Genomic DNA, 136,914 nt, shown 5'->3' on the forward strand with positions numbered 1-136,914 from the left:
GGCATCATGATTTTTAAACTAAGTTCTGGTTGGCTATCTCATTCATCTAAAATACCTGGGACCCATTCCTACAGATTTATATAACTTTTCCATTTTTATTGTGAACAGAATCTTTTATATCTGTCCTTTTTTCATTTTTTTTTTGTTTTCCTTTGAAATAGTGCTATGTTTCCAGTTTGCTGATTCTGCCACGTGTTTAACTACAGACTGGCTCTATTTTGCTCCTTCCAAAGGTGCTTATAAAAAGTTGTACTTCTATTAATCTGTTAATACACTGGATGTATTGTTGATAGCAGGAATGGTAATTGCTCAAGGCAAGAAAATTTCAGATGAATGCTTCTTCAGACTTCAGAGCTTTTCAGCATGTAAATTCATAGATGAAATATGTGTTTTATCTAGTTTTCAAAGCCCTTAATGATGACTGTCAGTGATGTAAAATTTTGCTTTCTTTCCTTACATACACAGCAGAACATTTTTTTTACCTGTTAATTCAAAAGCAGACTTTTAACTTGAATACATTTTACTTTTATCTAACTCTGTTAGGTCTGGCTGTGAGCTGGATGCAGGAAAAAGAAAACTGGAAATGACTGAAGTACCTTACCAGGAGTTGATGTAGACATTCAACATTTAAGATTCCAGATACTGGATCATTTGTCAGAGATGGATCTCTAGTTTTAAAATGACTGTGAGCCAAAGCACAAGCTCACTCTACTTTGAAGCTGTGATTTTCAGAAATAGCCACTGAGTAAAAGAAAAAAAACCTCTGGCCTTATCAAGATATGGCAGTTAGAAATAAAAATATTTTTTTATCATCAATACAGTTACTCTTATTTTTTTCTGTTATCAACCTCTTTTCTCAAGTCTGTTATGAAATGAAAGTACAGCATGAGTTCTCTCCTTCTCATGCAGTGATCCCATTGTCCTTCTATTGTGCAAGTTTTTCTCTCAGCTCTGTCACAAAACCAGTAATCCCATTTATCTTTAAATTAAACATGCCACAACTTTCTAAGAAAATAAATAAAATAGGGGCATTAACACAAAAGTTATATTCTCTTTCACATGCAAAATACCTAACTCCAGAAATAACATTAGTGGTGTGTCAGTGATCATAACACATAACCTTACAGAATAAGTGTTTCCAATTATCAGTTGTCAAAATCTTGTTTGCAATTACTATCTTTCACTGTCACCTAGTGTTCAAAAATACTTTCTGCAAGTGTTTGGTGACACAGAAGACTGAAGTACTATTTTTTCTCAACTTCATTTAAAAACTTCTAGTCAGAAAGTAATTTCTAAAGTTGGATATTCAAGGTTTATTTCTGTCCATATAGTTACTTAATGTTGGAAAAGTCTATGCTGCTGAACATGCATAGCTAGAAAGGAAATATGAAACAGAGAGGAAAATACCGTTTCAGAAGACAGTGGAAGTAACAACGACTTCAGATCTCAGTTGTGTCAGGGCTTTAAGGGATTTGTGGGCTAGAAGAAAGCACAGTCCAAGTATCTCAGAACATACTTAATCAGAAACAATAAGCAAATATATTTAGTGAAGAAAAACAGAATATATTGCTAAAAAAATCCCAAATAAGAAAAAACAACTAAAAAATCAATTGTCAAAACAAGAGCATGCATTAAATGTATTTCATACATTCCCAAGAACAGTTCATCTTTCCTACATAAAATAGCAAGAAAGCAGGCTTGAGTCATGCTCTCTCAGGGCACTTGTAAGGTATTTCAGTGAGCATTGTTTCAGCTTGTGCAGTGAAGAACAGACCCATATTCATAACTTGTATGTTTAAGCCTTACTCTTCATAAACACATATGTTTATAATTTTAATTAGTAATATGGCACTGACAATATCTGATCACCTTTTCAAGGAAATATTTGTTAGTTTTCAGAAGAAAAGATCATATTAACTTGTTTTTACCTACATGTACTTGCCACAGCCACATGATCAAAGCCAGTTTTCATTTCCCAAGATTCAAATACTGCACAAGTTATTCTGAGTAAAGTGAGGAATATGTTCATGTATGTGAAAGGAAACAGGACGAAAGATAAACATAAATAACCTGAGATGTTGTAAATCTCTTTAGCCCTGGTGAAATTAGCCTCAAGGAACAATGGCCCCAGACACTTAAAATGACAAACTTAATGGAGGGCATTAATATCTGTTCTTGAGTGTAAGGTTGGTGCCAAATGTACATTACCTGTTTATTTTGTAAATGTTACTCCAAGGGCAAAAGGCAGTTTAGTGAAGCTAAATAACCTAAATTAACATATGGGCAATTTAATAACATAAAAAATATTAATAAAAGTGTGATTTTAAAGAAAGATGTTTAAAAAGTTGGCTTTAAAAAAAACACACGAAAAACAAAACAGAAAACAACAAAACCTATCAATTATTCTTTGAATAATAATAATAATAATAGAACAGATAAATGTTGCACTTATATTAAAGTATCAAAAGGAACAGATCCATATTTATCTGCTTATCCTTGCAACATAGTAGCAATATTTTCACAAGTTCAGCTGAAGGAAGCTGGATTGGTGTCCATACAATTTAAGATTAAAAAAATAATAAAGGCCTTATAAAAATTCCATTTAAAAATATTTATTTGGCAGTTCGTGGAAGACTAAACTAAACTCAACATTTGTGATTAGGGTAGATACTGAACTTAAAAAGGTAAGAAGAATAAAGATATCAGTTTGTTTAACATTACTGTTATTAACACTTTTCTTCCTGTATTTACTACATATAGAAGTGAGCAACGACATTTAGCAGCTTTCAATGGGCAAAAACTCTCACATTGTCATCATCTTTCAGTTGGCTTACTGTAATGAGTGGTGATGTCTGATTATGGAATCCTGCTTAGTGTTAGAATCAGATGAATGGAAGGTGATTTTTAAGACTCAGTATGCCCTCAGAGAGGTCTATGTGGCAAATTCCATGACAATTGGAATCTAGTGAAATTTGTGCATTATTTATTTTTCCTTCTATTGCTTCATCTAGTGATTAACAAAATTACAGTAGCTTAAGGTTATAAAAGCATTTTTACTAATTTTCTGTAAAAAACCCAATTTATTCTATAAATTTGAACTGTCATTTCCTTGCTGAGAGAAAATCTAATAGCAACTTTGGAATTCAGTAGAAAATACCTCACCAGAGATGACTGTCCCACCTAAACTGTTGTTTTAAGAAAAAAAAAGTTATAATTTTTTTGTTGTGCTTGTCTTTGATTTTTAAACACAGTCACTTACTTTGATCAGAACATGTCTTGGAACCCATTAAGCAGCTCAAGCACCTTCAATCCTTTGTGAAATTATTTATATGTATCTAGTATAATATCTCAGTATCAGTACTTAAACTTTTGATGTTTGCTACATTGGACCTCTAAATTTCTACTTGCTGTTTGTTAGAACATTAGAAATATTCAAGAATATGACTTCTGGAAATATTAAGAGACTTTCAGACAACTTCACAATCATTTGACTCTAAAAGAAACAGAACAAAGATAGCTAACCTTCTGAAAACCCTCTTAACCTCACAAAGGATTCCACATACTATATTTTGCATTGGAATTCAGAAGATATTCCTAATATTGGCTTTTAATAAAATATAACAAAAGGTAAATCTATCCTTGCTAAATGAGAGATTGAAAAAATAATTTAGAACCAATCAGAGAGAAAGAAAGAAATTACACAGGAATGGCATACAGGTTGCTAGACCATTGTGTTATTTTTCTTATATATATTCTTTTTTCTGTTCCAGGATTGCTGTCCTACTCTTAAAAAATTTCTAAAAAAATAAAAAAAATAAAAGAATTATTTTAAAAATATTTAGTATAAACAAAATCTAAAAGAAAGTGCGAAAACTTGTGGAAATCAGGCATAATTCACATCGTGTATGATTAAAGAATTTTAAAAAGCAATTCCTATCACTACCCTCTGAGACCTCCAACACTTGCTATGAGACAGATTAAAAATGTGAAGACTACCAATGACCTCTAGTGTTGAGGTTTCAGCACTGCAAAATACTGTAGGGAATAAACCGCTTCTAGATTTCCTTTGAGCTTGTATAAGAAGTGGGATTTTTTTTTTTCTACTACATATTAAAACAAAAGTCTACAGCTTCAGTGAAATATGAAAAATTGTCTTCAGGAACAAATCACCACAGCAGGGTGGTTACAGAAGATCATATGAAATTTGTTGTGAAATTCTTGCATGGCTTACCTGAGGATTCAGAGGTACTGCACAAACATAGCTGAATGGAAATCATAAAGTGGTCTTCTGAGATTTTCTAGGGCTTGCTCTGGTCAACAAACACTGAAGAGAGTAATATTTCTGAATCTAATTCCACTTTTGGATCTTGCTTGCTTTCACTCATCACTTTTTTCTTCTTAATCTTTCTTTCTTTTTTTTTTTAATAACACTGCTGAGCTATTCCTTTACAGTTATATGAGATTTCATGTGCTCTTTAGCACTTTGATTTTTTTAATGCCTCTATTTTATTGCTTCTTCCCATATCAATGTGGATATGTTTGGGTTTGGTTTTTTTCAGAGTACCTCTGTGCAGTACTCTAGCCAATCTTTATCTGAAATCTGAGATTATTTTTATCATAGATTTTGAGAAATGTAACCCTATAATTAGGGAGAAAGTTACCATAAAACATCTTGCCAAGTGTTTGACTCTGTTAGTTGTAAATTGGTTGCTGCACTGTTGGTGCCATAACTGCAACAAACAGAGCTCAGGCTTGGTTAGGCTATTATGAATTTCCTCTTCACTGGCTTTGCAGCCTTGCCTGAGCCATATGATGTTTTGCACAGTTGCGTAAAGCAAGTTCCACTCTGCCTCTGTGATGTGAAATCCCATATAGAGCATTAGCAGTGTGTGTTGATTCTAAAACTAGTTGAGTGCAGTAAAATTCCCAAACACCCTGATTCATGTTAGAATATACTTCACAAAAAAAAAAAAAATTATGAGGCACAATGATCTTAAGGGTGCATGGAAAAAAGAATAGGCTTTTGGAGATGGTAGTCTGGAGAATTTCTGAATTACAGACAGTTACAGGAAATCCTTGAATTTCTATGTAGCTCTGGAGACCATAATGAAAACCAAGCTTAACCACATTCATATTTTAAGAAGCATTTGGGAAAGACCAGGGATTTCTCATATTCTGTACCCCAAACAAACTCACAGGTTGAATTAGTGCTTAGAGGAATATTAAACAAAATTCTTTGTGACAGTTTCTCCAGCTGTCTTTAAAAAATAATCTCCTAACTTAGCTGGGAAAAAAATCAACAATTTCTTCCGAAGATAAATCTAGTTCAATTGATTCTTCAGCTGGGTTTTGTGACTCTTTGAAGACGACCAATACATTTTGTCTCACATTCAGAACAGGTATATTTTGCTAAGATTAGGGGACATATGCAAACTCGGCAATTCCTTTTGCCTACTTTTCCAGAAATAAAAGTAATGAGAAAAGTAAATCTGAAAAGACACACACAAAGAAAAATGTAAATGAAAATTGAGTATCTTTGAAAGGATTTAATAAGCAGACTAAAAGCTCAGACTCCACTGCTAAAAGCCTATCCAGATTCACCAGTTATATGAAAATATAGTTCAGGATTAAAAAACCAGCAGTAACAAAACTAATCAGTATTACATAAAAGCAGATGAAAAAGAACTGATAGGAGTAATGTGAACTGGAAGTTTTGAAATATGGCCCATAGCCAATCAAGGCAGGGGTCAGTTGCTCTTTTTTTTCCTAAAGTCCTAGAACTAAGCACTGATATTAATAACAAGGTGCTGAAACTATTAATAACATGAAAATTGTCTGCTGCTAAGAAAGTTACTGGACAGACACAGAATTTTTAAGTCCAGGTAACCTGGAATTGCACACTGTGGTCCACTAAAGCTAGTATTATAAAAACATAAAAATCAGGGAAACTTCAGAAGACTGGAAGTAGTAATGTTAGGGAAATGTTCAAAAAGGGCAAATAGATAAAACTCCTTAATCTTTAGTCTGACATGATGTTTATAACTCACTTTTTCTTTATGATGTTAACAGTTCAAGTCAGTTAATACAGATAGAAGGATTAAGAACAGTTAATGTTGCTCAGAAAGGTTCAGTGAAAATGGATTCAAACCAGTACCTTTTAATTGACTGGGATTATGCATTTGAGGAAACAACATACAAACTGCTTGCTGAAGTTAATTTCTTCACTGTTAAATATGGAACAATGACAAACTTTATGCACAAACTTGATTTTGTACCCACAGTGTAAAAAAAAAAATAAAGAAAAGCAAAACCTCAATCCAGTCTTCAAGGAAACAGGGATATTGTGCCAGGAGCAGGGATTTGGGGCAACTCTAGCTGAAACCACAGGCCACAAGCCAGCCAGCATCACAGCAGCTGGCCTGAAAATGTACATCACCTGGCACTCCAGAGACCATGTATTTTTCTTTCTTTACTGTGCTCAGATAATTAGGCAGGTATTGATCCCTATTACCTCTCACTTGCTTATTTCATTAGAAGAGAGTAATCTGTAATTAGTAGAGATTTTTATGTATTAGTTTCTGTTTGGCCATCCTCTATACATTGGAGTATAAATATACTAAATGTGATAATTTTAGAAATGCTTTTTAGAAAGTCATTAATTTAAGAGCTTTGGATATCCTTAGCTTCAAAACACCCTACCACAATCTCCAGCTCTCCAAACAATTTCTGTCTACACAGATTTGAACAATTGATACATGCTTTTAAAATGCATAGGAAACATAAATGGTGTGATCAAACCAGCAGTCATCTGAGCTGCTGTGCTGGAAAGTGCAAGTGAAAAGCAAATTCCAAAGCTGCAAAGCTCTGAAAGAGGATTCTACCAGCACCCACGCCTGATATCATCAATGAATATAAAATAGCTCCTACGAGTGAGTAATGAATGCAAGTGCTCTCAGAATAGTCAGTTTTCTTTTTTATTTTTTCTTGAAAATGATTTAAAACCTAGTTTAAATTAGCCGACACCAATACTATCTTTTAAAATAATATAACTAGGTACCTAGAAATGTTTGAAAGGTGTAGCCTCTTCTGGAGATGCAAAGAATGATCATTTCAGTGTACTTAGTTCAGCATTTCAGTTTACTCTGTTAATTGAGGTCAATGACTAATTCTTTGAATTGAGACTCTGGGAGCTGTAAAAAAAAAAAAAAAAGTCAGGTTTTTTTCTATTCCATTCAGAAATAAAAATGAAAGAAAAAGGGCAGAACGCTCTAAGGTACAAGAACAAAGGACAAAAATTAATTCAATATGTTAATATTCAGTTAAAAATCATCTTTATGCAAGTACAAAGTGGGTTTTATTTATTTGATTTAAGGCTCTTACCTGAATTAAATATATTAATAAAATATATTAAACCAAGTGTTTCTCTACCTTGAATTTCCAGTTTGTGCTACTAGAATTGGGAAAGTGAGGGGAATTTTGATGCTTATTTAAAAAGGCAATTAGTCCCCATTAACAAAACATAACCCCCCCCAAATGTCTAAACTATCAACGCAGATTAAATATAACCATGTTTTTCTAGCCTTTAAAAAACAGACTGCACATGAAAATTTAAATATATGAATCTAAATGAGTGGATATAGTCTTAGAAGTGTTCAAGTTTGGCTCTCTGGAATGCCTGATGAGGTACATTTCTAGGCCAGCTACTGTGATGTTGGCTGGCCTGGGGCCTGTGGTTTCAGCTGGAGATGTGAAAATTCCTGCTCCTGGCACGGCACTGCCATTTGCATCTGGATTCCCGTATTGTTCCAGGGGTTACAGTGAAAAGCATGTCCACTTCCAGGGCTAAGGGAGGAGCGGAAGCCTCACAGGTATGCCTGCACCCCTTAGTTTATAAACTCTTATGGTTACAGAAGCAGGGAAGTGGCTGATGGAAATCATGAAAGAATCAGAGTATGTCACTTGTGAACAGAAAGACCTTTAGATAATAAGAATGCTATTTCATAAATGGGGACAGCATATCCTGTTTCATAATTGTAAAAAAACCCAAAGCAAAACAAAACAAAACAAAACAAAACAAAAAATGATCAGGTTTCTAGCAATGTAGGCTAAAATATCTACCTATATAATTAATTTTATTGTTAGCACAAATTAAACTTAAAATTTATGATTGTGTATGTGAACAAGGACACCTGCACTGATTAAGAAGGAGCTCCTGGATAAAAACAAACAGAAAATGGGAGCCTACAGAGGGTGGAAGCAAGGACAAGTAACCTGGAAGGAATATTGAGATATTGTCCCAGCACCCAGGGATAAGATTATGACTACTAAAGCCCTGATAGAATTAAACTTAGCCAGAGATCTCAAGGATAACAAGAAAAGCTTCTGCAGGTACATCAGGATAAAAGAAAGACTAGGGAAAATGTTGGTCCTCTCCAGAAGGAAATGGGGAAGCTAGTTACCTGGAATATGGAGAATGTTGAGGCACTCAGTGACTTTTTTTGCCTCAGTTTTCACTGGCAATTGCTCCAGCCACACCACCTGAGTTGCAGAAGACAAATGCAGGCACTGGAAGAATGAAGAACTGCCCGCTTTAGGAGAAGATCAGGCTCAAAGCCATCTCAGGAACTTGAAGGTGCACAAGTCCATGATGAGATGTACCCACAAATCCTGAGGGAAGTAGCATAAGAAGTGGCTAAGCCACTTTCCATCATATTTGAGAAGTCATGGCAGTCTGGTGAAGCTCCTACACACTGGAAAAGGGGAAGCAAATCCCCCATTTTTAAAAAGGGAAGAAAAGAATACAGGTCTATGACTAACACAGATTTGCTCGCCAGCATCTCCCTAACTCCAACCCTTACTAAAGCTCTAAGAAATCAGAAAAGCTTTTTACAATGAGGGTGGTAAAACACTGGAACAGGTTGCCCAGAGAGATGGTGGATGTCCCATCCCTAGAAACATTCAAGGTCAGGTTGGATGGTACTCTTGGCAACCTGGTCTAGTTGAAGGTGTCCCTACCCACGGCAGGGGAGTTGGAACCAGATGGTCTTTAAGGTCTTTTCTAATCCAAAGCATTCTATGATTCTATGAACATGACTGAAGTGCTTTAGTATAAAAACCCAAAGCTGACAGACATTAAAAAATGGGAATTCTATTCTCAGTAATACTAAATATCCAGTAATACTAATACAGCAATACCTTTCTATAAATGTAGTATTTAAATGTAGTATTACCATTGTTCCATGTAGTCTTCTTGCTTGGCCTTGTTGTGTTCAGTATCATCTTTGTGTTGAGAATTGGTGGTGTGTGAAGGTCCAGTTGGTACATTATACAAATGGAGCCTTGTAAAAGAAAATGCACAGCAGGTAATTTTTCTAGGATTATTCAGGCTTGCCTGTTTTACAATGACAGCTTCTGTCCTTAACCACTTTTGAGAGTATGTCTATTCTGACTTATTTTATCTGAGGCTCAAATGCTCTTTACATACTTCTACCCAGGACCAAGAACTGATCTCATAACCTAAATGTAAAATTGAAACTATCCCCTTCTTACAAGGAACTTTGGCAGCAAACAACAAAAATCACCTATGAATTCAAAACCTGTATAGTCAGAATTACTGAAACATACTGAGAAGCCACACAATGTTAAAATCACTGGTTAGGAATGATGCATAAAGAGGTCAGAAGGAGTGGCATGCTTTCAAAATGGCATCAGCTGCTCTTGAGTCACTGACCATTCAAAAACAAATACTGATTGCTTATGGATCAGTCAGTGCTCTGGGAAAGAAGCAAGAGATGAGATAGTCCTTGGTGTTTGCTATGGACTGCCAGGCTACATAAAGGGTAATTGAAATTCTTGAAGTCTCTCTTGAAACATGCTGGAGCACTTATGCTGTTGGAGATTGGTATTTACTTTGCGTATTCCAGTTCAGAACGGTAATATATACTTTGTGCCTTAAAAAAATACTGTTTTTTGAAGTGGTTTTTTAGTTGCAGGAAGACTTAAATTGAAAATGAATAGTTATTGAAGATTACTTTCTAAAATGCCACAAAGCATCAACAGAGAAGGAAGGAACTTGGCTTTAAAACATCCGCCTGATTTAGCAGGAAAATGAATGCAACTGTGTCCAGTATTTGAAAAAGGGGGAACCCCCCCCCTAAAAAAAGCTCGACAAGAACAAAATCAAGGGAAATTGATGAAGATTGCAATGTGTTCTGGTTTTGACTGGGACAGAATTAATTTACCTATTAGTAGCTGGTACAGTGCTGTGGTTTTTTTATTTAGTGTGAGAATAATGTTGATAACACGCTGATGGTTTAGTTGTTGCTACGCAGTGTTTACCGCAAGTCAAGGACTTTTCAGTTTCCCAGGCTCTGACAGTGAGCAGGTGCTCAAGAAGCCAGGAGGGAGCAGGGCCAGGACAGCTGACCTGAACTGGTCAAAGGGATATTCCATACCAGAGACAGTTATCCTCAATATATAAACTGGGGGAAGTTGAGGCTGGAAGGGGCTGCTTACTGCTCAGTGCGGGGCTGGGCATCAGTCAGCGGGTAGCGAGCAATTGTATTAGGCTTCAATTGTCTGTCTCGGGTTTTATTTCTCTCTTTTTTTTTCCTCCCTTTCCATTACTACTACTATAATTTTTATTATTTTTTATGTATGTATTTTTAATTTCAGTTATAAAGCCATTTCTATCTCAATCTACAGGTTTTACACTTTTTTCTTGATTCTTCTCCCCATCTCACTGGGGATGGGGTCTGTGTGAGCAAGCAGCTTTGTGGTACATACGTGGCCAGCTGGGGTTAAGCCAAGACACAACAGTGAGGGAAGCAGAAGTACACAGGGAGAATTTATGGCAAGCAGAGCTAACGAAAATAGGAAGATGTGGTTTTACAAGTACATTTGGAACTAAATAAATACTGACAGTATTGTTCCATTACTGGCATGGCAGATAAGAGTCATACAGAAAAACTGTCACCAGACCTCATTCTGGTACTGTGGGACTGTGCCCCTTGCCCATGGCAGTACCCCTGTCTTCCTTGCTGCCAGCCTTTGCTTCCAGCTTGCCTTCCCTTGAAGAGCAGCCTGCTCTTTTTGCTCTCTGACTACAGCTCCATAAACATGTAGTTTAAAAGAGACACTTGGTATAAAAAATTTGGCATCCAAAATTAAAAGCACACAGTGAAAAAACTCCTTCCAACTTCTTTTCCGCTTTACAGAATGTGAAAAAAATATAGAGGCAGATCCTAACACTATCTTGAAAGAATAACAACCTACATTTGGTACAGCACTTTGAAAAAGTGAAGAATTACCAGCAACCTTGATTCAATGCTTTATTTTTGTATACCCTGGAGCAAAAGAATCTCATAAAATACAGCTTTTCTAGGATAGAAGTGCTAGATATAGTGTTAAATTTTAGGTTTTGTTCAGACAGGCTTATGAAAAAACCTGTAATTAGTTGTTCGGCATGAAGTGTCTCTGGATCACTTTGAGAGGAAACAACATAATGAAATGTTACAAGAACAAGCCAGAACAACCTGCTCTGCTAGCAGCGCTTTGCTTACTCCTCCTAATTGAAGTTCCTGCTTCAGTCCAGCCTGAGCTGCCTCTCAAATCAACCAACAGTTGACCCACATGAGCAGTAAAAAAGGGAACAATGCCTAAATGCCTGAAGGTTACCCACAGTAGTTTCTCCTCAAGAGAATTTTAATGAGACTTACTGGTGCTTCAAGCTTACTAAACCTCAAATCTGTTTTTTATCTCTGTTTTTAGCATGAATGGCACTTGCTCTGTCAAGTTCTAGCTGGATATCATTCCCCTCACACTAAAGATTGGTCCTTTATCCCAAAGAATTTATGAAGAAGACCATTTCAGGAGATGCAAAAAGCAGAAGTCGGTATCAGTAGAACTAAAATAACACAACTTTGACATAATCAGTGTTATATTACAGAAAGCTGCCTTGAATTACTTGGATACTTGTATTATATTTCCCATTACATCTGTTCATCCGAGTACTGATGTCTTCTCAGGTCCATGCATTCTTTTAGTCTGAAGTGCCGAAGGCGACTTTCAGAATGTGGATAATTTGGACACATCTCCCAACAAGCTGCAAAGTTGGGGAGTACTTGTTTATGGCAACTGAGGGTAGAGTAGCCATGTTTACTTTTAAAAGTGGTATTTTCCAAGAAATACCTGTCTGGACAGGCTGTGACTATTCAACACTGTCTTTAACATGTCAAACAGGCAGATAGCTCTCCAGCATAGCAGAGGTAGCTACTAAGAGTTTACTGTGAAAACCACAAACCTGGTCCAGCTTGTGAGAAGTGGTAGGCTTACAAGCTGGTGAACTAGAAGTAAAAATAAAATTAGCCAAAGGGCTGTGTATATGTTTAAACACACCTAAAAGGAAACTTTTGTGAGGGGAAGACAATGCTTTATATAATGAGCCTAGGTATTTTACTGAATGCATAGAATCACAGAATCATAGAATGGCCTTGGTTGAAAGGAGACTTTAAGGATCACCTAGTTCCAACTCACATACTGTGGGCAGGAACACCTTTCACTAGACCAGGTTGTTCAAAGACTCATCCATCCTGGCCTAGAGCACTTCCAGGGATGGGGCATCCATATTATCCCTGGGCCAACTTGCTCCAGCTCTCACAGGAAAGAATTTTTTCCTGATATCTAAACCTACTGGAAAGGGTAATTAGGTCACATAGAAGCCTTCACTTCTCTAGGCTGTAAAAACCCAAATTGTCTCAGCCTTTTCTCGTAAGAGAGATGCTCTATTCCTCTAATCAGCCTGGTGGCCTCCTCTGGACTCACTCCAGCAGGTCACTGTCTTTTGCAATCCTCTTCTGATGTGCAGAGTATATTCTATATCTGAATATACTCTGGCTGCAATATTATGCTTTGACTTTCCTATATTCCATGACCTGCTGCCTATGGTGCATGTTATAGAAGAGGTCATGGTGAGGTGGCAGGGAAGGTATAATCCAGCTGTATGCTGTGCTCAAGGGACCTTGGCTGTAGGATGTTTGTAATGCCAGTGTCATGATCCCCACCTGCAGTTCTGAGCCAACCAAGCCCCTTACTTGTACCCCTCTCCAATTTGCTCTTCTCTGATGTATGTGGAAATGTCCTCATCTCAAAGAAAAGTTCTGCAGGCTAAGCCTCTAAAGAAACTTGTAATAAAAGTGAAACTAAAAAGTGACGTGTGTGAAGTTCACTTTTGTTTTCTTGGACGGGAATAAGAGACCAGTTCTCACCCTACTACTCATGGGCTGCTTTGTGTCAAAAGCTCTCCAAGCTCCCACAGGGGCCCATCCTCCTCTACAGGGAGGGAAGGAGGCACCATGGAGCCTGGCCTGGGCTGTGAGCACACCTGGGGCCACCCTGTCCTGATGCTGTGGGGGATGAGTTCAGCGTTTAATAAATGTGGACAAGGGGCTGCCACCGACCCTGCCTCACATGGTGGGGTAACCTGTCAGATTTATAGGTGTGAAACTTTAATGCTGCCTAGCATCTGGAAAAGCAAACAGCCATAGTGTTAAATGCTGAAGTGATAGCCATTGCCTATAGCAGGAAAAATAATAAAGTGACAGAGAGTCCTTGATTCCCGTGCTATGAGTTCTTCTTTTATTTATCCACAGTTTATCCTTGCTAGCAGGTATCATCTTTAAATCTTTAAAAAAATTAACGTGTGTTTAGGAAACAGACATAGCATTTGGTTGGACTGGCCTTGGTGATCTAACCTTTTAAAGTGACAGGTGATATGTAGAAGTGTGGTAGAAACATATCTGTGTAGCTGGGAGTTATGTTTCGTAGCAAAAGTATTTGGTAAGTTTCTTTACAGAAACTCACATTTTTGTATTTGTTCAGTGTGTAATGAAGTATTACAAGACATCCAAAAACATCTAAACATCTTTTTTAAGGATTTTTTTAGTTCAAAATGTCAGTGAAGCGCATAAAAGTTATCTCAGTTCAATTTTTACAATAAAACTCAAACCACATGGAACAGATTTCTAAACCTCTCTGTACTTTTCCTAAATCCCTGATCTCTTGTCATCTCAGAGTAAAATGAAGTGCTGGGGTAAGGCCAAGAGCACAACTCCTAAAGGCCAGTTGTATCCTGGGCTGCATCCAAGCAGCATGTCCAGCAGGTTGTGGGCCGGGATTCTGCTGCTCTGCTCTGGTGACACCCACCTGGAGTGCTGCAGCCAGCTCTGGGAAACACACTGCCCTGTTGGAGTGAGGCCAGAGGGCCACCAACGTGATCGGAGGGATGGGGCACCTCTCCTGTGAGGAAAAGCCGAGTTTGGTTTGTTCAGCCTGGAGAAGTGCAGAGCTTTGGGGTGACCTCATTGTGGCCTTCCCGTACCTGAGGGGAACTTACGAGGAAAGATGGGACAAGACTATTTACAAGAGCATGTAGTGACAGGGCAAGGCTGGACGGACTCAAACTGAAAGAGAGTAGATTTAGATTAGATATTAGGAAAAAATTCTTTGCTATGAGGGCGGTGATGCACTGAACTAGTTGCCCAGAGAAGCTGTGGAGGCCCTATCGCTGGAAGTGTTCAAGGTCAGGCTGGATGGAGCTCCGGTCCAGCGGAAGGTGTTCCTGTCCCTGCCAGAGGGGCTGACTCTCCACAATCTCCCGGTCCCTTCCACCCCGAGCCATTCACCGCTCCCGCCCGGCCCCGCGCGCCGCCGCCGCCGCTTCCGCCGCGCGGTCCCTCCCGCGCACCGCCCCTCCCGGCAGCCCTCGCGCCGGAAGCGGCTGACGACAACAACAAACACCGGCGGCGGCGGCGGCGGCTGCGCCAGGCAGGGCTGCCCCGCGTCCCTCGTCCCTCTTCCCGCTCCCTGCTCCCCGCTGCCCCGCGCCCGCCCGGCCCGCTCTCCCGCCTCTCCCCGCCCGGGCACCGCCGAGGCGCTGCGTGCCCCCGCGGACCCGCCGGGCCCGGCCGCGCGGCGCGGGGGGGACGCGCCGCCGCCGCCGCCGCAGCAGCAGCAGTAGCAGTAGCAGCAGCAGCAGCAGGGGCAGGATGCGCGGCGCTGCCTGCGCGGGACCCTCCGGTGAGTGTGAGCGCTGCCCGTGGATCTCCCCCCGCCGCCCCGCTCGGCCCCGCCCCGCCGCGGGGAAGGCGGGGACTCCGGTACCGGGAGGGCGGCCTTGGCAAGGGGCGGCGGTCGCGGTCTTGGGCGCGGGGTTGTGTTCGTGGGGCCGGCGACAGAGAGCCGGAAGGCGGCGGGAAAGGGGTTGCGGAGGATCGGGATTCCGCTGCTGGTGCCGGGGCGGCGGAATGACCCCTGCGCAGCTGGTGGGGAGCAGGGCCGGGGCGGGGGCTCCCAGCCCACAGCGGGAGCCGCGCCGGGCGGGCCCGGGTGTTGCCCCCCTGCCCTGCGCTCCACTGCAGGGCGAGGGACTCGCTGTGAAGTTACTACAAGGAATGACTCAGCCTGGCAGCGCCTCCGTGCTCGCCGTCAGCGGCGGTCAGGAGAGCGCCGTGCAGAAGCGTTGTGTGTTTACAAACGTTGTTCTGCCTTTCCCTCCGTTGTTTACTTGTTCCTGCTTCCGAGGAAGCATGTGTCGTGGGCTGGATTTTCCCTTCGGTTTCTCCTTAATGCTTTCCAGTGGACTTTCAGGCTGTTGGTGCTGGTGTTTCGTTCTCATTGACCCCCAAAGTACTGGCTGCCAGTGATTGAGAGGTAGAAATGTTAATATAAATGCTGGGAGAATTAAATGAGCTGATCTTTCTAATGCTCATGTTTCTTACCTAACGTCATCTAGACAGGAAACAAGAAGTCACGTTCCTGAGGTACTCAGATCCGACCCAGAAATGTTAGTTTAGACCTCATATAGCCTTAGCTTTTTTCTCTTGTGTCATTTGTTTTTTTGCCTAAAGTAATTACATGTTATGTTCTGGCCATGAGCCATTTCTTGTGGTTCATATTATAAGCTTTCACCTTTATTTCTTTATGGGAAAGAATAAGGAGATTAAGACTTGTCTTGTTTTTTTTCTTTTTCCTTCTACTCACATAAATGTGTGTCAGTAGTAGTTTGTGCCATTGGCTGTATGGAAGAACTTAGAATTCTGAAGGTGTGTTTGATTGTATGGTAAAAGATACCTCAGTAATGCTGGAGTAATAATGAGGGTGGAAAAACATGCTTCTTACAGTTGGAGTTTTTACAGCTGAGAAGTTCTGTGAGGAATACTATACACTATAAATAGAATCAGAATCATAGAATAGTTTGAGTTGAAAGGAACCTTAAAGATCATTTAGCTCTAACCTCTCTTCCATGGGCAGAGAGACACCTTCCAGTAGTCCAGGTTGCTCAAAACTCTATTCAGCCTGTCCCTGAACAATTCCGGGGATGGGACATCCAGAACTTCTCAGGGCAACCTATTCTACTGTCTCAGCACCCTTTCAGTAAGGAATTTCTTCCAAATATCCAATCTAAACTAATCCTCTTTCAATTTACAGCCATTGCTCCTTGTCCTGTTCCATACGTAGCCTTGTAAAAAGTCCATCTCCATGGAAATACTTAATATTGATGAAATATTACAAAATTGCAGTATATTTAAGTCATGAACTTTAAGAATGTTTAATCTGTAGCTCCCTTGGAAGTTTTCAAAAGATGAAGCACATGAAGAAAGGACCTTCCTTACTGTTATCTGATGCTCTACTTTTGTGCCAAGAAGCAAATAGTAACAAGAAAGAAATTAGCTATTTAAGCATCATTAGGTTTAGTTTAAATGAAAGTGCAGAGTATGTGTTTGTAGATTTGTAAGTGCTGTCTGGAACTAAAAGTGGTTTTATTTTGTCATGTTGGCAGTAGTAAAGAAAACAACTTGCTGAAGAACACGAGGTTAAGGGACCTCAGCTGCGCCAGTTAGAGAGCTAGAAATATGAACAGGATCTTTTGGGATAATGGATCATTGTAAGGTAGGCGTGACTGTGCTCTGGAAGTACATTAATATTGAACCCTGTGTGCAAGTAGCTGTGTGTTTTGTAGATGGTAAAATAGCAATCTCTCTTACATTTTGTGTTGTTTTGAACTTGTAGTCAGCACAGATTGGGGTTAGTAGTCTTGGAGATCATATTCAAGGGCCTGTCTCTCTCCCCATGTCAGGTTACTATATTTATAATTAGAAGAGCATGCAGCAGACTTGCCCTGTGACTGGAGAAGAGGGCAAGGGTTATTTTGAGGTCTTTTGTGGTGTCCGTTTAGAAAACAGTGTGTCCCTGCATGTTGTTTGAGCAAATCTAAGGTTACAAAGCCTTGCAAAATTTAAGGTGAAAAACATAATTTCTAAACTGTTAGTACATTTCTTAGAACTTCAGTTATTCTGATTAATTAGGGTGTTGAGCTTATGTTGGGGTGGCAGAGTAACACATGTTGATTTGCTCTTTTTGGTAAGAGAGTGGCAGTTACAGGAGGAGCACTTGAAAGAATTTTGCTGTGTGTTATCCTGTTGAGTATATTCTCATCAGTGTGTTCTTAAGTCTTTATTTGGTTTTAAACTAGCATTTAGTTTCTGTAGAAGACTGGCTCATAGTGGTATGAGGCTCTTGAGAGAAAGGATTGGGTTCATTCTAATGTTGTGGTAAAGGGAAACAAGTTAAAATGAAAAACTGTAGTGTGTGTGCCCAGCTGTCACAGGAGCTACTTCAGTCATTTGGATACTGCCCAAGCAGTCATGTGTCTCCTGCATATGAAATATTGCTCAGGAAAGTTGTGCTCCTGATTTTTGGTTCACAGCTCAATGACAAATATGAACAGTTTCTGATGAGGAGGAGGGGAGAAAAAAGCTAATACCTTACTACTTTCAAGGGCCCTGTTAATGGTTAGCATTCTGATGCAAAGTTGTTAATCAGTATTATTGAGTAGCAAACACTTGATTAGAAGATGCCAACTCGTGTAATAAGGTATTATACTGCAGGGCCTGATTGAATGCCCTGATACCAAACAGGCCAAAGAAAAAATCACTGATACATAGATTACTAATCTAATGCAAGAATTACACAGTGTCTATTTTCTAGCTGTTTTGTCAGAGTAATGAATTTGGTGTACACAGTGAAAGATCCTTACATTAATTTTTTGTTGCAAAAGTCTACAGCCTGATTAATGGTGATAAAGGAATTGCTAGCAGTTATTTTTGTGAGATAATTAGCAGTCTGTGGTTGTACAAAAGTCACTTGTCTGTTTATGAGTTAATTCATATTGCAGATCCACTCTTTAGTTTTGAGTTTAGTTCAAACAGAAGTTGGAAAACATCATAGCCATGTACTGGCATTTTCTATCCCTATTTGTAAGAAAGGTTGAAAGTGGATATTCTTTTCTAATGGGATTCATGCATAACTAAGTTGTTAAGAATACATAAATAGGGTCTCAGTATCAGTTGTTGGTAGCTGTTGATAAACATGAAAAAAATTCTTGATACATCATTTTCATTCAGAGATTGAGATGGGGATGGTCAGGAGAAACATCAGGGACATCAGGGCAATTTTTGCTTGTCTTCTGTCCATCTCTAGGTGGGTATTTTTTTTTGTTGTTCAGGTTTTCAGTCCATGGTTTCAGCAGGATTCTGAGCTTACAGTAGCAGCTCAAGCAATGGCTCAGTGTAGCTTTTTATGTCCATCCAAGATGCTGACACTTTCTTTTGGAAACAGATTTTGCAGCTGGGACTGTTGTCTTTATTGCATCGAGGTGAAACAATTACAGCGTGCTATATATAAAGCTCTAGTAGTTTGTTCATCTAGAAAATGAGATGTTACAGATGTGGTAGCCTGCTTTCTGTGTGGAATGGCTTCAGTGCTATATGAATTTCTTTCTGACCTGCATTAAATAATGTTCTAATGAGTCTGACTCCAGAATATGCTTTTATTTTCTCTTTGGCAAATAGCTAATGTTTTCTTGCCTCCTAAGACTTACTTTTGAAACAGTATTTTTGCTTTTTCAGATTAGGAAAGTTGTGGTGAAATAGTGTAATCAGTATTGCATGCTCTTTCTATTTGGAGGGATTAGGTGGAACTAATATCTGTGTGATACATCAATCTTCATTATTATTCCTGAAGTTGTGTTTGACAGGCCAGTATGCTGTTTTTCTTTTGAACAGATTGAAAGCATTATGTATTTTAGAGGTAGAAAGCAGCATTGAAGAACTAAGGGACAGTTACTTGTGTCATTGATTCAAAAAATCATACTGCTCTTAGTGAAGCTAAAATATAAATTCTGTGAGAGTTGCACTCTGCTAAGGTCTGATTATTTCTGAAGATGTGAGATAGCTGTTTTTAAATTCACAAATTTTATTTTGATTTTGTGTTCAAGTTCTCTTTTGTAACTGACTTATCTGACATTTTTTGGTATGACTGTACATGCTCATGCTACATTCTGTAAAACATGCTCTTCTCTGTGTTGTGGTTATGGCTTTAGTTCTTTTTGCTCTTTATTATTTGAATGGCGTTTTTTTCCTGATGTAGCAGTGACTCTTAATGTCAGTGGTCTATGTCCTGCTTTATTTTGAGTTTGTTGAAACCAAGTAGCTGTGCTGTTATGTCGAAAATGGGGAAATTTAACCCTTATTTATTGTAGTTGTGCTTAGGATAGACAGTTCTTACAGACAAAGTGGTACTTTTGTTTATACAGTTTTCCTTCCATCCTCCAGAGTGTATATTTTTATTAAATTCAGATGAAGCAGAGATTCTTATATAAGAATATATTGTGTAACTGGACTAGAAGCTCTCTTCTAATACGTTGTGCTTATGCTGTATTGCAAGTATTCTACTAGTAAACTTAGAGTGACTTATTTGTCTATTTAAAAATATTCTTTACAAGTACTGGAGCTGTCTGCTGGTTGAAAGAGACTTGATTCTCATCCAGTGAATGGTTTAAAACTATGACTCAAAATTCTCAGTTCTGAATGAAGGGGAGGAGTAATGTGTAAACTTTACTGTATATTTTATGTGAAGGGCTCGGTGGTAAAATACCTGTAAACTTCAAAAAGCAAATGTAGTGTAACAGCAATTTCATGTGCATGTTATGGCTGCAAACAGCACAACCAGGGTTTGGTAAAGAGGAGTTTTAATACATCTGCTGTTGAGTTGTGTTTTCCATTGGTTTTCTTGGGGTTTGTTTTGGTGAGGTTGTGTAGTTCCATGGAGGGATTTATTAGTGCCACTTGTCAGCTGTTTTAAACTAGCAAAGACTTTTATCCCAGAAACATAAAGAAGGGCAGATGAAAATTAGGAAACACTTTCTTGAGATAAGAGACAATTCAATATTCTACAAACACATCCTGCAGCTTTTCTCCTTTCTTGACACATTGATGTTAACTTCCTTCAGATTGATGCCAGTAGAGATCTGAAGGTGATTTGTAATTATGTGACCTCCAGCAAGAATCTAGACATGATTTCTGCATATGTATTCCTAGGGAGGTGGTGGGTTGTACTGGCTGTGCATTTCACTGATAGTCCTTTACTTACCTGTGTCAGATACCACTGCAATAAAAAAGAATGTTGATGAATAGCAGGCAGTTTATGGGTTACATGTGAATTATAAGTAACTTAAAAATGAGAAATTTGAGAAATTCCATCTTTAGATCATGAAAGTTCAAATGTGAATTGTATAGATATCAGTATGAATAAGAAAAATTTAAACAAGTTTGGAAGTTGCAAATCATTTGGGTAGTTTACCAAGATGGTGGTGGATTTCCTTATTACTGGAAAACTTTAATGTTATTTGAAAACATGATTGCTAATTAATAAAATCAATTCAGGAAGAATCTGTGATTATTATATAGGGAGTCAGACTGAATCACAAGGATCTTTACTTGTCTTACATTTCATTATTGTCAATCTTTTGCTTTCTTTTCTGTCTGTAGGTTTTTCATTTCTGTGAAATAAATTCCATTTGATCAGTTTTAATTTCTGTGATTTCATCTTTTAAAGTAGGTCTGGCCAGGAGTTTTCTCTTTTTCGCATAAAAGCGAAGCAGAAGTTGTAGCGTTATGATGGTGTATCTAGAGAGGGCAGGACTGGCTAAGTGGCCTCTTAGATTATATTTTGAGAAACTGTCCTGAATTGCATCTGTAGTAATTGCCCATTTTTAAGTTCTCTTAGCCTGGTGTTTAGTAGGATGCTGGCTTTTTATTATTAGGTTTCCATTAATAAGAAGCAATCTGTTAGTAACTGAGAATGGTATGGGCAGTTAGGAGTGTGAGTGATGCCTTCTGAAAATTCTCACTTGTCGTCTTGCATGATGGTTTTGATGTTTGGTGCCCTCTGTATGCACTGGCCTCTTTCTAGCCTTAGTTCAAGTGTATCAGTTTGTGGGGCTGTGTAGTGAACCATATCATGCAATCCATTTGAGCCATCAGCATCGTGGGGAAGGGAGCTGTTTCTAACCTGTTACAGCCATGCAATCCAGTTTATTCCATAGAATTATGGACAGTTGCACCACTGAAAGCTGGTGCAGGGAAAAAGGAGCAGGAGACCTGGTTGAGGAAAGGTATTCATAAATCTGGTGCTCTTTCTTTGACTGGTGTTTGTGGTCTTGGTTAGCCAGAGAGAGTTGGTGGAAGAACCATTGGTGCTGACTTGTCTGACTTCAGTGTAAGAAAGAAAGGAATTTTTGTTGTCTGTTTCTTGAAGAACTGTTTCCAAACACTGTAAGTTTTTACATGCTAATTATTTTTAGGAGTATATGTCTGCAGGGAGAACCTTCCCACCAGTATGGAGTCAGTCACTAACTTGAATAAAACCACCTGAAGCTCCTTGTACCCAAGAGCACCATTCTTTGCAAAGTGAATGTGTTCATTTCTGTAATTGGAGGGAGGCTTGTACTCTGTGCGTGCTTTTGAAATGGCAAAATTATACATTACAAAAAGAAAAATCTGACAAAGCCTTCAGTTAACTTTTTCTAAAACCAAGGCACAGACAGCTGTGGAAAGACTTGTTTTCATCAATTAAAAACATTTAAAAAAAGGAAAGAAAGATAAAGGATACTGCAGGCTGTTTCCTAGAAATGAGATTGTCAGAAATCCTTTGTTTGTTTTGTGACTTGCACCTGCTAACTGAGGCGCAGAAGTTTGACTGTCTGTCATGTAGGAGATGGGAGGTTTTGAAATATGGTGTAAAATTGTGCTTGACTGTTGGAGGAGAAAAACTTTTGTCTGATCTGTTATATGGATTGTGTTTTGGCAGCTCCTCAACTCAGGGAAAACAGCAGTGTAAATAGATGCTAGCCATCAGATCTCAAGTTTTATAATTATGTGCAAACGGAATCATGTCACAGTGCCTAATAATGTGCTTCTTGCCTCACGTACGTGTTTGAAAGTATTGCTTTCCTAGAATTCACAATCTAAGTTTTGTCTGAACTTGCAAGAAGCTCCGTTGTTTTGGGCCACACCAATTTCAAAGCTGCATCAAAGCGTGCAATGTTTTCTTGCCTGTCCAGATGCAGTTGGTTTTGATCTCCTGCTGTTTCACTGTTGATGCTGTTGAGGGTCTGTGAAGGCATTGCAGCAGAATAATACTAACTCAGGTATTTAGTATTGTATAAACCGTTTCACCTTAAAGGAGAGGGAAGGAGGAAGAAGCTTCTCATACTATGAAATACTGAATTTACTGGCTTCTGAAATTTGTCTTTAGTCAATTGGGAAGTAGGGTAGGGGCTTAGGAATGTTTCCTGGTTGCTCTGAAGAATTGTAGCTTGGTTCTTGGATTGAGTGGAAAGGACTTGCTTTGCTGACCAGCAGCTGAGTTTGAGAGCTGTTAACACAGTGAGTGTTGGAGATACTGTAATTAAGTAACCGCCTCTGTGCCTGATGCACATCTCAACACAGTATAAATAGAGCTCCAGATGGCACCTTACAGATGTCAGGGATTGACAGCCTTTCTTTAAGACTACAGTGTGGCTTGAACATGAGGTTTATAGGCTTTGATGTAAGGTGATAATGGGAGATAGGATCTCCGCCTGCAGTAACATACATATACCATGGTGATTAGATGTGGTCTTTTGGTTAAATTTTTTTTGGAGGAGTGGGGGCTGAAACTGTTCTCTGCAATTGGGTCATGAGTAGCTCTACTATTTGTTCATCACACAGCTTAGCAGGGGTTTTTTTTGAGTTTTCCTTTTAAGTTTTTTAATTTCCTTTTAAAGCATATTTCCTGTCAACAGTTAGTTATCCAGAAAAAGGTGTCCATTTGCATTGTGTTTTAGAAACAACCATTTCTGTTGCATAAAGCATTAATAAAAAATGTGTGCCCTCAAAATAAAGGCATTCTTTTTATTCTTCTGGTGGTGGTAGTAGTAATCTGCAAAGTTAAGATGTTTCTGGTTGGATACATTGTTGCAGTATTAAAGAAAGGTTCTTGGAGTGTGCTTTAGGAGATGATCTTACAATTAACACAAAGAAAGGTGTTAGTTTCATTAAATTCAGCTTCACTTTCTGTTTTCATTTTCCTTTGATACTAGGATTTATGTGCTATAAAATACTCTGCTTGTGTGGTCTGCAAGTTGGAGCAAGAGAGCATTTTTTGAATAAAAACCCCAAAGGACGTGGAGGTAGAGGACAGGCTTTTAGAGGAAAACAAAATGGATTGTAAGGAGCATTCTGCACTGGTCTTCTACCTTTGTCTATTATGGAGTTGCCTAAGTCGAAGTGAAACAGGAAATCCTGCTTTAAAAGGAGAGGAGAAAGAGGTGAAATGACAGGAGATGCAGCATCTCAAAGGCAAACATTTAGATTTTTTATATGGAAATGAAGCACAGTTTAATAACATGTTAATGTGTTCCAAAGTTGACCCTCTCTCTCTAGAGGTAGTAAAGGTATATTCCCCTTGAGGTGAGATGTTATTCAAGAAGATATTTAGTGAATGAGGAATAGCACTGGAGTCTTTTTAAGCGTGTAATGACTTGTCAGCCTTTGCCTCAGATGAACTGCCCTTTTGACAGGCAGAAATTCTGCAGTGATGTCCTGTGAGACTCCTGACCCTTGTAATTGGGGTAACTCATTATGACTCATTTAGGAGACACTCTGTTAACGTGTAGTGTCACCTCAGCTGGTCTGCAGTAAGAAGAGAAACTTCTTTATTAGCAGCATACAGGTGATGATTATACAGAGCTATGTGAATGTCGAATAGCAATGTCGAATTACAGGCACTGAGTAAACACTGAGAGTCTTATGTTGATCAGGTAGTTCTGTCTGCTTTCAGATTTGAGACCCTTCCTACATAAGGGGGAAAGAGTTTGGACCTCTTGGTTCTATCTGACCTGGGAGATGAAGCATTAAGTATGACACTTGATGTCCAGATGTGTAGCAGTTCTTCCCTGGGAACAAAGAGCAAGGTACCTTAAACTCCTGATGTGTTGCTGTTGTAGATGGATTTTTAAACGACTGACTTTAAGGAAAGCCTTGACTTTGGCATTGTTCAATTTAACCTCTGTGGAGTTAAAGAAAAAATTATCAGTAATCTGTTTGTTTAAGTTTGGTTTGCAATCCATTTTACAAAGGAAGTATGGGAAATGAGATGTCAAAAGTCTGTGTATTAACTTGAGTAAGATAACATAGAGGCACGGTGACTAAACTGAAGTAGATTAATGTCCCTTTTGACCCAAACAGCATAAATGTGGATTTCTATCTTTGTCCTACTCTGAATGCCATGTCTCAGTGTTTGAGTTTGTGGTGCTGGAAAGAATTGTACCATGACACAAAGAAACAGTCAATATTAAGTAATGGAGTAGGGGTTCTACCCTTAAGAACAGATATGGATGGGTAATGTAGCCATAGGGTTACTTGTGGAGTTTTGTGAAACCTGTGATGCCTGTACTGTAATGGCAAAAGTGAGGGGTCTGTAAACAGGCCTTCATTTCCTTTTACAGATGTAACAGTGAGCATATTCTGAACTATGAAAGATACATATCAATACTTGTAAGCAATATGTGCTGAAAGTGTTGATCAACATAGACTTCAAGAGTAGTCAGTTGTTAAAGAGTTTATATTGTGTAGGAAAAGATTGCAGTAATGGCATTGCAATGTGAATACAATGCAGAGCAATGAAATAAATGTCACAACCAGCATAATGTATTCAGTGCTGGTTTTGGTGTTTCGTTAGCTAATGTAACAAATATGCATATTCTCAATTAATTATGGAAATTTTTCCTAGTTTGTGCTATTCTTTCTTACATCTCATTATTTTTCTTGTATTTATATCTACTATATCCTGTCTGCTCTGACACCTGTTACAGAAATTTCAAATGTTCAGCTGTTTTTTAATGATGTTACTGATAATTCATGGCAGTTCATGGTACAAACTTCCATCCCATAATTTGAAGGATCTAGTTTATATGGTAGCGTGGATCTCATGCTGCAAGTCACACAGTTTAAATGAATAATCTGGGCAGATTATTTGTGTGATTTATTTTTTTTCTGATTACATATTTAGCAGCTCTGTCTTCAGTAGCTGTCAAATTCTGTAATTGTTCAACCTCTGTTAAAATGGATTAAAATAATTTCAGCTCTGTAAGACCAAAAAACTTGAAACTTTTTACACTGTGTAACAGTTTAGTGGTAAAAGGACAAATTTTTAAAAACCCCTGGTAATTCTGCTAATGTCCTGTTGTGGTAACCCAAAAAGAAGCAGCAGAAAATGTTTATGGATATATTCTGTTGAAGCTTGATGGTGTGACTTTCACTCCAAGCTTATTTTAAGAATTTATGTCACTCATGAATAATATTCTGGAGTATTAGGAACAAACTTGAAGGCTAATTTGGCCTTGCTTGCTTGTTTGCAGTAACCTGACCTTTGAAGGAAAAGAAACTTAGGCAGCTGTACTGGGTGTTCATGCATTTCCCACCCCCCCGTAACTAATCTTGGACTCTGTTCAGTCAGACAGATGTTGTCCAGAGATGCAAGACTAGGGAGAGCTCTCAAAATTGATTTTCTTTCGGTACTGTGAAAACAGGCAGCTGGAGAGAGGCACTTGACATAGTCCCTGCTGAGGGGAGGGAGAGCTGCAGCCTGTCTGTGTTGGACATCAGTGAACCTCCAGGAGAGGCTGCTGTTAGAGGCATGTATTGTCTAAAACCCTTCTATACACAATTCCTCACTTCCTGAAAGTGTTCACTGAAGTTTTTGACAACCTTGGGAGTGAATTGTATGGGGATTTTTGGGGGGTGTGGTTTGAGGTTTTTTTAACAGCTAATCAATTTGTCCTTCCAGCGTTAATATAATTCTTTTCCTCCGGAATTGTTTGTTGAAATATTGAGTGGAAGAAACAGCACTTGTTTTTTTGTCTCCTTAATGGTTTCAAAGAAATCACAAGACTAGAGATTACAGTGTTGTGATCCTAGTTTGTGGCATGTTTCAGCAGTTTCATGCTAATGTGCATTACTTTGATCTAAAGCAAGTATTCATAAATTCATTTTGCTCAATTACAACTACTGACTGCTGATAGTTTAACTGGAGCAAGACACTTCAATTACTGTTTTTCTAATGGTAATAGTTAAACACATTGCTTATTTCCCTTTTATTGTACCTTCTGACAAAATGATGTGTGTTTTGCATAGGAGTAAAGAAGGAATGAGTGGGAGGGAGGAAGATAAATTCTCTGTTCCATGCCTGTAAAATATTTTTTCCTTTGTCATAAATTTTTCAAATTTGGGATGAAGTGTTTTTGATATAATGTTAGTACCATGACTTGTATAAAATGCTTTACACCTTCTAATGGTCTTTAGACTTCAGCAAGCCTATTTTTAGTAGTGGATTATCACCCTTTATAGTGCCTGATCTTCTCTGAAAGCTTGCTAGGGCATTAAAGTGATAGAAATAATGTTTGTTTGCAGTTTGGAATTTGATTGTGTACTTTTTTACTACCCTGAGCCCACCTCCTAATCAACATATTCCTTGCCAAGGGCTGTGCCTCCTTTGGCACTGCCACTTAACTGAAAACAGTTAAAAAGAGCTAGGGTGGCCTAAAAAAGATAACTTTTGCTGATCTGGCTCATTTTGATTGTTGTAGTTTCCATTGTAGTTTAAAAAGCAGTTCTGGAAGAGGAAGCCCCTGGCAAAGATGCCAGTGACAAGCAGCTGGGAATTTATTAGCAGGGGAAAAACAGTCTTAACACATTTTGAAAGTAGATCAGTGGCTTAGCATAGCAGGTTACCTTGTTTCAGGTAAGGAAGGCGATACTGATTCCTGAAGGAGTCTGTTGGAGGCAGCTGCAGGATAAGACAGTTCATTCAACAGCAGGTGCACCTGTACCTTTTGATGCTGGATTTTCTTAGATAAATTGAACGTGTTACGACTTTCTCTGTTGCTGTCAGCATCATCTTATCAAGATTCTGCACCAGTTCTGAACAGTAATCTCAGTTAATGGCAATGCAAGCCGTTCATTTTAGTGAACTAAATTTCTCTCCTCAAAAGTATCATGAACATTTTCTTTAAACAGAACTCATGAGCAAAAGTATTTAGGCGTGTAGCAGTTCTGGGCAGACTTGTAACTGGATAGCTTTCTTAATTAAACATACTACCACATAGTTATTTTTTTTGGTATTAACATACACAGATTTCTGGGTTAAATGCAATTATGACCATAAAGTCAAGACATTTTAATAACATCTGTAATTGCATTCCGTGTCTTTTCAGGTCTTCTCTGGCTTTGAAGAGCCATGCCACTCTGTTGCCAAAAATCGAGCAAAGTGAATGTGTGTGGTTACTCTCCTCTTGAATTTGAAGAAGGTGGTAACTTTGTATAGTGCCTGAAGGTAATTCTTTCTTTGCTTGAAGTTAAGAAGTTTGAGACTGCTGCTGTGTGGCAGATGCTGTCATAAACATTTTTGATCTTGATAATGTTTCTTCTTTCTGTGTTTTAGTTACGTTTGCCATTACGGTATGGAGGGTTAAATGATTAAAATTTCACTTTTTATGTGCAATGAACACATTCATATTCCACTTCAGCTTGTAACGTTTATATGAAAGCTGGGTAATTTACTAGTATTTTACTGTGCTTAGATGGAAAAGGGCTTTTTATTTTGCTGTGTGTTTTATGGTGCTTGCTTGAAATGTTGTATTATTTAATTCTTGTTTCTAATTTTACCTGGATCACAGTCAGAAATGCACCTTTTGTGAAAAGAAGCTTATGTGCATGAGACTGATCAATTTGGAAACATAGTGAAAAGAATTTAGTGATCAGTAATTGTTAGCTTGTTCTTGGTGTTCAGCAGTTTTTACCCATCTAATAACTTGGTTTATAGAGTATGTTCTTCTCTTTCCAATATGAAATGGAACTGGTGACTCTGAGTACAGTAGAGTTCAAGTGTAAGAACAACAAAACAATTCAGATCAAATTATTTAACTGGAGGTTTTATTTGATTTGTTCTGTTTCTGAAGCCTTGTTGTGAAAATGCAGGCTTTAAGGAGTTTATGTGCAGTAATTAATGCTTGAAAAGTGTTTGGAAAGCCACTCTCTTGTAAGAAGGCTTTTTTGGCTTTCTGAAATAATTATTCTGGCAAAACCTCTACCCCCTCCTCATTTTAATGGCATGTTTATTATTTTTCTATATGGTCTGTAAATTTTTCTGTGTGTAGGCAAAGACATAAATGCAAATTCAGGCTAATTTTGAGAGTAATACAATAAGTTGTGTAGACCTTGTATGTGTATTCAGGGAAAGAGAGATAACTCTTACTAGCTGTGTAGTAATTTGATCCAAGAAGTTTTTGTAATGCTATAAGAATATTACTGGCTGAGACTTTTACACGTCAACTTTTTGTAACTCCTTCCACATAAAAATTCAGGTTGTTAGTGACTGTAGTGTTATTCTGCAGCAACTTTGTTAGCGTGACAGAAATTACTTAAACTTCCTAGCTCCTATGGAGGAGAAGAGAAAAAGGCTTAGGAGTAAGGAGTATTTCAGTGATAAAATTTCGAATCTCAGTGTTTTATGAAGCAGGTCAAGCTTTTTCATCTGTCACTTACACTGGAAAAATGTGTGTATATTTGCTCATCCAGCTGTTTGTAGGGCACAGGACTGAAAATAACTCCTGTGTGCTGGACTGCATATGCTGTCTTGAATACTCCATGTTTGCTATTAGTGACAAAGAATGCTGCTACAATTTAGTTAATACTGATAACAGAGAAAAATATATTTTAAAACTGTGGAGAAGTACAAAAAGAATCTGCCTTTTTTTTTTTTTTGCCAATGCTTTAATATGTCTGAATGAAAGAACTATGGATAGGAATATTAGCGAGCAGGTAGACTTTGCAGTTGTAAATTGAGGCGCATAGCATAGATTATGTTGCTGTTTGTAAAATCTAGAAAAGATATCTGGAAATAACTGTATCTGAAGCTTTAGCAATATCTTTTGTAATTGAGGCAAGCCTGGTAATGATCTGGTAAAGAGTATTTTGCGGAGGAAACGGACACCACACGACAATCAGTATGATTTAGGTAGAATGCCCAAGCTGTTCATTGGTACACTAGAAACGGTTTATGTAGGGTCAAAGCTACATGCTAATTGACTAAAGTAATCTCACACCATTAGGCTACCATTCTAATTGGTTATAGTCCATATCTCACAAGTCCAGTGTTTTGATGAAAACATCCTAACTGTTCACAGGTGCATCTCTGGAGTTCTATGAGAAGCTTGAAGAGCTCTCATGAGAAACTTCTGGGGAGTTGCTGTGAACTCTCGGGGAGTGTTTCCTCCCTACCACTCAGCAGCACCTCTGTCAATCTCGCAGAGTCCATGTAGGTCTGAATTGCTCACATTTCATTTCTTTGTATCAGCAATCTGGGATGGTGGTTTCTGCAACTGGAAGTTGTTTTTTGTTTGTTTGTTTGGGTTTTATTGTTTGGTTTTTTATATTTTAATTCTTAATCACTATATATTCTCATGTGTTCTTCTAACCACCTGCATATGCAGAGACTTACTTTCTTCATGTTTTTGGTCAGAGGAGCATCTTTGTCTTTAGTAATGGATAAAGAGCTGTGGAATATGAGTGCTGAAGTATTCGCCCATTATATATCGAAAGTAGTTTTTCTAAAGCACATGCATGTCTCTTTCATAACTCGTGAAACTAACATGTGACATTTTTGTTTCAGTTTCTAAATGATTTTATCAGTGGAAGTTATAAACTTCAGAGAACCTAAGAAATCATCATGAAGCTGTATGTGTTTTTGGTCAACACTGGAACTACCCTTACGTTCGATACTGAACTTGCTGTACAAAAGTAAGAGAGTAAATTAATTGTATATTGCTTGGTTTTTTTTAAATAAAGATCATATATAGCTGTTATACACGAAATTCTTGACAGATGATAGTTGTTTTTTTAAGTATGTCAGTATCGTTTTCTTCCAGGTGTTCATGTATTTGAGTGGATTTTCCTTGTGTTTTTTCTTCAGTTGTTGTGATTAGCATTTTCAGTGCCTTACCAAGTGATTGTGTGTGTCTGAGATACCATGACAGCAGAGAGAGTTTGATTCCATTCTGGGGCAGTGACAGAGGCTGACCTACTCTTAGCTGAGTCTGGTGTCATATTTGGTGCTTTTATTAAAAAAAATGTCAGAATGATTTCTGCTCTTTTATGTCCTTTTATTAAATGATATTTTTATTTAGGATCCCTCTGTTGTAAGCATTTTACTTTTCACTAACTGGCATTATAGAAGTTCTGGACATTGTACTTTCTCTCCTGTCATTATGCTTGTCCTGAAGAAAATGTGTGCTTTTAGTATTAGTTTTTAGATTGGATGCTAAATAATTGGCATGAAGGGTTTTATCTCATTTTTAGGATGGGTAAAACTGGGTTTTGTCCTGTGTTGTAAGACTCCAAAAAGTTCTACATCATTTTATATGTAAAACTTAAACCTCTGAATGCTCAACTACCTGAAGCATGATCAATGTTCTAGGATCACAGTTAAGTCCCAATAACTCTCCTGTTTGTATTTTCACTGCATATTAAAAGCATCTTTCACCTGTTTGCTTCTAGAGAGGTCTGTATTGTGTCCTTTTTCATTGTTCTCATGTGCAAGACACATTGTAGGTGGCAAGAGTCAAGCTCACCTGCTGTCTCCATGCTCTGTCAGTGATGGATGAGTTACCAGTAATTGTGCTTGAAAGACTTCTGCTGTGGGTTTTGTACTCAAATCTTGCTCCTCAAATCCTATTTGTAATTTTCATGACTCAACAAGTGAATTTGGGTTTGGAAGCTTGTTTGTGGTGGTCAGGTCCTAAGACTGGGTTGAGTGGGCAAAATGACAAGTACCCAAACCCAGAGTCAAAGCTTCTCTCCCCACCCCCACCAAAGGAAAAGAGAAAGAAGAAAAAACCTAAAACTTAACAGGTTTATGTATTTACACAGAAGAGGGAAAATTAAAAGGTAAAACTACAATGTAACACATATATACAAAGGTAAAAAGAAATAGTAACACTCCACTCCCCATCCACACAAATCACAAACTACTTCAGACCCTCAAAGCACCCCAAAAGACACCTCCCAGGAGAGCTCAACCTCCCCAGGGGCAGACCCAAGCAGAGAGAAAACTAAGAATAAACATTTTACTTGCCTAAGATAACATGGTGGTAAGCCAATACTGGGCCTAGTCCTCCTGTCCCTCCCGAGACGGCACAGTGTGTCCTACCAGGACCATAGACATGAAGGAACTGGGCAGGCACCTCCTACACCCACTTTTATACTTGAGATGATGTCAGAATATGGTAGGGAGTTCCACTGGCCAGTAGAGTCAGCTCTCAGCTGGCCTGACCCAGCTCGAGTCAGCTGCTGATCTGAGGCCTACTCTGAAACTAAAGCCTAGATTAGGCCTAACTAAACCCATAACAGACTGTACTGATTGTTTTTGTATGCTCTTTTCCAAAGCCTATTGATACTCAGTATTATGAGCATGCAATAGCGTTTCAGCCGTTCTGATCCTACTGGGTCACTTGCAGCCCTGTCCATACCCTTGTCTAGTGTCTGGTACATTTAGACATTGTGTTTCTAAATTGTGATGTCCAAGGTACAGCGTCTGAGCTGCCATTCCAGGCTCCTCATAATCCAGTATGGGCTGGCGTTTTGCTTCGTTCCTTGGGTAGTTCTTTGAGGAAGAAGCTTTCCAACAACTGAAGCACACAAAATCAAAGACTATTCTGTTGAAGTGTTTAAATTCTTATTCTGTATATCTGTCTATATAGATTTGGACTTTCCAGGGAGACCAAACTTTCTTGGGTTCTTTGCCTGTCCCCTTGTCTTCCTGGACAGGCCAAGCTATCTTCCTAAAGGCTATGGAGATGATAGGTGAATCGTTGCTGTAACATAGCTAGTGAGTACAAGCTTGTGCTCATGAGAGGTTTGTAATGAATTTATGATGTCATGTTGAATCATGGTTATTTTAGATAACTGGCCTTTATCATACTTATTTTTCAAGTACCATAAAGCCAGTAGCATTGTTAATGTTTCCTGACAGTTATACCAAAACCATTGATGGTTATTGATTATTCACTTCATACTCTGAAGCTTTTTAATACCGTTGGACAGGTACTGCCACAGTGTGTTACAGTTTTGGTCAGTAACTGTATCAGATTAGTAGATTTTTGTTTATTTTGCTGTTTGCTTGTGTTCTATAAAAAGTCCAGATCTGTCCAAAATAAGCAATAGTGTCATCACCTAGAAAGATACGAGGCTGGGAAACTAAAAACAGGGATGGTCTATTGATATACTGTTTTTAAATTAAAAGTGTCTTTGGTGTTTAGAAGAATTTTTTGCATATATATGGATTGTTAAATTTCCTGTTATTGTTAAGTGGTATTAATGCACTTCATGTACAGTAAATTAGTCAGAGTTTGTTAGGTGAAATTGTGCCTACATTACATATAAAGAAGTGTCAATAGTCTTCTAAGATTTTAGCAAGTCAGCTCTTTGTTCCTAGCATCTATATTAAAAGAATGTCTTTTACAATTCTTATCCTAAATGCTTGATACTACTTAATCTAGAATTTCAACATGCTAACAGAACTTGGAAAAGGATTACTAGTGACTCAACAGTAATGCAGAGGCTCTCTGCTTTTAACCAAGAGCTTATTATCTGGATATCTAGGATGCAACACCTTACAGCACTTACAAAACTTAGAAATATGTCAGTGTGGAGAATAAAACCTAGCTGTTCTTTTAAAAATGCTCTGCTTTGACACAGACAAGTCACCTGTGCCCCCTACAATAGTATGTAAAATTAGAGACACCAGAACACTGACAGTGTCATGTTCTCTTCCCATTTTTTCCAGTGTGGCTGATCTGAAACATGCAATTCAAACAAAGTATAAGATTGCCATTCAGCACCAAGTGCTGGTTGTCAATGGAGGAGAGTGTATGGCGCCAGACAGAAGAGTGTGTAGTTACAGTGCTGGAACAGTAAGTACATACTGCGTTCTTAGTCTAAACTGACATTTACAGGGGAAGAAAAAGATGCTTTACCAAAGAATTTTGAAATATTTTTCCACAGTGTGCTGTTTGCTGGATTTCTTTGATTTGAGAAACAGATGCTTATGTATTCAGCTTATACATGTAAATTTTTAACTTGTTCTTAAAATGCGTTGCTCACACAATGAAATAATTGCTGATAAGCAAGTGTTGCCTTTACTCAATGTTTGGTTTCATTTTCTTTTTGAGTATAGGACACCAACCCAATTTTTTTATTCAACAAAGAAATGATCTTGTGTGAACGTCCACCAGCTATCCCCAAAACCACATTTTCAGCAGAGAATGAGATGGAATTGAAAGTAGAAGAATCTCTTATGATGCCTGCAGTGTTTCATACGGTAGCATCACGAACACAACTTGCTGTGGTAAGTAGATTCTTACTGTATTTGTACACCAAAGGAAAACATGTCAGATGGGAAGCTTAGTGTAAAATATGAAATAGTTTGTTCAAAAGGCAGTAAGGACAGCATATTAGTGGTGAGGTATTCTTCAGAGTCTTTGTCTCGAACTTTCAAGGTAAGTATTGAAATGTGTTTGCCTTTTCAGCATGTTTAGAGCTTCTTTCAAAACCCTAATGTAAGACACCTCTATGGTGTATGCTTATAGCATTTGCAGAAGTGATCTGGTTGCTTTGCAGCCACATCTTAATGCACTGCCTTGTTTTCAGTGTCCTCAGTCTGCCTCAACCTGAAAACAGAAAAGTAACTTTGGAAATGTTGTTAACTCAAGTAGAAAATTAGCAGTATAATTTTTAAAAGCACTTTACCAAGCTTCTGTTTCATCTTGTATGTGTAAACAATTGGTGAGGAACTAATAAAACTAAGCTGCTTTTTCCTAAATTTCAGGTTTCTTATTGAGTACTGGCTTCTACTTGCATATTGCACATGTTTACTTGCAAACTGATCAGAACTCCAATATGATTATTTCGGTGTTACTTAAATAGAGAGAACTCATTCCCTGCAACATGGTCAGTAAGATGCTAAGTGTCCATGCAGTAGGAACAGCTGTGTGTTCAAGAAACAGACACAATGCCTTCAGTAGCTGGATTGTGTTTCTTCATGTTAGGAAGTGTCCTTATTTTCTTTTGAAATGTTACATTTAAATGCATTAAATGTTTTTCATATCTCTAAAGATTATTTAAGCTTCCAGCGGTGGGGATAGGGAGAATGGTTATATGTAACACTTTGGATGAATAAATAGTACTACGTGTTTTGTCATGGTAATAAGTTGCTTAGTTTCAGTGACAACTTTAATGCTGTCCAAGAGAGTATTTAGCACTTGAAGTGGCTGGGTTTTATTACTGTACAGCTGAATTCAGAGAAATTGTCAAGTCTTGCATATAGTACAGGGGGTTTTGTTTTCCCCCTTGGCATCCTGACCTATCAGGAAAGGCAGTGTTCACCTGAATAATTGGACCTTGACATATTGTCAGTTTTAAGGTAAGGATTGGGTCCAGTAGACTCTCTCTCTCTCTCCCCCACCTGTTGACAGTTACTGCTGACTTTGTTAATAGGACCTTGAGTTAACAGGTGTCTGTGACTCATATGACTGTCATACAGAGAAGAGTGAATTCGACGTGAATTCAGCTGAGGAGTGGGAGATTTTCAATTGTGCTCCTTGAAAAGTTTTTAGCAGGTGAAACTGAAAGTGCTTTAAGAGGAGGTTATAAAAGTAAGCAAGACTGATAGCTGCTAAATACTTAACACTGATTTGATATGGAAAAAAACTGCAGTAATTAATATGGTCTTCGTGTTTCTGTTTTGCTTTCAGGATAATGAAAGATGGCACTCAGCCTCGCATTTCTCATTGTTATTTTATCTTCTTTCTTCATTCCACTCCCTATTTTCTGGTCTTAAAGATTCTTAATTTTGCTTTCAGTTTGGTAAATTTACTGTACAATGATGGAATGTATTCAATTCATCTGTAGTAAGCTTTTTTATTCCAGGGATTTTATTCCTGCTTAGATTTGAAAAGAATTGTTGGTGCTGCCTAATCTTCCCCCTCGCTTCTGAAGGTTACATTAATGTGCAGAGCACACAAGTTTATTGCAGTGTTTGTGCTTTTACATATGCTATTTAGATCTCTACTGGCTCATTCTAGTGGCAGGTCTATAGTACTATGATATTAAACTACAGACTGGAAAGTTTATATAGAGAGAGTGATCTTGAGTTGATTTGCAAGAAGAAAATAAATATACTTGATGGCATCTATTAGTATTATTGCAGGATAGGGTGTGGGGGAGGAATTGAGTATTTAAAGGTCTTTAAACATGACTCTAAGTAGAATGGAGGTTTTATTTTTAGCCTGCAGGTTTACCTTCAGGAAGATTATTATTTGTTCTTCCCAGCTTGTAAAAGGGCTACAGTGATAGTAGACTACTTTTTTTTTCTTTTTGTGAAAAGTTTGGAAATTTATTTAAAGATTAAATAGGTAGTGATATTTGTAAATCTGATACACCTTTACACCCACAGTTAATTTTATCCAAGATGTTAAATCTTGTAAAGCCATAGGCTACGTGTTAGTCTGTGAAAATGAATGGGGTACTTTGTGGGGTGTCAGGGGAATGACAAAACTGTCATGTGTGGTGCAAGATTAGTAAATAGTCTTGTGATTTTTAGATGTATCAAGGTATGAAAACTGTATAAAGAAGTATCACAATGTTGTATTGAAGTAATTTTTCATTATGCCTGCTTGAGGCATATTGAGCAGTAATTCAGAAGAAACTGAGGGAGGCCTGAGGATGTGGTTAGAACATTAATCTTCTTCAAGCTTCACCATAAGCCTCTTGCTTGGGAGGAAGAGGGAACATGGGATATTAATCCTTCTCAAAATCAGTTAAGATCTGAGGAGAGCTAGAAAGGCTCTGAACCTCTGTAGTTGTGTGATTGATGCATCCAAAGCCACACTTGAGAGTACAGTATGGGAGACTTCTTACAAAACAGACTGGAAAAATCTACCATAAAATATTCCAAGCTTTGTATTTTTATTAATTTTAGAGAAGCAGTAACCTGCTTTACCAGCAGAATGGCAGTACTTGATGTTGGAGAGTTTTTCCTGTTATAATTATTTAGAAAATTTTAATACATTAAATTTGATTAATTAAAAGTTACTACTAATAAATGTGATGATATGTGATGATAATGTTTGGGAGTAGGGAAATAAAAGTTGTAATCTAAATTATTTATCATGATAAAGTCTTACCTATTCTTGTCAACAACAGGAAGCAGTGATGTGTAACTATGTAAAAGTAGGGGAGAATATTTGATAGCTACTTGTTTCTATTTAGTCAGGTGTCTGTTCTGCCCAGAGGATATATGATATGATTTTTTAAATCAGACATGATACGAAATTGTAAATAGCATGTGAAATAGTAAGAATTGCTTATAAGATGGCTGTGAGCATATTGTGCAGGAGTTCTTGGTTATGCCTAATATTTCATGCTCTCTGTCTACTTTAGTAATACACAGACTCTGTGTGTGAAAGATCGTGTATATTTCAGGAGGTGAAGGCTTTTATTTCTGTCATTTTTCCTCCCTCATTTTAAGCCTGCCAAAACGGTTGAATTTAATTCAGTTTTTTGGCATATGTAACTCAAACTGTTATACTACTTTGCAACTATACTGTACAACTGTAGGAAAGGTGTGGGGTTTTTTATTTTATTTTTTAAACCTTATTTGTACTGTAGGGGAGCGTAGATAGATTTTTGATTCACTTTTTCTGATCCCTACTTTGTATATGCTGGTATATAGCCTTTAATTTTTTCCCCTCACAATAAATGTAGCTTTAGGTTCTCCTTTAACGAGTATTTTTTATTAGTCCATGCCTTTATGGCCTCTGTCATTTTTTTCTGTGTCTAAAACTGACCTTATTGACTTAAATGTAGAAAGCAAAAACATATTTTGTTTTCTATAGTATGTGTAGTTGCTATTCAGGTATAACCAAAAGCCGTCTTAGCTCACAGTGGAGGCCCTGGCATTCTTACAGCCTTCTGTATATGCATTTATGTGTATATGTATATGTAAACCCAGCTATTTCTACCCTCCAATTGAAACTGATCTCATTAGTTTATATGTAGACTTTTTATAGATTTTGTAGCTCCTAACCAAAAATCATTCCTGGGGGAAACTTATACCTCATGTTTGGTTTTCCATGATACTGTGTTTTTCATATCAGGATGCATCAATTTTCTATTTGTTGTCATGATTCTGACATCTATTACAGATTTTGTTAAGTAGCTATTCACTCCCTATGATCTCATTATATAGAATTCACAGTATTTAGGTAGCTTTAAAGACGCTAAATCTGTTATCCAAACTTGTTCCTTTACCATTTAAACTGAAAATCTTGACATAGATTTTGACCTATGTGACGCAATGTCTTTGTTTATAATTTTTTAAAAATCTCAGTTAAAGCAACATTCTAAGCCTATTTTCATTTTGTCTTGGTATTCTGGTTTCTCTTGAACTAAAAACTTAGTTTTGAGATACCTGTTCTCAGAGGGTTCCAGCTTCCCTTTTTACAACTAGCCTAGCTTTCCACCTCCCTTCCAGTTCAGCAGGTCTGGCCTTGAGCTGCAGTACATGAAGAATGAGGTGCACGCAGTGTTTGCAGAAAGTTTCATACACACCAGCTTGGGAGAAGACAAGCTGTTCTCTGCACAGCATGTTGTGCAATAAGCTGTGTTGTGTCAATCTTGCCTAGTCTTGTGGTCTTTTAACTCTACTGCTTAAAATAATTTCTGGTAGCTTACCCTTTAAGAGAAGATTATTTAATATTCTTTTTTGAGTGTTCTAACAGAAATTCCCATGTTGTTTGTTCCAGAAGTATACTGAAAACTTGGATTTTTTGTTAGGGGATATGTTTCACATGATGCTATTGTTGTCTTAATTACTGTCAATTTCTGTCAGATTTTATTTGAGAAGTGAAAATGAGGATGAGAAACTATGTGGTCAATTCATTTGGTTGCCTAAAACCATGGTTGTAGTCATAGTACTTACATCATTCTTGATTTAGTTTCAAACACCTCATAATACTTAAGCCAAAAAGTATAGTCATGCTTCCTGAAAGCTGTATATCTACTGTTTAGAAAAATGCTCTTTCTCTTCTACTCAAAAGCTGCATTGAGACTCTCTGAAAAAGAGTTACTTTAAAATTAGTGTTCTTTAGGGGGTTGTAGTGTTTGTAGCAATTGCGTGGCCAAAATAATTTTTTGTCTAAATTACTAGTCTAATAGTCAAACACAGTTCTAGCTCCCCCAGAGAAGTTCAGAATTTCTTTGTTATTTTGGATTAGCAATCAATCTGAATCTTTTAAAGTAATAGAGAAGAATGGGTTGAAATGGAATAGGTTCCAGTTTATATTCTAAGGTATAATAAAAGATCTAATCCAAGGTAGATCCTTCTAAATGCTGCTCTAGTGTTTGTTTTGGTTGACGTTTGTAACCAGAACTTTAGATCAAGTTTTTAAAAATTCACCAGAAGAAAAAGTGTTGGGTGGCTTGGAATCATGCTAGTACAAGTTAACACTTACCTTGTACAATGGTTTGATTCCCTGTCTGTGGAGGTTTATGTCAGATTCTCAGCATGTTTTTGAGTGATAGATTTGGTCATTTGACTTCTCCAAACCTTTTATGATGTCAGAGTGAAGAACTAGTGAAAGCAGTACTGAAGAAAAAGTCACTAAGATGTAAATTACAGAATAACTTACTATGCTGGCAAAATATGTACCTTCTGAGTACAAAATAACTCATGAACTATGTGGACAAATGTCCAAAGGATGCAGTCACCCCGGATGACCAATATAAAAGGAGAATGGAATAATCAGATATCGATTGAAAGGAGACAAATCACCACAGAATACCAGTGTCCCTCACAGTGAAGTTAACTGTTCCAATTAGAGTTTTTAAAAGCTGAAATCATGGTTAATCTTGTAGCTTTACTGGTATTTTAGTTGGAGGTGTATGCATTAGGGTTAATGATCTTGGTCTCTAATTTTGGTAAACAAGGTAACAGTTCCTTGTTGCAAATGCGTTTATCTGCTGTTACAGTGTACGTGTCTGTGGAATTGTGCTTTCAAGACCTTTTATTGGTCTGAGGCTGATTTTTTAGGGTGACTGAAACATGTAAGGAGTCCTTTTTACAGGGTTTCAGACACATGGCAATAGAGGACTTTGATTACTTGTTTCCTTTTACCACAGGGTTGTAGAGAATGGAAAGAACCCTGCATTTCCTGAGAGTTTTTGTTCTTTAGAGGTAAGTCCAAAGATAACTTAAGACAAACAGACTTTGATCAGGTTTTGTTCATTCAGGTGAGCAGAATTATGACAGTAGGATGCAAAGACAGTCTTGAAATTTATGTCAAACACTTTACCAGATAATTTCTGCTTTAGATAAAAACATTTTCTTGCTTCTATTTATTTTTGGTTGAAACATAGAAAACAGAATTAATTATGATCAGAAAAATTGCATAAATTTAAATTGTGAATATCAATGGAAATAATTCAACACCCAGCCAAAGATAAAAAGCTTTCTGGTTGCCTTGTGAATTCCTTGAAAAATTAGGTAGCGAGGATGTCTTCATTGACTCTTCAACATAACAGCAAGAGGAGATTAGCCTGGGTTTGTCTGGTCTTGTACTGGTAGTTGTGCTTCTTGAGGTTCATGTTCCAGGGGTGTGGTGAAGTTGTCAGTGTTCTAGGTATGTTGCTGCAGCCAAGTAGGATGAATGTAGCCCTACAAGGCAACCAAAGTTAACTTCTGTGCTCTGAACCATTGGGTGTCTGCCAATAACCCTTGAGTATGTCTGTGAACAGTCAATGACAAAAGCAAGCCCATTATTGGACAGGCTTCTTTTTCTGTGCTGGAGCTAAGCAACCTTACTGAGAAGTGTTAAACATTCTAGGTTGCGGGCTTTTATTTCTTTGCCTGACATGATTCAGTCTTTTGGCTTCATTCATTTAGCAGAGAGCTGCTTATCTATTTTCTTCATGCAGCCATACCAGTTATATGAAATAAATTGTTTTGATCGTTCTAAAGTATCCCGAGATCTCCACAGAAATGGAGATGGTAGGAAGAACAAGTCAAATCACTTGCAACTTTATTTCAGAAGTGATGAAAAGATAAGAAAGGTACATTTGTGTAGCTTTTAATTTCTTTACTACAGTTAAGTTACATATGTACTCCAAAGGAAGCAAAATACCTGCTTTATCTTCTTGCTGCACATTCTCATTTTGAAAACAGGATTGACTAAAACCAAAACAAATAAAGGGTTTAACATAGTGTTCTTATTGCCTGCATGAGTATCTGCTTAGTGTAGTCTTAGACTGAAACAGTTCTGGCATGTGGACAAATAGTTACTCCATGTGGTTTGAACTTCTTCATCTGCTTGCAACCTCCTCAATGCAGAGTAATAATCTTCACTGTTTGAATGTAATGAGCATATTTTGTGATATTGCCTAAGTAACCAGCATCAAAAGTAGAACTGTTGTTCCATGGACTCCTAATTGCAGTCAGGCTTGTTCGTGAAGACTTAATTCTACTCTTTGCCTCCCACTACCCAGAGAGAATTTCTTGGCACTTGGAATGCACATGTAAAAATAACTTTGGGTGGATTATAATATGGAATGCTGTTACAATACCTTGCATACATGCCATGCCCTGAAGCATGTGTCTGTTTAGTTGTACAATCTGACTTATAGTCTGTTAGCTTATGAGAACTTTGAAAACTTGTTATTGGAAAGAAACTTAGCTATTTTTTCAGGCTAATGAATTTTGATCTCCATGTTAGTTCAGAAAAAAATCTTTTGTCTCTGAGAAACATATCATATCTCAATACTTTGAAATGATTTATGAGCAATATATATGAGTACCTTCTTAAGAGGATTTCTTCTTTTAATGTCTGCATTTCCTATGTATACAGTAAACAGCTGCAGCTCATCTGAAATGGGTATCTAGTTAAATACTTAGATAGCATTGGAGTATTTTTATATAACAATTCCTTTGGACTTATCTCTGTTATGTGACAGATCCTGACACATTAGAATGTCTCTCTGTTATGATGTTTCTGAAAAATTAACAAATATTAATTTGCTGCTCTGGGAAATACTGGTGTTTGCTCTCACTTTTCTGGGAGCCAGCCTGCTGGGACACAAGGTTCTGGTTTGGTTAAGTTGCCACAGGCAAGACTCCTAGACAGAGAGTGTCAGTGCTGGTCATCAGTTGTGCAACAAGTGATCTCAATTGTGAGGATTTTTTTCCTACTATAATATAGTGACTTGTGACTTCTGTTTTGTGTTTGAAAGTGTATTGCTGGGGAAACAACCTTGATAAAACTAAAATCTTAAACTGACAACACTTAAGTTCTCATAGGAGCATCAAAAATGGTGTATAATAAAGCTTTGTAGGAAAACACTAACTTGTAACTTCGGGCTTCCCTTGTGAACACAATCAGTAGATCTCCCTGAAAAAGCAACTTTGTCCACGAGTTAAGAGTAAGTCTCAGGGTGGAAAATTTGGTGGTATGAAGTCTAGTGCATGCTTGACTGTGTTAAGTATCTGAACTGTGCCATGGTAATTGTCCAAAGGATAACAGAACTAACAAAAGCGTCTACCCAGGGTTTTTAAAGAAACAGTTAAGTTCAGTCTTTATGTTGCCTGGTTAAACTGTGGTCCCGTGGTGTAAAGGAGAGCACTCTGGACTCTGAATCCCAAGGACCTGAGTTCGAGTCTCAGTAGGGACCATCCCCCGGGCAGTTCAATGCCTCCCTGCCATCCCATCCCGTCAGATCTTGGATGCTCATCAGGGTCAGCCCTGGTTAGTACCGGGTGCTGTGACAGTCCCGAGGACTTCCCTGTCACTGTCCAAGCTCGCTCGGCCGTGGCAAATGGACCTTAGGACTTAAAAGGGGGGACCAGTTCTGCGCACGCTGTGCCTCACCTAAAAGTCCACTGCGCAGGCTGGAAGGGCACACCCACGTGGGGAGAGCACTGCCCAAATCTTTGTTCATGAAGTTTGGCCATACATACATACATACTTGAAGAAACTGCATAAAAAGATTTTGGGATCAGTTTTCATTTTGTAGGTGGCTTATGTTGTTTTAGTCTTCACACTGTGTGGTTCTGTATATGTCCTCCCTTCTGGAACTATTTGTGGTAGTTTGGAGAAGGATTGACTTTGAGAATGGTGGTTATGAATGGAAAGTAAAATGCTTGTGTATGTTTCCAGGACATAAGAATGCAACAGAGACAATCGGTTACCTTTTGAGCTTCATATTTTTGGTGTATTTTTTAGTATACCTTAGGGGTAAAATAGGCTGTTCTTTTGGTTGTTTCTATGTTCATTAAGGAAGCAGTAATTGTGCTTTTTTAATATGCTGTGCAGTTTGCCTTTGAGTAACCTGTATACAAGCAAATTTAAGAAAACAAATAATTGTTCAAGTTGTCAATATTGCTTTAATTAGTTTATGTACATGTAAATTGTATGGAGAAACTGGGGATAGTTGGAGAAAATGACTTGCAGATTTCAGCACTGTCTGGATACTGTTCCATGGTATTGGTTAATTTTTGACTTAGGAAGTGAGAATTTATGCTGCAATTAAAAAACCTGTTCTTTTCAAACCGGTAACCCTTATTCTTACATGTACAGGAAGTGACCAAAGTTCAGAAATCAGTAAAGACAAATACCATCTTTACTACAAAGGGATAGGAATTTTTAATAACTTCTGATTTCATTGGGGTTGCATATATAAGTTCATTGTTCATTTGCTGAAAGTTTAGCTATCAGTGATTTGAGGACAGTGGAATTTTGTCATGGTGCCTGAGACAAGGCTTAGACTTCTAAAAAAGGGAGGGTGTTCACAACCTTCAGGTTTTTGTCAGTATTAATTCTGAAATGACTGGATAAAATGCTCTGCAGTTTTGTGGTTTATTTTTGGAAGGTAAATATTGTTAGTTCCTAAATTTTTTGGATATGCACATGTACTTGTAACCATGTGTTCAGCAGCAAATGCATTCTGAAATACGCAGGTGTGTTGGGTTTTTAACGCTGCTTTCTCACTGTATTTTTTATAACTTGTTCTTGATGCATTTACAGTAGTACAGAAAAGTTGTGTCCAGTCCTATTGTAACAATGTGCTCAATATACAATAAGTGGAAAGACTTTTTCTTCTGGTAGGGTAGGTAAATATTAAAACTTAAAGTACAAATATGCTTAGGAAAATATTTTCCATGTAGTATGTTACTGGTAAAGTTTTGAGCTGAAGGATTTATTTTGACTTTTGTATTACTTTCCTCATTTTGATGTTTTAGTAGGCCCTTTGAGGGGAACAGCCTTTTTCCTTAAATTGTTAAACTTCAAATAATCATTCTTCCCACTAGTTAAGATTTTGGAATTGATTATAATAGGCATTGATGTTACTGTGCTTTTTTAGTAAGATATGGTACTTGCCATATGTAGGTCTCTGTCTTAACTTTTCCAAGTGGACTGGTAAATTCTCGTCTTCTTCTGGCTGTAAAATGCCTCTGTCTCATCCAGTACTTTTAAAAGTAAAACTTCCATGTTGTTTTGTAGATACCAAGTTTCAGCATTCTGTTTTAGAGCTTTGTGGACACTCTGCATGGCTGCTCATTATGTTCCTCTGGTTTATTATTCAGTGAAAGACTTTAATATTTTCCCTGCTGTTTCCTCATGCATCTCTACTTGCATCTGGTGCATCTGCACTTTTGCTGATTGATCCTTCAGTTCATCATCTTGTTCTGAGCTTCTACTTGGCCCATAAAAAGTTTTCTACTTATTGGACCTTGATTCCAGCGCTTTCTATCACCTTACTAGGATAAGTGTTATTATTCACGTGTGTGCACTGAATATTTTATATTAGCAGCATTTGATTAATTTTATAAGGTGCTTTTGGAACTGCAAGTTTCACCTGCCTGGTTTTGAGCTATTTCTCAGTAAATAGTATGTAGGTTTGTTTGTCATGTAATTAGTTATTTTATGTAAGAATAAAAGAAGTTTTGTTACTTTGATGAACTTTTAAGATGTACAACTTTTTAGCTATCTAAATTTCACACTTTTTATGTTTATGTCTTCATTTCAGTGTAATTGGCACACTAATATGATTTGCACTTTGCTGATTTTTTTTGTCCCCCAGGAAATGTACGAGGTTGCCAAGAAGCTTTGCTCCTTTTGTGAAGGTCTTGTACACGATGAACATCTTCAGCATCAAGGCTGGGCTGCCATAATGGCCAACTTGGAAGATTGTACATACTCTTACCAAAAGCTGCTTTTCAAGTTTGAAAATGTGTATTCAAGCTATTTGCAGTCCATAGATGATATCAAGTTGAAACTTACACAGTAGGTTTGCTATTAAATTCAGTCTCCAGTGTTACTCTATTTTAAACATAGTTTTTGTGTTGTAAGTTGGTGCTAGTTTTGATTGATTGAGCATGTATTTGTTTGATTATGTGGCATGGAAAACAGTTTTTCTCTTCTGTGCTAATCATTTCTTTGACTGATGCATTTCCTTGTATTCATGACCAGAAAGAAACTGGAATTATATGGAAGATAAGCTCATTAATGAACACCTGTTTAAGAGCTGGAGTCATTCCAAATGTGCAGTAGAAATAGCTAGATAATAAATTTAGACTTTAACATTTTTAAAAGCCTATTCACACTTTTAAATTAATTGGTTTTTAGTACATTTGAGATATCAAGAATTACAATTTGTGTTGAAAGTACGAAGTAATAACACAAACTTTGAGTGTATATGTGTACCCTGGAGGGAGGCATATGCACATATATGTGTATACTTATGTTCTGCAGATTGTGGATGTTACTTCAAAGAAAGTCTCTTACATCTTTGTGGCCACTATAGTATTACGGTATTTCTGTGAGTGCTTTGCCCAACAGAATGTAAGCAGATGTTGGATACTTAAAACTTATTTATGGTTTATTTTTTAATCTTTAAAAAAGGTTTAGCTCATAGGTTTTACCAAATAAATAGAAACTATTTAAACTCTGCAGGAGTAGTCAGAGAACACTCAAATCATTGATAATAAGCATTGTTATCCATTTAGATTGGAAGTCCCAATTGTGTTAAAAAAAAGGCAAATGTGTATGTCTCAGTTTATCAAACTCCTTTTTTTTCCACTGCATTATAACCATAAGTTTACATCCTAGTTTAGAAGACTTCATTATCGGCAGTGGAAGAGAGCAAAAAAAAACCAGTGACTTCTTTAGCTGTCCTACTGTGTTGCTGGTGGTGAACACAGTATTATGAAAGAGTAATTCCAAAGTAATTTTTCAATCTGCTTCAATTCTAAAGTAAATAGTACTTTATATTGCAGGTGATTTGTAGCTAAGATTTCATGTCTCCTTGGCTTCTAGATATTCATGCTTTTTTCTTTTCACTTTTTTAAAAAAGGTTGGGTTCTGCTGTTTCTATCATGGCCAAGATACCACTGCTGGAGTGCCTAACGAGACATAGTTACAGAGAGTGTTTAGAAAGACTGGATTCTTCAGCTGAGCATGGAGAGACAGAAAGTGAAGAAACTGAGGATGGGAAATCTGCTGAATTGGTGCTTTATCCTGATACATCTAAAATGAACAATAAATCAATGTTAGCATCATTTTGCAAGTCAGTTGAACATTCAGCTTTGGAAGGCACAGACCCTGAAAATATAAAAGATGATAAGGAATCTGGTAAAAATGATACTGTCCAGGACAGTGAAACATCAGTAGAATTGAAAGATGATGATCAGCCTTCCTTCAATGTATCTTTGTTAGACTGGATAAATGTTCAAGATAGACCTAACGATGTTGAATCCCTGGTCAGAAAATGTTTTGATTCTATGAGCAGGGTAAGTTAATTTTTTTAAAATCAAATTGCCTTGCATTGAATGTTGCTGCTTATATTCCAGATGCAGGTGCTTTTGAAGTGTCTCAACTTTTTGTAACATGTTTCTTATATAACTGTCTGACTGAAGACCAAAGCAGAGACTAGGGAGAGGCAAAGGTGGGGAAATTGTTTTAGGGTTCAGTTGTTAAGAATTTGACCTTTAGGAAGATGTATAATTTCACAATGAATGCTTGTTACCTTGCTTGTTTCTCAAATAACCATTCCTGTTGGAAAGCCAATGGCTTCTTGTAACATTTAAGCAAAGTGACTTCTATTCTTTGCCTTTTTAATAGGAATTACATTTATAATAAAACTAAAGATTTTTCCTTGGCCAAAGTTAATGTCCTTTGTGTTTGAAATACTGAAGCCTTTATTAAAATATTGAACATGTGGCTAATCATGATAAATCTGTATCCTGTATCAGTGAATTCTTTATCAGCTGATACAGATGTACTCAGAAGAGCTCAATCAGACTGGGCAATGTCAGTTTGTATTTCTGCTGTTGGTAGAATAAAACATTATTCGCTTGACTTTTAAAGTTGTTATTTCAATCAGTGAGCATTCTAACCTTTTAAAATTCTTTTGCCTATAGTTTTCCTTCTCTCTTTTCTTTCACTGTAACTGGTATTTCTTACATTGTCTAGGCTTGTTTGCATAGGTATAATATCTTGCTATTACAACTCAATATACCTTGAACAAAGAAAACTATTTCTATTGTCTTTGATGCTTTATTTCCTCTCTAAGGTATCACTGGAAGACTGATTCGGTTATTTCTAAAACCCATCTATTATAGAGAACATTATGGTGTGGTCAGTCCTGCATTGATTTTTCAATTTTGTCTTAAAAGTAATTGGAGAATTAGGCTTAATATTAAGGGATGTTTAATATTTTAAGCTGTCTAAATTTTAGTAATGCAGAAAAGACTAAGTAAAAGATTGGACATTACAAGTTATTTTTCTTTAGCAAAAGCAATAATTATTTTTGTGTGTAAAAGACTTCCTGTGTGCTGAAGGCTGAGGGAGTTCTCTCTTCTGTTGGTTCAGTAAAGCTACAAGGTACTTTTTAGTAGTTTAGAAAAAGAGTAATAAAACCCACTAGTTCAGTTGCAAGAAGATAATTTCAATTTCTACATAATATTAACAGGATACAAATGTAGTGTCTTTTGAAAATCAGTATTTCAAGAGACAGATATTAAACAATCGCTTCCAAATAAATTATAGCAATCCTAAAGACACAAAGATGCAAAAAATAGTTTGGTTAAATACTTACTCTAGCTTTTTTGATCAGCTTCTAGTTTTATCTGACATACATCACACATTTTAGACAGGCTGTCTTGTCTTTTCTGTCATTGTCTTATCTAACACTAGGCAGAAATCCTTTATTTCAACTATTGTAATTGGTTTGTAACCTAAGTGGATTTTTTTGGCGTAAAAATGTGAATGAACCTGAAAAAATGAAGTTCCTTTTTGTATTCTTGACATAAGCAGAATTAGGAGAAAATGCTTCAGTCACAGTATTCTGGCCACCATCAGAGCAACTGTGATTGATCAATTCTGACCCATTTTGGTTCACAAAAAAACCCCAGAGCTTTGAAGTATTGTGTTCCTGTCTTCCTTAGGAAAACGTTAATTTACTCTGTTTTGATAACAGCACAGACAAATAATCGAATGTTTTCTTACAATTGATTTACAATTAGTTGAAAACAGAAGTGGCCTGCAGCTGAAAAGGAAAAGAAACTACTAAACAAATATCTTGCAACTTAATTGTTCTTTCAATATTCATTTGAGATGACACTTTAACTTAGCAAGCTAGAATAAAATGGCACTAATTTTTTCTGATTGTTTTGCCTGCCTTCTCCCCATGCCCTTTCCGTCTTGGAAATATGAATCATACAAATGGTATATGATTGCAGTTCTCATTGAAAAACTGAATTCAGGTAAGATTTTCATGACAGTGTAAAGCATCGGAGTAAGGGCTTTATACCTTTGGTACTGGTAATCTTGACATAACTGATGTGTTACACAGAGTGCAGCTACATAGGTGTTAGTTCTGGGCTCTAGGTGCTTCTGCAAAATGACACTTCTAATTACAGAAACCCGGGCTGCAGTAAAAGCACTGGGTAAGTAGGAGCTAACCAGATCTTTAAGTAGTGTTGTAGCCAATTAAATAAAAAACTAGAAAAGGAAGATACTTTTAAAAGATGAGGAGACTAATATTATCTACTAGTTAATGTAGAGCTGAACGCTGCAGATGCAATTAAGTCAAAGATGGGAAAAAAAGAATGAATGGAGAAAATAAATTATACAATGGAGTGAGAGGAATAGGCGATCTGTGTAAAAAGAGATTAAAACTAGATTATGAAGGAAAAAGGGAATAAAAAACCTCAACATATGTTTCTTTAGTATTTTGTCTGTTAAGAAACTGTTCTGGATGCTGCAGTGAATTAATTCAGGATATTGCAGAGGAGTAATCCTGAATAGAGTGGCAGTGAAGGTGATCCTATAAAATCAATCTGGTTTGATACCAGAGAGTACTTTTGTTACTGGTTCTTGAAGGTGGACAACTCACTTGAGAAAGACCAAGATGCATAGAACATCACATACTGAAAAATAACCTTTGTTGTTTTCAGAGAATTTGGATGTATTTTGTCACATTAATAACAGTAATAATTACTTATTCTAAGAAGTTCTGGGCTAATTACTAGGTTTAGATACTTTTCCCTAAAGTTTTTTGCTTGGTTGGTTGGGGAATTTTATGTTTGAAGAAAATAGAAGACTATTCTTTGCAGTTGCTCCTTAATTTGTAATGCTTCTCCTCTCCAGATGCCTCTCTTTGTACCCTGGACAGTTGTTTCCAGAATGAAGAAATGCTGTGTGTGAAAACTTACATGCAGTTAAATAGTAAATTGAGGGGAAAACAGTGCTTTTATTTATGTTACTATTGAGTCATAAAAGTGCCTTATTTTTTGAGGGTTGATTTGTGTGCTCTCAGTGGCATAAGCCCTGTGTGTTGAGGAAAGAAGCCAGTGCTGTGACAGGTAGTATTATCTCACAAATAGCATTCTTTTTGCAAGATTCTCATAAAATAGATGGCATACCATAACCATTTTGGATAATTTTGGGCAAATTGATTCATCTTCTGCTAACATCTATGATTGTAACTATGTTCCTAACTAATGTATTCTAGATTTAGGCTAAACTCCGTCCTTCATAAGATGTTGCAATTACCTGTGTTGTGACTGGAACTCTTAATTTAATTCACTACTCTTGTAATGAAACTTGAAGAATCACCCTTAATATCTGTGGGCATGGGTAGCCTCTTAATGCTTCAAGTACTTATTTTTTTCCTAGATGATGGCCTGTGAAGGAATATGATGAAATAATTTCAAAATGTGTTTCTATTAAGAGGAAAACCTTAGCTAAAAGTACAACAAATGTGTATACATTGTTCTTCCATGGTATGTTTTCAGTTGCTTAGAACTGGTCTGCTTGTCTAAGTAGTGCGAAAAGATTGACAAGTCTTGCAGCTTTTTCCCGTCACCCTCCCTTCTGCACTTCCCACTGAGTCACACTCAGGATTTGTTTTGATTGTAGCTGTATGGACTCTGTTCCAGGGCAGACTGTGTCCAGTAACTTTAAACTGCCTCTTCCCCCTGCACCTTGCCTTGTGCCTTCAACTAATGTCCCCTTTTTAAGGATCCCTATTTCTATGATGGTCAGGCTGGAATACTTGGAAGACATTCATGCTGTGTTACAGAATCCATAGACTCATTTACTCAGAATTCTGAAACAGATGACAGATGTAGTCATGAATTAGATTAAAAAAAAAAGGAAGAAAAATATTGAGGTTAAAAAAACCTCATTTAACTAAATTACATCACCTTTCAGTGTGTCAGCTACTAATAAACTCTTTTTTTCAGCTTGATCCAAGGATCATCCAGCCCTTTCTGGCAGAATGTCGCCAAACTATCGCCAAATTAGATAATCAGAACATGAAGGCTATTAAAGGTCTTGAGGATAGACTCTATGCATTGGACCAGATGATAGCAAGCTGCAGCAGACTGGTGAATGAACAAAAAGAACTTGCTCAGGTAATACACATTTGTGTGTGCAACATTGGAAGGCTGCAGATTTTTGATATGTATATGCTGTTAAAGTCACGGTGAGACAATTGCATGTCTTAATGCAAGGTAGTCTTCAACATATCAGTCTGGGGTTGCTCAAAAAGATGCTATTGTCATAATAATTTGACATTTAAATATTGGCAGTTTTTACATCCTGTGGTCATGTTTTCACATGATTTAGAGCTAGAAAATCAGAACTTTAATTGGGTATATGGAATAAGAGTTAAGTAGATTAATTTTGAAGGGAAATACTGAGTCCTTGGTAACTTGCAACTCTATTTTTCAGGATCAGGGAAGAGGTAAAGGGCTCAATGGTTGATCATCAGTCTTATAGTGAGGAGGAAGTAGTGTGCTTTTACTAGACTGTCATTTTAAGTGATAAAAAATTTGATTAAAGACTATTCTAAATGTGTAATACATAGCTCCTGTTTTTAAAGAACACTGCAATGTCATATGAATGTTGCTTTATTAAGTACAGGTCATGTGAAGAGCTTCAGTTAATTTCATAGTTAAGGTTGTCCTTTAATGCTTTGTTTGCAGCTGAACTTATATAAAAATATGTATGTAGTCATTACCTGCTGATGTTTAGATTTTCACTGACTTCAGATCTGGGACCGTGAGGAAAAGCATGAGTTTGTTTTTCCTGCTTTCACAGTGACAAATTATTAGTGTGAATAAAGGAATAATCTTACCTCCCTGTCTTGGGTAGAGTTACAGGCGAAGAGTGTTGGGCTGACTGTTTTGTAGGGCCCAGCTTGCCGCTGGCTCTTTGGTCTGGTACATGAAGGAGGGTGCTACCAGTAGTCTTGGCAGAGTTGTTTAAAAGCAGAGCCTATCAGATAATTTTGATGAGTAACTTTAGAAGCAAGTTTAGGCTAAATCTCAGTCTTGCAGTGTTTATATTGTGGGGTAGTGCTAAATGCAAGGTAATTTAGCATGGCTAAGCTCATCTTCTATTCCTGTAGTAGGTTGCCTTGTGCTGCGAGTGGTGGTTTTAGCTGTTTTCCCTCTTGCCTTGGATGAAAAACCTACCTCAAGTCTACCAGTCCCAGTTTTGAGTGAGATGCCTAACACTTAGTTGGAAAGGGAAGATAATTCATCAACTTATGTAAATGCTGTTGTTAACTTAGAACTTGTATCTTTTCAAGACATATCGGAGACATTATGTTTCAAACCTTCATCTTTGCCTTTTCTTTTTTATAAATTGTCTATTCCTTTACTTCTGATGTTTTTTAAGAAAAGTCAGCTAGAATGTGATATGATGTATTTGAGTTTTTGTTGAGGTTTTTTGAAGCTTCAATTAATTAAATGTTCATGGTTAAATGAGTAATTAAGTGTATTGCCAGATGCTTTTATTCATTGATTTTTATATTTGAGCTTTAGTGTTTTCCTACCAACTGTAGCAGTTTTTTGGGAAAAAAAATTAGATACTTTTAAGATACTAGAGGTGGTATCATGTTTCTCATTCATTTAATAGTCTGCATGGAAATCAAAGAAGATTGGCGAAGTGCAGGGACTGAATTATATTTAAAAATACAGATGAGGACTTGTCTATTTAATTTAAAGATAATTCTCACAATTTGTATGATAACTGTTAATATTTGGTGTTAAAGGACAACGGTTGTACTATTTTTCTTAACATCACGCATTCCAGCAGTGGACTTCTCCTGTTAACAAAGAAATAATGTGGAGGTGCTTTGTAGGACAAAGATAAGGAACATCTCAGTAGTAATCCCACTGGCAATATTGGAAGCTGTAGACTTACTTTCCCCAGGCCAAAAGAAGCTGATGTTCTATCCAGAATTTGAGTTGATTTTCTACATGAACCTCAGTTTGATTATTAAAATTCAGACCAAACTTGTCTCACAGAACAAATTCATTTGCTGCCTGATGGCCTCATTGCTTAGTTAATTTCCTTTTTCCTGGACCTGCCTTAGGAGTTTTTACGCTTTCTATCAGGCTGTTCAATTAACTGACCATTTCACAGCCAGTTCAAAAGTTGGATCTCCAGCCCTTAGCATTTAATGTGGAAACCTGCCTTTATAAATTTGAAAACTGTTTTTTTTCTATGGATGCTGGGATTTGTAAGATGAGTGGATAGAGCTGCGGTCAGCAGGTGGCATTATATAATAAAAATTTGGAGCCTCTCTAATCTTTCAGCATGATTCTGCCCAAGAGCTTATTCTTTCCAACATTTCTTTGTGTTTGATTTTTTTTTTTAAATTTCCCTATTAGTAGTGTAGCTCTTAAAAATATTTTATTGCATCAAAATACATTTCTATCAGTTTGGTTCACAGAAGTGTTACTCTTCTGTTAGCTCTGCTAAACAGTCAAACTGTTTGGCAGGTGACCTTGATTATGGTTCTGTACTTTTATTTTCCTCTGCTTCTTGTTATATCGAAGAAAACCTTAGATTTCGATGTTTATAGTATTTCAGGGTCTTCTTAGCTCCTTATTACACCACTGACTGCCTTCCCCATTAATTGTATGAATTTCAGTCTAAAACTTTTTAAAATATTCCATGATTGGAATTGCCTTTTTGATTTGGAAATAGTCCTCAGGAAAATCTCATACCTGTTTTTCAGGACTCTTCTTAGTTTGACCATGAGCCACATGTCATGAATCCTGTGACCTGATCAGGCCTAGAGAAGCAAGAACTTGGGACACCAATTGATAATTTACATACTGGATTTCTCCACAATTTATTGGTGTTCCCCATCCACAGTTCTTCTTAATTGGCCTTTTCAAGTACACTGAGATTTTTCTCTCTGATTTGCATTAGGGTAATTTTAGTTTAAATTTTAGTTTAAAGATGAGAATACAGAAATGCCAAAAAATACTTAACTTTATGGATAATCTTTTGCAACTGAAAGTAAAGCTGAAATTTTCTAGCTCACTGCATCCAGTTTTAAACTTCAAGCTTAGTGTCATGTGATTCATTTGAAAAGCTTAATGAGCTGCTATTTAAAAGCAATTACTTTTTTAACTTCTTTAATCTTGTTGCAAAGTGATGTAGAATCTGATTGTCTTAATGTTTATAAACACCTGTTAATCTGAGATTTGGAAGTATTCTTGACTAGTTCAAATCTGTCTCATGCCCATACTGCCTTTCATTTTGCTGCTTGTCAATTTCCTAACGATTATTACATTGTGTTTCTTCAATGTCTTTGTCTTCCTTGACTAAACAACCCAACTTCTTTTGATAGGGCTGTTGTCCTCTTCATCAATAACAGTTTTCCCCACCTTTTTGGTATTGATTCTCTTGGTTCAGATAATAAATACAGTTAAAATGTTTCTGGCCAGTATTTGTTTCCAAGAGGGTCTTTACTCATTCAGTACAGAAGTTGCTTAGAGTTCAGTAAGGGGTTGATTCTTCAGTATTCTCTTGCATCTTCTTCCTTTTCATGACACTTAATATACTTGTTTGATACTTACTTTGATTTCTGTGCTGCTCTCACTAGGATATCAACCCCTTACTGAACTCTAAGCAACTTCTGTACTGAAGAATTACTGTATTGTGAATTTCTTTATTTGAAAAATATATATTCTTTAGCCAACAGTAGTATTGAACATGCTTTAAGTTGGTATTAAGACTTGCATATACCAGAAGTTAATAAGATAGTTGTTTACGGGAATTAGAATAATGGTTGATTCCCTCTATCCTAGTAGCTATTCTTCTGCACCATTGACTTTTGTGATCTTTCACTGATGTTTAGGTTTGTGTGGGTAACTGTTTGGGAGTGAAGTATTGGGTAGGATTGGCTTGGACTGGATTACTTCTGTTATACTTGTCAATGGTTGCAGTAAGTTTATTAAAATTCTTGCATTCCTAAAGAAGATGTATCATTTCTATGCTTTTTGATTGTCACAAAACTTGTGTAACAAATGTCTTTCTTTCTTTAGGGATTTTTGGCTAATCAGAAGAGAGCTGAGAACTTGAAAGATCCTTCCGTGCTGCCTGATTTGTGTTTGAGTCATGCAAATCAGCTGATGATTATGTTAACTAATCACAGAAAACTGTTAGATATTAAACAGAAATGCACCACTGCCAAACAAGAGCTTGCAAATAATCTGCAAGTCCGACTGAAGTAAGTTACAGCTTTTCAACGTGCTTCCACTTGCAGCAAGGCTGTTGAAGGAATGTGTGTCCTAAGGAAATCATTACTATAAGAAAGTCAGGAGTTCATGACTTACACTTCCCCTGTTAGTATGTGTTCCTAATTGTTTAATGTTACCTTGTTTGTATTTGTTGTTTCACTTTTACTTGACTTCTCTTAATAAAAGCAATTTCATTTTTTTTGTTACCTTGTGGGATATACCTCCACCATATGTTATTCTCTGGTGGCAGAGTTGCTGTAATGTTGCTCCTCAAGCACACCAGTTGATCACCTTTTCAGTAGTTATCCTGGGATTTAGGTACGTTGGTGACAGTGCTTGAATTAATATATTGATTGTATCATTGATAATTGAAGATACAAAGTGCAAGAATTTTTGTGTTACAGGAACTGTTACATATCGTGTGTGTGGATCGTGTGGACTTCCTGAATAGAGTTTTGTTCTTATTTCTTTGACAATATTCCTACTCTTAATATCTCCTTCTAAAGCATTTCAGTAAGGTTTTATAAACTAAAAATGGTGTGGGTTTTTTTTACTAAGTATGTATCAGCTTTTTTTAATTCTACTGAAGAAAGTTACATTATTATTGATTCTAAGGTTATTTAGGCTAAGAGCATTTCTTTCCAAAAACAATACATCAGTTAAATGGTGGCAAATGTTAATTTTCTGAGCAATGATGCGGATATGTTACTGTAAGAAATTAACTGAGAACTTTTAAGGTGACTACTGAATTCTGAATAGATTGGTACTTTCAGATAGTCTGTTGTTGTCCCATGTGAAGCAATGTTATTGTTTATTTCATCCAGACATGTTGCTAATCTAATTTAAATGAAAAATAAAAAATTACTACATTGTGGTCTTCTAAAATGTAACCTGCTTTTGTAGGTGGTGTTGTTTTGTAATGCTTCATGCTGACCAAGATGGAGAGAAACTACAAGCATTGCTTCGTCTTGTAACAGAACTCCTAGAAAGGGTCAAAGTTGTAGAGGCTCTCAGTACTGTTCCTCAGATGTACTGTCTAGCTGTTGTTGAGGTGGTGAGAAGAAAAATGTTCATAAAACACTACAGGGAGGTAAGTAAATGATTTTGAGACCACATGTTTATGTCAATGTATAAATTAGCAACTAAGTACATAATTTCCCTTTCACAGTGGGCAGGTGCTTTAATAAAAGATGGGAAACACCTATATGAAGCTGAAAAGGCAAAAAGGGAATCTTTTGGGAAACTGTTCAGTAAGTACTTTCTCTTCTGTGAAATCAGAATTGCGTTAAAGTATAACTCTGGTAGTTAAAGTACTTCCATTATGTTTTAATTTCAAAGTAGTATAATTTTTTTTTACTTAAATAGCAAGTGCACAAAGTGTGTCAGGTGGTCCTACTATGAACAACATATTATTCTATTAATGCAAGCAATGAACTGTTTCATACAGGTTTTCCGAAATACTGTGAGAGTTGTGATCAGTTTACTGATTGTAAAAGATAAGAGTTCTAATTATTACATTTGAGTGAAGTTTCTGTTTAGAGCTCGCAGGGCACATTTACTGTTCTTATAAATAGCACTTTTAAAACCATTACTGAATATTTGGGTATTGCTATGACTTCCTCTGGACTACTTAAGAAAAATGCAAGAACTAAGACCCACGTCTAAAGACCTTGATCAGAAGTTAAAAGTAAAAATGAAGTTGCTGGTAAAAGAATTCCGATTGCTTTTTCTGCAAACTCTGCAACTTATTTTCTGAATAGACAGCTAAAATAAGAAAATGGAGGAAAAGTTTATCAAAGGTTTTGGAAAGGAGATCAGCAAAATTACAGTGAAAGTTTGGAAAAGAAGTTGAGGTTTTTCACATGGGTGACCATTAAGGAAAAAGAGGCTTAGGTAAAGTGAGAAGTTCTACTTGAATGGTGAGGTTTTACCTGAAGTTCTGTGGTCATTTGCAATTTTATGTTGTCAACAACTGGCATAGTTATAAATCCTTTCAAATGTAGTTCAGCTGTTAAAACTGCAGTAACGTAATTGTTTTCTGTTGAGACATTGCTTATATGTTGCATTTCTTCCTTTAAATAAACTTTTTCTTGCCCACCTCTCAGGGAAGTCTTTCCTAAGGAATCGTTTGTTTAGAGGACTTGACTCCTGGCCTCCATCCTTTTGTGTATGTACTCGTATTTTTGGGTTTATTTAATTTCTATAAACAGTAGCTTCATCAATTAAAACCTAAGCTTAATTTATTCAAGCTATATGCTTGTCACAAATCTGTGACACAAATAAAAAAGCTATGAGCTAGTGTTCTTTGCCATTTTAAATTACCTATAATTATCATTGGTTTGTAACTTGCAATGTAGTGGAAGAAGAAATGTCAACCTGATATTCCTTTTTAGCAAGGAGTATCTGGTACTGAACAAAAAATTGCTGTTAATGGTCAGAAAAAAAAGACACCAGGAGGAATAATTTGGTTATCTAATTATCTTGTGAATAATATAGCCATAAAATTACTTCAGTGGTAAAAGCAAGTAAAAGGTCTCCCTGTTTTCTGATAATCACTGAACGAGTAGAAAAGCTTTTTCATCTCTTAATTGGCTGATAACATGAAGGGGTGAAAAGTATAGCTGTAATTAAGCATTGCCTGTTAACTTTGATTTCGTACAGCTTGGTTCATTGAAGTAAGCTTATCTCCCTGGTTCTGCCATCTCACTTTGCCTTTTTAACATTTTTAGCTTCTTGTTTCCAGCTTTTTTTTTTAAGGATACTTGGAAAATAGGAATGCTACTTAACTCAGTCCAGTATTTTAAACCTTGAAATAATATTTGACTGAATGTTTAGCAGCATAATAAATAAAGCTTCAGTGCCATCTCTGATCTCTTAACTTTTAAACTCATCCATAGTATTTATGAAGCTTCATAATAGGGAGGAAGTTGGACTAGATGCTTGTAGGTCCCTTACAGTTGAAATACTCTTTTCTGCTGCTGCACAAGGTGCTATGGATAGACTCAGTGGTTACAAATGCAAAGGTGTTGCAGGGTTTTTTTGGAGGGATGAGACCAGACATGGTTTCTTAAAAATAATTACAAAATCTTTTGAGAGAGAGATCGGTTGTGTTAAACTGTGTTGTTAAAGTGTGTTATTTGTTAAGCTCTTTTTAATCCTTCCTTAGTGATCTTTACCTTTACAAAAATGTGTAAATTAATTTCTTCTTTACAGACACGAAAACCTCGCAGATTTGACAGTGAGCTTCCAGATATCTCATTGAGTGACTTGCAGTTTTTGCAATCTTTTTGTCCTTCAGAAGTACAGCCATTACTCAGGTAAAGGACCTTTTTAAACATAGTGTGTTACAGAAATAGCTTCCCCTAGTGGTCCCACTCTCTTCAGCTTTCCACCCCTAAACAGATTTTCCATAAAGAATAGGCAAGGGTATTTTCTGAACTGATACCATTCTTAAGCATTGGTCTTCACTGACTTAATGCAAATATATATCTATTTGCTTTAGGTGCCCAAGCTCTGATTTGAACCCATGTACTCTGTATTGAGATGGATGATGGGTGTTCATTTGAGCTGCTTTATAGCTTTAAAAAAAAAAAAGAAAAAATGTTGCCATTTTCAAGCTGAAATAAACTCATAACTGTATGCTTTGTCAGATCAGAACTGATTTTTTTCTTTTGCTTTTTGTTATATGATATTCAGGAGGAAATAAAATAAATGTCTAGCTCAGCATGAGTTCATAGAGATCTCCTGTATTCAATTACTGCTTTTTCTCTGACAAAGTGATTTTACAAAAAAGTGTATTCTCCAAGTGCTTCTGCTGTCTATGAAAATCTATAATTTTGAGTAGAACTTCTATTTCTGTGTTTCTTACTTCCCAACAATGAGGCAGACATGCGTATATAGACAGGAAAGCTACTGTTTTGACTCACAAGCAACTTGACAGGATTAGTTTCTTATCTAGAACCTGGAGATGTCTTTCTGGAAAAGGTGACTAGAGTGAGCTATCAAATTCATATGTCTTAAACCTGGAGCAATCAAAATGAAGAAATGCTAACCAAGATAATGGGCAAGAAATGGACAGTAACAAGTTCTATGTAAGGTTCTTTCTAAAAGGAGATTTATCAGTATGACTACATTCAGATGTTGCATGTATCACTATCCTTCGCTTAGGAGAGATCTTCAGTTAGACATTTTCTGAGATTGTTCTTCTTTTGGTTTGGGTTTTTTTTTTTAAAGCTGAATTCACTGCTTTTTTTCACCTATATTTTGTACTACATTCTTTTTAATTCAGAATTCCTGATTATGGTATTGTTGGAGTAAAGAATAAGTGTAGTGAGCTTAGCCTGCTTGACTGTGGATTTTCCCCACATCATGCTATAGTTTATGTACCCTTCTTATTTTTCTTGTTACGTTTTTAGGCTTGCACCTCATCAATTTTGCAGGGGGAAAAAAGTGCACGCTATAGAATCTTATTGCTAATGTTTACTTGATTTTTTTTGTTTGTTTTGTTTTTGTTTTGTGGGAATTTTGCAACCTTCCTGGAAAATTTGTGGTGATTCCAGGGAGAATTTTGCCTTGCTGTTGTGAGAAAACCAATCACTAAGCTGTTTCAGTTGGTCCAAATTGTAGTGATACAGTTTTCCACTTGATGGCAATAGAGGTGGGATTATGTCATGTTCTTCCTGGTGTCTGGGCTCAGTATTGCATTTGGCGGGAATTTAGGTAATAGTGGGAACTTGTAAATCAAGTGTACAAAGCTGTCACACACCTTGCATAGGCACTGAGCTTCAGAAAAAACTTGAAAGCAGTATTTTCTTTGGTATCTTCATTTAACATGTAAAGTGCAAGCATTAGGCAAACTGAGACTCAGCAAAGTCCTATTCTATTACCACTGAATCCCTGAGCTGTGTAATTAAAATGATGTTTCAATTTACTTAAAATGTTTCAGTCATCTGAAATTATATGTTTGAGCTATTATTCAAATCTTAATTCTGCAAAAATACACTTGAAGCCACTTGCCCTATATACCAAGCAGAGAATGCAAAATACACGGAAGGGTAATCTACCTTTACTATATTGTTAGTCTAAACCCTTGCTTCATGACTTCAGCTTATCTTGCAACACTTAAAATGTGATCAGAAACGTTAATCAGTCTTTTAATTCAGGGTACCTGTCATGAAAATGAAACAGTAGAGAATTAATTGCTACTTCAAAGGAAGAGCTGGATTGGAAAGAATCCAACAGAAGAGAAGAATAGAGTCATTGGCAAACATAAGGGCTTCAATTACAGATCTAATCACTACCAGTTCTCTTCTGTTACTGTTACTGTAACTCTCGGTACTACTGGTAAATGTTTCCCTTGGGAGGAAAGACTGAGATATTACTTGCCTGTTGTATTCATCCTTAACTACCCCTTAAAAACTCTCAAGGCTTTAATTTCAAAAACAAATGCAAGGTAGTCTTAGATTTTCCATGCAAAAAGCTGAAATGAAGAAAATACAAGCCTTACACAGAGGGAAGTCTAATGTTGCTGAAATATACACATAAAACTATATTTGAATATTAAACTAATTGTGTGGGGAAAAAAAGTAATTCTCTACTCTTTTTAAGGGTTCCCATACTTTGTGACTTTGAACCTCTTCACCAGCATGTCCGTGCTCTACATAACCTGGTAAAGGCAGCACAGAGTTTGGATGAAATGTCACAAACCATTACAGACCTGCTGAATGAACAAAAGGTATTTTTTCTTTTCTTTGCTAATAAAAAAAAGGATATATACAAAAGAGTAGAATATATTATTTATATATATATATATTAGTTGATCTCATTACTGCACAAGTTTCCTTTCTAATCATGAACTAGTGAATATTCTGAGAATTTTGAGCTCTTCAGAAAAGTAAAGTGAATATCTAGAAAACAGTCAAAAGATATTGACTATCTTTTAACACTTAACAGATACTTCTATTCCACAGAAGTTGTAGAAGTAGAATTACACTTAATATTTTTGTTGTTTCTCTAGATTTCTGGATTGCTTCTTAGGTCCTTTTGGCACTAGCAGTTAAGGAGATTTTAAGGCATTGGTTGGCTGTTGTGCAGCTTCTTTCTTTGAGTATAGAAGGAACAGATGGCAGAAAGATCTTTTCTTAGGTTCACTCTGCCTGTCAAGCGGATTTCTTCCCCTGGAAACTGTGTTTCTGCCAATCACTTTTGCTTCTGTGCATTCAGCCTCTGACTTTGATAATATGCCAAACAGGGTCCTTTTGGCTTTTGACTGCAACATGTCTCAGTGAAACTCTGGGTGAATTTAGCAGTGTTTGTGAAGTTGACTGCTTCAAATTCGGTTTCCTTTACTGTAGAAAACCATTGCCATTTTGGGGGGACTGTCTTATCATCTGTGGTGTAAATTCTTGTATGCACTTGGCTGACTAGAAGCATCTTCTATAATTGCTAAGGCTGTTGGCATGTTTAATTTTGAATAGCAATTTCCTGCTTAAACCAGGTGACATGAAGTCCTCTATCTCTTTATTTCTCTGCTGCTTGAAAAACTTCCAATAATTCTCCTGTTCATTTATGTAAAACATGAAATCTGACCTGTTCTTTGTTCTATAATATAGAAAAGACATCTAACTTAAGTAATTTCCTAGCTATTTTCTCTCTTTATGAAGATTGTTTTTCAAATGAACAGCCGTTAAGAACAAGAATATTAGGGCCTGAACAGCCATTGAAAAGGCTGGCAGTGGTGTAAATTCTGTGAAATCTTGGAGTTTTCTGAACATGTCCTTCCAATAGACCTTGCTCTGAAATATAGAAGTTCACTGCCAATGTGGAGCATCCTGAAATTTTTCTTGTAAGAAACCAGGATAGTGACAGCTATCCTAATAAATTAATTTTTCACCAAGGCTTGCAATATCAGAAGAGTGAGAAATTTAGCTTTTAATTTAGCGTAACAGTAGAAAAAATAAACAGGAAGCCTGTCTGACATTTTGAAATCTTCATGATTTGCCCTTCTTTGTTCATACTTGCCTATCTGAGAAACTTTTATCAGTATCTCTCTGCACAAAAAAAAAGTGTATGCCAAATCAGAAGAATATTCTTTCCATTTCTCTCTTTGCTGTGCTTTGACCAGTTTGGATTCTTGGCTGATGCAGAAATGTCAAGTGGTTAGACAGATTTGGGTAATTGTCTCTTTCCTTCGGGTAAATTGCATTGCACAGTTAGAGCTGGACCATTCATGATGTCATCTTGAAAATGCCCATCTCTGTATGTAATTCCAGTGATTCATTTGAACTCTTTGGAACTGAAGCAAATTGATTTGTCAGAGGTTATTTTATCCTCAAAAGACAATGCTCTCTCTCGTTACTACTTTTTGAAAGGCAGGCACTAGGTCTTTCTCTGAATTGCTTTGTCCCGCAGATAATCTGGAAGTGTTTTTTAAATTATACAACTTTCCCGTGTTCTTTTTTTGAGTATATTACTGAAATAATTTTTAAAATACTCCTTTTTTATCCCTAGTATAGATAGGAATTTACATTTAATAATTAGAAGGATGAATAAGCATTTAATGATTGTCCTGGAGATGCCTACAGCTTCGTGCAGCCACACATTCTGTTGCTGAGCTATTGTCCCAGTTTGGTGCAGAGCTGACCACAACTGTGCAGGTGTTGAGTGTTGCACATATAGGAGGTTATTGCTCTTGTACTCTCCCAAGGATACGCATTCAACCCCGGCCTCTCTTTCCATGCCAGTGGCAGCAGAAGCCAAGTTCTTTGAATTGGACTGGGATAGTTTTCCTGGATTGTTGGGAATGCAGTAGTTTAGCTTTTTCTGTGTCATGTGGGAGTTAATCCTATTGCATCAGACACATCAACTGCTCTTTCAAGAGTTGCTTTAGACGAGAGAGAAAAGTTGTGACTGCAGACAAGTGAGCAAAGAACAAGCCAGAGGAGATCCAATACCTTACTGGGGGTGTTAAGAGCATTTCTTTCCAAGTGTCCCCATATCTCTTACTGTTTCAGTTTTCGAAGTCATAGAACATTAATTGATAATATGTTTCTCTCTCTGATTTCTTATTTTAGTATTGCATCAGAGTTAAAGAATATGATTGTGGATATTTGTTTAATTCATTACTATTTTGAAATCTGTTTTCCTTCTTAAAGCTTTCTGCTTATTCTTTGTAATTTAATAGTCTCACATCAAAGATGTGGCTGTGCTGTCTTATTTAGAGAAGACAGGCAAAGTTTAAGCAGTTCAGCAATTGGGTTAAAGATGTTCAGGAGAAAGTTAGGGTGCCTGTAGGAGCTGGCTAAGATGACTAAGGTGTCGTCTCCATGGTTAGCAGGTGATGAACTTAGGCAATCCTTTTCTATTAAAAATTTCTCCTGTAAGAGAAGCTGGCTTTTCAAATCTGATTATGAATTTACCATTTGTTCTAGTTGAGTTCTAAATTCAAACACTACTTGTAGTGAGATTTCTAAGAGTTGCCACCTTTTCTGTGTTTATCATAGAACAAGGTATGTAATTCAACAGTACCTGAGAACTTTGAAATTAATTCTGCTTCTCTGTCTTTGCTTTCTATTTTTTTTCTTGTTTGCTCTTGACTCCTCTTCATTACCACAGAAATTAGTTAGAGTATGGCATATGCCTATATTGCTGCCTGTAGATTGTGAACAGAGTAGATGGCAGGCACAGGCTCTTTAGGAAAGTAGCAACAGTAAACAAGGTCTTCATATAGTTTCAGCTACTCAAAATACAAGGTTTAAGACTTCACTAAGCAGCAATCTGCTACTCTCACTAGACACCTGCTTACTTCTGAGGCATGTAATATGTTACAGCCCCAGGTCATGGGGAAAACAAGTTCATTAGTGTGTTTCTTCACAGAGTAACAATTTTTTTGGTTTTGCTTTTTTCTTCATGCTATTTCCTTACTTACCTTTTGGGATGATTCTGCAGGGTTGCCAAAAGTAGATACTGTCTTTCCTTTGCATGTGGCTTTCTGTTGAGCTTTCCCATATTCAGAGTCTTTGAAAGGCTTTTTTTAGTATGTGCTTATTGACATCTGTGATGCTAGCTTTTGTTACTGTTAGGGCTCTGGTTTATCAATGGTAAATATTTGTCACTTAAAGTATGCCTTGAATTCTGGCATGTATCAGCCTGGACCCTTGAGCATTTATTTTTCTAAGTTTTCTTAGATCAACAACAATTAAGCTGAAATTAAACCCAAGGGAAATGCTGAAACTTAAAAAAGTAGCATTTCCTTTTAATTTTTTTGTCCATGTCCTTTCCATTTTAATAAATAAAGACAGTATTTTGTATGTAGTGACCTCAAGATTTTTTTGCACTTGTTTCTCATCACTGAATTTCAAAATCAGTGTATGATTTACTTCCATAAAGATGCCAGTGCTATTGGAGGTAAGGTGTAAATGCAACTCTGCTAAATAGATGAACATTGGAGCCGGAAATGGATTTTTCTTAAATCACAGTTAAGAATTGTTAATCACACTACCTCTCCATTAAGAGAAGACTTGCATGGTACAGAGGAAGATAGGGTCTCTTTCTGGCCAACAACCATTTGTAAAAAATTGCGAAAACAGAAACTGGGCATTTATATAGCAGTAGTTCAATGTCTGTAACTTCTGGGGTTTTTTGGAGTTCTGTTGCTGACTATTGCCAATCTCCATTAACTGTTACCAGTCAAGTAGCTGAATCCAATGGATAGCAAAAGTTTCTTCAATAAAACTAATGTGCAATGATTCATCTTTAAACATGCAATTTACAGCAGAGTATGCACTAGAACTTGAGATACTGCTTTATAATTCATACAGTATTGAACAAGAACTGATGATATTGAGATTTAAACTGTTATCACAACTAATTGAAAAATTGGTTTGAAGTTTTTAGCCTTTTAAGAATCAAAAGCATGGAATTGGCCAGAATTGCTTGGGCATAGTTCCATGGAGGTGGAGCAGCTTTAATTGATGTTTATATTGGTTTACAAGCTGCTGTTAGTCATGGATTGTCATGGGTGGTTATTCTAGCCATTAGCTTTTCAGCTGAATATTGAGGGACCTTTTAGGTGGTATGCAGGGTCTAGAGGTAAAATGGGAAAAATTGGGACTAGTGGGAGCCTATGAAGGGAGTCAAAAATCCACTCTGGCTGTGATGTCTTGCATTCTGAAAAGTCAGAATGTTGCTTTTAATTAGAATATGTCCTTCATTATACTGTTGTAGTTCTACACTCTCACATGCAGAACAGTTCATACATGTTTTTGGTATGTTAGTAGACAACAGTTTTGATATAGTAAAGCTTTTTGTGTACCTTAGTAGAGTATGCTAATAATGACTGGGTTACCATGCTTTTTTAATAATGGGATTGGCAATAATAAAATAAAAACATTCTAGTAACAAAATAATTAGGAAAACTGCAATCAGTAGGCTGTTAGAAAACGAAATGTATTTCTGACTAGTTACTTCATATTTTTTTTCATTCAAAGTTATGTTTTGGTCTTCTCAAATACAGTTGAATATGATCTGTGTAGAACTTTTGGCTAGATAAATGTTTACTGTTCGTGTTTACAAGTGATGCTTTTTTGAAACTTAATGGAAAATATCTCTGAATTTCTGCAATTTTTACTTAAGTTTTAGTAGTACATATTTGGGAATCTTATGAATAATAAGGCTGATTTTTTCAAGTTCTTGTTTTGCCTGGTAATTTTTAATCAATTTTGGTATTAACACTTTTGCCAATCACTCTAAGTGTTTATTTCATATTTTATAACTTGTAGGCCTCCAATAGCCAAGCTTCGCCACAATCTGCTACCACACCAAGGATGGAAAGTGCAACAGGAACTGCAATTGCTACCTCTTCAAGAACGCCTCCATCACTCAGTCTTCAGGGTCCCCTGTGTCCTCCTGTCTGTCCCCCAGCTCCCTTAGAAGAATTGTCTCCAGACAGCATTGATGCTCATACATTTGATTTTGAAACTATTGCCCATCCGAACTTGGATCAAGCTCTTAAGCAGGGATCATTAGACTTGGATTCATTAGCAGAAAGTCCAGAATCTGACTTTATGTCAGCAGTAAATGAATTTGTAATAGAAGAAAATCCAGTATCTCCTAATGTAATAAGTGACCCACAAAGTCCAGAAATGATGGTGGAATCTCTTTATTCTTCAGTTATCAATGCAATAGACAGTAGGCGTATGCAAGATACCAGTTCTTGTGTAAAGGATGTTTCGGCAGAAAATGCTTCTCTCAATGTTTGCATGGAGAAGTGTAGGGTTATTGCCCAAGACTCCAAGGTACATTTAAAAGGCATAAAAGAAGATCTTTGCCACTTTAGAACACTTGTACAAAGAGAACAGTGTGACTTTTCTAATTCTTTAAAATGCACTTCCTTAGAAATAGTAAATACAATTGAGAAGGTAAAACTTTCACTTGAAAAAACACTAAATGATAAACATGAAAATGAATTACAGTCTTTGAAAAGTGAATATGAGACTAAAATTAATAAATTATTGGAGGATGGGGAAGAAAATAAAAAGAAGATTAAGAAGTTAAAAGGTGACTTATTAGGACTTGAGGAAGTTCTTCAGAATAAGAATGATGAATTTGCAATGGTAAAAAATGAGAAAGAAGCTGTAGTTTGCCTCCAGAATGAAAAAGACCAGAAGTTACTTGAATTAGAATGCCAAATGGAGACACAAAGTTCTGAAATTAAAGAACTGAGACAGTCACGTGAAATAGTACTTGAAGACTTGAAAAAGCTTCATGTTGAAAACAATGAAAAACTACAACTCCTGAGGGCAGAACTCGAGAGCTTAGAGCAAAGCCATTTAAAAGAACTGGAAAGCAACCTACAAGCCAGGCATTTACAGGAATTTGAGAAGGTGCTAGCTGAGCACAAGGACTGTTTGGATAAATTAAAAAAAGAGAACCAGCATAGACTTGAACAAATGCAGGAATCTCATGAAGTAGTTATGCAAGAGAAACAGCAACAAGTAGAAGAGTTACAACTCAAGGTTTCAGATCTGTCTGATTTACGGTGCAAATTAGAAGTTGAACTTGCCCTGAAAGAGGCAGAAACTGATGAAATGAAGCTTCTTTTGGAAGAAAGCAAAAACCAGCAACAGGAGATGTTAAGATCTCAGATTGATAAGGAAACTGAAACCTTAAAAAAGGAGATAGATAAATTAAACAATAAAATACAAATTAGCAGTGATGAATATCAAGTGGGCTTATCAGAACTAAGGACTCTGATGACAATGGAGAAAGATCAGTGCATTTCTGAGCTCGTAGATAGATACGAAGAAGAATCCAATTTGCTTAGAACTGAATTAAATAAAGTAACGCTTCTTCATCAAAAAACTGCTGAGGCAGAAAAAAGACTTTCAGAGCAAATAACAGAATTACAGAGTAAGTTAGAGTTGGAAGCAAGTGCCCTAGAAAAGGAAAAAACAGAAAAGTTGTCTCTCTGTGAGCAGCAGGAAAAATATGAAGCTATTATTCATAACCTAAAGGAAGAGAAAGAACTGTTAGTATCTAAGCAAGAACAAGACAGGCAGTTGCTTATTCAGAAGCTCAATTGTGAAAAAGAGAATGCAGTACAAACTGCTTGTAAAGAGTTTGAATTACAGAGGGAAGCTGCTGAAAAAGGGCTTTTGGAAAAAATACAACAACTTGAAATGCAAGTAAATCAGAGGTACTGTAAGAATTAAGTTACTGTGTTTTTCCAGTATTTTACAATAATCAGTATGGTATATTAATGATACACTATGAAGTAAGTAAAATTTCTGTGTATTTGTGATAGTGTTTGTCTGGGTTGGTTTCTATATTCACATTTCAAGTTAATTTTGTTTTAGAAGTAATGAGGTTCCCATGTCTGTAGTTAATCTGAAAGATTGTAAAATATCTTATACAATATTATTTCCTGAAAGCAATGAAGGTTTTTTATATCAGTCTTGTAATGCTATGTTAAAGAAATGTTTCCACAATAGCAAGGTACTTAAAATTCCGATTTTGGGGTTCTCAGCCTCTTGCTCCTTTCCTATCTTTTGCTCTGCTGTTACCATGCAGTGGCTGATAAATTTGTTTTATTGGCTAACTGTAGACCAGGTTGGTGATAACTGTGGCATGAAAAATTGTGTTGGAATTTATATAAGATTGGCTAAGACTGTCCTGTGGCCACCTAGAGTTCCATTGTATTTTGCTGCCACATTTATGTATTTCAGGGTCTTCAGTTTGAGCTCCATAATGAAGCACAGGTGTGCAACATAATCTTACAGAATATCCTAATGTCATTGTTTTTCTTTGTTAATTTCTGCAGAGATTTTTTCATTTTTTAAAGAAAAATATATTTTTCCCTTGCCAAGAATGCATAGAATTATTTTTTCTGACTTCTCATATCTACTTATTAGGTTGTAATGCCTGTCAGCAGATTAGATTATGTTGTTACGGAATGGAAATAGTAGAATTTTTCCATGTGACTAATGCTCAGCAACAATATTTTATTTTGAAAGCTAGTTTGTCATTTATGTTCTTGTAATATAAATGAATGCACCAGATAGATCTTGTCTATAAAATACCCAAGTGGAGAATTTTTTGCCTAGGTATTAAGTTATACTATAGTATATTAAGATATACTAGGTATAAGATATATTAGGTATATGAAATGGGAAAAGTTCAATAAAATGGACAGAATGGGCATAAAAGCTGGAATAATACTGCAGAACATGAGTACTGACTTAGGTCAGCTTTTAACTTTCGAATATCAATGTAATGTTAAAAAAATAAGAAGAGGGGAGATTATGCAGAGGGTCCAACATGCACACAACTCCCTTAGTGCAAGGGAAACGGGAGTAGCTGCTTCACTTGAATTGTCTGCTACCTCAGGATTTTCATATGTAAATATATCCATCATTAAATATTGTGTTAGTATCTGTTTGTATGTCAGTGTATAAAAAAATGCATCAAGATAAATCACACTCTTTGAATTAAGATTGGGATATAATGAGACTTAAGAACAGCTTAGTTGAAGAACATACTGTCTTAATATGGTGAAATGAGAGGAACAAAAATAAATTCTATCTTTTCATTTTCTGTGTATTAATGTACTGTAGAAGTTTGGAAAACTTGGCTTAACAGGAAAAAGATGTAGATATGTCAGCAGACTTTTAAAAATCCACCTACATTTGAATATGAACTTCTGAACACAGGTGTGTGTATCCTTAGCCAAACTAGGATAAAACAGATAATAATGTATTTCAAAGAATTATTATCTGCTTCAGTCTAAAGAAATGCTGGTAGTTTTATATGTTCTGTTAAGTAATTTAACTTTTAGTTTCACATTGAAATATTTATTGCCTCCAAAGGCTTCTTCGTATGCCTTTATTCTGCTGTTAGTTTTTTCTGTAGGAATCAAACATTATGTTTTATCTCTGGAGGACATATATGTTTAGTGAATCTGTCTTAATATTTCCCAGTCACTGTTCAGTTGTTTGGATGGGTTTTTTGTTTTTGTTTGTTTGGTTGGTTTTCGTTTTTGGTTTGGTTTGGTTTTTTCTTTAGTTTTTAAAACCCCAAGCTTCGTGAGCAACTTGAGTTGGCATATTATCCTCACTCAGTCATTGTTTAGCAGTTAACTTGTATTGATAGAAAGCAACTTTTATTTGGCATGTACCTATATGCTTGCCAGATAAATGTTCTTTTCTGCAAGAGTAGTGTTGCATTAGCCATTTGGGAGGCACAGACAGAGATGGATTGTTCAGTTTGACTTGAATATTGTACTGATATCAGGGATTCAGTTTTTGAACTTTCGTGAAAACTAACAAAAACATTTAGAGGCGACAAGGAAATGTTTGTGACCCATGTGTTACCACTGTATGAAAATTATAGTGGTTTTCTGTGTCTGGAAATCCAAGTAATTTTGATTAGGAAAGATAACAGAACCACAAGGCGTTTGTAACTCTCCTATCTATCCTTTCTACACTATGTAGTGCTAGCCAACTGAAAATGACAATTTTTCTGATGACTTTTGTTGATAAGCATATTGCTGGTCAGTTAAAATATTTATAAGGTAAAGTATATTAAAGTTAGAATAGGAATCCTGACTGCTTTGAAAACTGAATTACTGCTTTGGTATCTCCCAGCCTTGGCATTGTCCAGCCACTTCTGTCAGACCATCAGTAGTGAAGCTTCTCCACAGAGCACATGCTTTCTCTCTCTTAGCTATACTTCATTTAGAAATAAATTAAAATTTAATCGAGCATGAAAATATTTTCTCCATGGAAAAAAATATATTAGGTGTTTTATGACCTACTTTGTTCTCTACTTATTTTATTTCTGATTTCTGAAATGTCAAATATTGGTTTGCCTCACTAAGAACTTCACTTGGCTTTCAGTGCTCTTGTATTTACAGCTTCTTATGGGCTTAGCTACTGCATAATATTTTGTACCTTCAGTGTATGTCCATATGGTAGGACTGTGGCTGTACTCTTAAATATATCCTCTGTCATCTTAGAGTGTTCTTACAAAGAAACCCCAATCTGAAGATACATGCTTTTGGTATCTTGAAAACAGTAAAAAAGTTAGGCATTGTCACTACTGCTGTAGTTCCTGAGACCTTTGCAGATTAAATGTGTAAATGTAATGCCTGATAGAGTGATGAGACACAAAAGCTTGTCATGTGGGAGCATCCTTTGCAGAACAATATCCTTTACTTGGCTGTTGTTTGCAGTCAGTAGTTCAGGCAGCCCATTTGAAAGGCAAACAATTCCTGCTTCGGTTTAGTGCAGCTATTTGGGTTTAAATATGTATAATATTAATATGATTTAAATATTATTCTGGTGCAGAGGAATAATAAAAATTTAAAATAATACATGTTTTCACAAATGTTGCCCAAAAAAAGGATTTCTCTATTCCAGTGTTTCTCCAGTGGTGGTTCTTGATAACTCAAGCCAAAATAGAGAAGAGCATAGCTACTGTTTTTGCTCCAGTGATGGAAAATACTTGGCCTATGTAATGTTGTCTGTTTCAAAAGCCGTTTAAGGTTGTTATCCTTTCTGCCTCCATGGCTGTTGATGCTTTCCTTCCTTTATGATAATTACTACTGTCCTCTGGGTTTTGCAATCCAGATTTTGGAGTTTCACATCTGGATTCCTTAGCATCGCATTTACTGCTGAATTGTTTTAATTATGTTATAGTTCCGAAGGATTTGCATTTTGACATACTAAGAATCTTCATGAAGTTGATCGCGGTTTGTTCTTTTTACGGCTTTCCACACCTTCTGTTAGAAAAGTGTAAACAAAAGCTCTCCGCTCAACAAAACTTCAATGTTAACACCAGTGTAGTGCAATAAAAGACCAGAATGCCCAAGAATAAGAATTAGTGAGATGCTCATGACTTAAAGGTAGAATTGAAGATTAGTAATGACTTAATTGTAAGACAGTGCTTACCAAGTATTTCGGAAATAACATCTCAGAATGAACTTCCAACTTTTTATGTATATGCTTATTTCATGTATTCTGGGACTCCGTGTATGCTGCAAATTTAAAGCTTAAACATTTTTTTTTAAGTCCTCCTGCCGAATCATCTGCTGAATCAGCTTTAGTTGCTGAACTTCAAGAGAAACTTCAGGAAGAAAAAATGAAATTCTTAGAGCAACTTGAAGAACAAGAGAAAAGAAAGAATGAGGAAATGCAGAACATCAGAACATCACTCACTGCAGAGCAGCAGGTAAAGCTGTTTGTTTTTTTTAATTATTACTTTTGCTCCTGTGACAATTATATGTTCTTTTGCTGTTTTGAAGTTAGAGTAAGGCTTTCTTTTGCTGTGTAACACTTCCACATTCTAAATTTGTGTGATGATCTGAAGCCAGGATATAATGTGCTAATGGAATCCAACACTTAAGCATTTAAAAAAAACAACCAAACAAACGGAAAAAAACACACGAAAACCCAAAACAAAAACCTCAAAAACAACACAAAAACAACAAACAAACAACCAAACAACTGGGCAATCCAAATTCAATTTTTGTGATTTCTTTTGCTTAAGTGCTTGAAATTTCTATTCATTCATCTCTTTAACTGCAGAAAGATACCAGTTATTACAAAATTTGTGGACAACACTAAATTAATTATTATGAGTCCTGATTTGGAATGCTGCTTACTGGCTTTTAAACCTTGTTTGGCAGGGCATGTAATGTTTGAGATTTAAAGCTAATGTTGTAGTTGACATAATAAACTTAGAAATACTATGCACTTGATACAAAATCATATTGCACTGGATTAATATTTTGTATCTGTGTCCACATGTCTTCCTCTCAAAACATCCTGAGTCTCTCAGTGTTTGTAGATAAGTTTTGAGTTCTTAAATTAAATCCCTGTTAGCAACAGCTATTATCTACAACTTTGTTGCATTTAAACACTGAGAAAGGATTTTTTGTTTGAAGCACCTCTACTTTAGCTGTGATGGGATCAAATGAGGACAAGAGACAGGGTAGGGATCAGCCAGCTTGGTGAATGAATGCTATGAATCACTTGGTGCATAGAACATGAAATTGCAGAGAGCTATAATGAAAGGCATATTATTGAAATTCTTGGACTGTAAGCATTAATAGTGAAGTGAGCCTTACGTAGTCAATCTACAGGAATTTTTTCCTGTACATTGGTAATCATTAGATTTATTTTCTATCACAATATTCCTTAACATTCAATTTTCCTCATTATCAAATAGTATTCTTTGGTTTTGCAGCAAAGCATGGAAGAAAAGGTTCTGAGGCATTCACAGCAAATTCCAGGGAAAGCTGGAACTTTTTGTTAAAACAACAAACAAACAACCCCCCACCAAAACAAAAAAAAAAAAAAACAAACCCAAAAAAAAACCAACCACAAACCAGGACAAATACCTTAAACCCAGATGACAAGTGTATCTGGCTGTGCTGATTACTGAATATTTTGGGTATTTAACTCCACCTTTCTTGGGTTTTGTTGTTTGTTTGTTTGTTTCCTCTGTGAACTTTTCTTAGAGGTGTTCCTTATGTTTGTAGTGTGATAGTTTTGTAATGCAGACGTATATAAAAGGCTGCTGTGCACTATGTAAGGTGTGTAGCATTTTGTGGGACTTGAGAGTGAGGAGGCATAGGTCAAGACAATCTTAACATTCACAGAAATATTGAAATGAATTTACAATGCCCTTTTAATAGGTGGTATTGGTAGTTTTTGTCTCTCTTCAGTAGCATAGTAAGTGTAAAAGGGGTGGGGGCATAATGGTCAGTAGAAGGATTGAATAAGCAGAAAGAATTGTTGAATTGATACCAATGGCTATGCTGGCCTCTTTTTTTATGTTGTTTTTCAAGCTATTAACCAGGATTCTTTCATGTCTTTTGCATTAATTCATTGTTCTTGAGTCATTAATGCATGACTTGAAATGTATTTTTAATTAGTGATATTTTTCTTTTTTATTGCATGTAACATATCCTGATGCTGTTCAACTTTGTCTTAGTAACTTTAATCCTTAAAGTAACTGCTTTAAATATAAAATATACAGCTATTATGCATTAACTGAAATATATTATATATATATTATATTTGAAGAAAAAATACCAACTTACAAATTCTTTTTTTACAGTGATTTCTTTATTATGGTACTATTTGGGTGTACTGGGCTTGGGGGAATGAGAGGGTTAAAAATAAAATTAAAAAAAATCGTTGCAGAGAAACATCAAAATAAAATGTTACAGAGATTTTATCTCTTCCCAAAAGCAACAAGTAAACAAGCTTTAATTCCTTGTTTAATTATAATTTAGAAAACTGAAATGCATGCTGTCTTTTGTATGTTTTTGTTCTAGTGATGTATTTTGCTTTACATTTATACAGTACATTTCTTATTTCAGTAATACTTCCTTTTTGTTTTCAGACCAACTTTAACACTGTTCTGGCAAGAGAGAAAATGAAAAAAGAAAATATAATTAATGATCTTAGTGACAAATTAAAAGTGCTTACACAACAGCAAGAAAAAGATAAGGGTAAGCAAAGTTCTGAAGAACTATTCATCTTTTCTAATAGGACTATTCCATTTACTCCAGATTGGTTTTATCTTTAATACTGTTGTTGTTGAAAGGATTTCTGTTTGTGTCATAGATTTGATTGAAACACTTTCTGAAGATCGTGCTCGCTTGCTTGAAGAGAAGAAGCAGCTTGAGGAAGAAGTTAATAAACTGAGAAGTAGTAATCTTTCTCCATCAACCTACTCGGCAGCAGCATCAGAACCTTGTGGAGCCTGTGCGGCTGATATTCCCGCAGACACAGACAGATTGGTTCCTGACTTTGGGCCTGAGGGGAGAATGGACTCCACGATGGAGACCAGTATGATGGCTGTGCAGTAAGTGTGGGGCATTGTAGTAGAAATACACAAGGCATGCTCTTGTTCCAGAAATGTTTGCTGTTGGGTTTTGTGAACTACAAATGAGCATATCGAATATCCTTTCTGTACCTGTGCATACAATGGTGGTGTCACAATCATCAGAAGTGTGTAGGTTTGATGACTTTCCAGTGTGCAACTTAAAGGTGAAACTTGGCCCCACAACAGAGGTAAAAAAATAGTCCTAAGTATACAAAATGTAAGTCAAGCAGAAGAAGAATTGTAATGGTGAGTGAGCTGGGTGGCTACATGTTACCAGTGTATCTTTTGAACAGTGTCTCATGCCACTAGCCTTTTGAACAGTCCCAGACTTCTCCCTACCTTTCACAGAAGTAAGGATTCTGACTGGGTTTATGCGAGGTTTTTGCCAGAGGAACAAAAGCACAGATGTCAGATAAATTCATTTTAATCAATGTCCATCACAACCAATGCTACCCCAACCCAGAATCACATACCCAGAGCACTAAGTAGCTTTGTGGGAGTGAAGGTGAAAACAGTTGTTGCTTAGCAAACTAAATTAGAACTGATAATAAAACAAGGAAGTACCCTATCTTAAGAAGGAGCGGTTTTTCTTACAGGACTCATTCTAGTCCTAAACTCTCAAAACAGATTTACAAAAAGAAAAGTAGAATTGTAACAGTAAGCTTGTGAACAAAAAAACCATGGATCAGTGTATTAAGAGGTAATAAATAGACAGAACTTGTTACTGGTTTATGTTGACTACTTTCTATTACATGAGAGCTAAACAGCCTTTTAACTGAAATGAGGTAATGATTAGCATGGCTTAATTATAATTTGCTAGTTCTGCTTGGCATTTTGCTTGGATTTTTAGTATATTTCATCCTGGAACTTGTCCATTTTCTTTTTCCAATCAAATCAATTTGGACTGAAAAATACATTGCTTCTTCCCCATTAAACTGCTTTTAAAATACATTTTAATTGTTTTATTTACGTTCTTAAGAAATTTCATATTAGGATGTATTATCTTATGCCCCAGTGTTCAGTTTATCTCAGAGGTAAATGGAAACAATTGGCAAGTTCACATTTAGTGTCTCTACCAGAGAGTCCCAGGGCACTTTAAACTATTCCACAGTAGTCTTTAAACTATAGACTAGGAAAATAGGATGTCATAGAGCTGAACTGCACTATCAAGGGTTACCTGTTAAAGCACTTGGAGCTATATCTTTCATCCTGATGTCTTGAAAATAATGCAAAATGCCAAGAAAATCCTCATCTAACTTGATAGATTAATCGATGACTGAAAATTCACTGTCTGTTGCAAAAAAGAATCTTCTTGGTTTAAAGAACAGAAAAACAAAAACCCAAAAACATGGCAGAAATGTCAGTGCTGGTTCTTAAGGTATCTTTCTATGCTGTTTCCTCTGTGCTAGCAAATACTACAGCACTCTTCACTGATTGAAGATGGTTGGGGGGAATGTGGAAAAGATATTTTTGATCATGTAAAGAAATTTCATTTTTAGCCTAGCCATTTTCTTTCTCTTCTAGTGAAACTGTCCATATGTCTGAAGAAAAGCAGAGGATAATGATGTTAGAAAGAGTGAGTAGATTGTTTGTGAGGTCGTGTTACAACTAAGTACTTACAAATACGTACATGTGAAGTTGTGCTGTGAGCAGTTATATACTCTGATGCAAGTAATGTCTGCAAGGATTATAAATATAATTTTAGTGCACATTTTTTTCATTGTACTCTTTTTAGATTAGCACAATTCACTGAAGTAATTCAAGAGAAGCATTAATATATTATTTGTGGTGTAGTTGCGATTACTTTTTTAAATTAAGATGTAAAAAACAGATGGAATTGACACTGGTTTACTGCTTTCTCATGGAAATTAGTAATTTTTCCTCTTAGGCTGTATTCTTGGTAGAAGGTGAGATTGACCCCTAGTAGTTACACTGGAATATTTCAGATTCTAGGAACTTCTAACTGTCCAGTCTTGTCTAATTCCATCTCACCATTTTAATGTTGACTGTAAAAAAAAATGTCTTCAGCTTTCAGCTTTCTAGGATCATTTGGACTAAAATCTCTGACCAGATAGAGAACAGGAATGTTTTCTGTTAATGGATTGTGGCTCTCTATGATGCAAGTGTCTGGATGTTACTGACAGAAGTGCTTACATGCTTTATTCTGTCATCTGATTACAAAGAATTTGACATGGGTAGAAGCTATAACATGATAATATATTATTTCTTTTGCTATTCTATCAGGGACTTGCTTTTCTAACTGAAAGCAAAGTATGAGTATGGAGGTAAATGTACCTTAGCAGTAGGTTTTGTAGCACTGGGATAATTGCTAGACTTCAAGGTTTTTTTGCATGTCTTGTTTCAAAAGATGTTTTGATATTTGTTTTAGAACTGAAAGCTGTAGTATTGTATAAGTAGTCAGGCGCTAGTCATATCACAACTTTTTTTAAATGTTTGTACTGTATAAAGTGTAGTAATTAGTTAATCAGATGAGATTTTCTTTCAGACTTTGCAGATGAAAGAAGAGGAAAATAAGAGATTAAATCAAAGATTGGTAAGTATTTGTGCAAGGCATATTTTAAGTCTCATGAATAAGTGAAAGGTATAAGATGTTAAGTTTGTTAAAATCTAAAAATGTGGTTTTATTAATTTCGAAGATGTTTGTGCTGGTTTAAAGGTAAACCAGCAGGAGAAATGGACCCACCACAAGAGAGATTTTAAGTCAGAGTTACAATTTAATGAAAGATATTACCATAAATATACTGACACAAAGTGAAATTGCTTTCAACTCACAAACCCCAGCAAAGGGGTTTGTTAGCCCTTATGCTGAGACCCGTGTGGTTCCCCACAAGTCCAAAGCAAAAGGAAGTAAGAAACCTGTTGGTGCAGGTGATGGCTGTAGTCTGGTCGAGAGTGGCGGTCTCCTCCTGTCGAGGTCCTGCTGTTCCTCTGGATCCTACAAGTGGTTCCCGAGGTCTTCTTACCCACCACTTATGTACCCTCAGGGAGCACCCAGTCCCTCCCCTAGGGCGGGAGTCACACAATGGGTGATTAACTCTGGGAGGCAGGGGTTATTGTTGAATGGCCCATTAGCAGCCACACCCCCTCAGGCTGGGTGTGACGGTGCTAATGACTCCCTGGGCAGCTGCTGCTAATGGTCCATTGTCCTTGGGGAATGAATAGAGGGGGTAGAATACACAGCTTTGATCACCCACACACAGTGATAACTGGTCCCACCTGCTGAACTGGGACAATGTTTTAGGTGTTGAGACAAGAGGTGAGTAAGTAACCTGATAACCTTTCAAAAATACCTGATCTTAGCTATCTTCTCATGGAAAAGATTCACAGAATGGGAATTATCACGACTGGTGAGAAAAGACTTTTTCCAAAAAAAATCCCACAGACTGATATCTATGTAGTTGGTAGATACATTTCATAGCAAAAGTGTTTGATAAGTTTCCCTATTAGAAATTGACATTTTTCACAGAAATATGCTAAGTTAGAAGGGACCCACAAGGATCATCAAGTTCAGCTCTTAGCCCTGCACAGGACCATCCCCAAGAGTCACGCCATGTGCCTGAGAGTATTAACCAAAAGCTTCTTGAACTCTGTCAGGCTTGTTGCTGTGACCACTTCCCTGGGGAACCTATTCCAGTGCCAAAGCATCCTCTAGATAAAGCAACTTTTTCTAATACCAACCTAAACCTTCCCTGACACAACATCAGGCCATCTCCTCAGGTCCTGTCATGGGTCACCACAGAGAAGATATCAGTGCCTGCCCCTCCTCTTTCCCTCACAGGGAAGTTTGCAATGAAGTCTCCCCTCAGTCTCTTCTTCTCCAGGCTGAACAGACCAAATGACCTCAGCCACTTCTCATATGGATTCTCTTCAAGGCCCTTCATTCTCTTCATTGCCTTCCTTTGAATGCTTTCTAATAGCTTAATATCTTTCTTACATTGTGATGCCCAAAATTGCACACAATATTCAATGTGAGGCCGCCCCAGTGCAGAGCAGAGCAGGACAATACCCTCTCTCGACTGACTGGTGATGCTTTGCCTGGTGCCTTGCAGGACATGGTTGGCCCTCCTGGCTGCCAGGGCACTGCTGGCTCATATTCAACTTGCCATCGACCAGGCCCCTCAGGTCCCTTTCCATGGCACTGCTTTCCCCAGTCTGTACAAACATCCAGGGTTGCCCCATCTCAGGTGCAGAATCTGGCACTTGCCCTTGTTGAACTTCATATGGTTGGTGATTGCCAAGTCCTCTAATTTGTTGAGGTCTGTCTGCAGGGCCTCCCTGCCTTTGGGGGAGTCAACAGCTCCTCACAGTTTTGTATGATCTGCAGGCTTGCTTAGTATCCCTTCCAGTTCTGTATCCAAGTCATTTGTGAAGATATTAAAAAGTGCAGGGCCTGAGATGGAGCCCTTCAGAACTCCACTAGTGACAGATCACCAGTCTGATGTTACCTCATTCACTATTATTCTCCGTTCTTGACCCACGAGCCAGTTGCTCACCCACCAAATGATGTGTTTGTCTAGCTGTGAGCTGGACATGCTGTCCAGAAGGATCCTGTGAGAGACAGTATCAAAAGCTTCACTGGAATCCAAAAATATTACATCACCTGGCTTCCCTTGGTCAGCTACATGGATTGCCTTGATGTATAAGAAAATTAGGTTTGATAAGCAGGAGTTCCCCTCGTGAAGCCATGGTGACGGCATTGTCTTTCAGGTGTTTTTCAATACTTGCCAGAATAATCTTCTTCACAACTTTTACCAGTCACTAAAATAAGACTGACAGGCCTTTGCTTTCAAGAGTCCTCCTTCTTGCTCCTCTTGAAAAATGGGACGTTTGCCAGTTACTTGTCAGCTGAGACCTCTCCAGAGTCCCAAGACTGCTCGAAAATCATCAAGAGAGGTTTTGTGATGGCATCAGCTAGCTCTTTGAGGATTCTGTGATGAATCCCATCAGACCCCATAGATTTTGAAAGATGCAAATGGAGCAGCAGATCCCTCACAGTTTCAGGGTCACCTGGGAGTTGGTCATTCTCACAGCCATGGTCCTCCAGCTCAGGGCACTGAAACCCCCTTTTTTATCATCTATGTCAAAGTCATAGGCAAAGAAGGTGTTAAACACCTCTACCTTGTCTCTGTCCCTGCTTGTGAGGTGACCATCTTCATGCTGTAATGAGCCAATGATATTTCTAAACTGCCTATTGCCACTGACATAATTGAAAAAAAAAAACCTTTTATTGTCCCCCACATTTCTGCCAGCTTCAACTCCAGATGAGCTTTGGCCGCATGAATTTTCTTCCTACCCATGGCAAGCAGCATCCTTGAGTTCTTCCCACATCACTTGACCTTGCTTCCACTGGGCATAGACCTTCCTTTTGTGCCTTATTTGCCAGAGAACATCCCTGTTGAGCAAAGCCAGCCTTCTGCCTTGCCTACCTAACTTTTGACATTTGGGAATTGCCTGCTGCTGTGCCTGTGGGATGTGATGCACTGATGGACTGCAGCACCTGCAAAAACATTTTGTCAGGGAACCTTACTTATTAGTTCCCTGAGCAGTGCGAAGTCTGCTCTCCTCAGGCCCAGAGCTGAGGTTTTACTGGCACTTTTCCTTCTGCCAACAGATTCTATACTCGATCACTTTGTGGTTGTTGCGTCCGATACAGCCGCTGATCTCCTCTTCGCTCATGTAGTAGTTTTAGCTAGGCCTCAAATTAGCAGGCTCAGAGAATCTATGTAGATTAGGAGAGACAGCTATCACCTGACTTAAGTAACCAAAGAAATATTTCAGACCAGATGACACAAACTTCAGATACATAGAAAGGTAGGAGGAGTTTCTCAGTTCTGTCATGTCTGCAGTGGAGGCAGGATGTGCTGCTGCTGCCCTGCTGTCCTGGGCCTTGCTCCTGCTGCTGCTACATCGTATTTTGTTTTCGTTTCAGGGAAGTTGAAACATTTTATTGTTATGCTCTCTCTTTTGCCTTGCTGGGTCTCTTTTGCCTTGCTGGGTGTCTTTTAGAGTATTTTATGAATCCAGAGTAATGAAATCTGTTTTCGCTGGGAGGTAGAAAATTGTTGTTTTATCTAACTGGTGTAAGCATGTTATATTGTAGTTTTCTCTTAATTTTCTCTTTTCTGTGTAAATATATATAATTAGTTTAGGTTTAAACCTAGTTTGAGTTTTCAGAGGTTTTTTTTCCTTTCTCCCTTTTCTTGGCAGGGGGAGGGAGGCTCTAACATTCTGTGTTGGGCAGTTGGCATTTTGCCAGCTCAACCCAAGACAGCTCATGAGATCCATTCTGTTGCCAAGCAGCAGATCAAGGAGAGCGTCTTTCCAAGTCAGGCCCCTTAGGACCCATTCTATTTGTTCAGTGTGCAAGAAAGTATTGCAAGACATCTAAAAGCATCTTTTTTAAAGAATTTTTTAATTCCAAATGTTAGTAAAGTGCACACTAGTTAATTTCAGTGTAGTCTTTTTACATTAAAACTCAAAATGTGCTGCTCATATTTCTAAACCGCTCTGTAAATTTCCTAAATATTTGATCTCTTGTCATTTCAGAGTAAAATGAAGTTGAAGAAAGCACGGTGTATAAGACAGAAAATTCCTTTTGTTGTTATTATTAATACCAAGCCGTGTAGGAGAAATTGGCAGTTCATTGGTCTCTAAAAAATTCAAATTTTATTTCTAATTGGGATTAGGAAATTAATACCTTTTCAACTCCTTACGTATCTGTTTTTTATAAATTTATTTTCATTCTTCTTCCCTCTCCTTCCCAATGCACTTATGAAACTGAAATGCACATCAACACTTAAATATCAATTTTTATTTCTATTAAGCCTCTTCAGATCAGGAACTTAGAAGGTGGTCTGCACAATAACAGAAAGTCTTTGCAGGTCACTGTCTTTAGCAGCAGAACTTGTGGGTTACCTCTGCAAGGAATAAAAAATGAAAAGGAACTCCTTTTAATACTAGGCTTTTTATTACAGGATTTTTGTTGTTTTATAGGAATTACTGAGAAAGGGAACCTTTTTTTTCTGCATAAAGGCTATTAGAGCTGTACTTATAACTTCTTTACTAAGTTTCAGTGGAATTATTCTCAACAGTCTTACTTGTTCTGTTTCTTTTAAGGTTAGAAGTTAAGAAAAAGTAAAGAAAACAGGCTAGTTTATGCTTTAACTTAACACTTATTGTAGTTTTAAAAATAGTTAGAAAATCTCTGGTCTAAATATTTGAAAACTCTCAAACACTTTGATGAACAATCTAAGCAAATTTGGCAGTGTTCATGCTAGCTGCAACTTCTTCAAGAAAGAAGAGAACAATGTGAATAAGAAAAAGAAACATAGCCTCTAACAACAAAAACAAAAATATCTCAAGTTGGGTTCTCTAAATAAAACTGCTGAAATATCATGAAAATTTGAGAGCTTTTTGTGTTGTACTGCATCCAATTTGGACTCATTCTTTGTAAAAATGAAGAAAATGAGTTGTGAATAGGCTTCAAGCTCATATGAAGACACGCTGGTACTGCCTCTGAGGAAGTCAGGAAGCAAGATTGACAATAGGAAATATAGTGCAGGGAACAATAATTGAGTTACAGCTGAAAAATCATGTGCTAAACCGCAGGGATGAGCAATCTAGGTTTGAATAACTGGTGCAAATGGTCCAGGAAGTAGGAATGTGTGAGAAATCTACAGGACCTCTAGTCAGAGTTTCTACAGAGCAATTTTGAATTGTCTTTTGTAAGGAAGTTACCAGAAGGTAATAAACAGATACATTTATGTCAGATCTACTGCTCTAGCTTGCTTGCTGTGTGTGGACCAGGTATTCCTTCACAGATAGAAAGTAGCAGTACCCATTTCTTGTTGTCATAGTTACTGTAAAAAGTTGGTGTACACTTACATTCATTTTTAGGTCTAGTTTATCCTATTGAAGTTGATCCATGTGCCACTACTAATGGCATTAAATATACATATAAGAGGAGTTCTTATGTTGTAAACCTCACATAATTGAACCTTCATTTGGTCTTAGTAAATTGAACTCCAGTTTTATTCCAGGGAGTGCTGATCTGTCTTATTACAGTAGACTTCAAATTTTGTGATAATGCTTAGGAAAGTTGAAAAACCATATTGAATTCAACATCTAGAGTTTAATTGAAATAAATATGTTTAACCACCAGTGTTCTGCTGTCAGCCTTTTCTAGTGCCAGTGGCTTCTGTGTTGGAATGCACAGCTGCATCATAGGTCTTGTGTGTGCTCAGAAAAAATCTTCACTGGCACTGATCTGGAAAGACCTTCTCAGTTTTAAGTAATGAAGGAGAAGTCAGTTATGGAAGAAATTTCATAATCAAAGGTAGCCATTAAAATTACAATAATGAAACACAAAAACAAATCACAACCAAACCCCCTACAAGATGACAAAAGTATGCTGAGTTTTTTGAGCGAATATAAAATCTGCTAGACTAGACACTGTTTGAAATTGATCAAAAATTATCTTAACATATTCTTACCTGTAATGTACGTTTCATTGTAGCTTGTCAATACTTTATAGCTTTTCTCTTCTTTTATAGATGTCCCAAAGCATGTCATCAGTGTCCTCAAGACATTCTGAAAAAATAGCCATTAGAGAGTAAGTACATGTTCATTTTCGTATCAGCTGATGGATATGCTTTCAGTAAAATGTGTATAGTAAAAGAGTGTCACAATTCTTCTGTTCTTGCTCTATGATAAAAAGATAAATAGATCTGCTCTACAGTTAAGTCATCAGCAATTGAACCATCCCAGTTGAGCATAAATGAGATTTTATAAAACCAATCTGTAACAAAAAAGCAGCCTCTCTGAATTCTGTATGTCAGTGACCTTGAATTCTGTACCTTTCTTTACACAGTTCCTATCAATAATACTTCATGGGATTTCTAGTATCCTCCTAGAGTTTTCTTTTAGATTACTCTTTGTTTATCTGTAACCTTGAAGTCATGCTAAGAAAAAGTAGAAGGAAGTCTATTCGCCCTGAATATGCATAGTTTTATATTTCAAGAGGAATTTTACCTCCCCAAAGTCTTCAAAATTCTTGACTTACCCTCACAGAATGAAATGAAATTAACTCAAACATTTTGTTAGGTATTATCAACCTGTTAGAAGCGGCATGTAGAAGTGTTGCTGGAAAAAGAGGTATTCTTCCAAAATATGAAAGCTACAGACAACTTCTTGATTAATATCATACTGACAAATTATTTGAGTAATAGAAAAAATCTTTTTGGAAAGAAAACAATCACAGTTTATTCCATTAATATTTTCTGAATTGCACCAATTTACCTTTTCATGGTAACAACAAGGTCAGTCTGTGAAGAACTGTTTTTTTCCTTAAGCATCTAAATTTTTTGGCAACTCTCTTGGTAGTTTTTTGGGAAGAAAAAGTGAAAGAAGAATTCATCTGTCTAATAGAGATGTCTTCAAGTCAATATATCCTCTCTTCACAATAAGTCCACACAGAAAACTTGGAGTATTGTTTATTCAATCCAAAAGTGAACTTTAAAGGAGATGAACTAAAGTTCTGTAGATTTACTCATCTGTCTCTGACTGTATATCTATAGTCTCCTTTGATGGAGAAGAGTTTTCTGCTTTCTTTGCCACTTCCTCCCCCATCCCCAGAGGACTGGTAATATTTATTCTTAGACCCCCCCCCTTCATCATCTAATGCTTAATTTATAGCTATTTTAGACTTCATTAATGGGTAAATATTTTATTTGCAACACATTTGCACTATGAAACAGAAGTTTGGAGACAGAAAAAGTTCCTTGACTGAAACTTGGCATGAGAACTTGGTGGCTTCTTATGTTACCCTGGAGTCAGGAAGAAGTAGATTTTTAAAATCTTTTATTTAAAGTCATCACAGTGTTTATTTTGCTTTTAACCCTTTGATTAAAGGTAAGCACTTCAACCCTTCTTTGTCTTAGGTGCTTAAAATTTTAAGATTGAAAGTTACATAAGTATTTTGCTTATTTATCTGTGTTAAATTGGATTAGGTTTAAAACATGAAAAGAATGTTTGTAAACACTGCTAGAGTGATGATTACCTTCAGGTTTGGTGAATAAAATAATGCAACATTGAAACTTTATATTTTGTTAGGTATTTCTGGTTTTTTTTTTTAGCAAAGCTGAGTGTTCTTTTGAAAAAAATAATTTGAGCTGCTCAATGTAGAACATTTCAGAAAAAGGTAGCCTGGTTTTGTTCACTTCAGGAAATATAAAATGTATATGAATTGGCATAGCAAATAGAAATGTCTGTGCTACTGTTCCAGCTAAGCCTCAGTCTGTGGGGAAATACAGGGGGAAAGTTTTAAGCTTCTATGCTTTTTTTATTTAAGTTCTGTGATTTATGTTTTTTTCTTTTCACCAGTTTTCAAGTTGGTGATTTGGTTCTCATTATCTTGGACGAAAGGCACGACAACTACGTGTTGTTCACTGTTAGTCCAACCTTGTATTTCTTGCACTCAGAATCCCTTGCTGCACTGGATCTCAAACCAGGTGAGTGTGGTAAGTGTCAGATTTCTTCCAATTATTAACTCCTACAAATAACACTCTTAATTTTCTGTCACAGTTAGTGATTTTATAAATATGCATGTGATAAATGTGAGAAGCGTGTAATACAGGTAGCTGTCAGCTCTCTTTGTAGCTTTTGCTGTTTGTTCTAATGCGAAATATTTTTCAAGGCAGAACATTTTTAATCAAAAATTTATGTAGATGTTAGTATCTTGGAAAAACATCTACATCTTCAAAATAAGCTAAAAAAAAGGAGAAAATGCCAATATTGTACAATATTGTACAACACAGAGTATATTAACATTTCTATCAGGCTCCTTTAAATATGCAGTATCATGAATAATAAATAACAAAATATAGCCACCATTATATGAGGATTTGCCAGCAATATTTTTGCTGATAGTTTGTCCACCAAATTTAAATGGTATTTAGTAAGGCTAATAAGTTTTCAGAGAACACTGTATTTTGTTTATGTTGATGGCCCATTTGCTTTTTCTCTCCCTTAATCTTCAATGGGTTTTTTGACTGTTTTTGGCAGATTTGTAAACATAGCTATATTGAAATCTTTTTAAACAAGAAGTAACAATGGTTTGCACTAAAGTATGAGCCACATGAAATGCATTCAATGTATATGTCTTTAAACTATCGTGAGTAGTATTTTTTGCAAACCTATCTGTGCTCCCAACTGTTCAGACATGTCTAAGAATACGTATCAAAAGAAAATTAGGTATTCATTCTAATTTATCACTGAAAGTTTCTCAATGTTATTGCATGTCCACAAGTTGTCAAGTTATTGTCAAAGAGCAGACTCAGAGTAGATTTCAGTTATGGTGAAAGATGATAGACCTTAAATAATTGTGTAGTCTCCAGAAGACCACCAAGCCTGCACTGAGTTGTGAGTCTGCTGAAAGATCATCTGTGAAGCGTAAGGGGAAAATACCTGTCTTAGTTACAGATGTAATACATTCTGAACTATGACATTAGTAATGCATACAAAGCTATGTGAAATATGGCAGATTTTCATACTGTTGGTTTACATGTACAAGATAAAAGCCATATCAGTTTGTATGTTACCGTGAATACATAATTCGCTGCCCTGTCTGTTTTCAAATGATCTTGGCTTACTCCGTTCCTTACCACTTGCTAACCAGAGTTAGTCTCAAATTTGAGCAAACTACACATAAACCATGAAGACTTTCTTGAGGAACACATTTGTCTCTGTCTCAGGGCTTCAGGGAACTGTATCTTGATTCTATTCTTGCATCAGGGAAGTGAGAAAAAATGAAATCCAGAACACTAGTTATATTTGCAATAGGTTAGAATTGGTGTGGACCTAGACACTGCAAATTATTGTGTAAAGGGCCACTAAAATGTTGCATCTAAACCTGACTTTTTGTACTAACGTGCATATCAAGTTGTTAATTCTGTATAGATCCAACTACAGTATTAAGAGTCAGGGATCTAGGCTATCATAGGATGGCTCTGCCTACATTAAGATGGCTTAAAATATTATGACACCACTGAAATTGATTATTGATTGATTATGGTCTGCATGGTTTCTGTTTTGTCCCTTTGGGATATGGAAATTTTCATCTGCAAATGTAAGGAAGAAAACCTTCCATCTTTTTCAGTATCTCTGTTAGATCAATGAAGCCTGTCAGCCAAGTAAATTCAAATTAAAAAAAGGGTTTTTATAATTTAAATATTAGCTGTAGAGCGTTCATTCCATGTGTGAATTCTTCACACCAATTGTAGGAGTGTGGAGTACAACAGAATCTATCCCACTACCAATAGCCAGTTTAACCTTGAAGGCTAATAAAACTTCAAGCTCTGGTTCCTTCCATCTGTTTTGATGTTTTTGTTACACTGTGATTAGTGATAGAAAATAGCAAAGCTGGTAAAATGGATGTAACTCCTTGGAACATAAGGCACATAGTTTTCCTTATTATTAAAGAAAAGGATATAAGCTGAGAGTTTATTTATGCTCACTGTTGCTCTTTTGATCTGTCTGTTTTTGAGATTTTTCACAGTTCTTGTTTCTGAATAGTATTGGAAACTCAGAAGATTGCAACCAAAACTGGCAGATTTGTAGGACTTTAAAACTATTATTTATGAGTAACTATTTTCCATCAGCAATATGGAAAAATAACCAAATGTTTCAGTAAGGGCAGTAATAATAGCTGAGTTTATAAGAATTTGTCCTTTGAAATATTTAAAGAAATTTAAGCCTTTAGTCAAATCAAAAGGTCAGGCTTGGTTGGTGAGAATAATTTTGAATCATTAAATGAGTTTCAGTTTGGATTTGCTATTGTTTTCTTTAATATTAACTTTTAAAACAAAATTTGAACTGAAAATCAAGTTTTTGTTTGAAAATACAAATGAGCTGTCTTGATAATTTACTAATGTTTGTTCATTTATTTTTAAAAAAGAGTTTTTTAAGGATTTCTGCTTTAAGTGAAAATGGAATGTAATATCCTGTTACCTGTAGTTGCTTATGTAAAATAATAAATATGTTTTCTCTTTAGCATCAGGTGCATCTAGGAGACCTTGGGTGCTAGGGAAAGTGATGGAAAAGGAATATTGCCAGGCAAAAAAGGTAAGGAAATAGTGATGGAAAGTCATCTATAACAGAGAAGAAAATCAGTTTTAATATTTGTAACAGCTGTGACAAGTACTCTTTGCATAACAAGTTAGGTGAAAATTGTCCTAAGTTCTGCTATTCCTGTTCTTCTTTTGACTCAGTGAATAGAAAGAGAAGGGGAACTAGAACAGGGTTCAGTGAGCAGTGGTTTAGGTATTAGCATCCATACTGTCCAGAACCTTGCCAGACTTGTAAGGTTCTCGTAAGTGCTGAGAAGTGGGACTCAATTTCTGCTTAAAATTATGAAAATCAGAATAATAATCCCATGTGGGTTTCTAATTCTTTTCTTTTCTTTTTTTTTTTTTTTTGTTCTAGGCACAAAACAGATTTAAAGTTCCTTTGGGTACAAAATTCTACAGAGTGAAAGCAGTACCATGGAACAAGAAAGTATAACACAACAAAATTTTATTTCATTCTGTCTCTGTTCTTTTTTTGACTTGTCCTGCAGTGCTCGTTCATCGCTCCAAATATCAGGCCATCTTTTTATACTGAGGTCATGAGACAAGATACGTCATTGATGTACTGCTTTTACTTTTTAACAGGTGACACTTTAGAAACAAGAAATTCATCAAAAACTGTGGCCCTAACTGCTTTGATTTTTTTTTTACCCAGATAACTTTAAGAGTGTGGACCAAATGAGTGCATTTTCTCAAAGGGCAACCACATGAAACATGGTTTGTTAGCCATGTTAATTGCCTGTTAAATATACATTAGCTTGTATTTAGATGTTAAATGTTAGTTACCATTATTACCAGCATATGTCCTTTTGTGAAATCATTATCAAAGTACTTGCACTCTTTAACAGATTCTTTATATGTGTAAAATTCATCAACTATTTAAAGAGTGTTCATTGCATGCAGATAATCATATAATTTTTCTTCAACATGAGTTTGCCTCAGTAGATGAATAAAAATAACTACTGCAACTTGTTTCATTACATAAAATTTATCTTTAATGTTAAAAAACTCTTGTCATTTGATAGACTGATTTTGAAAATCAGTCACAGTTAAATCTGCAATCTTCAAAAGCACTTTCAATGGATTGATCACACAGATTCTGAAGGGAAGACACCTGTGCCGTTTGTTGAAAGTGAAGCACTTGTTCTTCTCAACAAAACAGAAATCTTGTATTAATCTATTTAGAAAAATCATATTGATGAAATTGTATTTCATGGTTGAGTTTCAGGAAAAAACTCATTGTACATTAACCATACAAGAGTCATTTAAGTAACAAATTATTGTAATTGTAAAAGACATGTAGAATTTTAAAACAATAAAGATTTGAAACCGTATGTGTTTGAAGTATTTGTGTGCCTTTTGAATACTATCTCTAATATTTATTTCATGTTAGTCTGTTGCACCTTCTCTATAATTTCTCCAGCAGTTTTGTTACAGTAATTTTCAACATCATTTCAGAATTGCAAGAATTAGCTTGTAATGATAAAAGAGAATTTAAGTAGACAGAAATTTTAATTTTGTCAACATATTAAATGGATAAAGAACATTTTTAAAATAGTTATGCTGGCTACATTTTTTAAATGTTTCATTTTGTTTATAATAACAGTATAAAAGGTTGTACCATAAATGTGTAGCCAATGGAAAATGAAAGTTTGGATTCAACTATGAGTTATGCCTAGGACTTAGTCCATTGAGTTATTCAACTGTAATTTATCTGCAGAAGGTAGGGAGTGGAAGAGGAAAAGAGATAAATGATCATGTCTGTTTGTTCCCATATGTTGCATATAATATTTCTCCAGACTAACCAGTCCACTTGAATACCCAGAAACTTCTGTATACACTTTATTTAAAATTTTGTTCCATAACAATTTTAAGTTCAGATTTTTATGAAATGCATGGGCTTGTAACTATATCATATCTTTGATTAAATAAATCTAAGACAATTGATCTCTGGAAAAAAGAATGTTATTTCCACAAGTTGCATTCTTGATTGTTTATTGCTAGTTGATGACTGACTTTTTCAAATTAGTTCTCAGAAAGGTGCTGTGTTTGTTCTTTGAGAATAGTATTACCATAGTTGAGTGCTGCCCAGTGTCAAATAAGTAAATAACATAGATCAACAAGACAGGCTTAAACCATAATTAAAAACTAAAACCAAACCAAAACAACCTATGATGTGATGGGATTTTTTAGTCACTGATTTTTTGACCTTCACCTAAGTGGGAATTCAACTGGTGCAGCCTTGTTCCTTTAGTCAGCTGAGTCACAAGTTGTTTAAGAAGTTTTACACATAGCATAATTTATTCCTCAAAATATGCCAAGTGTTTAGAAGCCTTGGTATCTTTTACCCCATTGACAAAGCTTTCTCAGTCTCAGGTAATCTCTTTACTGCTGTGAACATAATTTGTGCTTGCTATGGGTTTGGCCAGATGGGCCTAAATTTAGGTTTTAAAAGTTCAGCTAGGCCTGGGAATTGTCAGCTGACTTGAGCTGGACTGAGCTAGCTAACAGCTGACTTCTTCTGGCCAATAATATTGTATTCCATACCATATTGCATCATCTCAAAAGGGGTAAGAGCTGGTGTGTGGGTGTGACTTGGGCAGTTGCTTCACAGCTGTGGTCCCAGCAAGACACTCTGCTGTCCCAGGAGGGATGGGGAGGCCCAAGCCTAGAGTACCAGCTTACCATCAGGTTATCTTAAGGAAGTAAAATGTTTGTTCTTAGCTTTTCTCTCTGCTTAAGTCTGTCTCTGAAGAACTGACTTCTCTAGAATGATTTGTAGTTAAAATGGTAGAATTTGTGTTTACTGGGAAGTGGGGAATTATTGCTTGTTATACATAACTTGTGTAAGTGTGTGTTATATTGTAGTTTCCTCTTAATTTTCTGTTTTCTGTATAAATACATGTAGTTAGTTTCAGCTTAGACCTGGCTTGGGAAGTTTTTTTTCCTCTCTCCCTCTTCTTTTCCCCTTAGCTGGTTGTGGGGGGGAGGAAGCCAGCTCAACCCAGGACAGTGCTTCAGCAACTAATTACCTCCTGGAAGACATCAGGCTTTGCTAAGAGGCACGGAGTCCTTCCATTTCTGGGAGGACAGTTTTTCCATGAATAGCAGCAATGGATTTGTGTAGCAGTGAGTAATCCAGCACTGTAACATCAGACCCCACTCTTTTGTTGTTGAATAGTCTACTTCAAAGATAAGTAAAGTGGCCTCTGTAGAATTTTTTCCTTGTAGGAAAGATTGTGTTGTTTGATAAGTTCTTCTAAGGTGGATAAAACTGCTAATTTGATGTTGGCCCTATATGCCAGAGTACCTACAAGCAGCACTCCTTTTAGTGCATAAAAAATGTGTATTTTTCTGATACTCTAATAAATGCTAAGGCCTGTGTGTTTTACTGCTCTGTGTTGATGCCATACTATCAAGTTCATTTGTCAGGCTCTGAGATGGTGTCCTGAGTGCCAGCATGAGGTAAGTACAGAACTCCATGCTGAGAAGTTAAAAAAAAAAGAAATTCTTTCATCTTTGTCTATAAAAAAATCTAAACTTTCTAGTCTTAGTTTATTGTTGCTAGTTAAATATACGTATTTTTTTTCCTAGGTTAAATATAAACATATTTAAGATTATATATGGACAGTAGCAGTGGTGATTTATGATACTATGAAAGTTGGCTTGATTTTTAGTTTAGGATAGACAAATGTGTGACTGACATTTATATAACTCAGAAACACATGAACAATGTATGAAAGTGAACTTGTGAAGCACCTAAATAAATTGATTAAAATAAAGTGCTGTAATGCAAACTATGAGGGAAGAAAAAGTCCTTTCCTGCTGATATCTGCCACTTAAAAGAACACCAGGATGTATCTGTTATTGTTACATGACATCATATTTTTAAAATATAAACAAACAGATATGGCTTTGGTTTTTAGGAATATTTGTCATGTGTTTCATTTTATAATCTTTATGTGTACTCAAAATGGAAACTCTGTCAAACAAACTCCTAATGTATTCAGTAATGATTCTGAACAGTCATTGAGAAAAATGCAGTTTACATACTTTTTGTATGTCACAGCCTTAGTAGTTCTTGAAACTATGTTTGTTATGCACCACCTATGTTGCTTCATCTTGCTCCATAGTAAAACTTTGTGTATAGCTATATAATTTGGTGAGGAAGATGTTCGGAAGGGGTAGAGGAGAAGTTGGAGGATAAATTTGATGATCTCAGATTTCCCCAATTCTTTTGTAGGGCTGCATGTTGGAAACTTAGCGACTACTAAAAAAGTCTCTTGTGTTACTGCTAATATATATTTATTCCAGAAGTCTGTAGACAGAGGCAACTATTTTTTTTAATTGCAAAAAGGAAAATGAATGATAGAGAAAGCTGATAGAAAGCAAGTGTCCTGCAGATTTAACTCAAAAAGGATGTGATAATTTAAAAGGGATTTTTTCCAATGTTCTTTGAAGGCTCTATCCATTTGAATAGTCTTGAGAAGCACATCAGTTTTTGCACTGCTCTGCAGGAGGTCTCAGGTCAAGAATTTGTGCTGTTTAGAATTCAACTATCATTCCTTTTTATCTTAAAAGATGGGGTGATATGGGTAGGACCAGTTTACCCTTAAATATACACTTTTCCCTGATTATACCTGTTACGTATGTTACATAGTAGGACTGGAAACTCTGCCCTTTGAGAAATTACAACGTGCCTTTTTGCAGTGCTAGTTTTCTTTGTGATCTAATATTGCATCCTTTCTGGTTTTGTGGAGTTCTAGCTGGAAGCCAGATTGGCTGTAAGCATTTACAGCAAAAAATGATTAGCACTTTGTAGTGCTTTTTCATTTATATAATTTTTTCATTAATAGATTATAATGCAGGGAGTTATTTCTTAGTACTAAATTAATAATTCTAGAAATGGAGCGTTCTCCATACAAGAATTCTATTGCCTTTTCAAGCTACATTTGCCTTTTAAACTTTGGTGAGCTATCTCAGTGCTACATTTTAAGGTCACTGGTGTCTTTAGCTCAGTTTACAAGTCATTTTGCAGTCCTAAAGCAATGATGATAAATGATGAAGGATAAACAGTTACTTCCTTTAACACTCACTGTATTAACACTTAGTTAACAAACATCCACGTAAAATATGGAGGAGCGTGACAGAGTCTAGTCCCAGACTCCAAATACTGGCTATGAATTGAGTTCAGTGTTGATGCACTTAAGCAGCTTCAGACTTGGAGAACAGTTGAGGTTGGAAGGTACCCCCCAAGGTTGTCTTGTTTAGGTCCCTGCTTAAGCTGAATTGCTGTGACAGGTCTTCAGTTTACAACTAATTTGGCAAACATTCAATGTAGTTCTTTGTTTTGAAGCTTGGGTTGAAACTGTTCATGTAACTTCAGTAATTTCTAAATTCTCCCCTCAAAATCTATCTTAGGTAAATGCTACCTTTTAGCACACTTTCACTGTAAAATGTGGGGAGTTTAATTGTAAATGCAAGAAACATGGCAGCTACGAAATAGTAATTTCTATGGTTGGTCCCAGCAAACACACCAGACTTTCATTCTGTATATTAGGTAATTATTCTGTATAAGAAGAAACTGATGCACAGGAAGTTCGACCTGTATATGAGGAAGAACTTTGCTGTGCAGGTGACTGTGCACTGGGACAGGTTGCCCAGAGAGGTTGTGGAGTTTCCCTCACTGAAGATATTCAAGAACTGTCTGGACACAATCTGTGCAATGTGCTCTAGAGTGGCTCTTCTTGAGCAGGAAGGTTGGACCAGGTGATCCACTGTGGTCCCTTCCAACCTTACCCATTCTGTGATTCCATTTCATAGTTCGGACTGCATTTTTCAAGTACTATGAATTTATGGGATTTCACTGCACTGCTGAATAGTTGCTCCATGTTTTTGGCACAAATCTTGTTCCCTAAGTTTTGTTTCTTGGACTTTGACCTTTACCTTTTTGTCTCGGGACTTTCTAAATAGGTGATTTTTTTTTCCAATGTGTATTTTACTTTTTAGGCAAAATTACTGAATAAGGAGCAAGTTTTTCCTGTGGTAGGATGAGCATTGCTAGTATCCTATCTCCTAGTCAAGAATTTGTACTGTTCACCAACGGGTGTTAATAATGGAGAACCTTTTTCACCACCCTCACATGCAGATTGACAAGACCTGTTTCTGCCTCAGATCTCTGTGAGATCAGCCAGTTCTGAACACAGGGATGTATGCTTGTGTACACACCTTCAGCTAATGCTGATAATACTTGCAACCAAAGCTGCTATGTTTTGGTTCTGTTTGCCTGTGCTGGGAGTATTAGAGGTGCAGGAAAATTTATAAAGTAATGCCTCATTTTTATTTTTTAATGAAGATTAGGTTCAAATATAGGACCCATGTATAACCAAAAAAATGCTGTCATCATCAAGATCATAATGTTTATGTATTAATTGTCAAGGATGAACAAAAAGACATAGTAAACATTCCTGGATACTTAAGGAGTAGCAGTCAGTTTTAAGTACCAATGCACCTCTCAGAGTCTGTATTATTTAAGCAGTTGAAATGTTGGCACTTAATGTTTAATATAATCAAAGTGATAATGAGGAGACTGCTGAGCTATGCCATTTGTGGGGTACTGGTCAGCCTTTATTGACTACCACGTCTCTTGTGAATGGTGAGCTGTATTTTTAGCACAATGATTGAAATAGTAGAAAAAGGTTATGATGAATACTGAACTGATAACTTTTTAAGTTCAAAAGAGAGTTTTATTATGTTTAACTACATACATGAAAAAGGTGCTTAGTTTAGATAGAAATCAACTGACTAAAATCAACTGTTTTTAAAAGGCTGTAAGCTGGAAATAGCCCTTTTTTGGTATATAATAAACTTTCTTGAATTAACTGAAATAATTTTTCAGAGATTATGTCTTTAAAAATATTTAATCAACAAAACAGCTAACCAGTAAAATAGCCTCTTTTAATTTTAGACCTTACAATCCTCATATTTGTTTCTTTGTGTTTGTAGCTCTTATGTATAAGTGAATTTCTGTAAGTGCAAATAATTTGCCACAGATATGATGCATGCAGTTAAATATGCCTTCATTGATCTTCTGCCATACGTCATAAAGTTTGAAAGAAATTTCCAAATTCACAGTAAAGTGTAAGTACATATACAGTGTTGTTCCTGATTTGTGGCTAATCCAGAATACCAGATCTTTTGAACCCACGTACAGGCTAGGACAAGCGGTAATGGTTTTAAACTAAATAGAGTAGATTTAAACTAAAGAAGCAATATTTTATGATGAGGATGGAGAACACGGACAGGTTGCCCAGAGAGGTGGTGGATGCCCCATCTCTGGAAACATTCAAGGTCAGACTGGGTGGGGCCCTAAGGAACCTGACTGAGTTGATGTCCCTTCTTACTGCAGGGAGGTTGGACTAGATGGCCTTTAAAAGGTCCCTTCCAACCCAAAATATTCCATAATTCTATGTATTATTACAGTGTGTATGTATATACTGCAATGACATATGCTTCAATTTTTGCAATACTGAAGTTTTTAAGCACTGCAAAATTGAGAAATGTCAGCTTATGACTGCTTATCGAACTTGGATTTAATATGCCTGAGGATGCATTTTTCAATTAGTTAATTAGGTGCTCTTTTCCTGTGCTTGTTTTTCCACATCTGTTCTCAGTTATGCATAAAACCTTGCCTTGAACATATACATTCTTGTCCTTTTTATGATGACAATTTCCGAGCAGAATGCTTGCTATGTGCCTCTTACGTAAGACATGAGTGTCTCCAGATAATCCACTTATTTTTGGTACCTGACAACCAGAGTGACCAATTTGAGATTTGTTTCACAGCACAGCAGTTAATATCTTCAAATACGGTGCTGTCACCATTTGTGCTTTCTGTGTTGCATAGTGAGAATTAAGGCGGTGTGTCCAAAGGCATGTGGCACCTGAAATAAAAATTACAGCCTTGCATCTATGCCCTCTTTGACATTTGGGATTCTCAGGTACCTCTGGAAACTCTGTAATCTGCATGGGTCAGTTCTTACTCGAAAACCAGTTTCCTGTATTAATACAAAGCATGCAGTTGTACTCTGCTGTGTATGAAATTACATACCATTTTAGAATTTTATTTTGAATGTGACCTAGTACACACACACAAAAACAAAACAAAACAAAATTTTTTACAAGGTTTGATTTGAAAATGGCAATTTATTTTCCATGAGCTTTTGTAGATTTCAATTTCTATCTACAGGGATCTTTTTCATTTTTTAGCTTTATATTAGACTTACATAATGTAAGTATTTGAAAAAATAAAAAAAAAAAGGGGGAAGAAAAAAGAAATCAATCTTTGTGCTTCTTCATCTGCCAAATTACTTCTTTGCTAACCTACAAGTGCCATCTTCAGACCTGCTGTTCATATAGTGACCTAGGAGTCATCTTGAGAAATTTTGTTAAACTTATGACCCAGTACTGCACAGGAAGCTTAGGATGATCCATGATTCTTATATTGTTCCTTTGGACTGCCGATGATGATACTTCTGCATTTTTTTAGTCTCACTTTTCTTCTTCCCAGCTCTTCAGTGAATTCAGAAAGAGGACCTTACTGTTGACAACTCAAGTCCATTCCCTGTATGGTTAAAGGAAACAAATGCGTTTGTCTCATTGTGTAGAGGAATAGTATTTTCTTAACTACTGGGTCATTGATTAAACCCTGTGAAAACAGCTTTCTCCAAGGGGTTCTAGTGTTTGGGGTTTGGTTTGGTTTTAGATTTTTTTTTCTCTTTAACTGCAACACTTTCTATGTAATGGGACAGCTGGTTAGTAGGCATCAGTAGCATCAGTCTCTCTTCTACCTACAAAACATTCTTATTACTAAGTATTTCAGTGAATACATTAAGAAACTATGAGAAGCCGGAGGGGTTAAAATGATTTTGTTTTCTGTATCTATTAAAAAAAGGTATTTGAAACTTTTCTACCAACTTTTTAAGGTTGGATTCCTTTACCCATAAGAAAATTTATTTATTGGGTTTTTTGTTTCTTGAACAGCTGAAATGAGTATTCTGTTGTCTCACATCTTTTGTTTTAAATAATAGGTTAAGTAGCAGTTTGTTCCACAGAAACATCTTGAGAAGTCATTGAATCTCAATCTAGCTTAGGTAATTCTGCTGTAATTTTACTGTCAAACAGATTTTGAGACAAAAATCAACATTTTAGAGCTGATGTCTATTATTTTCTCCTTTCTACCTATGACATCTATAGAAGATGAAATCCTAAACCAATTTTGGTATTCAGTGCATAATTTGATTTTTTTTGAACTTTATAAAATTTTTGTTCAAGCATCCTCAATATTGATAAAGAGAACCAAAATTATACTACTAGATATTATTTTTATTGTAAGGAAAAGGGATCTGTAAAGTATGTCTTGTACTTTTACGCATAAAGTAATCTAAGAAGGAAGTCTAATTATGAGGTCAGTTATTGCCCAGTAGATGTTCTGGAAAACCTGATTTAAAAGATGAAATGAGAAAAATTACAAACCTGTTGTGCTGTGCTAATGCTACATTTCACTTTTGTTGAGCTTCACACATATTGTGAGAAGAATATTATTAAGAGTTTATAATAACCATCTTCACTGGTAACCTTTTCCTTTTAATTGTCACAGAATTCACACCACGTTCCATAAATACTCTTCAGCTGCCCTTCATGTTTTTAGTGGTTCCAAATTTATTATGTTTAGCTTGTTTGATTATTTCTCTGGGTCGGTGGGATTTTTATTTTTTTCCATAGGGGATTTCAGCAGAAACTGAATTGCTTTGCTACAGGCTGAGTGTTATTTTCCTTTATGGCTGTACCTTCTCATCTTCAGTAACGATGAAGCAAAGGAGGGAGTGGATGTTGAAGTATGTGCTGAGGAGCCCTGCCCTCAGTGAGGGAGCTCTGACTGTTGCTGGCCTGTGCTCATACTCATGATGCAGGGTCATAGGCAGGTTCTTTAGATGTTGATTTACCTTAGGCCTTTTCTTGCCCTGATCCAGGTGTCTGTGGCTGTGTTTACCCCTGGATGTAGGTGTGAAGAAGAGAAGGTCAGTGGGGGTTTGAAACAGCCATGCCAGAAACTTCCTTTGATTGCCTCTAACATAAAACCAAGGAATTGGCACCCATACAGTCCAAACCACTTTAGCACAGGTTTAACTCCTTGGCCAGGAGAACAAAAGATACTTTTTTAAACTCTTCTCAAAGTTTCTCTTCAGCTGAGTCCTAAGTCTGTCCTCTGCAGGATCAAAGAAACTAAGCCCAGTACACTGAAGCTCAGCCCTTTTTCCACAAAGAATGATGCTGCAAGAAGTAGGGATTCCTGAGACCCCCCAAAAATTCAGTCTACCACTCTGCTAGTTCTGACGCTTCCCAATCAAAAATATTCAGAGTGCCAAAGACTTGCAGTTGTGACATTTACGTATCTTTAATATATTTCGAGAAAGTACAGTCTCCACATTTTTAGCTTCTTAAAATAGATGATTAGTTTCTACAGGACGATGTCTGTCACTGTTGCATAACCTTCTTTGAGTTCTTTCCGAGACACTATTTTTGTTAAGTCTATGAACATAATTATTAGATAAAGGACAGAGCAATAGTAGCACTTCCATTTCTGCAAGCTTAGTTGTTCCTTTTTAAACAAGCATGTGATTATAACATGAAAGTCAAAGGAGTTGATTTAGTAGTTATTTGCATTTAAAAACCTTTTTAGATGTGAAAACAAAATAAGAAATTCCAATGCAGTGGAAGTCTATTATTTTTCAATGCATAAAGTGAATTGTGGTAAGTTACTATTTCAAATGTGTCTCAAGAATCTGTCAGTCTTTTTATAGCACAAAATCTGTGGGTTATTTCAATTAAAAGAAAAAACATGATTTATTCTCATGCATTTTTTGACATAGTTTAAATCTATTTTTAAATCTATGTCATTAGGTGCTTTCTTATTTTAAAGCCAGAGTTTAAAAAATAGGGTTCTGTTTTATTGAACTGCACCCAATGATGTATGCAAGGTGTTGTTAAACAGTTATTTTGTGGGTCTGAGACAGTTTTTTGGTTGATTTTGGTGATCAGTAAAAGTAGGCAATAAATGTGGTAACCCCTCAAATGGAATTCCTTGCTTTCTTCTGTGTTTCGTCCTTGTGACTAAGGCAGAATGCCTGAGCTCTGTCTCTAACATATGTTTCTGTATACGTTATGTAGTGAGAAAACAGCAACACAGTCTTGCTGTGTGGATAGCTATGTGATGTTTGGGATGTGCTTAGGGTAAAGCTGGTAATTCCTGGTTTCTGTTTCTGTCTGACTTGAGATTAGTCCTTTCATAATAGCAGCTTCCTCCAGGCCTACTTTTAAAAATTGCATGTGTTGAAGATGGACATCAAAAAAGAGTAATTTCCCACAAGTTTAGCCTCTGTTTCCTCTCTTTCCACTAAATTCTAATTTTGATATGTGAATGAACATATATTCTATTTAAAATATATAGAATCATAGAAATGATTCTATATGAATATATAAGAGAAGCATGGGGCTATACAGGCTACACCTCTGCTTTTGAAGAAGCAAAACCCACAAATTTTTGAGAAATACAAGTTTTGGAAAAAAACACAAAGGGAGAACTACAGGTAATGGATAAAGTAACTTGCTGGCTATTGGACTAGAGGATACTTTCTTAAGGATAAGTAAAATTATGTTTAAAAGAAAATGCAGAATAACTGTGTTAGAATCCTACCCATCTGACACTGTAGTTCATTTTACACTGGTGTCAAAACCTACAACAGTTACAAATTTAAAATAAATAAATAAATCACTTCTTGGTTATTTAGAATGCCAGACACTGTGGCAGTAGCATGAAGTATGCGAAGAGAAAAGTGGTACTTTCTGATAACAGTGTTTAGGGATAAGATACCTTCATTTTGCTATGAGATTATCTTCAGAGATGGGAAAATAAAGGATTAAGTGACTTCAAAACACACAAGAAAGTGAATTAAAAAGGCCAAATCTTCTGTCCTGCTGGAGGAAAGCATCTCTCTTGCTTTGAGGCCCAGTGATGCCAAATGAAATGAATGTAATATCTCCTGATGGCAGAACTCTGCTATTTAGAGGACAAGTCCAGGCAACAGCAAAACATCACCTATAAACTGAATGTAGAGCACTGATCCTAACATTCAGAGTTGGGAATGGTTTTTTGACAGTTATTAGGAGGCATAGATTAATCTTCTTGGTTTTTTACCTTTTTACCTGTAATAGGAATGTTTGTGTTTACACAACTTTCTTTACTGGCAGGAGAAAGGGGTAGAGATTTTTCTGAGGGAAAGTAGTGGCAGCTGGATGGGTATCTGTGAGGAAAGTAGGTATTTTTTCGGTACTTTATAGCTCTGAATATCACAACCACAGCCGAGGGAAATTCATGTGAAGTTATGAAACTAATAAAAAAACCCCACTATTGCTTTGAAATACTTTTTCCAAATTAGAAAGACGTCATCTGTGACAGGAAATATGAGCCAAAAGACAATGGATTAAATTGCCTTTGATTTTCTTTTTTTTTTTCATTATTCATGAGGAGCCTCGTCTTTAGTAAGAGTGGTTTTTATTAGTATCTTGCTGAGATGAACCCTTGACTCCTCTAACATCTGCAATGCCACAGACAAGGTAGTCTGTTAACTGATATGGAGTGTTCTGCAAGAATTCAAGCAGTCCTAGATATTAAATACACCACAGGAGATGTTGCAAGATCATGCAGCTTGGTGAGAAAATTGGTGTAGCAGCCTTTCTCTGATGTCTTTAAAATAATGAAAGGAGCCAACAACCATCTACAAAGAAATGGATGTGCCAAAATAAAAATACACTTCATCCCTAGAGATTTTTAAATGCAGATTGGACGTGGCGTTGAGTGCCACCATCTAGTAAATGGACTAGAGTTGGACCAAGGGTTGGACTCGATGATCTTGGAGGTCTTTTCCAACCCAATCGATTCTATGATTCTATTCTATGATTCTATGATTCATGAGAGAGGCTGTCTTTTGAAATTTTATTAAAGCTTTCTATCTGTTTTACCTAATCTTATGTTTGGGTTTTTAATTTAAAAAAAAATCTAATCTCATTTAAAATGTGCCAAATGTGCTCTTAAAAATCATCCTGCACATCTGATATTTGAGGAAAGGTCTTGAAAAGAGGACGAAAAAAAAAAGGGGGGGGGGGGGGGAAGCTGATCATTATTTATCTTGGGAAAAAGAAAACAGTCGTGTTAAAAATCTCCTGGCATTATGCTGTGGGACTATGCAAGTGTACATTTGTTACAATGAGCTTAAACATCTAGATAATTATTTTGGGATCTGGTCCTTTAGAGTGGTCTTCCACTGCAAGCTGATTGTATGAAGTGTCTTAAAAACAAAAACAGCCTTTGAGCTGTGAACATTAGCTATCAAGTATGTTCTTAAAGTAATTTCTATGGTGAGAAAATGTCTCAGTTATGGATAAATATGAATTCTTTTAAAATAATTCAGTGGAAGTCCTTCTATTAGAAAGTAAATAAATAGTTTTTCTTTAGACTGATCTATTTCTACAGGGAAGGCTTTAAATATGTGTGTTCAGCCAGCACAAGCAATTCTTCCATCTGCCAGAAAAGTTAGGGATAATGTCTATTGCTTTTGTTAAAATGAGTGTTTCATATTTATTTATTTTTAGTTTTGTAGTGTTTAAGTCAAAAAATGATTAGATCACTTAATTTGGTCTTAGTTTGGCACTCTTTAGGCATTTATATTATTTTTCTCCTTTGGATTGGAATGGAACACAAGCTGTCTGAATGAAAATAGCTTAAAATATTTGTCTGTCTTCTACAAGGGGACACTTGGTCTTGTGTCAAGACTCATACTAATTCCTAGCTATTTTTTACAATGATTAATCCTACTTTCTAAAACTAAGAACAACAATAACAACAAAAATTAGGCCTGACTTCTAAATATAATGCACATGGCTTTGTTTCCAGCTCATGTTTTCATCTTGCTGGTCGCTGGCCTGAAGGTCTTTAGAGAGGGCCCTAGGGAGGTAGAAACTAGAATATTTTTTAAATTAGTCTCTGGTATGTTCAAAAGCTGTAACCAGGACTGATATGTTGAGTCAGTTAAATACTGACAAAAAGTGCTCCAGGTGTCAGTGCATAGAGACAGGGGATTGACAAACCTCCCAGGAGATAATTCCCTCCAAACCCTGTTAGATGTGATGGCAAAATGATTTATCAGTCTCTTCGTGCTCACCTTCTTGAAATGTGTTGGGCATGTTATTTTGGGTTTGTTGATTGGGTTTTGGATTTTCATTCCCCTGTGTTTGACACTACTTTTAGCCTTTTGATTTTTGTCCAATATGGTTTTGTTCAGTAAAATGATTAGCTAAGCATTTTGATAGTATAGGTAATACCAGAATTAATTTAAACACAGATCACGGGCTCCTTGACAGCCAACAAATGGCAAAATTTCCCACACCTTAGTATTTGGGCCATAGTGGAACACAATGCCAGTGCTGGGAAGGAGCAGTTAAGTGGTAGGTAGTGCACTCCTTCTCTGGGAGCTGCCAGGTGTGAAGAGATCTGCAAACAGGTTATGTTTCCCATGACACTCATGCTACAGGAGGTAGAAAACATCCAGCACAGCCTGAGAGGTTCCTAGGAGTCAAGAAAGATAATATATAAGCACTAAAAAAACCAAACCAGAACAAAAATTTCTCAGATATTAAGCCATCCAGAGATTTTGTCACTGGGGTAGCAACAGCCCTATTTAACAAGATATAAACTTCCCTTTTTCCTAAACTTCACAGGCACTGTGGAATTTGCAGCTTAAACAGCTGAGAGAAGCACAGCTGAGGTATTTGAGGAACTGCATTGCATAGACAAGTAGGGTCATAACTTATTAAAACATTTGCAAAATGCATTCCACTGAGATGAAGTTAAACAGCTAGAGCATCTTCCCACGTAAGAAAGGCATCAGGGAGCAGAACGGGTAACTGGGAGAATAGGCTGCCCAGACACATTCCTTGGATAATTGAACTTACTTTTGGTAACTCTGAGCTCACTATCATTGGCTTGTAGGGCAAATGCAATTGGTATTACACTAAATGATGCTGTAGCTTATGTAAATTTTTTTTTCTTCTCTCATTCCATTGTATTTCTAAGCCATATGTGATTGTAGGCTGCCTTGAAAACAGATATTTTCGTCAGAAATAGTGAGCAACATAATTTTCCTGAAAATCCTGTATATAAATAGTACAGGTGGAAAAGATGAAGTTAGTTGTCCTTTAGTTCAAGGGCAATTTGAAAACTGGTCTGGCTGTCCCAGTGCAATGATGTAATATTGGGAATAGTAAGGAGGAGTAGAGCCAGGGATTTCAAGTTAGTGCACGAAGCTCCTAGGCAGCTTCTCTGTGCCCCATCCGACATGCAGTCAGTGCAACTGCACAATGATGACTCTCTCCCCTTCCATCCTTGTTAGCTATTGCATTTTGAGGGGCTAGAGTACTGGGTGGTATGTCCTCCAAAGAAGAGGCAAATTAGGTGGGAAGCTTCCCTTCATCACTTCTAGGAAAACCGTGTGGCTACATGCAGTGAAAATGTGTGCCATGCATGTTTAATGGCAAATGTAATGTTCATAGTGATGTCAATGAAAATAAGTGAGAAGTTCTCGCTGCGGACTCAAAGGTCTTTGGTGAACTGGAAACACAAATCCCTTCAGAAAGGAGCAGGCACTGTTCTGAGAGCAATAAGCATGTCGTAGAGCTTTTGTTTATTTGTCTTATGCCACAAAGTTGTTCTGAATATTAAATAATCACAGTCATATGCAGGATATATCCAGACTCTAAATTCTTCATAATTAACTGTTTAACAATGTACAGATCACCTGATGTGCTAACTGAAGAATTTAAGTGCTTCATTGCTTGAAGGCTTCTTTGAATAAGGTTTGCACACAATAATAAACAAAATCTGCAAATAAATTGATGAATACTGCAGCTGAAAATGAACAAAAAAGTGGAGATCCTAGTTATCATTGGCCAGTTCCTTAAGACAAGCAGAATTAGGATTAGTTACTCTTAAATCAGCAAACACTTTTTCAAGGCTGGATGCTGATAAATGTCATATGCTGTTGTATTAAGTGTAAAAAAATTGATTGTTTTTCTGGCTCTAAGGCTAATTGCTATTAGCCCAAAGGAGCTATCAAGGTGATATGATAAAAACCCTGTTGAACATTTCTACAGAATTTAATTAAATACGCATGTGCCACTTGGTCTACAAAGAACATAAGGGAAAATATGACTAATACATAGAGCAAAATGGTTTACTTGTCAGTTCATGATCATGATACAGATGGAATTTGCTTCCATAAAAGCAGCATGACAAAGAGTTCATGAATATTTTCATCAGTAGCTAATGTTTCCATTCCCAGAGGAGAACTCTAGGCCCACAAACAAGAAAGGCTGCTACATTTAAGATTCAAGGGAATGTCATCACAAAATGTAAACTGTCTCAAGAAACGTTCAGCTTTAATAGTTTTATTTCATTAGAGGCAAGTGCATCCCAGCTTCATAGCCCAGACTCATATTTATGAAGATCTTTGGCTTATTTAGTATTTTGTTGTACTAAAAGTTTGCGCTGGGCTCCACTGAGAGCAATGAGAGTACGTAAGTAAAGGGCAGTATTGTTGCTTCCGTTTTGTTACCATTTTCAGGTTGAAAGTTGCAGCTTTTACACTGCTACACGTGTGAGGGCCTATTTTCAGAGGAGGGCGTAATGAATTTATATGCATTTACTGTCTGACATGTAGTTTTTTTCATAGGTATAATAGATTCAATTAGAGATTAGTAACATTTACGTGTGTCATATATATGTTTTGAATATGGCTGTCATAAAAATAATATTTCTTATAAGTAAATATGAATTAGTTAAAATCTGACTTTGAGGCCTTGCGTAAACTGCTTATACACTAAGCTGATTTGAAATAGCAATATCAAATACTTGGAGCTAGATTACCTTCTGTCAAGGTGTAATTCTGATACTTCTTTTGTACTTTTCTCAGGCCTTCTTCTTGAAACAGCGAGGCGATAGGCAAATAAAATTGGAAGGAATTTTACCCAAATATGGGTAATAACAAAGCAATGCTGCAGCAGATGTGCAGAAACTAACACATGGGAGAAAATAGCCCTTATAGTAAATGAAGGAAAATGGTGAGGGTAAAGTTGGAACAATATTCTTAAAAGTGGATACTTGGTAGAATGAGTTAGAGATGACGTAGTGGGGGAATACTTTTACAAAATAGCTTGCAGCCTTCAAAATGTGATAATGAGAAAATCAGCAAGTTTCTATAAAGGGAAAACATCCACAAACATCTAGAAATATTTTTATTTTTTAGTTGCTGTGACATCTTTTCCACAGAAGGAGTACAGAAATTCAGGAAGTTCTTATTATAGCTGTTGAGCAAATCCAAATGGGCAAAAGTTGTTTGAGGGGGTTTTTTTTGTTTTTGTTTGTTTGTTTGTTTGTTTTTTCCAAGTGTGTGCAAGTTCTAATGGCAAACAGCAAAGTTCTAAGAAAATTAGATAATTGAATTATTGGACCACCAACCTTTTTTTCTAAGGTTGTCTTAGAGAGCATTTTACTACGTTTCTATTTTTTATATTATTTCATTGTCTGTACTTAAGAGACAGCTGGCTTGTGTCTGTAGACCATGTTACTACATGGTCTGTTATTGCTCTTTTTTACATGCAGTATGGTCCCAGAAGCAGCCAGGATGTATCTGGAATGGGGTAGAGAGTGATGTCTTTCAATGCCTGAAACCATACCAGGGAAAGCAAGAAGTATCTGGGTTCCCTTCCCGATGCTCTGTACTCAGAGTACATGCAGGGGCAGACCCTGCATCACGTTACATAATGAACCCATGGTACCAGGTGTGTACACACTGTGCAGTGCACTGTGACATGGGCAGATGTGCCCCTGATGACCACTGACAGTGTGCCTAGTGTTCTGAATTCCCAGAAGTTCAACATCCTGTGCTACTGAAGATCAGAAAATGCTGCCTAGCTGTCACTACAAGAAACATTGTATCTCTTCAATTTCTCATTATTTTGTCCTCAGGAGCTGTTATGTAAAGTACCATTGAGGGAATATTTGCATAAAAAGCAATTTATTCTACTCTTCTTTAGAACTTGAGGCAGTTCCACATAATATTGTGTGAATAGTCAAGGCTACAGGACAAAAAACATCTCCAGTTTATTGGAGGAAAAACAGAAAGGAAATGGAAAAGGAGAAACGGGATGTTTTTTGCAGAAGGAAGATATGTAAAAGGGAAGAGACACACATAAAGCAGCAAATGGAGTCAGTGGTACACTAGGAACTTCTCTGTCAACACTGAATTGAAGAAATTTAATGTTACAGAAAAATACCACAAAGTCAGACAATCTGCCTTATCCTCCCAATATACCTTATAAGAGTGCAAACTTCAACTTGTTTAGGGCATAACCAGGCAAAAATCTGAGGAGCTGCTATGATGCCCAGGAAAGCACCTGATTTTCAAAGAAAATGGCCTGGAAGCTCAGGAATAAGTCATTTCATTATAAAAGCATATAGATAATTCTGGCAAAAGGCCTATTTTGCCAAGAAAAAAGTTTTTGATGATCCTAAATGGAAGAGTCCATAAAATGGGAAACAAGGACAGGCTACATGAAAGCATTGCACAGAAATGCAAATGAAGCCCAAAGCTTAAAGTAGTAAGGGTCATCAAGAAGGCGTTCTACAAATTTGCTCACACAGAAGCTCAGAGAAAATGGCTTTGGGGGAATGATGGGAGACAACTGAGGGAGGAAGGATGCAAACAAGACTAAGTGCACAACTTTTATTTTTTCTTCCCTCCTGAGTCTTCACAGGAAAACCATCCCTATCATGGTTTGTGAAGAAGCAGGAGAACCACTAGTGAAAGCAAGTAGGAAAAGTTAAATAGAGGATCAGGGGAGATTTAAGCTGCCTCACCCCTGTTTCTTGGCAACATTTGTGGACTATGTGCTTTCCACAATGAGGCAGAGAATACCCTCAGCAGATTTGTGCATGGCACTTAATTAGGGAGGACCTTGCAATAACTGAGGCTGGGGCCAAAAAAAATCCAAAAAGTTTCATCAGGGACATTTGCAAAGCTCTGTTTACCCAGAGGTTTGATTCCATGCATCAGCACAGCCTGTGGTCTGACCACATCAATAGTAGCTCTGATAAAAAAAGACTAAATTTTACAGCAGAAATGACAATGAACATGAGTCAACAATGGTCTCTCATCCTTAGTAAGACAAAATCCATCCAGGGCTACCCTGGAGGAAGCATGACTAGCAGGACTGTTATTCCAGCTGAAGCTGCGGCAGTGTGTCTTCCTCTGGGTGCCCTATTTCAAGGAGGATGTTGGATTGGAAAATGGTTTAGCAGAGAGCTACCAAAATAGTCAGAGGTAGTGGACGTGTGGGGAGAGGCTAAGGGTGCTGATGGACCATGACAGGGAGGAGCTGTAAATAGCAAGTGACTGCTGGACAGCAGGCTGCTGGGGACTTGGTGGCAGCCTCAGGTTACTTGAAGAGAATTTACAAGCACAGTACAAAAGGATTTTTTTTTTCCTTTTTATGTGAAAGATGGCAAAGCAAGGGACAAATCACTAGTTGAGATGTTTAGAGTGGCCTTTCTTGCCTGGGAAGGTGGTGCAGCACTAGAGTACATTGCAGCACTGGAGTAGGTTGCCAGGAAGAGCTGGTGCTCTTAGAGGCTTTCAGAACTGCTGGACAAGGCCATGGCTGACCTGCTGTGGTGCTGGTGACTGACCACCTAGATCAGGGAGCTGGACTGGATGGGCTCCAGAGGTGCCTTCCAGCCAGAACTTCTATGATTCTATGAGTTTGATGAGGATTTATGCATTTTCTATATATAGCTATATATATACATACAGCAGCTATACTTTTCACATTTAAATCTAAAGGAAAAGTTAAAAGGGGAAACCAAAAGAAGACTATGATCCTCCTAATTCAATATATGTCAACCAGTAACAGAGAAGTTACTGGATTCTCATAGGAATAGAGATGTCTTTGCTTCCTTGGATGTGTTGTATATCCAATGAATGTTTTTGAATATGGGAGGGAAACTGTTGGCCCTCAGGCCTCTGTTTTACTGACTGAGTAGCAATGCCCATGTCAAGTTCTAGTATGGTTGTGTCACTTAGGAACTCTTCTATGGAGCCACATAACTTTCAAGGTATACTGCACACACAGGACACATATACAAGAACATATAGGACATACCCATGGTTTCATTGAAGATATGGATAATTTAAAATGGTATTAAAATCTCAGGAAAGGAAATAATAATTTAATATATGAAAATAACTTGGCAGTCATGAGGGGAAATGACAGTTGTGACCAGAATGATAATCTGTGAGCACTTCTGGCTGGTTTTCTAGATGTCAGATGAAATCTATTTTCTGTGTCTCAGTTTGGAAGTATTTTGTTTTTAAATGGTGCACTATGTTAGTAAGGACCAAGGCCCAAAACCAGTACAGGAAGAATAGAGCATAATTACAGTAATGCAATTAGTATGCATTAATGCACCATAGATTATTATCGTGTTAAAAATGAAATAATTGTAATGGATTAAATTACAAGCAATTTAAAGCCACTTGAGGGCTAAAGCCTTAATTTTTTTATATATATGAGAAAGATGCAGCCTTTTGCCTTCTTGAACAGCAAGAGTTATCTAGATCCATTGCAGTTTGCTTTGCTTTGTAAACCCTGGGCACATGCACTTGGGAAATACACTTTACTTGCAGAATCTATATTTTTGAATTATCTACTGAGAAAAAGCAGAAACTAGCTCTAAATGCTTTTTCTGCTCTTCCTAGCCTAAACATACAGACTGTTGTCTTCATTGAGCAACAACATCTGTTACTCTGGAAAAACAGATGTGTGAAGTATACTAGCTGTTGGGAAATAAAAAGGTGAAGATAAGGCTTCAGCAGCTCCAAAGGCAGCAAGGAATTTGAAAGAGAAGACAGATGCAATATGGACTCATGAACAAGGCATGCAAAAGAGGAAAAAAGATATTGTGTGGATTGTTTAATTTGGAATGGTAAAGGAAAGTTCAAGGAAGAAATACTGTGAGAGCTTCCTTATACTTATGTTTTCTTTAATCACATTCCTTATTTCTACCAGAGTTGATGACTTAGAATTTTCCCAAGAATTCTTTCATAGTTCTGAGGGCTGATTTATACTGAATCTCAAGGGTTTGCTATCAAGGGAATGTTGGATTACTTGAAAAATAGCTGGGTATAACTCTTTGCCATGTTTTAACAATTCATGAGATGAAAGTCTAGCTGCAGAAGATCAAATAGTAGGTTTTCATTTGATAGCAGAAATTTGCCGTGCTTTCTCTCTCTCTCTCTCTCTTTTTTCTTTTTTTTTTTTTTTGCCCCCCACAGCTTGATCAGAGAAGACATTAAAAAAAATAAAAAACTGTTGTTTAGGGATCTGACCCATTGTACTAGAATGCTTAGAAGAACAAGTCTTCGATCTCACGAGGTCTCTCAAACCGTGATGTATTTCACAACAGCCTTCTCAATGCTGCGAAAGTTGATTAGAAGTCTTTGCCCTTTCTATCCAAGTCTAGCTTGAAAAAATCAAGAGTTCAGAATGATTATAGTTCAGACAGCACATCTGAGCTTCTAATAGTTTGGATGCATTCTCTGTTTTCCCTGAATATTTGATTCTCCCTTTGAAGTGTTTTAAATTATGAGAACTGGGAGCTATTTTGATAGTATTTCTTGCCTAGGACAAAGGATTCTTTTCTTAACCCTTATCTGATGATGCACTGGTTCTCTGGGTCTCTTTGAGAGCATCTTAGTCTCAAGGTTGCAAGCTAAGACAAATGCTGGCAACAGTTGTTCTGATCCTGGGCACCCTGAAGGGGGTTAGAAGAAAAGCTAAAAGTAGAACTGAGCTGGCATATAGGAAATACCATCTTGGATTAGGTCCAACCCCCACCTAATCCCATACCATGTCTCCAGCAACGATTAGGGTCAAATACATGAGAAAAAAATGGGATTATGGGGTCTTGCTTATGTACAGATATTTGAAGTCTTATTCTGAGTTGTAATAATCTGAAATTCACTTAAATCCTGAAGGCTGTAGTTTAATGTCTCACACTGAATCATTTGGAATTAATTACGATACTGTGGATATTTCTGCTATCCACAGAAGTGCTCCTCAGACTTTGCTGATCTCGACCTTCATGGCTTTTCACGGCAGTATTTTATGCATACTTGAATTGTGCTTGGAATGAAAACAGTTTGGAAGTCTGTTGCATCCTGTATTAACAGTGAAGTAGAAGAGAAACTTCTTGACTATATGCTCTGGAGCACTGGTTATTTCTGTAACAATTATTTTGTATGCAGTTATCACATCACCAAGTTTTCCTCTTGTTTTCAGGCTACCTTTTGCAATCTTACTTCATATGATTGAAGTTTCTGATTGTTTGGCTGTTTTTTTCCTGTGTTTGTTCACTTTCAGAGCATCTCTTAGACTTCCTGTGTTTGTCTGCATCTAACATTGATGCTCAGGATTGCCTACAGTGGGAGGAACATGTTAAGCAAGGAACACTGCAGATAGTAAATTCAGAGAACCTTCATAGGAAGACTAAAGGTTTTTTGCCTAAGAAAGAGCGGCGAAGAAAGTCTTGAAGATAGAGATGGGGAGAGCATGAGGTAATTTCATCATTAACAGAAACAGTGACAAGAACTCAGAGAAAGGATGTCTCTGGTGCTGGGAGGGACAGAGCAAGCAGAAAAGTTTGCAGGCACCCAATATGGGATGAAATATCTGAGAAGAAACTATTATGAAGTGTGATGGTGAAATAAATTTTGTATAGTTTACTTTACTCCTCCTAAAAATGATTCCTACTTTGTAATGAAAAAATTACCCCCTGGTTTTCCAAGAGTCAATAAAGACTACAAATAGTGCAACATTTTACATTATCAACATAATATTAGATGACTATAGATCATCAGATACAGGAAAAAAACCCCAACCTATTCTAAAACTATTGCATGAACTTTATTGACAGAATTTTTAAGTATGGTCTTGAGAGCATGCAATCACCTTCCATTTATTTGGGGCCATCCAATTTAGGAAATGGTATTTTCATGCAGAGGAACATGTCTTGGGGAGCTGTTACAGATTGGTTTGTGAATTAAATGAATTTTTGTATTGATGTTCAGCCATTTGCCATGGTACCCAGGTATGTGGAAGGATGTGGGAGAGGGGAAAGAATTTTGAGGGCAAAAGAAGATTTTGATTACAGAAAAGGAAAACAGACCTGTGAAATGCTGGAGTGAAAAAATATGACACGTGGATGAGACCATATTTCTTTGGGAAAGGCTGTCGGGTGAGAAATGGGTTGGGTGCAGTAGCAGTAAGACCCATCTGAAGCAAGCGTGGCACCTGGTAAGCCACACTGCCCTTCGGTGCTCCCTATGCCAGTGCTGAGGCAGCACACGCAGAGGTTGGGTGAGCAGCCCAACTGGGATAGGCAGAGCATCCTGTCACTCTGTTACAGCACAACCACAGGCATTCCTGCCCCACCCACGGCTGCGATATCCATTTCTAACCACAGTTAAACCTCCGTTGTTTGTTTTTGCAGAATAATTGGAGCTAAGGGGCTGGTTATGTGCATGGCAGTGCTCCAGCCTCTTTCAAAGAATCCTGAAGGGGTGGGTACCTGAGATATCTGAAATTGCTTTTTAGAACATGTTTTCTAAATTTGTTGTTTTGAATAATTTCTTTACTCTTTGACAGTAGGAGAACACTATTCTCAGCAATCCATTTGCTGTGCCTGAAACACTCGTCAGGCCTCTTAAATGAGGGTAGTTGCAATGCTGCTTGCTTTGCAAACCAGTGTTAGCAGCGAGGTGGGTGCCCTCAGTGCCCAATTGTGTTATGCTGTGATGTGACTGTGGGTGGGAGAAATCTGTTTCTAAGGCTGCCATAGAGCTATATACAGGCAACAATTATTCACTGGTTTTCTTGATACAAAAAGTGGGGCAACAAAATAGAATTAGTAGGCAGTGTGTAATGCAAAAGATAGTGAGTTTCTTTACATAAAGCATTATAAAATTAAGTTGCTTACTGCAAGAAGATATGTCTGTACATAAGGGTATTAATATAACTGTTGGCTTAGGAAGTCTAAACCTTGGGGTGCTGGAAAATGGGCACAGATGTTGTTCATACTTAAATTCCTTCATTTCTCTTTTGTTACTGGCCATTATGACAACTAACTGGGACAGAGGACCTGAGCTAAAGACCTTTGGACCATATGGTCATTCCTACTTAGCTTGAGGAGGCAGAGGTTTTCAAGAGTTTATTTATTTGGGACACAACAGTTCAAGAATTATTATTGGTTGCTCCATTTTTTTTTTCCACAAGTGTTTCAGCAGATAAGAGCTTCTGATTCTGTGTAAAGTTAAACAAAACCAAACAACTCCCTCCCTCCAAAGTATCTTCCAAACCTGCAGTTGCAACACTACATTAATTATCTTCTTACTTGTGTTGCGTTGGCTGTCTGGGCAAAAGAACAACTTCTCATCTGACAGTACAGGATCCAAGAGTGTTGCCATAGTGTGAAAGCATCTACACATTATAGAGGTGAAACCTGTATACCGAAAGTATATTATTTTTCTCAGGCATCCAGTGAGGTGCCACACTTGATCTGGAAACAATTCGTACCAAGCATTTTAAAGAGGAACCTTTTTTCTCCCTTTAGTATCCCTTAAAAAAGTAGAAATTGTTTAAACAGTGAATTAAAATAAAGTGTTTGTTTTCTCTGACCTATTGTTCTTATGGCTTTTTTTCAGATGATTCTCATTGTGAAAATTACTGCATCCATATGTTTATCAAATGTGTTGCTTTTACCTCAGAGTCAATCCTGGAGCAGGTAAAACAATCGTGCATGAGTGGTGTATTCAGGATTTTCAATAACTGATTTTGTAGTGCTCCAGAGAGCAATGAAGTGGGCTGAGCTTATGTCTATCCAGTGAAACAAGTCAAAGGTTCTCAGGTCATCACCTGAGAAAGCCTTGAAGTTCCAATTGCACAAGATCATTTTCCATGAATTTTAAAATAAAGACAGTCACACAAGTAAGGACTGAAACATCCGCAACCCTGTTAAGAGATGGGTTTGTGTTACTGACCTTCTGGTATCTCTCATGATTCTACTACCACAAGGAGCCCGTGAGGAAAAGGCATTTGAATTGACTTTTCTACTTTTGCCTTTGGGTGTATTTTTATCTAGGTTGTGGACCAGTTTATGCAAATAAAATAAATAGAGAAATCAATATATGCCAGAGACTATTAAAATCTCGATGATGTGATATCTGCAAGAATGCTCAAATTTTTATACCGTGTTCCCAGTATTATAAATCTAAACTTTATGATAACTTGAAAAAAAGCAAGCTTCATCTTTTCTAAGTTCCTCTGCCCTTTAACACAGAGTTAAACATTGCCTCAGAGTAAGCCTAACCTTTTAAATTAAGAAGACCAAACCAAACAACACAAATTGAAGTAACTGTAAATGTATGAGATCTGAAAAACAACCTATAATGTTATTTGATTAAGTATTTGTCTTGGGTTGAGCTGGTAAAATGCCAACTGCCCAACACAGAGTGTTAGAGCCTCCCTCCCACCCTGCTGAGAAAAGGGAGAAAGGAAAAAAACTGAAAACTCAGAACAGGTTTAAACCCATACTAATTACATACATTTATAGAGAAAAGAGAAAGTTAAAAGAAAACTACAATATAACATACACTTACACGAGTTAGATATAATAACAATTTTTTATCTCACACTGAAAACAGATTTCACTTCTTACTCTAGATTCATAAAATACTCTAAAAGACACTCAGCAAGGCAAAAGAGAGAGCATAACAATAAAATGCTTCTACTTCCCTGAAGCTAAAACAAAATACGATGTAGCGGTGGCAGGAGCAAGGCCCAGAACAGCAGGGCAGCCTCAGCGGGTCCTGCCTCCACTGCAGACATGATGGCAACTGAGAAACTTCTCCTACTCTTGTATTCAGATCTCAGGTTTGCGTCACCTGGTATGAAATATTTCTTTGGTTGCTTAAGTCAGGTGATACCTGTCTCTCCTAATCTATGTGGATTCTCTGAGCCTGCTAATTTGAAACCTACTTAAAACTAAAGCCAAAACCACCACAGTATTTAATGTTCTTCCTTATCTGATTTCCTGTTTACTTGCTGTGATACAGCATCTTCTATGGGACTGCTAAAGCTCTTCCATAAACGTAGTGCAGATCTGATTCTTAAGCCTTATGATTTATGAACGAACTGGCAAAAAAGCAAGCAGGCAACCTATTACCTTCTGGGCACTGCAGGTAGTTTCAGAAGCATGTGGGTTTGTTTCTCACCTTTCAATAGTGATTTTCACACTTTATACAGAGACTAGAAGTAAACCTCTGTTAGTTCAAATGAAATGTTTTTCAGCTGTAATAGTAACAGGCAAATCAGTTTAAAGCTCAGCTGCATATTCTGAATTGAATAAAGATCACTTTTCTTGTTTCAATAGATTTTTTTTGGTGCTGTTGAACCCATCCCCTAACCACCTTTAACTCTTCTTCTGGGGGAATTCAAATATGTATTGACATTGTGAACAAAAATTTCTGCAATTACATTGTGATGGGGGAATTCTTCAGAAATGTTGGTTGTTCTTATGTAGTAAGTTCTTAGGTAATAAAAATGTTCCAACAGGAACTTATGATTTAGAGAAAAAAAAGGAGTATAGTGTGAATAACTAAAGATTTAGTAGGAGTGATTCCCACTGATCTCTGTGTTCTTGCACTTGACGGAAAAAACATCCTTTCCTAGGCAATCCTTCAGTATTTCATAGAATAGAATCATAGAATCAATTGGGTTGGAAGAGACCTCCAAGATCATCAAGTCCAACCCTTAATCCAATCCCACTTTGATTACTAGATCATGGACCTCAGTGCCACATCCAGTCTCACCTTAAAAACCTCCAGGGTCAGAGAATCCACCATCTCTCCGTGCAGGCCATTCCAATGCCTGACCACTCTGTAAAGAACTTCTTCCAGTTATTCAATCTAAACCTCCCCTGGCAGAGCTTAAGCCCATGTCCTCTTGTCCTACTGTTGGTTGCCTGAGAGAAGAGACCAATCCCCACCTGGCTACAACATCCTTTCAGGTAGTTGTAGAGAGTGATAAGGTCTGCCCTGAGCCTCCTCTTTTCCAGGCTAAACAACCCCAGATCCCTCAGGCTTTCCTCACAGGACTTGTGCTCAAATCGTTTAACCATCCTCATTGCTCTTCTTTTATGTGTCTTATAAATCACAAGAAACTAGGTAATTTCCTGCCATGGTCTTGGTTGGTAACTGAAGCAATTGCACGCTTTAAATTAGTGCCTGAAGTGACTAAACTGACATGTAAAAAATAAGTGTTTCTCTTCACATGGGAGGCATTTAACGATTTATCATAAGAATGTTCTAAAATTTATGTTTCTTTGGCAATATTTAAAATGTTAAGTGAAGAGAAATATACAAAATCCTGCTTTTTTTTTCAATAGGAAAAAAATGTCCTTTTTTACATATTAGAAATGAACAGGAAACAGAGGGGGTTTTAATTGCTGTCCTTAGTGTTATTTGGCTTGGTGTTGCAGAAATCTATTTGTTGTATGTAAGTGTACTATTGTTCTAAAACTACCATATTCAATTAACTACTCAAATACTCTTTGACAAGCAAAGAGTTTTTTGGTGAAACTTCTGGTTTGGCCTCTTTATCAAGACATTAGATTCACACATTTTTAATGTAACTCTTTGTCACCTTTTTGATGGGTGTGTTGGGTGATAAGAACAGTTTTGAAATGAAAGACTGCAAGATTTCCCATTTATATATATATATAATACATAGATCAGAAATATTTGGAGGTTGCATTCTGCCTTAATTATGGCATGATGATAATGATAATTATTACCTGACCTCACTACTCTAAGATCCACAAGAAATTGCAGGCTGAACTCAGGATGTAACCAAATGTCTGAATTCTCAATTTTATTCAAACCAACCCATTTTCTTCTAAAAAGGGTCCATAGTCTGCCCTGCTCTCTGTTTTCAATGTAAAAACATTTTAGTCCAGCTGGAAAACTGACAAAAAGGAACTTCTGGAAGCTGCTATCTAGTTAGGAAAGAATTTTGCAGGCTTTCTTCACATGGTCTTCAGACTGTGGCTCATGCCCTGCATGATGCAGTAAGCTCTTGGATTCAAAGGATTGAAGAGATACCTTTCCTCTTAGACAGTCTGTCCTCTGTGCCAAAAATCATGTCATCATTCTGCCTCATCACTTGAAAAATTAACCAATCACCAAATTTCCCACCTCTTGATGGCTTTAGGCCATTACAAATACGGACTAGATTTAATCAACTTTTAGCACATATTCCTCATATGCTAGTTTACAACTGACTATACCCTTTCCAAAAAGGCTTGTTTGTAACTCTACCTGATGACAGCACTTTGAAGGCATTTTTTGTCTCTAAGTTCAGATTTCATATCATAAAAGTTCTAAAATTTATACTAGTGCCTTGTTCCTGAAGTCCCCAACTAAGATGAAGCATTTGGTGATTGTACAGGGCATGAGTAGATCCAGTGCAGGCAGCACGACTGTGGGTTTTCAGATTTTGTGCTTTGAAGGCTTGAGTAGTTTCCTGGCACTAATGCACATTGGTGTGCCTAACTTTAAAGACTTTACAGTTCCATTTGACTGATGGAGTAGTGAAGATTTAGGGTTATCCTCTTAATTTCTCCTCTCAATTCAATTGTGCTGATTCCTAGTCCCCCAAAATGTTGTCTTACCAGAATGGTTAGCTATAAACATACGGGGCAGGTCTGACTTACTCCTGCTTTGTATTTTGTAACAAGTGCTTCCATCCTGAAGTCAATTGCTGCTGGACTGGCCTTGTTACATTAACTCAACTAACAGCATTGCAAAACAGAAGCAGTTCTGTTGTTTCAAAGGTATTGATTCTTCAAGTTGGTGAGAGAGAGTGGTCTGGATGCTCACTGATCCAGACTGTCATTCAAGGCAAATTAAAGCTTGATTTTTTTAAAGTTTAGGTATCTGTTTTGGCTTTTTACCCCATACTCATACTGTGGGAAAAGCATACACAGCAAGAGGTTCTGAGAATGATAAATCTTTCAGAAAACTTATCTTCCTGAACAGAAATATCTACTAGAAAAAAAAAACAACAAACAAATGAAGCTATTAGTAGTTCTCTGAGACCAATCATTGTACCAGATCAGAAAGACCAATTGATGATGTTTTATTTTGCTTTTGCAGTTGCAAAAACTGGAGTAGAATAGGGTGTTACTATCTCAACTTACCCTTGAAGAATTTCTGTTGATTTGAAGTCCAGTAATGAAGAGGAGAAAACTGGGTCCAGTTGAACAGGCGAAAAGAAAATGGTTGGACTTCAAGTTGTGATTGATTGTGCACTTTCTTTTGGAGCTCTCCCAGGAGCATGTCTTTATATTATCCTTCTCCGTGGAGCTAGGAAGAGCTGCTGGGTTTTTGTAATAGGACTAGGCCACTTCGTTTGTTTGATTGATGAAAGGAAGCTTTCAGTATTGTTTACCTGATATGAAAACAGAGGAAGACTGGAAAACAAGAGACAGTTTGACCTAGGTATGAGAACTAATTTGAATTTCTATAAATTATGAGTCTGTTAAGATTCCATGATGTCCAAGATCAGAGAATATCTATTAAAATACTTTTGATAACCTGTTTTATGAACAGAAAAGCACAGGAAAATTCATAGGTGCAATTTACCAAGGAAAAAAAATAAAAAGACCAGAGCCATCAGATCATCAAGAAATTATTTGCCAAGAGTAGTTAGAGGTAATGAGTTTTGAAGTCAGTCATGAAATCCTTTACATTGCATTTGGTTCCTGGAAGTTATGGGCTCATCCTGAATCATACACAGTTTTCCAGTTGGTTTCTGACTGCAAACACAGAAAAAAAAAGGAAAAGTCTATCTGTCTGGATAGTGCTTCTCATGTATTCACAGTAGTTAACTAATCCTCATGTGATGATGATGCTCTTTTCAATTGACAGTAATTTAAAGCAGGGAAGTTTCAGAAAATAGTTTTGTGACAGAGCCTTTAGCTTTTGTGTCACTCTGCTGCCCATATAAGTAGAAATTAAAACAGCAATGATATGACAGCATACTGATCCAACAGATCAATAGGGTATGTATACACAGGTCCAGGTAGACCCCACGCATCCCACTAATAAAGGAAAAAAAACTTCATAGAAGATTAGCCAATCTATAGTATATCAATAAATTAATAACTATTGCTTGGAGAACACTTTTTTAATACTGCAAAAAGGTGAGATGTTCTGTCTTCCTATTGTGGTTTATTTGGGTTTCATTTTGGTGGTGGTGCAATATTTTTTTCCTATTCCCTGGGTGGGAAGTGTGCCTGTCACATGAAAAAGGACAGAAATGCAAAGAATTCTTGTCCCAGCTGTATTAATATGTTTTTATTAACTATAAGTGTCCCCAGAATCTGGAAGCTTTTTAAAGCCCAAAGCAGTCTGTCTGCATGTCACCTAAAGAGAACCTTCACTAGACATATACACTGTGATGGACAGGACTTTTGATACTCTGATATGGAGACTGCACTTAAGAGCAAGGGAGAACCTTCTCCGTACAGTTCTCCCACAAGTTATCCTGCTGCCAGCACCACAAACAAACCGGACTAACTCTAGCAGTTCCCAAAATAACTTTTATTAATACAAGTATGTTACAACTACTGTGGGTTTCATGTAGTTGGTGATAACGTTTAATTGCATGATTGCACTTAACTAATAACAAAACCCCCAAAATCAGACATACCCTTCACAAAACAGCACAACAACCTAAGCCTCAATACAAGACTCAAGCAACACCCTCCTCCATGACAGACCAATTTACAAAAACTGGGACAAAATCTAAACATACTCATTTACAGCACAGTAAACTTAGCTTGGTACCTGCTTCTGAGAATAAGCCTCCTTCCTTGGTGTATGGGGCAGCTGGGGTTAGGCATTGGGGTGGAGTGCTAAACTGAAATTAATAGATCATGAAGTTAAATTGCTATAAGGGTGCAATTACCTGAGTTGTAATAAGACTGCCTGGGCTGCAATGGTTTTAGGAGATACAGGCTCAGAAAGGTAAGCTGAGAGTTTGGGTACTGAAAATTTAAAAGGGGACTGGTCAAGGTCTTAGTCTGGGGCCATTTTCTCCCCAGTTCTTTTTTGCTGCTGAGCTAAGCAATTCGTGGTTTTAATTTGGTTCATGGGTTTTTTTGGTAATTTTTAGCTTAGTAGTTGTTATGGCTGAATCAATGTATAGATACCCAAGTTACCTGGTAGCCTGCATGTGATTTAGGAAATACTTCTCTATCTTTTAGGTATGAAAATCATCTCTCCTCTGACACTCCCATTACTGGGGATATCTGTGAGTATCAGTGACCCAGGGAATGAATTTAATGTCCTCCTGCCCCAAAAAACTGGTGACTGAAATATTTTCCATCTTAGCACTTTTCAGTGCCATTAGGAAATGATGATACAGACAGGTGTGAGGTTTTACTGACCCCTTAGGGAAACTGGGTACTGCAGACTCGGACAGCAATATAAGAAAATCAGGTGTATGTCTGGCAGCTTCTACAGAGAGGCTGCAGAAGAAGAGAGATGGATGGTGATTTCCTCTCATTTTGTCCCATCACCCCTCTCACACAAAGGGAGAGGACAATTAGTGTATTCAGGTGAGCAAACATGTACAGATATAAATATATCAGCTGTAACAAATGCTTTGAAATTACATGCTTAAAGTCACAGTACTAAAGAGAGTTGTCCTTAGACCTTTCAGAGCTTTGCCCTCATCTCTCAAGGACAACAGAAACATGGTTCAACGAGTGAATAGTCACTTCTTTCTGGGAAGAATGCCACAAGCAAATTAGGGATATTGTAAACAAAACGGGGGTTATATGTTTGACAACAATGCTGATACTTTGAAAAAAAAAGTTTCTATTTAATTTCACCTGTTTATGTTATTTGATTCTCTCTGGAGTGTTTAGCAGAAATTTGTATGTTGCTGACAAAACAAACTGAATTTATGTTGTTGAAATCATCACAATGAGTCATTAAAATAATTAAAGTGAGTCAATAATATGAGTCATCAAGTGAAAGAGAGTTACACCTGCAACCAGCTCCTGTTCCTATGTTATGCAATTAAATTTTTGATGATGGGCTTAAAACTTCTGGCTGTCACATTGAAGTGTTTCTTAACAGCTCATACTGCAATCAGAGGTATAATATTTAGTACTGCTGAATGAATCTTTTGTGATTGAATTAAATTGTTAGTCACAGAAAATAGAATCTGCCACACAGAAATGGAACTTAGTTGCTCAAAAAGAAGTTTTCTCTTGAAAAAGTTTTCATAAGCCTATGCTTGGGCAGAAATTATTGGGATATCAGGGTTAATCTTCAAAACTAGTACATATTGTAGAGATATACACTGCTTTCCAGGTTTGAGTTTATTTACACCTTCATTCTTGCACTGGTAAACTTTTTTATTTATTAAATTAAAATGGTTAGGTTTTTGGGGGGAAGGAAATTATATTTGGGAATTATATAGTATATATTTTTATTTTATAAAGTAAGCACTTGAGCTTTCTGCAGAAGAGAATTACATATTACAGGTATCTGTATAATGCCTGCCATATCTGTTTCTCTCTCTTAACATTGATGCCTGATTGATTTAAAGAAAAAATAGAAGTGGTATCCTTATTATATATTGGGCATTATTTGCCAAATACTAGAGATCAGAAGTTTTAGAACTTCTAGTAATTGAAGATAACCTAATTATTTCAAGAGAAATTACGTCTGTATATGATTGGGGGTTTTTTTTCTGACCATGAGATGCAATATTTAAAGCCCAAAATTTGCAAACTTGTGTGTGTAAATACTGAGTTCAATTCTTTTTCTCTTTTCTGATTTTTTTCTAGATTTTACTTGATTTTAGGGACCTAAACATAGCTTCCTTTGTCTACCTTTACAAAGCTATCCATGAAAAGTTTGACCCTAGGTATTGGCATCAGCTTTTGGGCAGGCTAGACCAGAAGATAAAATTTTACTTGTTTGATGACTCTTTTTTATTATTCTAGTAGTTTCTTTCCAACTTTTCCCAGTTAGCACTCTGAGATATAAACAAGCTTGTAAGGAAACACATTTTCAGTTCTTAGCTGATTAAGAAGACGTTCAGAATATTTTTCAGAAAGTGCCAATAATAACAAATCCATAATTCAATACCACATTAACAATTCAGTATAAGCCACTGAGGCTTAGAATATTTCATAAGAAACTGATGAATCTCATTAAGAATATAATAAGGTTATTGATATATTGTCTATCTTTAGTCCACTTTTTAATCATAGATGTTTTTCCCCTTTTGCTTCTGGACTAATATTTGAGGCTGACAGGGCAAATAAGCAACATGCTGAAGATGAAGATGCCAACAGTAACAGGTACTTGTACAGTTAGTGTGAAATGGCTCAGGGATATCAGTGGCTTAGCTCCTTACATGTGGCTACTGCAATACATAAGAGTTTTTGCATGCTTGGCCCGGGACTGGACTAAGCTGCAGGTGGGGAATTAGGGTCTTAGGGCACCACCGCTGAAATCATCCTTGTATCCCCTTCCCAGATGGATACTCTAATTGCAGAGCAACACATGGGAAACAAGCAGATGCTTAACAAGGAGAAGAGGTCCCAGACTGTGGTATTCACTGAGTGCAGTGCTATGCTGTTTTTTCTCAGCCATTGAGGAGAAAGACATGCAAGAACTAGATTCTCCTTCCCAGCAGGGCTTAGGAAAATGGTGGTATCCAGTTACTTCAGCGTTTCATCTCAGGAAAAGATGAAGAAGCCCAGTGGACAGGCATGTTGTTTTAAAAGAGTTTGGGCTGTTTCGTAAGAAGTTTAAGATGGTGGAAAGGAAAAGTTGCGTCTTTCTCCTGCATTCCCAGTCCTTTTTCTTGAGTGGGCTTAAGAAATTCACTGAGGAATTTTGGAGTTTTAGTCTTTCTTACAGACTATCCAACAGAAATTTATACCATGCAACAAAATACCTTTTCTAGACAGATGACACAAGTCTGTTCCATGAGTCTATTTCATAACCTGTCAGAGCTACCAATGGGAACTGTCTTTTCTTTTGTGCTAAGCTTCTATTTTAAAAGTGATTTACAATTCCTAGACAGAAGATCAGAGCAATAGAGCTATAAAATTTATTATTGTGATCATAACCCCTTTCTCTGTGGACTTTTGAGTATTTAGTAAGTAAAAGAGAGAAAATCTATGTTTCATGGATGGTATATCATCTACACAGTGGCGGCAATCTTTCATTTCACTTTGGCTTGCATGAATGGGGAGATACCATTTCTATGAGAAAACCTCAATCCCTTTCCCCTTACAGTGACATCATTTGGAGATAACTTTGTGCTTTTAGTCTGTTTTCCAGCATGCAGCAGAATAGGGATTTGATCACTAAATAATGAGTCTTTTTCTTCATATCCATTTTGCTATCCAAATACATTGGTTAGTAGATGGAAATGTACTGAAAGAATCATGCTTGAGTTTAACACCTAATACAGTTTGGACAGAAGAGGGAAGAAGAAAGAAGGAGATTATGAGAAAACCAGGTTTTGGAGAAATGCTTTCATTATGCCTCTTCATGAAGCTGGAGTCAGAATTGCTAAGCTGAGGCGAAACAATGCTAACAATAGCCCCAGATCTGTGAAAATGTTGATAATTTTTCAGTAAAATTCCTTTTTTTTTAATTGCTAGTGTCAGATTATTTCAAGTAAATACATCTTCCAAAAATAATGCCTCCAACTGAATTCACTGTCTTGCTTTATCCTTGCTTTCAAGTTAAATAATACAAGATGAAAATCAAGAGCACTTTTATTCCTGTTCCTTTCTCAGTCTTAATGCTTCAAAAGTCTTAAGAGAAATTCTCAAAGGACTCTAATAGGTAATTTCAGTAATGCAGCAATGTTATAGATTCTTGGCTTTTCTGTAAGGTAGACTATGATTTAAGAGACAGATCTGTTTTTATTTGCCTTAGTCTTCTATTAAGGAATTTCTGCCTTCCTGGAAAAAATGCTTATTTCTATCATTGATTGATGTCTTCAGTGAATCACATTTTAAAACCTGGTTAAAGGGTTAGGTAATTCTTAGTCATATGATTTAATATTTTGAGACAGTAACTTTTGCCTTTAAAATCTAAAATATTTATGTATTTCAGGAGATGGTGCAGACTTTGTTGTTTTACCAGCCATAACCAGAGCAAAGTCTGCAGCAATAGTCAGAAGAATTCTCTTACAGGATACAAAGGCAGAAAGTTTCTCCTGGGGGCTCCTACTGTGCCATGTAGAACAAATAACCAGTACAATCACTAGTCTTCCCTAAAAATAGGTGTTACTTAAGGAAAGTGAAGATATGATAAAGATTTGATAATAGTTTTCAGTTATGTGAAGGTAAAGACGGAAGAATAAGCACTCGCCCTGTTTAACATGGGACTAGAAATAATGGGTTTAAGTTATAGCAAGTGACAATAAATTATATGGAAATAAAACTTTCTTACAACATTGAAGTAATTTGCTTATAGAGATGGGATAGTCTCCTGCCACTATGGGCTCTTCAGAACAGACTGTACGAACATTTGTTAGAAATGCCTCTGGTGTGTTTTGGTGAAGGGTAAGAGAGTAGATCTTATGTGATATTCATTTCCAGCTCTACTTTCCTATGAGAAGAGGAAACTTGAGAACTGTAAGGAAAAAGAGTAACCCTGATCTCCTCTAAAAGCAGAGAGTGAAGAGTGTGCTTCCCACAGTGCCAGTGCTAGACCATCGACCCATATTTAAGGCAAGCAGGAGAGTAGCATTGTGACTTGTAATGGCAGGATGATGAGGAAGGCAGTGCCATTTCTCTAGTATGCCTGCAAGGCATAAGCTCATTCTGCTTTCGTCTTTGCTGATGGAAGAGGGAGCATTTACTAGCAGCAGGCTACCTCCAGAGGAGACAATCTTACAATTCCTTCAGGCTTCAGGCTCTGAAAACTCAGCTAATGCTTCTGGCTTTCAGCTTAGCCTCAAAACTGGCAGAATTACACTTACACAAAGCCTCTCAGCTGAGAATCTCAAGGTGATACTCAACCAATTTTACCTCACTTTACAGATAAAGAAAATGGCTAAGTGGCCGTTCAAATCCACTCAAAAGCAGTCAGGTACTCAGAGCTCTCTGTTAGCCATAGGTAAAACACAGGAGTTTGCTCAGTAGCTCTTACCTGAATGAAGCATACTATTGCCCCTATTTCTGAATAGAGTGGCATTGTATTCCCAGGAGACCCTCAAAGAAAAATGTTGATAATTCTTCTAGTTTGAGCATTCCTTACATGGGTTGATTAATTTCAGTCTTGATAAGCTCAGAACGGTGAAAAGAGCTCTAGCAACCTTACAGAAAGGGATGCTCTGTATGGGACATGTCATGCTGGAGCACATGATTAAAGGATCTTGCATTTGCCATCTTTTTTTTTTTACCCTCAAACTAGCAAATTCAGCACATCTCCAGTGAGGCCTAAATTCTACTTACCAAAACCCACTGACCTGACCTCCTTCTCCCATGTTCTACATATCAGCCTGGTGAGTGAGAAGCCAAAATTCATGTGAAGGGAAAAGACAAACACTAGAAAGAAACTCCTTAGTTGAAGCATTTCAATTTCATGTCACCATGATTCTGGGGAACAGCAAATTCTTCACAACCACTTGACCAAGCAAGAATATGGCAAAAGTGAAAGGTGCATACTCATCCAAAGGTATAGCAGATGACAGAAACAGTGACTATGTCAAAGCCTTATAACAAAAAAACTATGTAAAAGTCACCAAATCCTCAGTAAGTGAAAGTATAACTAATAGTGCTGTTAAGATGCTGGACTACACTTATTCAAGGGCAACAAAACTTGTGAAAGTACTAAAGCACAAGTCTTATGAAGAATGGCAGAAGGAGCTAGAGTTGTATAGCCTGAAGAAAAGAAGTCTCAGGGGAGACCTACTTGCTCTCCACAACTACCTGAAAGAGCTTGTAGTGAACTAGGGGTCAGTGTCTTCTCCCATGTAACAAGTGACAGGAAAAGAGGAAATAGCCTCAAGTTTCAGGAGAGGTTTAGAATGTATATTAGGAAAAATTTCTTCATCTAAATCATTGTCAGGCATTGGAACAGCTTGCCCATGGAAGTGGTTGGATTGTCATCCCTAGGTGTATTTAAAAGCCTTTGCATATGGCACCTGGGAACACAGTTTAGTGATGAATATGGTGGTGGTGAGTTAATGGTTCAACTCAATGACCTTAGAGATCTTTACCAATCTTAATAGTACCATGATTCTATATAACTAAACATGGTGCCAAAGTAAAAGAATTCTTTTGAGGCACATTTAAAACAGCAATGGAACCACGGTATAATCAAAGAAAATGAGTGATTTTAAGTACATTGTAATGAGCACAATGGAGTGATGTTGCTATAATTTTGAGAGATTAGATTTGTGCATAAATGCCTTACAACCAGACTTCTTCCCCTGAATGATCTTTTGGACTCCCAGTGCCTTGTTCCATATCCACTTGTAGGGTTTACATTAGCTGTGGTGGCTTCATCCAGTAAAATGTGTCACCTAAGCTGCATTAAAAGCTTTTGATGAAATTGAAAACTAAGAGCTTTACAGAAAGTTTCCTCTGTGAATCAAACCCAAAGTTCAGTTGGCACAATTCCCATTTTTCCCTTGGGCGTTATTGCATAACCCTTCCTTTATGAGGCAAATCTACTTATGTTTCTTTAGGTAATAGCTGCTTGTGCCTGACAATCACTGCAACAGGTAGTTAAATGAGCATAAAGCCTTTCCTGGCCTTGAATTTTACATGTCTCTCCTGACTCCAGAGAGTAACTGCAGAAAAGACTTGCCACAAGTCCCTTTTGAAAAGTGGCAAGAGAAATTAGTTAGAGGGAATGTGATGTGAAACTTATTTTTTCAGTATCTCCTTCCTGAAAAGAGGGTCATCTGACTTGACCATCCTCTTGATTGAACCAAGACAGAGTTCAAAAGGAAGTGGATCAGGGAGGTTGTGTCTTGAAGGTAATATGTGTTTTTTCTATTAGGGAACTACTTTGTCTCCCGATGTCCTATTTAGGGCATTTGGATTCCCAAGTGAATGTCAGTATGTGAGCCATGTAAATATTTGTGTTCATTTTTCCTTTTTTTTTCCATCAAGCTGTATAGCCCTAAGGTCTGTGCTGTAATATTACTGTTTTGACGACCTTTTTTCTATTTGCAGTGGCTCATACTCTTAATAACTTTGTTAACTCTAGCTCTAGTAATTTCAAAATTCAGTTAGAAGTGGTGATGAATTATTTTTCTCAGCTGACAAATTTCTCTTGATAGTGTGGTATTTATTACATTTACCCTTTCTAAACTTTGTAAGTTAAAACTATGCGCAGTGTTTTAATAGAAAGTACTTTGAGTTTATACCCCTATTTATATGCCTCAGACCATATTTATTCTTCTAAAATTCAATTCCTGTTTATGGAGAGACTGTGCTGTATTTTTATACTTTTGAGTTAATATGAAATATTTGGGGTTCACAAATGAGATTTTTCCAATTAGGGTCATAGCAAGTTAGCCAAAAACCAGGAGAGAAAAGCTACCAAAGGAGCTAAGTCACATACAGTTAACAGAGTCAGCATCCATTGCTGTGTGACCTGACAGTGATCCTGACTGATGCAATGGTGCCAGTCCTGGTCTCCAGTTGTATCGCTTTGCCTTCTCTCCTATCCTGGTACATTTGGTAAAAGACAGCAACTCTTGTATATTAACTCAACTAATGTTTCAATTAAGTATTTTACCAACTCAAGTACAATATCTGTTATTAAACAGAGATGGACAGAGGAGCTCTGATCTTTGAAACCCATGGAATTACTTGGTTTTCTAAAGAGATACCAACCAAGAACCTAAATACATTTCTGTCAGTGACTACTCTGGGTTGATTGTCTCATTTAAAAGCCAGCATGCTATGCATGGGACCTCATGAATTAGGAGACTGTTCCTCATCCAAATATAGGTTATATCATTGCTGAACTGTAGCTGTGTTCTCTTTATACATCTTTCACTAAATCAAGAATGGTATAGTTAGACACCTGTGCTCAACAACTAATATTGGTTTACTAATAGTTATTATAAATTGATTGATTCTAATACATTAGTTGCATTATGAAATATGCTTGTTATAGATGTCAGCATAGAATCAAATATCTAATAATGTTATCTTTCTTTTCCAAGAATTAAAAATTTTAAAACTGTATATTCAGCCTCTTAATGACTTCTTTTCCTTTCAGTCTTACATGGCAACAACAAATCTGTCACTCTGATCTAGAAGTCAATAAAACCATAAGAGTTCATCTGAAGCCAGTTAGATGAAGAGTGTAAATGTTTCAGAGCTACTGCAAAGATGAGGTAGACTGTTATGTTTCTGAAACAAAAAACCTCATTCACATTTAAAGTAATCTGTAATGACTCTGGAATTATTCAGAAGTGAATGAGAAACCAGTGGGATTCACAAATAAAGAGCAGTATGTTCTTATCTGAAAAAACTTCTTGACATCTTATCTTGATGGCTTTAAGTTCTGTGTCAGAAACATTGGTATAACAATGGTAACTAGAAATGGTGGGAGCTAATGAAATCATGTATGTAACGATTTACCTTTTTTCCTTTCAAAAAAATTTAAAAAATTTAATTTTTAACCTCTAATCTAACTCCTGAGAGTTCCTCCACAACTGTCAAAGTGTCGTAGAAGGTGATGTCATTCAAGGCTATTTTCTAAAAGTTTTAGCTTTATCAATGCTAGGAAATGTACAGGTAACTTTGGCTGAATCCAGATCCTGTTACTACAGTGAATATAGCAGAATTGGCTTCCATTAAATTTATGAAATAGTTCATTATTAACAAAATTATTAAATATAACTAAACTGCCTTTCATTAAATATATGCTCATACAAATGTCACATAATAAAATACATCAAAAGTTACAAGTTTTTCATAGGATGTCCCCAGCTCAGAGAAACTAAGAGCAACCTCATTTTGTTCTTTCACTCACTATGCCCCAAATCATGAAATTCAAGCTGTGACAGTTTAGATGTGGAAGCAGAAAATATGATACAGAACTGAATAAATTTAAATGGGACCTCTCTAACTCTTTTTTTAATAGAAACCAATGCAATCTGAAATTATTTCTCCATTCTTTCAGTTTAAGTCCAGACTCCTCTCCAGCAGCATTGTGGTTGTCCACCTCTAAGTATTTTTTAAGTTTTTTGTTGTTTGTAAGATGGGAGAACTAGAATAGACACAAAGTGTAAATAAAGGTTTGTAGGTACCAGAATTATTGTGCTCTAAAGCTTTTTTCTCTATTTCTTTACTACTGATTTCTAACAGTTGGCTTGGGTTTTCTCTGACTGCTTCTGTGTTTTGAATTGCAGTTTTATAAAGCTATTCTTCACAGCTCCAACTTCTTACTCCTGAATGTTGTCAGCACAGAGCTTAATTTTATAAGTTAGAATTATTTTTCCCATGTGAATCAACATCCATTTATTTACACCAAACATCATCTGCTATTTCATTGTCCAGTCATGTAGCCCTCATCTTTGCCGTCTTGGATAACTTGCTATCTATTAATCCAAGTTTTCAACTCACTTTTAAGAGGAATAATAATGTAATTTCTCATTAAAAGAAGAATGTGCATGTGGTGATAATGAGGGCAGAAGCATTGTTAAAGTTTGTTATACAACATGCATACCAGTTGACCAACACTAGCTATGTTCTACATATCACAGAAGCTGCCACTTGCAGGCTGCCTGGAGACTCTGGCCTTGCCTAGAAATTTTTCACAGTCCTTAAGGTGGTGATGTAGAACTTCAGAGACCTTGGATCAGGTTCTGTTGCTCCTGGGGGCAGAAAAAAAACCAGCAATTTCATCTTTTTTTTACCTTAGTGTTTTACCTGTAAAGAGATAACAACACTTTTACCTCTTTGTCTGTATATTTATATAGAGAATCTCTTCAGGCAAACTTTTGTTACCTATGAAATTGTTTAGTACAAAAGACCTTCTACCTCACATGGGGACTTCTTAATGCTACCTAAAAAATTAATAATCCTTACTGGAAAACACGGTTGTCTTGTATATGGATGCATTCACTGAATTATGGGAAGTGGGAACGTTCAAACTTTCAACAAAAATGTATCAGGCATACTTTTCTTTCTATAACATCTTTGGTTCCAGTTGTGAGTGCAAACACTGAAATACCTTGAGCAAGTGTTTTGATGATATTTCTGATTTGTATGAAAACCCCACTATTTTGCTGATGCATTACTGAGTCACATAGAGAAAATTACTACCTTTGTGTTTGCAGTAATGTGGTAGAATCTTGATAGGTGAGAAACACCTATTCATCCCTACTGTGATCTGTCTTAAAACCCCAAGAAATCTTGATCCTGGGACACCAAAATTGATAAATATTTCTCCTCACATACTTACTGATTCCTGCTAATCAGTACTGCAGCTGAGACCTGGAGAACCCAGTTTTTTGGGTAGGGGCAACTTTTGTCACTAGGGAAAATGTGCTGGGTGCAAATTCAGCCAGTTGTACTAGAAATGAAGTAGAAATTCAAGCTGGTACTTGCAGTACTACAGGTACACCTCCCTTTTGTGTTTCTACATCTCTGACATGGATGTATGGCTGTCACTAGCTCCTCTAGGAAGTCAGGCATTAGCTCAAGGCTGGAAAGTAGGCGTTTCTTTCTTAAAATGTTCATATCCATGACAGTTATCCTGTAGTATGGCAGTTAAATGCCACCCAGAGACCTGATCCCATCAGATCTTGGAAGCTAAGCAGGGTCAGGTCTGGTTAGTACTTGGATGGGAGACCTCCTGGAAACACCGAGGGCTGTAGCTTCTAGTCCTGAGGACTTCACTGTTACTGTCCAAGCTTGCTCAGCCGTGGCAGATGAGCCTTAGGAGCAAAGGGTGCGGCCAGTTCCACACATGCTGTGCCTCACCTCAAAAATCCACTCTACAGGCTTGAAGGACACACCCATGTGGGTAACGCCCTTCCCAAATCTTCATTTTTCATAACTACATTCTGTAGTTATGAAAAACTTCATGTAATACAAATGGTGATGGGAAGGAGAAAAGGGGGACAGAAAGCAGAAAATGAGTTAATGTAGGCGTCAGTTTTAGGTGCAGGTTTACAGGGCACAGAGGCAGGTAACTGGAAACAGAGGGGCCCACAGGATGACTACATATCCCAGAAGAAAGTGAGGCTGCCAAGAGAGGAGTGGCTGACTGCTCATGCCAGTTAAGAAGCAATACTGGTTGCTGGAAGGGCTGTGTTGGGTTATTCAAATATGTTGCCGCCCCCTTCCTGGGGTTTATACACTCACTGGTAAGGGTCAGCAAACAGACGTTGTGCTGGCAGTTCACGTGTCTCACTCACACACAGGTTAATGGCTTGGGAAGTTTTTAGGAAAGAGAAGTGAGCTCAGCCTCCTCTGAATTCCTGTGAATTTTCAGCTATACAGATTGGAGCAGCTGGAAAATGTCAAAGACTTTCATTTTTAGGCAGAAAAGGGAGCTAGCCTGGATTTTCTTCATTCCAGGTATATTTGTAACCACTGTGCTAACAAGAAAATATACGTTGCCATTATTACCTGTAAGACTGTGCAGAAAAAAGACTCTAGGCCAATTTAGTAGGAGATAAGAAGAGCAGAAGCTGTAATGAGCCTTCAGGCCCCAGGAATACATATCCATGTGTGTGCCCCCTGACACTAGTTCTATGGTCGTTATAATGATGTCCCCATTCTACCCCATTCCGTCCCCTGCCACACCTCTTTGGGAATTGGGTCTGGGGGTGTTTGGGATCCCTTCTTCGTCATCATCTTCATCTTCCTCATAGCATGTTGAGTCTTTGGAGGCCTTGCAAAGTTCTGGGCTTGGAGGTCACTCTGCCTATGTTTATATCTTATGGTACAGGCCTTAAGGGTTTTTTCTGCAATTCTATGTTGAAAAGAAGACTGAACAGCTAACGGAATTTTGAGGGACTGATATAGGATGTGGTTGGTATGTGTAAACATTAAGCTGCTGTAGTTATTTTTACTAGAAATAAATATTATGGTCCATTAAAATCTAACATCCACTGCAATTACTTCTAAAATCCCTAAAAATTAAAAAATAAAAAAAAATCAAAACCCCTGGGGCTTGTTGCTTCTCCCTTTGCTGGTGTATGTGTAAATATTGTTCTAAGTTGCCTCATTCAACTTTCAAGATGAACACCTCATTTATTATTTTTTCTGGAACTCTGTTACAGTGGTGATGTTTGGCTGATTATCAAATACTTAAGGACTCCATGGAAACAGAAGTGCCTTCAGACTAGAGATGGAACTAAGTTTAGGTGACAGTTAAATGTTCTATTTTGAGGATCTAGAGATTTTACTTAGGTATTTAAAGGAGAAGTTAAATGTCTAAGTCCTTTAATGGATCTGTAGTGATTAGTAAACTCAAAGGCTCCTGAAAATTCAAGAAATGTTTGGGAAGGGTCCCTTTTCCTCTAAGACAGTGAAAAGTAATCAATTGAGAGTACCCATGGAAGTAGCTAAAGAAAACAGTAACCTCTTTACCAAAACTGAATTGTTTTGATATGAACTGAAATATGTTGGGGGAAGATACAGCTGTCAGAGATAGATTTGAGCTGACACCTTGTGTCTTGACAAGCTGTCCAAGTACTGGAAGAAAAAATTTTGCATGTGTTGCATATTTCACCATTTGCATATTCAGATCCCTCAAGAGGCTGACTGATCTTTGTGAGGAGTGAATGGCTGCATGCTCTGAGTCACTCAAGAAAACACATCCGTACTGCTGAAAGCTACAGAGGACTCAAGCCCAGTAGGTAGCATCTGGATCAGAAAAAAACTAACAGTGACTTGGTGAAGCTTTGCTTTTCTCTTCTGTTCCTTTCATGCTGATGGCACAGCAATCCCAGATGATTTATTTTGCTTATAGGAAGTGAATGGGGAAATTTTGAATCTATCTCATACACCAGCTGAGGAGATTCTTTGCATCACCTGTGACACAAAAAACTCATCTGTTCAGAAAATTTGCCATTCTCATCCCCCAAAAATTCTTGTCCATCAGCTCTGCTTTTGACTGTACCTTTCCAAAGACAGTGGTTACGGCCTGCTGACTCACACTTGCTGCCCATTAAGCATGAGAGACACATCAGTAAGCAGAAAGGGGAGGCTGCAGGGAAGAGATGCCTACAAACCATGTGATATGTGGTAGCAAAGGCAGTACACCTGCCTAAGTGCCTCCTGAGAAGGGATGAAGAGATGGGAAGACTTCAGTTCAGCAGGCTAACACCAGGGTCATGGAACTGATCTCAAAGTAGGCATAAAAAGGGGTTTCCTTAATCCAAAGACTACCTGACACTGGAACGTATGGAAGTATGGTAATGTTCTAGTTAAAAGTCCAGTAATAATAGTAGCAATAACTTCAGGATTTACAGAAGGGTCTCTCTGAAGACCTACCCATCTCCAGACAACTGATGTTTGTCACACAACTTTTACTCCTGAAGGAAACTGAGTGATCACTGCCATCTATTGGCAATAAATAAGCTAACATTACTATCCCACTAAGAAAACGCACTAGAAATTATACTATTGACCTGAAATTGATCATGCTACACTGTTAAAGATTAATTTTTTTAAAATGCAGCACATGAAATAGGCACCATCTTACTTGGATGGTTTCGCCAGTTACCACACAGCTCTCCACTTATGTGATTCACATGAGACTGTGCTCCTGTTTCCAGTGAACACCAAGCTGGGAGAGCTCCAGGTGATTACCAAATTGGAATTCTCAAGTATGAGATAAGCTAGTTGCCTGAGGGAAAAATTCCTTGCTCATGGCACAAATCTTGTGAGAAGAAACACCATAGGATCTTCTCAAAGAGAGACACTGATTGCCAAATTTTTGTTTATTATTATAACATTGGTCTTACTAGAAAAAAAAAAGGAAAACACTTCCTGCATGTGAACTACCATTTAAACATGTAAAGGAGATTTGTCCCTACTAGCACCTAAGACATTAATCAAAAGCAAAGCAAAATAAGTGACTGACCTCTTATTAATATCTAAAACATTTATCTCCAGTAACTTAGTATCTGACAGTACTAATTGTACAAAACTACCAAATGTCATAATGCACTAAGTAATGTTGTTCAACATCTTTATTTTGAATGTTCAGTGTTCAAAAGATTTTTATACATACAAATAAAGAATTCAAAACTAATTTTAATACCATCCTCAATGGCTCAATATTAGAATCTTCACTAGAAGTTGGAGCTGTTTATGCTAGAAAGATGATAATATAAATTTACTTTGAGTGATGTAATAATTTAAGTTTTGTCATAACTAAGACAAAAATAAGTTTTTCTGCTTTGTGTATCTTTATACTTCAATTGCATTCTTAGGACTAAAGATTTGGGAATTAGTCATAACAAGTTTGGAAGAAAGATTTTTTTCCCCATTTTTTTAATCAATGACCTAGAGACCTTCCTAAACACATGGAAGAAAGTTAGTTTCTCTTACAAATTAACTGATGGATTTTTTCAGAAGCAGCAGATTTCATCTATATTTGTGTTCCAACTATAGATTGGAGTTTAAGTTACTTCAACTGGCATCCTTTTCTCTAAATAATCACTGTATAATCTAGATTTGCTAAGTAAGATGAAAACTGATATTCTATGTAAAAGCAGAGTGGTGATTCAAATAGCCTAAAACTTCATTTAAAATGAATGTTTTACACGTGCTTGAAGCAGTAAAGGTAACTTTGCAAACTTGAATGGAAAAAAAATTAATACCAGTCATAAGAAACAAAATGTGCTGATTTAGAGTTCAAAACCTAAATGGATGAATAAATATTTTTGGCAGTATTAAGCAGCCACTTGTTATAAGACTATAGGGAAAATTGTTAAGAAATAGTTATGCTATTCTTTTTTATATAGAGGAAAATCTGTTATAAATTAACTAACAGGCTATTTCCACATATTTCAGGCATGATTCCCTTTTATTGGTATTCAGGTAGAAATGCACTAAGCTTCCACCCTGACCCTGGGAAGTGTGGTCAGCCCAGGGAAGAGACTGTTTCTGCAGAGACGCTGGGGCTGCTTGTTAGAATTATGGGCTGCTCAAGGCTTGAGTGTCCACAGTGGCACCTACTGCAGTGTGTGTTTGTGCAAAACCAGCACACATGATGATGTCACATCTGCAGTTTAGCAGGGCAAGAGGTTTTGGCATCATCTCACAACTGGTCTCTAGCTGTCCCCAGGAACTGCTACTGGCTCATAGGGGTAAATAGCTTTGCACAGACCAAGGATTTCAGTGTCTTGTGCTACTGAAGTACAAAAGAAGCTGCCTCACAAGCTTTATGAATGGTTGCTTGAATTCCGTACGAGAATATTTTCATAAAGTTGCAACCCTTTTATCTTGAAAGGATTGTTACTTAAATTACTGTTAACAAAATCAAGAGTGGGCGGCAACAGAAACCTGCCAGTATTAAGGAGATCAAAGCATGCTGACTTCAACAGATATATTTATGTTGCAGATTTACTGCATTAAGTTACTTAGGTACTTCGCCAGAGAAAAATATTTCACTATCAATACAAGAAATATTATATTGCTAACTCTACTTTAAATTTATTTCTCTTTTTCAGGAGAGTGTCCTTAATTTGCCATTATCTAATAAATTTGCTGATGACAGCAAATTGGGAGGAGCTGTTGACTCAAGGGCAGAGAGGCCCTGTGGAGAGACCTTGAAAAATTAGAGAGATGAGCAATCACGAGCTGTATGAAGTTTAGCAAAGGCAAGTGCAGGATTCTGCACCTGACATGGGGCAACGCTGGTTGTGTATAGACTAGTGAATGAAAGGCTGGAGAGCAGCACTGTGGAAAAGGCCCTGGGGGTTCTGGTCGATGGCAAATTGAGTATGAGTCAGCAGTGCCCTGGCATGCAAGAGGGCCAGTTGTGTCCTGGGGGGCATCAGGTAAAGCATAACCAGCCAGCCAAGGGAGAGGATTGTCTGACTCTGCTATGCAGTTTTGGGCACTATAATATGAGAAAAATATGAAGCTGTTTGAGAGTGTCCAAAGGAAGGGCACAAAGATAATGAAGGGCCTTGAGGGGAAGCCATATTAGAAGTTGCTGAGAGTCTGTTTAGCCTGGAGAAGAGGTGACTGAGAGGAGACCTCATTGCAGTCTTCAGCTTCTTCATGAGGGGAATTGGATGGGCAAGCACCAGTCTTTTCACTCTCATGACCAGTGACAGGACTCAAGAAAATGGCATAACGTTGAATCAGGGAGGTTTAGGTTAGATGTCAGGAAGAGGTTTTTCATACAGAGAGTGGCTGAGCTCTGGAACAGGCTCTCCAAAGAAGTGGTCATGATACCAAGCCTATCTGAGTTCAAGAAGTGTTTAGGCAGTGCTTTCGGGCACATGGTGTGACTCTTTGGGTGTCCTGCACAGGGGCAGGAGTAAGGCTTGACGATCCTGATGAGTCCCATCGTATTCAGCATATTTCTATAATTCTATGAAATAAGATTCAGGGGTTTTTTCTTTAAAAGAAACCAAAATGTAACATTTTTCTGTGATTGCTTAAGGCCTAGGGGAAGGAATGGTTTCCACATCCAATTTTAAAATGAGGAGTCTTCCTCCTTTTACACTTCTTTCTTGTTATAATTTCCTCTTGTCACACATATAAGAGGAGGAAAACAGTTTCTGCAATGCAGTAAGTGTGACTTTGTGTTGTTTGTCTTTCTGGCCAGTCATCTGTGCTTTAAAGACATAGAATCACACAGAATCACAGAATGGGTAAAGTTGAAAGGGATCACAGTGGGTTATCTGGTCCAACCTCCCTGCTCAAGTAAGGTCATCATAGAGTACATTACTTAGGTTTGCATACAGAAAGTTCTTGAATGTCTCCAGTGAGGGAGACTCTACTAACCCTCTGGGCAATCTTTTCCAGTGCACCATCACCTTCACAGTAGACATCTGTGTGTCTCTACCTTGGTCTTACCTCTCTTCCCTACTCTGTACATTGGCTAGGCAAAACCAAGAAGGCTGGTCCAGCCAGCCAGGACTGCATCCCTCAAAATACCACTTGTGTTTTGTCCAACTGAAAGCAACATCCTCAGCATATTCCTGTGGCTTAGCCATCCACCTCCTTCAGTAGCCACCAAAACAAAGAGTTTGCTCCTGTGTCTGAAGTGGTGATGTACATATTAGAGACCAAGAACAGCATTTTTCTGCCTTTGCTATTCTTTTTGTTAATTTTTCCCTTAACTTCCACCTTGGTTTAAAGAACCAGGATCATAAAGTCTTCAGAAAGAGCTCAGAATCCTCTCAGTTCATGTTTTATCTTTTTTTTTCTCAAAATTTCAAAACTGAGAAATGTTTTTTCTTACAAAGAATAGGAACAGGACAAATGTAAGAACAAATACTGCTGTCACAGAAGCCCTGCTTCATATACATTTATATTTTTAAATGTAATTATATTAATTGTATTTATTTCTTCTTGCCTCTCTATTTTCCTCATAGTTAATAAAGATTGAAAAAGCATATAGTGATGATTGCTTAATGCAGGACTAAAATAAGCTACACTCCATCAGTTTAACCCTGTGCCCTCGATCATATTTAGCTGTAATAATATGCAGTAACAAGGTCATGACATTTGTTATAACCAGCTGGTGTCCCTGAAATTAGCTTCCCTAATTTTTGCCTTCATTTGCCTACTTAGAAACTTCATGGCAGAGAACAGCGACAATTCATTATGGCCAGCTGGAATAAGGATTTCATTTCCCAGAAGAGATAGCATTTTAAAATAGGTGTACATATGCATATGTATAGATGACCTCTTTTTTGTACATTATAGACACATGTACACTCACATATGTGTATATTTCTTCCTGGATCAGCATGAAATGTCAAGAACTTGACACTTTTCATGAGAAAGAGATCCTTCTAATGTCTGTCTTGATTTTCTACCTGTCAAACTCCTTTGCTTCCCATCTCTCCAACTGCTTTGCTGGAAGCCCAGCTGCCATGCTGACTTGCTGGCTGCCCAAGGAGCCAGCTGCCAACAGGGAAGTGGAGGATTCCTGGGAGCCGGCAACCTGCCCACCCCACTGCCAGCCAATTGGCTAAAGCCTTGTCAAAGGAAACTTGTATTATTTCTGTTGAATTTTTATGGACTCCCACAGGATCCATATGTCCTGTTTAATCAGTACTCTCTAATGGAGCAACAATCCTTCAGGGACAAAAACTAATGCACTAAATTGTTTCTGTGGCATGTAGAAGTGCTCTTCTCAAATGTGTCTTTCAGCTATAACTGCACTAAGGTGTCCCCAGTACATTTTCAAGATGTGCCCATACATCAGAACAATATTCAAATAGGGCTCAAGAAAAATGAAAAGAGTCCCAGAGATACTGAATGCTGGCAACAGTGAAA

General features: G+C 37.0%; 1 protein-coding gene and 1 long non-coding RNA gene across 6 annotated transcripts; one reads left to right on the plus strand and one right to left on the minus strand.

Annotated features, from left to right (window-relative positions):
• The first annotated feature begins 14,785 nt into the window (after positions 1-14,785).
• RB1CC1 (RB1 inducible coiled-coil 1) lies at positions 14,786-88,456 on the plus strand. 5 transcript variants are annotated; one of them, XM_071554540.1, is made up of 25 exons: positions 14,786-15,075; positions 27,653-27,771; positions 29,624-29,754; positions 30,109-30,236; positions 33,280-33,406; positions 33,670-33,840; positions 44,622-44,824; positions 45,894-46,329; positions 50,287-50,457; positions 54,394-54,578; positions 55,492-55,678; positions 55,757-55,838; positions 56,694-56,755; positions 57,802-57,905; positions 60,196-60,322; positions 65,367-67,282; positions 71,154-71,313; positions 73,495-73,603; positions 73,719-73,959; positions 75,505-75,556; positions 76,487-76,534; positions 82,554-82,612; positions 84,382-84,518; positions 87,050-87,120; positions 87,481-88,456. In XM_071554540.1, the coding sequence occupies exons 4-25, from the start codon at positions 30,166-30,168 to the stop codon at positions 87,556-87,558; spliced, it is 4,797 nt and encodes a 1,598-aa protein (XP_071410641.1). In that variant the 5' UTR covers positions 14,786-15,075; positions 27,653-27,771; positions 29,624-29,754; positions 30,109-30,165; the 3' UTR covers positions 87,559-88,456. The 5 variants fall into 5 exon arrangements, with proteins under 5 accessions (XP_071410641.1, XP_071410645.1, XP_071410642.1 ...); XM_071554544.1 differs by having other exon boundaries at positions 84,382-84,509; XM_071554542.1 differs by lacking the exon at positions 14,786-15,075 and adding an exon at positions 16,866-16,947.
• Positions 88,457-95,313: 6,857 nt separating this feature from the next.
• On the minus strand, positions 95,314-118,307 carry LOC139670961 (uncharacterized). The gene is made up of 3 exons (XR_011697616.1): positions 118,256-118,307; positions 116,605-117,222; positions 95,314-95,745 (listed from the first exon to the last, which is right to left on the minus strand). It is a non-coding gene; the product is annotated as an uncharacterized lncRNA (long non-coding RNA).
• Positions 118,308-136,914: the final 18,607 nt, after the last annotated feature.

Source organism: Pithys albifrons, chromosome 4, assembly GCF_047495875.1.
Source record: "Pithys albifrons albifrons isolate INPA30051 chromosome 4, PitAlb_v1, whole genome shotgun sequence".
Taxonomy (NCBI): Eukaryota; Metazoa; Chordata; class Aves; order Passeriformes; family Thamnophilidae; genus Pithys; species Pithys albifrons.

Excerpts from the sequence above, each read along its gene's own strand:
- RB1CC1 (XM_071554540.1), top strand. The coding sequence starts at position 30,166 with ATGAAGCTGTATGTGTTTTTGGTCAACACTGGAACTACCCTTACGTTC. Across the intron at positions 30,237-33,279 it reads ACTGAACTTGCTGTACAAAA|TGTGGCTGATCTGAAACATG; the intron begins GTAAGAGAGTAA and ends CATTTTTTCCAG. Across the intron at positions 75,557-76,486 it reads GGATAATGATGTTAGAAAGA|ACTTTGCAGATGAAAGAAGA; the intron begins GTGAGTAGATTG and ends ATTTTCTTTCAG.